At 40.3% G+C, this 144,179-nt stretch overlaps 1 protein-coding gene across 1 annotated transcript; it reads right to left on the bottom strand.

The window, feature by feature from the left end:
• Window positions 1–91,947: 91,947 nt before the first annotated feature.
• Window positions 91,948–131,592, bottom strand: MTNR1A (melatonin receptor 1A). The gene is made up of 2 exons (XM_049631773.1): window positions 131,357–131,592; window positions 91,948–92,883 (listed from the first exon to the last, which is right to left on the bottom strand). The coding sequence occupies exons 1-2, from the start codon at window positions 131,580–131,582 to the stop codon at window positions 92,018–92,020; spliced, it is 1,092 nt and encodes a 363-aa protein (XP_049487730.1). The 5' UTR covers window positions 131,583–131,592; the 3' UTR covers window positions 91,948–92,017.
• Window positions 131,593–144,179: the final 12,587 nt, after the last annotated feature.

Below are 144,179 nucleotides of genomic sequence, written 5' to 3'. Positions count from 1 at the left end.
ATAGGAGTCAGATTTAACCATCTGTCACTGCAGGGCTCATGAAACCACATAGATTAAAAAAAAAAAGTGTCTTACCATCTTATCTCTGTCCCCAACACCTTAACTTGCCTTCTTTGACCTTAGCAGCCACAAACCACTAGACAGTGGGAAAGGAAGTGAGAGGGGAGGGAAAATATAAGCCAACCAGCTTCCATTCTCTAAATTCTCTGCATTAACCAGAGGCCAGTAGTGACCTATTTCTAGCCTGAGCATGGGGAAAAACAAGTTCTGTCTTTAAATGGAAATGTAAAAACGTAGAATTCTGTTTCCTTGTCTTCCTGAATAATTCAGTGTTATAGATGAGATTTTAGTTAATATGGGGGATTGATCAAGTAAGTAAACATAATAAGGATCATTGGAGCCAGGATTCTCATTGCCAGAGAAAGGAGTTAAAAATATGGAAAGGAAGAAAGCTAAAATAAAATGCATGATGTTGGATTGGGACTGGAGATAATCGAACTCATGGTTCAGGCAGACAGATCAATTAAATATAAATGTGTGTATATATACACAGGTCATGATCTATGCACACATCCATGTGTGTGTGTGTTTATATATGTACACATTAACACATATGGATATATATACACATGTATATATATGTAAAAGTATTTATATATTAATATGTATTTATATACTTATAAGTATGTGTGTATGTGTGTGTATGTATATATACTTATACATATATGTATATGTATGTGTGTGTGTGTATATATCTCCTAGATCTGTCCATTGGGATCAATGGACACCCCAGCACCACTGAGGACACCTAACATCCAGATCTCGCTTCTAAATAACATTCTCCAGTAATAGACACCAGACCTCCTTAGACAAATGGCTGATTCCCAGATTGGGCCAAAGTATGAGATAAGCCTGGAATATTTTGTTGTACCGGAAGATAAGGAAGTAGTCAGAAAATGATGCAGACATATCCAAAAAAAAAAAAAAAAAAGGGAGACCTTTTTCATTTCCTCCTTGCCCAACTGGGGGCAATGAACGCTGATATAAATAATAGTAGCAATGAGTGAAATAGAAAACCATGAGTTCATCCAAATGTAAGCAAAAATGACCATATTGACAATTTGATATCAGGAATGTGGTATTTATACGGTTTCAAAGTACTTTCCCACAAAATACTTATTCTTACAAAGAGCAATTAATCAAGTGCTCAAACGAACATCGTTAGTTATGGACAAATTGAAATCCCATGCCACTTGATGGGCTGCAGTGGGAACACAGCATCACATCTGCAGTAGTTTTTTCAGAGGGCATGGCTTGAACCCAAGCTTGAACAGACAGCACAAACCCCATACAAGGGCCACAGCAAAGCAAATCTTCAAGGGAGGGCACTTTTGGGATGAGCACTGCGTGTCACATGTAAGAAAGAGATGAATCACCGGGTTTTTCTTCTGAAGCCAAGACTACACTGTATGTTAACTAACTTGAAAATAAATTTTATTTTTTAAAATTTTTTTAATGTTTATTTTTGAGACAGAGAGCATGAACAGGGGAGGGTCAGAGAGAGAGCGAGACACAGAATCCGAAGCAGGCTCCAGGCTCTGAGCTGTCAGCACAGAGACCGATGCGGGGCTCGAACTCACAGACCGTGAGATCATGACCTGAGCCGAAGTCGGACGGATGCTTAACCGACTGAGCCACCCAGACGCCCCGAAAATAAATTTTAAAAAACATGTTAAAGGTATGAGAGTCACGGAAAGATTAAGGAATTATTCCAAACTTAAAGACGAAAAGACATGAAACATAATTCTGAACCAGAGCATTTAAAAAACTTATTTATTATTATTGAGAGAGAGAGAGAGAGAGAGCGTGCACATGAATGGGGGAAGGGGCAGAGAGAGGGGGTGGATAGAGGATCCAAAGCAGGCTCTGTGCTGACAGCAGAGAGCCCGATGTGGGGCTCGAACTCAACAATCGTATGATCATGACCTGGGTCAAAGTGGAAGCTTAAATGACTGAGCCAACCAGGTGCCCCTGAATGAGATCATTTTGCTAAAAATAAAGTATATTTAAAACAACTGAATAAACTTGAATGGGACCCGAGGAGAAGATGAGAGTACTGTTTCAGTGTCAGCTTCCTGGTTTTCATGAAGATGTTGTAGTTACAGGAGAGTATCCTTGTTTGTAGGAAATACTGACTGAAGTACACACAGGTGATGGGGAATTAGGCCATCAAGTTCCCAAATGGTTCAGGAAAGTTCATGAAACATACCAAATAAAATTTTTTTAAAAATACTGTATTTTCAGTAATTCTGCAAACGTGATTGTTTCTAAAAAAAATGAGAACACTTTGTACTTTAAGTAATAAAGTTTTCTTTTACCTGCTCTCCACTTCAAATGAAAAATCTAAACTTCTACACATTCAAATTACTAGCCTGAGACCACTTACTATATTAGAATAGAAAACTCATGGGGTGCCCGGGTGGCTCAATCAGTTGAGCATCTAACTTCGGCTCAGGTCATGATCTCGTGGTTCATGAGTTCGAGCCCTGCGTCAGGCTCTGCTGTGCTGACAGCTCAGAGCCTGAAGCCTGCTTCAGATGCTGTCTCCCCTCTCTCTCTGCCCCTTCCTCACTCACACTGTCTCTCTGTCTCTCTCTCTCTTTCTCAAAAAATAAACATTAAAAAAGATTAGAATAGCGTCCTCATGAGGGTTGCCATGATTTTTCTTCCAATAATAGAGGAATTATATCTTTTGGATAAAGCTTAATACAGCAGAAGAATTAAGGAATAATAATAAAGCTGAAATTTGATTACAATTCATGATTTTCAGTATACCCATTGTAAAACCACGTATCCCTTCCTTTAATTAATATCTAGGCCTTGTTCTGTTCTAGAAAATGTGCTAATTCTAGATGTTACAAAGATGAGTAGATTGGAGCACGGTGGGGAGACCTATGTGCAAACGATGGCAACACAGGGCTGCGAGTCATTTTAGAGACATGAAAAAAAATTACAGTTGGAAGCCAAAGGAGAGAAAAATGAACTCTACATGGGCAATCAAGAATGACTTCACCAAAAAGATGACATTTTGAGCTGGGTCTTGTGGACTGAAAAGAAGTTTGCCAGGAAGGCCTGATGATGTTTGGAGCATTGGTGAATGATGAGATTTTAAGCAATTGGGCGAAGACTTGGCCCTTTGGAAGGGCTTTGGGTGGGTGGAAGGGTGGAGAACAAAGAAAGGTCTAGTTTGGCTGGAGGGCAGTTTAAAATGAACGGAATGGTAGTAAGGAGCAGGGGTTGGTTTGCGGGGGGCGGGGAGATTTGATTCTTAAGGATACCTCAATACGGGTCCTACCTATTTCTTTCCAAGACACTTTGTCCTTCGTGTTTGAAAAATGATCCCTGATTTTTAATGTAAATCCCTCTCATTTATGTGTGTTCTCTAAGGTTGTGGCAGACTGTTCACAGTACTGGTGGTGTGTTGGAGATGAGGTTTATTTTTCTTGAGTGCAGATAAGACTCCTGGGGCTGTGGTTAAGGGTGTTGGAGAACTGCCATTTATTCTGCCAAATCACTGCTTGAATAAAAGTTAACATTATCTCCCAGGAATTATTAAACACTTTCTTAAACTCATATTACGGGAGGTCACGTGGGAATTTTTTAAAAAATCTTTTTGTTCGTGTCGTTTAGTTAAATATCCCAGGAAACAGATTTAATTTTTTGTTCTCCTGAATTAGAGCTCAGATTATACATTTATATAAAAACGCAGAATTTCTATATAACCTCAACTAAAAAGCTTAGAGTTTTGTCTTGTTTTTGTTGTGGGGAGTTCGAATTATTTAGATGGTTCTTTGGTCAGATGCCCACATATAGACAAAGAGTATGAAAGGAAATGAAAAGCAGAAAGAGTAAATAACTGAACCCCAAAAGAACCAAACAGAAGGATTTGTGACAACCCAGATTTCTTCCAATATTTCCCCCTTTCTGTGTCCTTTAGTGGGCATCGTAAATATGGCAGCTTAGTTATATAGGTAAAGGTCCTGAAAATAAGATAAACACGAGAAACGTTTAAAATACTAAGCACTGTGGCAATGTAGAAATAGATGTTCATAATTTATTTTAATAAAGTATTTGAGTTAAGATTAGCCAATTTGGAATTAATAAATTGTCAGTCCATTTGCTTGCCAATAATTTACTTAAAAGCTGGAAATAATTAGTGTTCTTTTGAATTGGCACAACAAGCCCAGCATAATTTTTCTTATTTGATGTAATTGAATCTGCGTTTCTCTTTTATGGAAAAACCTGTGCTACACCATACTTAATAAACAAGAAAGACTTTACATTTCTAAAAAAATTAAAAAAAAAAATAAATAAATAAACCCAGTGGCCTAAGAATCAGCATTTGAAAATATTTCCCTAAATGATTCTAATCCTCAGCCGTATTTAGAAACAAGTTTTCCCAGATACCTTTTAATTAATGAATGAATATGTATGTTCATTAAAAGTTAATCAGCCTGTAAATGAACATCTAAAGAAGTGTTCCTGTACAGTTTGGATTACTTAAAGAGATTTCATTATCTTAACTTTTCTAAATATTGTTCCAATTTACTACATCTCACTTGTTTATTCTTTAAATGTTCATTGAAAATGCATAGTTCTGGTTTCTGAAGATACAAAAATGAAAGAAACACAATCACCTCTGGAATTTGATATGCTAGAAGTGTATAGAAGGCAAAGTCAATAAAAATAATATTTAGAAAAAAAAAAAAAGAAATAGATGGTCATACAAGAGACTCTTTTCAGTTAGTTGCATAATCATTTTAATATGGGAATCTCAGAAAACTAATTTTTCCGACATGCAATATTTTAAGATTACCTGGATATTTAGATAATAATTATCCTTCAGCAGTGTTTAATATTCGCGTTAAAATGAAGTATACATGGGGAAAATTTACTGTGGCCACATTTGCATTGATCAGTTTATTTAAATGTTTATCTTTTATTGATGGTTTAATTTGTGGTGCTTTGCTTTTGAGGGAGCACACGGTCTTTGGATTGGAGCAACACGAGTTTTTGCAGATCGACCTCATGGTCGGTACAACTAGCAGAATTGGAATAGGATTCTCGTGCACTCCAGGGCACAAAATGGACACAATATGAACCTTCTGTGAACCTTGTACACAATAAACGATTTCACTCTTTAAGAAAGACGGAGCCCCTGCCCTTGAGCCTGACAAGTAGAAGGCGACTGATGTGGAAGTAGAAGGTGGTTGGGGTGTGGTGTGGGACCTTTTCAGCTTTCGAAGCACCTGCTATCTCAGACTCTGAGAAGTTTTTTTTGTCTGACACAATTGGGTATCCCTGAATAGACAGAAAAGCATATTCCAAAAGTCTCTCTCTGTAGACAACTGGGGTGATTGAGGGAAGAAGTCAGGCATCCAGCTAACTTCACTAGGAGCTAAACTCAGAATGGAAACCATGAAAGAAACTCCCCAGAGATAGCCATGGGTTTCAAACTTTTCCATACGAAATGCCATGTCCTAATTTGTTCAAGAGAGTGGGTGAGAGATACTCTAAATAATGTTGCCATGATTTTCCACCCTTGGGACAAAAAAGAAAGAGAAAAAAATGTGTTACAGTATTAAAGATGTTTACTTTTCTAGGGAGATGTGAATTGGGAAAAAAATGTAACTGCTATAAAAGCACTAAACCAGGATCAGCCAGGCTTCCGATGAGAGTTTAAGCTTTAGAGTAAATAAACCAATTTATAATTCTCCGCAAATTGAATCGAGGAACTTTGGGGTCTGTGACGTGGTTAGCCGCAGGCTGTTGGCCTGAAGGGAAATCTAGGAGAACAAAACCATAAAAACAGGGCCCCTATGACGCTCTGGGCCATGGCAGTTTGCAGTCTGTATATGTCTGCTTGAAGAATCTAGCTTTGGTCCTCTCAGTCTACGCGTCCCCCTAGATTGAATAGTAGGGTTAATCCAGGGCCACACACCCCTAGAAGGTGTGGTCAAGAAGGAGCTATATCTCCACACCCATCTAGAAAGGCACACAAATGGAGAAAGCCATGGGTTCATTTTCTTCTATGCCACTCCTTTAATGTCTAGATGTTCTTGTGTCGTTGGGTTTTCCCCCATGGGTGGGGTGTAGAGAGAGAGAGAGAGCACTTAAGCAGTTTTCAATGCAGGCACAGTATGGACTTGTTGTGAACCTGCTACACACTATCCAGTTTCAGGCTCTAAGATATACTAAGAAAGACAAAAGCCACCACCCCTGAGCCTGACCCCACCCCTGAGCCTGACCAGTAGAAGGTGACCATGGTGGAACACGATGTGACCAGTGCCACCAAAGATGTCTTGCCTGATGGGGGGCTAGATCTTGGCAACACAAGAAATTTCCTGCGTGTTTCAGGGATGGCTTACACCGTTCAAGGATTCCACAAAGGTTACATCTTTGAGAGAAGGAATAACTTTATCATGCTATAGTCACAAAATTAAAGTTAATTGCATCAGCACCAAGGACCAAAAATAAGATGTTGTTATAAATACACATTGTACATCAGGTGTATGGCATAGGCCTCCGCTGTCAGGAAGGAACCAAAATGAATGAAAGTGACTTCAGTTAAAATGTTTAAAAGTGACTTGAATTCGTTGTTTGCTGTGGCACGTAGCAACGGCTAATTATCTGGAGATCTTGACAGTGAGCCGTGAACTGCAAATTCCAACTTTAAAAAAGGAAAGGAACATAGCATCCTGGATTTGTACTCAGTTCTGTTGGGATTTGAGGTCGTCAGTGAATGAGAAATAAAATTAGGGTCCTTATGTGATCCAGCGATGATGATGATGTGCCATGGACTGAGGGCTGTGACTAACTGATCCCTCTGACCCTGAAGAAAGGGATGAAGGGAGAAGAAAGGAAGTGAAACAGTGGGGGGGGGGGGCAGGGGGAGGAAAAGATGAATGTATTTCACCCCTACTATGTTCTGACTCAGTTGAGAGAATCCGGAAGATGGAGATAAAGTCAGCTTTTGTCCCTAATAGAGCTTTTGAGAATATGGCTCAATCCTAAGGTCACAATAACTCTCTATACGTGAACCCTATTGCTACAGTGAGAATGTGTCTCCTCCAAAGTCCCATGTTAAAGCCCTAACCCCTCAGTTGGGGCCTTTATATATGATATGTTTTTGATTTGTGGTTACCATAAGGTTTATATATAACATCTTAGGCATAAAGCAGTTAAGTTGGTGGTTGCTTAAGTTGGAATCCATTCCAAAAGCACTAAAATTTTACTCCTCTCCCCATGCTTTATGTACATGAAGTCTTGCTTTACATTCTTTTATTTTATAAATCCTTTCACTGAGTTTTAATAAATATAATCCATTTTCTTGCTCTCGTGCTATAATTTCCATAATGGTTTCATAACTGATTAATCTACTTTTATTACATGTTTGCATTTACCTGTGAATATTTTTCCTTTCGTGTGTTTCTTACTCTTGACCGTTGCATTGCCTTTCCTTTCCAGTCAAAGAATTTCCTTCAGTGTTTCTTGTCAGGTTGGTTTAGTGGTGATGAACATCTTTAACTTTTGTTTGTCCCAGAAATTCTCTCTCTCCTTCTATTCTGAATGATAACCTTCCTGTGTTGAGCTTCTTGGCTGTGGGTTTCTTCCTTTCAACACTTTAAATCTATCATGTTGCTCCTTCTGGCCTACAAAGTTTCTGTTGAAAAACCAGCTGATAGACGTATGGAGTTTCCCTTACATGTAACTTAATTATCATGTGTCTTGGCACAGACCTTTTTGAGTTAATTTTGTTCGAGGGCTGTCTGTGCTTCCTAGGCCGGGATATCTGTTGCCTTCCTTAAATTGGGGAAGTTTTCAGCTACTATTTTATCAAATAGCTTTTCTGCCACCTTCTCTATCTTTTCTCCTTTTTGAATCCCTGTAATGGGAATGCTATGACACTTGAATATGTCATAGAGTTCCTTTAACTTATTCTTTTGTTCTTCTTCCTTTTTGCTGTTTAGCTTGGTTGCTTTCCATTGCTCTGTCTTCGAGACCACTGATTTCATTCTTCCTCCTCTAATAGGCTATTGACTCCCTCTAGTATATTTTTAATTTCAATTATTGAAGTTTTTTTTTAATCTCTGGTTCGTTTTCGTTTTATTTTTTTTACATTGGCTGTCTCATTGTTGAAATTCTCATTAAGATCTCAACTCTTTTTTCAAATCCATTGAGTATCTTTATGATCATTACTTTTAATTTTTCATCATTCATAGTTTATCTCTATTTCATTTAACTTTTTTTTGCAGTGTTTTTGTCCTATTCTTTGATTTGAGACATATTCCTCTGTCTCCTCATTCTCTCTAAACTTCTGTGTTTCTGTGTATTAGGAAAATCAGCTCTATCTCCTGATTTTGCAAGTAGTGGCCTTATGAAGAAGAGCTCCTGTGGAACTTTGTAGTGCAATGTCCCTGTTTTCCCGAACCAGATGTTTCAGGGTGTCACTTAAGTGAGTGGTGTGCACCCTACTGTGGTGTCTGAGCCACGGTTGCCTTCATCCTAGTCAGCTGCAATGTCTCACTTTGCCTGTTATGAGTTCCCTATGCAGGGTTTGGTCCCTGTGCTGCTGGGGGCCCATCTGAGGCCCCTGCAGGCTTGTACCTGGGTGGCATCAGCAGTCAGAACAGATGTCGCCTTCGGCCCATCTGCCGGGACTCTGGTCACACTGAACTGCAGATTGTTATCCCTGCATTGTCCCCTTAAAGGCTTTTGTTGATGGGCAGGGCCAGATCTGCCTCCTGCCACTAGTCTGTCCCCTGGGGCTACAGTCCTACTAATTAGCAGGTCACTCTGTGCTGGTGGCTGTAAGGTTTGGCTTCTGGGACTGGAGGGGCACCGGTATACATAGTCATTCTCCCCTCTCCCCAGGGCAAGAGTCACTTTGGAATGGTGCCTGCCATGCTGAGGTTGCTTTGGAAGGTCTCCTGTGGAGTGGGGTGACTTAGATGGGGTGGATCCACAGAAGAACACAAGAACAGGGTGCACAGTGCTAGCGAGGTAGGTAGAGAGTGTTTGTGCTGGGTCCGCTGGTGTCCTGCTATCTAGGTGGGACAGGGACTAGTGGCTGGGAGTGGCACCTGCCACATGCTTTGCTATTGGAGAGGTTTCTTAAAACCCCTGCCCCTCCAGTGTACATCCTGACATTAGCAAATAAATCTTCGCCCCGGGTGTTTTTCAAACTGCTGCTTCTATGCTGCATCTTGGCCAGGTTATTTGTGATGCTTGCTCTTTAATGGCGGGGACTCAGTTTTCTATTGCCCTCTGCTCTCCTGGAGCTAAGTCCCTTGATTTTTTAAAATACTAGAGTTAAGACCCACTGACAAAAGACCCACTGGTAAAAACTCATGAAGTTCAGCTCCACTGGTTTTCAAAGCCAAATGTTTGGGGACTCATCTTGCCGGTGCAGGTTCTCCACACCTGAGATGCCTGACGTGGGTTATGATCTTCTCGCTTCTCCATGCATGTGGTGTCCCTCTCATCTGTGGTTAGTCTTGCCAGGAATTTGGTTCCCGACCCCCCTTTCTACCTCTCCACCCTTCCTACCCTTTTAATGAGGCCTCCTCTCTATGATTAACTATGGGAAGTGTGTTTTGTTAGTCTTGAGGTCATTTTCAGAGTTGATTGCACAGATGCGGCCATAATCTCAGTGTATCCATGGGAGAAGGTGCGTTCAGGATCCTTATTCTCTGCCATCTTCCCAGTAGTCTGAGGACAGAAGGGGAAATCTGTCCTTATGGAAACCAAAAAATTGGGGAAGAAATCTCCTCTGGCCTTCCTCAAGAGTTCTTTCAGGATTTTTGGATGTATAGTTTTTAATTTAAGAGAGCCCAAGTAACCTAATAATAGCATTATAGTCACCTGTAAATATGTTATGTATTTCAGTGGTTCTCAAAATTTTACAGTATCTTGGCATCATCGTGATGTGACTGTAATGACCCTAGGTGTTTGGGTTTTCCTCCAGACTCCTGCTTCCTCCTCTGCCAGCAGGACACCCAGGCACTTAGAAACCCAACCCATAATACCCAAAGCTTTGTGTCCCCATCCCTGCACCCTAGGAATGCAGAATTAAGACAGATACAGTCCCTGTCCATAGGCCTCAAAAAGAGATAGACAAGTAGGCAAATAAATTACAATGAGATGCTGTGACAAGAGAGGTGTGGAAAATGTACAAGAAAAGCTAGTGGCTACAGTTTAATAGGTGCTTTGTTTGGATATCGATCATCTCTAATCTGGAGGAACCTGCAAGGAAATGTATCGATTAAGGGGCAGGCCTTAATCCTTCTTGCTGGCTTTCAGTTGCATTCAATCATTAGGGAACCCCAGCAGGAGATGATGGAAGGAGGCTGAGATATTTTTCCCCTGGCTCACCTCACAGGCCATAGCAGTGGCTCTAACCAGAGCCTGTGGCTCCTAACATGTGGGCTCTCCAGTGAGCAGCACTGCTCCTTGTTCTTGTCCCATCAGGACTAGGGGTGATAAGGGTTCCACCTGAGATACTGAACTGACTATACACCCTGCCCATACCTATGTAAGTGGTTTCGTTATTAAGCTGTCCTCAAATTACCTGACTTGTGTGTGCCCACTGTTTCATGATTTGCGCAAGATACAATGGCTTTGAAGAAAATTCTGGAATCAATCATGGAGAGCTCTTAGGAAATATTGCATCGCCAATGCTCTTGATAGCACAGAAACTGATATCGTTCTGTCTGTGAACATCACAGATATTAATGAATCTCAGTTGGTGGTCGATTCAAATGAACTGTCTCTGTATGTCAGTCTCTGGCAATAATAAACCATAGGTTTCGTTGACCTATTTCTCTTTTGAATGCCTAATAGCGATAGATGATTTTAAAAATTTTTTGTGGCAATAAATCTACCTATTTCGGGAGGTAGGAAATAAAAAGCTTAGGTGACCAAGAAGTATTGAATCACAATGTAATTGGCAGCAGATATTCTTTTTTAATGAAATATAAAATAATAGCAAATCATAAAATCAGTGCCATTTTAGAGTCAATAAAATGCAATAGTGGTTCAGGTGTGAATCCTTACCTGGCCTGATGTGAACCCTGTGTTCTCTGCTTGCTTTTTTGCACCGTGTTGCATACTTTCAGGAGTCTTTACGTTTCTACCAATTTAGAATTTATTTATTTTCAGAGCGCCTGGGTTAAGCGTCCAACGTCGGCTCAGGTCATGATCTCGCGGTTCGTGAGTTCAAGCCCTGCATCAGGCTCTGTGTTGACAGCTTGGAGCCTGCTTCGGATTCTGTGTCTCCCCTCCCTCGCACGTGCTCTCGCTCTCTCTCAAACAAACATTAAAAAATATTTATTTTCGATGCATCTCAAACATAGCATACGGTTTTGTTTCACGACCACATTAAGTTTGCCAATACATAGGTTTAGTGATGATTACAAACCCTTTTGTCTTACTTCCTTTTGTCATCTCTTGGTTGACCGAGATTCACTCTCCAGTCATTTCCTAAAATGAAAACAGTATAGGAAAATAGTATTCCTATAAAAGTATACAAAAGACTGTTCCTGTATTTCTGCATGTTGAGGGTTGCTTTACTAACCTTTTTGCACCAAAGGACAGTTTGCCTTATGCTTTTCTTCCTTTTGAAATCTTGAGTGTTGCTTTGCTGTATTTAGTTGAATCCTGCCTGGGAAAGCAGAGGCCAGTCTTTGACCCTCCTTACAAGGATCTCTTGTTTTGCTTTGTTTGGGCCTTGCTGTCCCCAAATTCTTGATCCTTAAAGTGCAGTATTTTTCCTAGAATACATTTTGGTGCTGACCATTCCAGTTTGATATTCCCTAACACAGAGTAAGCTTTTTAATATATTCATTCTCATTTGTGGTTGCTTTTAATTTCGAAATGTTTTCTTGAATTAAAATTTGAGGGGTGCCTGGGTGGCTCAGTCGGTTAAGCTTCCAACTTCGGCTCAGGTCATGATCTCACGCCGTGTGGGTTTGAGCCCCACATCAGGCTCTGTGCTGACAGCTCAGAGCCTGGAGCCTGCTTCGTACTCTGGGTCTCCCTTTCTGTGCCCCTCCCCAGCTCCACTGTGTCTCTCTCACACAAATACATATTAAAAAATAAATAAAAAATAAATAAAATGTGAATAAATATTTTATTCAATTTTGTTTTCTTCTTCAGGATTCCAATTCTTTATTAGAACTCTTTTACTGGGTTTGTGTAGCTGTCCTTCTTGATCTTTTAAATTCTTTCCTTTAAAAAAATTTAATGTTTATTTTGAGAGAGAAAGAGAGGAGGGCAGAGAGAGAGAGAGAGAGAGAGAGAGAGAGAGAGGAAGACAAAGAACGTGAAGCAGCCTCCAGGCTCTGAGCTGTCAGCACAGAGCCTGACACAGGGCTTGAACTCATGAACCGGGAGATTATGACCTGAGCCAAAGTCGGTGTTTAACTGACTGAGCCACCCAGGTGCCCCTAAATTCTTTCTTAGTCCTCCTTTTATTTCATTCACTTATCTTATCTGGCATCTGTATCCATTGATGCACTATCTTCAATTTCTTTTCTTTTTTTTTTTTTTTTAGTTTATTTATTTTGAGAGAGAGATAGCACAAGTTTGGGAGGGGGCGCTGAAAGAGAAGGAGACAAAGGATAGGAAGCGGGCTCTGTGCTGACAGCAGCCATCCAGATATGGGGCTCGAACTCATGAATGGTGAGATCATGACCTGAGCTGAAGTCAGACGCTTAACCAACTGAGCCACCCAGGCTCCCTCACTGTCTCCAATTTCTATTCTTCCTAGTGCTCCTTCCAATTTCATTTTTTCTTTCTTTCTTTTTTTTTTTTTTAATCTGAGTTCTTCAAGCTCATACTTTATTTGCTATTATTTAATCATTAATTCCTCAGGTTGTCAAACTTCTGAATGGTGATCCTCCAACATAGAGCTTATTCACTAAGATTTTTTAAATCAGGGTAAAATGTTCTGTCACTCTTTCTTGTCCGCACCGTGGGAACATTTCTTTGGATAGGTATTATTTCTCTGTTTGTAAGTTTTACAGTCTTTTCAAATTGTGTCTTAAAGTTTTATGTATCATTGATTTCCCAGTTCCTGGTTATTGTTTTCTCGCTTTACCTCCATCATTGAATGAGTTTGGGTTCATGGAAATTTTTCCCTGTAAGAGAAGAGTCCAAGGAACCTTCCATATTTTTTAATATGAAAGATTCTGTCCTTCTCTGCTGCCATGGAGACAAATAGATTTCCACAGTGTAGCCAGCCTGTTGTTACATTTCTTCTTTTGCAGCTCATTTCCTCCACCTCTTTGAAACAAACCAGGTTCAAGAAGCCTTCTGCCTCCAACCCGGTTTCTCCACAGATTGTTACTAACAAGGAATCCAGTTGTATATTTTAGTTGAGGGAACCCTTTGCAGAAAGTGTACTTTGCCTGCCATTTCCTGAGCTCCGCCCACTTGGGTCACCTGTAATTCTTCATGCTTCTCCTCTTCACGTTTGCCTGGCTGCGTCTGTCATATCTCAGTGACCTTCGACATATGGTACATGCATTTTAGACTATAGGGATTACATTCATCTAGTTTTGCTTACAATGGAGAGTTTTCTTTTATGATTTCCAGAAGAGAAGAGGAATAGATGATGACTTATGCAGCCGTGCTCAGACCAAAAATCTCCTTAGAAATGTTTGAATTTGTATTTATTGAAAATGTCATTTTCTGTGGCAGTCAAGCTTTTGGTTAGTACACTCTCCTGCTAGAGGACAGTTTTTGAAGAGCTGGTTTTCACAACCAGTTGCAACTGTTTCTGGGATGGTGCAAATATTAGGGTAATATTCAGTTTAATTCAATGTTGAATCATTCGGAGGGTGGAAAATGCCCGTACCCTTGCCTAAAAAATTAACGAAGGCAAAAATACTGTTTTCAGACACTACAAAATCCACAGAAATTTTCCATTTCATTTGATACCGGTGGATGGAATCTATTATCTATTACACAATGTTTTCAGGCCCTCGCCTCCCCCACCTCCACAAATTTTTTCCAGTTTTTGCTTTTGCTGCAGGGCATGGAATCCTGAGGGCCAGCCTGCCACTGTGGATGCCTGCCTCTGCTTAAAACATCTCCACACTCCCAGGAAAGGGTCTTCACTAAGCACAATGTGGCCCCTCTCAGCATGTATACGTACATTAAAGAGAATACCCAGAAAGGACAAATTAAGCACATGGCAAATTAAAAAGGAAGGAAGGAAGGAAGGAAGGAAGGAAGGAAGGAAGGAAAGAAAGAAAGAAAGAAAGAAAGAAAGAGAAATTATGGCTTAACTTTACCTTCAATTTCGCTGTTGTGTAAGAGAAGTATTCTGTTTGACTGTAAAGTTGAAATGGCATCTAATAAGAAAGAAAACGAAGGCTCCACAAAAGCTATGATGATTTCTCTTCCAGAAAGGGCTTCAAATGCATTGCTATTTACCTGAACATAATTAGTCCTTCAAAGTAAGAGATGATATCTAAGCCATTTCAGGTTTGTTCTGACCTCCCAACCTATGATTTAGGTGTTTACTTGGGATCTATTCTGTTGATCCCATTAAAATCTCTGCAAATGAGCAGCAGAACACTGTGCCTTTTAAACTTGTTGTATGCTTTCTTTTAAGATTGAAAATTTTCAAATTAGAAGCACATTAAATGGTTGAAATTAGAACACCAACATGAGCTGGAGAAAAATAGATGGTTCTTTCTGAAATGAAAAAAAAATTCAGGACTATGTCTTCCTTTTTCCTTATAACAAAAAAGGGACTTTTCAGCATTGAAGCAAAATGTTTGCCTAGACAATTTCTTGGGCACTGTTTTAAAACTCTCCAGATTTAGCCACTTGTTCTGTTCCTATACGGAACCCCAAAAAAGGAGCAGACTACTTTGAGCAGTGGTGGTTGTCCTTCCTATAAAGTTCTTTAATTTAACAACAACAACAACAACAAAAGGCAAGTCGTCGTCTTCTCAGTCAATAGAAGGTTAGGTTTGGGGCTTTGTTGTATTTATTTCTACTACCTGAGCCAACTTTGGTTCTGGCCAGAATAATCTGCTTGTGTTTATCCCAGATTTAATGAAATCCGCTAACATTTTACTTCACTAGTCCAGCTGCATATGGAGTAAAACTGTGTTTCTCAGGAGAAAAGAATTCATTGTTAAAGGCTCAGATCTAATCAGTGTTAGTGACTTTAAAATCAGATTTATTCTGTAGAACGGCACATGGCAGAAGTAAAGTTTTGAATATTTGATTTTGAAATGTTAATGAAGTTTTACGTGTCGACTGAGATATTTTTTAGACAGAGTTTGTGCCCTTAAAAAATCTAAATGACAATACAATTTTAAGGAAAGAAAAGTGGAACTTTTGATTATGTAAGGAGTGCTGTTTTACAGTTGATGTCTTCAGGAATCAATTTCTAACGTTTTTATAAGTATTGTACAGCTGAAACAATTGGTCCAATTGGATTCATCAAGTCATGGGTGAATTTTCCACGAATGAGAGGTTCAACTGTTCCGTGTTCCTGGCACCCACTCTTTGCCTTTCTAGAGCTCAGCCTAATCTGTAGGATAGAAGGATACAACAGGGGGACCATCAGTGACTAATTTCTGTTCAAACAGCTAGGTGATTGGTATTGGAGAGAAAAATGTTTCAAAGTCAGCTGACTTTTTCCAACTTCTATCCACATATTTTGGCACAGCATACACTTGATATATTATTTTTCCGCATTTTATGGTTGTACCTTAGTCCTAAAGACTGTATTCAACTATTTCACCTGAGAAATATTTGGAGAAGCAAATGTTAGTGCAAAAGATACAGTAATGTATAGTACTTTGTTTTTAGAGTCAAAACTTAGCAAAAACATGGTTTACAGATGGCGAATAGCTGACTCACTACATTTTTGGTTTGAAGAAAGAGTGTCTCACCTAAGTAACCTCAGGAAGAGCAATATCCTAAAGATATATAAGGATTAGACAACTGTTCTTTCCATCTCCCTCTGTCTCAGGAGCCGTGTAATCCCTTGCAAGGTGTACCTATAACTGCTCCCCCCTTTCTCAGCTGGCTTTACACCAGCCTCTACTGGCACCTGTGATTCCACTTTATCATAGCTAATTGGCCCATCTTACCAATTTCTCAATTTCAGGTTACTGGAAGAGGAATGTGATTTAGCTAGTTTACCTGTTCAACCTGGCTTTGCATCCCTAACAAACCTATGGATTTGCTGCCTGTGGCAAAATACAGGGGGTTGCAATTTCTTTTCTACTACCACTAACAGATGAGTCTAACTTAATTCCCCCTTAACACTGGCCTTGCAGTCGTGATCTGCTTGATAAATGGAATATAGAAGTGACCTGCAAGGAGAACTTCCACAGTGAGGTCAAAAGAAGCCTTAGAGCTTCTATCTGGGTCTTTGGTAGAACAACGGTCACTCTTGGAGCCTGGAGCTGCTGTGTTGACCACCTTGCTTGGCAGACTTACGTAAAAGCTCTGAGACCACATCGAAGGTATTTAATAAAATGGTTATTATTTTAAGCCACTGAATTTTAAGGTAGTTTCTTATGCAGCAATAAATAACTAAAACACCTCTGCTTCAATCAGCTGTGACTCAAATAAAACAAATACTCAGATAAAACAAAGTTAAGACTACCCCCAACAAGCCCGGTGAGTGGCAGGTTCCTTGTACAGAAATAATGAATGTCATCCTGAGTTTTAATTGAAATCCCTAGGTTAATTGCTCGCCTTAATTTCCCTTGAGGATATAACAAGGAGGAACAGGATTAAGTTACAGCTAGACTCTGGTGGGATTTAGATAAAAAATACAGAGGCACATCTAGATGAAGCTACTGACGTCACTTGCTAGGCTGGAGCTTAATCACTGTAGAAAGGATAACCGTAGTTGAAAGAGATATGCACTCAGTTGACGTAAAGATAATTAGATCTAAAAGTTTAGACGTGTGTGTGTGTCGATCTCTTTCATGAACATCGGAAAAAGAGAAATGTAATATATTTTCATAATGCCTCAGTTTTTTGAATCTTGGCCTAAATGCATTTTGCAGATATTCATTTGAAAGCAAAAGATACGCATGTGAAAATAAGTTATGTGTGGATATTTCTGGAGAAAAAACTTAAGCTTAGAAACCACTTACATAGTCATTACTTCTCATAATCCATGGTAGTTAAAGACCACTCTTTGCTTGCAAACACTGTAAATTTCAGCCTTTGTTCTACATATTTCTCCAGCAATCGCCATAAGCATCTTTGTAGTGTGATTATTGTCAGGTATACTCTGACTTGCTCTAAAATGGTTGACTCTCGCCGTTCATTTTATAGATACAGAGTAAAAAACCTGATATCACCAAGAAATTTCTGTGACTTATTAAAAACTAATAAAATGTGAAAAGGAGACCCTTTGATCCTTGTTAAATGTCTTCTCTGTTTTTCCATTGGACAAACTGGGACACCTGTGTTAATTATAATTAATTCCAAATGTCCTGATCTTCAGTTAATATTTTTTTTAAGTATTAACTATTGTGACTTTGTGTCAGATCCCTTATTAGACCACAAGCCCAGAGGCAAGTCTTTTTCATAAGGGGCCAGAGAGATAGAAACCGTACAGGCTCTATTCATTTTTCTAATTCACACTTCCGGTGCTCTCTAAGTACCTGTAACTGACACTTGGTATTTTTACTGTCTGGCATCTTTTTATTTTATTTCTTTCAAAATAGCTTTTGTTCTCTGATTGTGTGTGCGTGTGTGTGCGTGTGTGTGTTTCTTTATATACATATTACTTATTGTCAAGTTAGCTAACATACAGTGTATACAGTGTGCTCTTGGCTTCAGGAGTAGATTCCGGTGGTTCCTCACTTACATACAACACCCAGTGCTCATCCCCACAAGTGCCCTCCTCCATGCCCACCACCCATTTTCCCCACCCACAGTTTGTTCTCTGTATTTAAAAGTCTCTTACGGGTTGCCTCCCTCTGTGTGTGTGTGTGTGTGTGTGTGTGTGTGTGTGTGTGTAAACATGCATCTTCTTTATCCACTCATCAGTTGATGAACTTTTGGGCTCTTTCCATAATTTGGCTATTGTTGATTGCACTGCTACAAACATTGGGGTACATGTGTCCCTATGAATCAGCATTCTTTATTTGATCCGTGAGATTTGAATGGACAGAAGACCCACGTCCAACTCCAAGGGTGAAATATTATGGGTTTCAGTGAATCACCAAATCATCTCTTTGGCCAAAGAGATTTTCTTAGAGCTGGGCAAATAACCTTATAAAAAGTAAGGTGGTATGACCCGGGGTTTCTGTTAAAATAAAGGCTTTTTCTCTGGTTTGCAGGAGCTCCTGAAAGGCACCTTCTTTCTTCTCTTGGACATGAGGTTGGAGATCTGAGATACAGTAACCATTTTGCCACCAGGAAGGGGCATCACTGGTCTGCAAGGGGTCCTGTGTAAAGCAGAAAGAACCGATTAGTGAGACAAACACAACTGGGTCCTTGGTGATTAACTTGAGCCACTGGATGAAGCCTCGCTTCAGGTATAGTTTCAGATTCTGCTTTTATATGAACCAGTAAGTTGTCTTACAACAGAGGTGAATTAATTTTATTTCGGTTTATGTGTTGCAACTAAGAGATTTCTAACTGATACAGTGTCTTCTGTTTTGCCATAGCATCCTTAAATGATTTAGAGATAAACCTCAAGTTCTGTTAGGGCAGGGATTTTTGTTCACTGCTAAGCTGTATTGCCTTGAACACCGCCTGGTAATATCAGACGCTTAGCAGATTTTTGTTGATGGGGCATACAAATTTAGTTCAAGCTTTAAGAAGATCTATGTTGTCAATAACACATACCTAATGAAAGAACTTAAGTTCTATTCCTAAGGGACACACATAAAATTAGAAACACCTAAAAATGCTTACATATGTTTTTTAAGTAAAATTGTTGGGGTGCCTGGGTGGCTTAGTTGGTTAAGCGTCTGACTTGGGCTCAGGTCGTGATCTCGCTGTTCGTGAGTTCAAGCCCTCATCGGGCTCTGTGCTGACAGTTCACAGCCTGCTTTGGATCCTCTGTCTCCTCCTCTCTGTGCCCTCCCTCGCTCATGTGTGCTCGCTCTCGCTGTCTCCCCCCCCCCCCCCCTCTCCCTCTCTCTCTCAAAAAAAAAAAAAAAACACATTTTTTAAAAAGTGTTGAAATAAAATTCTTGATGGGTTTCAGCCAGTGGTGTTCTGGAATTGGCTTGAACTACAGGAGAATGGGTTATATACATCTCTTTCCAACTCTACGTCTCCTGGTTACACTTTGGGAGCTTGAAATTATCATGGGAGTATCCATACTACAGTAATCATCACACACTAGAAACGAGTCATTTTATTCACCCCCAGAATGCCAGTTTACCATTTTTTGCCCTCGACCAACATTTTAGTGCAATGAGCATTTTCTTTCATAAAAATAAGTTTTAAATTTTAGAGTTAGAAGGAAACTTTGAGGTTTTTCTACTTGTATATCCTAAGTAGACAGAGGAGGAGTCTGAGTTTCAGGCTAAGTCACCGAGGAGATAGCATACCTAGACACCTTATTTGTGTGGGTAAATCAGGTGATACCCCTTTTATGGAATTTTTACCCGTATCTAATATGCTGTTGTTTTCTTTCCAGAGGTAAAGAGAAGCAAGTGTCAAACCAAAAGTATTTGGAGTTTATGTAGTCATTATAGTTTTATTTGGCATGTTTGATCAGTGATGACTTTGTACTAGTCAACAAAATCTACCTAATGACATTATTTCTAATATTATTAAATTTTCTTCTTAAGTTGGATACTATAATTAAGACAACAATATTTAGACCTTAACTCTTGAGATTGGGTCTTTGGAAAAAAAAAATAAGCCAATGGGGACACCTTGGTAGCTCAGTCAGTTAAGTGTCCAACTTTGGCTCAGGTCATGATCACGGTCTGTGGGTTCAAGCCCTGCATCGGGCTCTGTGCTGACATCTCAGAGTCTGGAGCCTGCTTCGGATTCTGTGTCTCCCTCTCTCTCTCTCTGCCCCTCCCCAACTCCTGCTCTGTCTATCTGTCTCTTTCTCTAAATTAAATATACATTAAACAAATTTTTAATAAAAAAAAAAATTAGCAAAGTTGAGAGGGACCTGGATGGCTCAGTCAGTTAAGCATCCGACTTCGGCTCAGGTCATGATCTCATGGTTCGTGGGTTCGAGCCCCGCATAGGGCTCTGTGCTGACAGCTCAGAGCCTGGGGCCTGCTTCGGGTTCTGTGTCTCCCTCTCTCTCTGCCCTTCCTCTGCTCGCACTCTGTCTCTGTCTCTTTCTCTCAAAAATAATAAAGACTAAAAAAATTTTTTTAACTAAAAAACTTAGCCAAGTTGAATAACACTTTGAAAAACGCTTCATACTTTAACATCCATTGGTTCCAAGTGATTCCCTTCCACAGAAAATCCAGTACATAGACTATCATGGAGACTAAAGATAAGTCTGTTGAAGGAGAGCAGACATAGGCCAGATAACCCATTATAGAACTTCCAGGTGGAGTCTCTCAGAAACTGACTACTTAGGAAGCTGTAACTTAGAAAAGTGATACTGTCACTAGTATTAATGTAATTGTTCAAATCCCGACGAGATGTATGCTTGCTGGCTTGTTAACAACCCCCATTGCTATACATTAACTCTAAACAGATGTAGGAGATGTTGATTTCGGATACATAGACCAACAATTTATTCATTTTGTCAACAATTACTTATTAGATGCCAAATGGTCACTGTCTTCAGATAACTGAATTTAGGAGGAGGAACTCGCTATTTAAGACATGCTACGACAGTAGTGAATTAACAAAATAAACTGATTCAGTGAAAGAGTAGAGTTAATCAAGGCCAGTGTATTTAATGAAGTGTTCATGGAGACGGCAGGTTTGATACTTCAAGGGTATGTATGCCACGTTTAAGTGGGGGAGACTACGTAGCATATTCCCTGGGAGCTGAGAGCCCAAAGAGCATACATATCTTCTCTGGGAAAGTGAGCCTATCAATCTGAATACCATAGAAGCTTCCTCTGGGGGAAAAAAAGACAGAGGGTATAAAAAAATATATGGGACCCAGTTCTGAAGCCTGGCTAGATATATCAGCTAAAGAGCTGGATGGCCTCTGTAGCCGTGTTATATTTTCTCCTGTAATGCACAAACTTGACAAATTTTCTTTGATAGAAAGCTTTCCAAGTGTTTGTACCTAGTTTCAGCATTTTTTTTTTTAAATTTTTACTGTTTTTGCCTTAGTCACAAAAAGCAAGTTTAGACATCTCAACATTGTGCCCTTTTTATAGAAAGGAAATTAGGCAGAAAAGTTAACACCACTGGCTGAGTCCAATCCATTAAACACAGAACTCTAACGCAGAGTATGTAACATTTTTGTAACACAGAAATCTGCCCAGCTCTTGTCAGTGGAACTGTTTTGGATTGATTCAGGCCAGCCATACAAGCATTGGGGGAAGGGAGGGGGGGAAGTACTGAATTAACAAATGACAGAACCAAGAAAACAGCGGAGATTTTTTTTTTTTTTAACTCAAATTGCAAGAAACAGTTTGTGGAATAAAGACAAATTGGAACTCTAGAAACATGTAATGATGGTTCTAGATAAGGATACTAAAGCTCAATGGCTATGCACTTGGTCAGATTACCAAAAGAAGTTGAAGTTAACGAGACGAGCCATAATAAGCAGATAGCAGGCCCTCTGTCTCTTCCCAGGTTCCCCGGGCTGGCAATGGATTTTCCATGGTCTTTTTGGTGGTTAGCTAAGTAAACGCTTTAGAGTGTAAAACTTATTTTACTTAGGTGCTGTTTATTCCTTGCAACGAGTATGTGGTAGGCATCATGGCTCCCAATTGGTAAATGAGAAAACTTAAACCAGTCAGAAAGTGGTGGTAGAGACAAGACTTAAAATAAGCTTTGTGGAAGGGATGAAACAGGGGGAATAGAATGCTGCTGTTTCCCTCTCATTTCATAAGCTTTTACAGGCTATTCCATGATGTGGAAGTTTACTGTAACACCGTAAGAGGAGCTAGTGAGGTTGAATTTGATTTTCTGGGGGCAGTGTGTTTCTGAACCATTTTGGGCTTTGTTCTTTGGTTTGTTTGAGGACACTTTCTAATATCAAACTGTTTTAAAGACTTTCTAGGTAAAGATAGTGTAGAAACAGGATTTGTTTTTCTTTTTTAAAAACTCTTACTCCAAACAACGAAGAAAAAATGAATAAAAAATTCAATTATCAATGAAATAAGAAGACGGATGATAATCCTGAACCCTACGTTTTGATGGATACTGCCACTAACTTCAGAAATCTGAAGTGGAGGGGGACGGCGGTAGCCTTTGTTCTTCAAAGCTCATTAAAGAACAGATTTTTTTCAAAAGCCCACTGTGTAGGTGATTGTCAAGGAGGGCAGGAGAGTCAAACAAGGAGGGCAACAGTGGTCACCTGAGGCTAAGAGCAGGCCATGTACCTCCTGAACGTTGAAAAGGAAGAGAAAATGTTTCCAGAGTTAGCAATGGCAGAAGAAAATTCAGAAAGCTTTATTTGACAGGAATATTTTCTTGAGTGATAAGCTGTTGATTAACAGACATCAAAACCCTAAAGTTGTTAGTAGTTACAGCTCAGTTTATAAAGGAAGAATGAGTAAGTATATTGTTTGTTTTTTTTCCCAGCAATTTTACACTGGAGACTCCCTGTCCTCTCCATTGCATGAGCTTCCTAGTTTGTAGCTGATTGGCTAGGAAGCTGTAAGGTCGCCCAGATGTGAAGGAAGGTTACGCTTTGTTTAAGGTCAGAGTCGGCATTTCAGGGAAATCAGTACAATTTTACACTTCGATTATGTGACTGGGAGTGTTTGGTCTAGGGGCATATTCAAATGTGGTCTGCACGTTGGTTTTTGTTTAACACCAACAAAAAGAAAATGACAGATTTGGCCAAGTGTTACGGAGGTAATCTAATCCACCCCAACGTGTTTGACGTCACTTCCCCTCCTGACTGCCCTCCTCTCTGTTCCTGCCTTTGGTTTCTGACCGTTGGTTTAGTAAATGATTCAGTACATGAATAGCGAACAATAAATAATTTAAAAAATGAACCATGGGATCTGTCGCAAAGGTTTAAAAAAGGAAAGGAATGAAGCCAAAAGCAAATGAAGAAAATACCACACAAAAGGAATTCATCAAGGAAACAGAAGAAGAGTTCAAACAGCTTGCTATTCTTCCAGAGACCTTTCTCTCCCTCTTTCTCTTTCTCTCCCTCTCGGCATCTACAAAGTTATAAAGGCTTAAATAGATAATAAAAAACAAGAGGATTCAATGAAATAGTGGCAGGACTCAGGTAATAAAGAGAAGCAAAATATAAAAGCATTATAAAGATCAAAGCAATATAAGAAGAAACAAAAACAGAATAAAAAATGCAGAGAAATAGTGAACAAGCCTAATGAAATAATATGCAATAAAATGAAAAAGAAAAAAACTACAAAAATGATTAGTAAGAGATATACATAAGGAGTTTGAATATAGCTTAAGTCATGTTCCTGAAGAATTGTCCCATTCAAAATGCTAATCGCACCTGATCTGAGAAATGCTGGAGGTGACCTATAGCTTTGAGCCTGAAATGTGTACATGTGTACATGCCTGTACGTGTACATGTGTCTTCTGACCCTCATCATTGCCACTTGCCCCCAAATTTAAAATGTAAAAGGAGAGAGTCAGAGGTGTATCTATTTGATGATCTCTATTTTCTTTGTGGATTTGCATATGATACCTACTAAGACGATGTATGGAACAGGAGGTTTGAAAATAGTATAAAAGTCTTAGTCTCATCGTTTTGGAGAAGGAGAAATAAATTCAATATTTTATCATATTTATTGAGGGTTCAGGAACATGAATTAATTTGCAGCGACTACAGTCTGCACTATTTTGTGATCATGATTTTTACTAGTAGTTCTTCATATCCTGGGGGGAGGAGTGAAGTAGTTGAAGGTTAAATTGATCTGAGGTCGTTTTATAGGACACATGAGAAAAAAGGACAAAAGAGAAGGCAGTTGGATAGAGAAGAAGTTAAAGACAAACACATTGAGAGAAAAGGAAATGGCAGAGAAGTCAGATATTGAATCACTAATCTACTGTCCAATGAATTAAGATTTTTAGTAGCATTTTTGGTACTGTGGATTTTCACTCTGATTCTGATTGGTCCCTCATTATCGAAGGAAACTCTTTTTATACTCACTCAGCAAGCCCTTGTTGAATATCAAAAAGCATGGGGTTAGGCCCTTCCTCATTCTCCCCATCTTTTGTTTTTTACATTTTTTGGAATGTTCATTTTTTGAGAGAAGGGGGGGCAGGGAAGGCAGAGAGAGAGAGAGGGAGACACAGAATCTTAAACAGGCTCCAGGCTCTGAGCTGTCAGCACAGAGCCCGACGCGGGGCTCGAACTCGGGAAGAGCGAGATTGTAACCTGAGCTGAAGTTGGCGCTTAACTGACCGAGCCACCCAGGCTCCCTCTGCCCCATTCTCCCCATCTTAAATGAGGAGACACCCAAACCACTTCATTTCCAAACCTGACCGCTCTGTGATCTTTGTCACATGGTTATATTCTCCCGTGGGCTGAGTTCATGAACGCTTTCTCCTTTTTTACCATGAGGTCTTTTACACATAGGACCATGCTCAGGTCTTCGCATCCCTAATCTTCTTTCACCCTTTAATGCCATCTGTTTTGTGAACTATAATCTCTTTTCTTTCCCCAAGTTCACTGACAACTTCTTGAGAAGGTCCAACATGGACTTCAAGGCCCAGCCGGGGTATCACTGCTTCTCCAAATGCTTCCCTGATCACCACTCAGAATTGTGCCCCACATGGGGGCACCTGAGGGGCTCAGTCTGTGAAGCATCTGACTCTGGATGTTGGCTCAAAATCAGTCTCTACTTTTCTCTCTGCCTCTCCCCCACTTGTCTGTCTGTCTCTCTCTCTGTGTCTTTCAAGGTAAATGAATAAACTTAAAAAAAAAAAAAAAAAAAAAAGAATTTTGCCCCACCTAGAAAATTACCTTCCAGGTAAGTTACTGTGTGATTGTTTTTGAATTTACTGAAGAAAAATATACTCGCTACCTCACCTGATAGGAAAATAATTTACTATGCTACCATGTCAGAATGAAGCAGTAAGAGAAGTGCAAATGTCAGGAAAGAACAATTAGTTCCGACAAAGGTAATCCAGGAAGGCTCCGTGTAAGAAGGTGAGTTTAAACTGTGCCTAGAGGATAAATAAAATGTTGTGGATGACAGAGAAGTTGGGGAGTAGAGGAACGTAAGACAGTTTGAACCAGATATTAAAATATGACATCCGTACCTAATTTTGTATATTTAAAGATAAAATATTTAGGGGCGCCTGGATAGCTCAGTTATTGAAGCAACCAACCCTTGATTTCTGCTCAGGTCATGATCTCTGGGTCGTGAGATCAAGTCCTGCATTGGGCTCTGTACTGAGCATGGATCCTGCTTAAGATTCTCTCTCTCCTCTATCTGTCCTTTCCTCACTTGTACTCTCCCTCTCTCTAAAAATAAAAATAAGGGGCGCCTGGGTGGCTCAGTCGGTTGAGCGTCCGACTGCGGCTCAGGTCATGATCTCACGGTCTGTGAGTTCGAGCCCCGCGTCGGGCTCTGTGCTGACAGCTCAGAGCCTGGAGCCTGCTTCCGATTCTGTGTCTCCCTCTCTCCCTGCCCCTCCCCGGCTCATGCTCTGTCTCTCTCTGTCTCAGAAATAAATAAACATTAAAAAAAATTTTTTTAAATAAAAATAAAAATAATAATAATAGTAATAATAATAATAGAAGAAGATAAAATATTTAAATATGTTACATCTTCACAGTATTGTATGGTCTATAATGTTTTTTAAACACTTCCATACATAGATTTATTTTAGTTTTAGCTTTCACACTGGTGGCCAGTTAATGTTTGAAGTACTGTGTTTTCTTCTTTTTCCTTTTTTCAGCTGCTTAGTGAATAACATTATTAGTGTCTTTGTCTGAAAAAATCCTCATAGAAGCTCATGGTTGGGTTGTATTATGTCAAGCCAACCTTCGCACCCAACTTCGGGAGGTCATGAGCTTGAGCTGCACAATTATACTCCTCTACGGACAGGAGCAATCCATTGGTTACACGGATTATCATCCTGTATTTAGATGTGTTGTGCATTTTTATTTCCCTGCATCACCAAGTGTTTCTGAGCATAGTAATGAGTTTTACCCTCTTGTCTTCTTCTAAACTTCACTTGGTATCTCTTGAAGCAAGCCTTTATTCTTGACAAATTTAACAAACCCCATCCTGTGGAACAGAGACCAGCGTCCGAGCCTTGCCACCGGCTGAGAAGCACTCCACTGCGGGGGTGAGGGGGTGAGTTAATGTTTGAAGGATACTAATACATTCTGTATGGGGTTGATTGGTTAACATGTGAGGAACAGTATTAGAGAGACAGTGACAAAAGTTGCTTCATCTTTTCTTGTGTCTCTGATCTCCAGATGGTTGTTAAATAAAGCAATACAATTTATTAGATGAACACTATTCGTTTCATCAACAAAAAATCAAATATGTGAATTGGGTAGAACCTCTGTCCAAACTTGTACACCTCTACGTTGAATTGTATAAGGATCCAGTGAGCCCCGTGCCCCAATTTGTTAGAACAGCTCTGTATGGTTAGAATTTTTAAGCCTGTCCTATGTCTAGGGGACCGCCAAGAGTTATTTGGTGCCTGACTCAAAATAGAGGACTAGCTGTATGCTGCATCTATAATCTTGTCATATTTGCCTCACGTGGTGTTTTCGTGGAAGAGGAACTACACTGGAGCATATGAAACAGGTTGTATGACTGTTTCGTGCCTATTGGCTAATAAATGTATGAGTGGCAGAACTCTGTTAGGTTTGTTCTCATCGTAACATACGACACGATAGCAAGTTTTTAAAGAAGAATTACTCATCTGTCTTTAAATACAGGCAGATACTGGTGTTTACCAAACAGAATCCAACAATTCTGAACAACCAAACAGAGGTGAAACCGTTTGTGATGACAATTATTAAGAAAACAAGTGGTCGGTTAAACTGTTACTGTTTAGGAAAATGATAAATCTGTGACCCTCTAGCATACATGAGAAAAATAATTTTTTAGAAGAGTTTTCAAAATTGTCCCACTTGAGAGCTTCTGGCTGAGCCTGTTAACTTTTATTTTTTATTTCATTCAACTTTATTTATTGGATTCTATTTCTGTGCTACACCCTTTCTAGGGCTCAGGGGTAGAGAATAAGGCAGACAAGATTCCTGCTTTCAGAGGACTTACATTCTGTGGTAGCCCAAGATATTCAGTGTTCAAGAATTCTAATTAAGGTTTCTAATTGCTATCACGCTTTTCCATGTGGTTGTTGAGAAACCAAACAAAATTTGATTTGGGTATGTGTGTTTTTCTTTAAAAATTTAATACATTACCAAAACACATTCACCAAAGCAACTTGTTTTTTCTTGGCTGGGAAATTGGTTCTTCTTCTCAAATAAATACTTACCTTCTTTTTTGTATAAACTGCACATTTTCAACAAATACAAATCAGTGTTTACGGAGAATTTTCTTCCAAATAGGTACAACCCATGTGGCCAGAAAAATTCCAATCTCAGTAAGTATAAGTTAAACAATAATAATGATAATATATATGTAATACGCTTGTATATGTAACATACTATCCTAAGGAAAGAGAGGATTCAAAAATAGTAAAAGAAAATTTCCTATACTAAAAACACTTGTACTTAAGGTGGGTTGGTGGTTCTCTTCAGGATCATGTCTGCCACCTCACAAAGCTTTTGATCCCTTCAACAATATCTTAAAATTTAGCCCTTACATGTTTACATCGCCTTTCTAAAGTCATGTCACCTGGATCACAGCATCTGCAAATCTCTTCTTCCATTCAGTAGATTGCCTTTTCCTTCTGTTGATAGTTTTCTTTGCTGTGCAAAAGCTTTTATTTTGATGTAGTCCCAATGGTTTATTTCTGCCTTTGTTTCCCTTGCCTGAGAAGACCTATCTAGAAAAATGTTGCTGAGACTTGTATTGAAGATATCACTGCCTATGTTTTCTTCCAGGAGTTTTATGGTTTCAAATCTCACATTTAGGTTTTTTGAGTTCATTTTTGGGAATAGTGTAAGAAAGTGGTCCAGGTTTTTTCTTTTGCATGTAGCTGTCCGCTTTTCCCAGCACCATTTATTGAAGAGAATGTCTTTTCATTGTTGCATTTTCTTGCCTCCTTTGTCATAGATTAATTTACCGTATAATCATGGGTTTATTTCTGGATTTTCCCTTCTGTTCCATTGATCTACGTGTCTATGTTTTTGTCCCAGTACCACACTATTTTGATTACTGAAGCATTGTGTATATCTTGAAATCTGGGATTGTGATAACCCTATCTTTTTCTTCCTTAAGATTGTTTTGGCTATTCAAGATATTTTGTGGTTCCATACACATTTTAGGATTATTTGTTCTGGGTGAAAGATAGTATTGGTAATTTTGTAGGGATTACATTGAATCTGCAGATCGCTTTGGATATTATGAACATTTTAACGATGTTAACTCTTAGAATGACTTTCATTTAATGACCACCTGGCTGAGGATGAAATTTTTGTCCCTGCCCTGGGAGCTGTTAATGGGGCAGGGCTCAGATACCCTCTCACTCTCGCAAGCTGTGTTTGCTGTTTTTGCTCAATAGGTTGAATAAAGACAATAGTTGAGTCTTCTAATCCATCGTTGCTGAGTTGCCATTGGCAGTCATGAATTCTTGTTAGATTTTTCCGCTAATGCAGATATTTTCCCATACGTCTCTTTTAATAGGCATTTAAACAGAAACTAGAAATAAGAAGTCCAGCCATAGACTTGATCCTACGCTACCATTCTGCATTCTAGTTTGTTCAACGATTGATTGTTTTTGAGAGGATGATGAAAACTTTCTTCAAAAGACTGACTTCTTTAAAAACATAGAATATTATAAACTTTCCTAAGACCGTGTAAACTTGTCAAAACCCCAACTGAGCAGACTGCATTGTATTTTTAGCTTAAGTGCTTTTTTTTTTGAGAAAACCCTTCATATGTTTGCTTAGTTGTGATCTGAATCTACTAGTATTTATTGGCAGTTGTTATGTCCAAACGACCATGATTCAAACAAACTTGTAGTGACTTGTCTACCGAGCTACGACTTTTCAACATAAACTGCTTGGTTTCTTTTTTAGGTTGTGAATACTGCTCTCTCTGTCTCTGTTTTATACCTAACTCTGTATCTACCCTAGCTTTCCTCTCCTTCCTTCTTTCCCTCCCCTCAGACGTCTGTTCCTTTTTCCCTTCCTCCAAAGTTACTTTCCACTGCCGCAAGCTTATCTTTGCTTGTAAGCTAACATGAGAAAGGCTTGAGGCAGCTTGCCAGTGTACTGTAGCCAAAGACTATTTTCCACCCAGTGAATGATCATTATCACTTAGGAAACCCTGCTCCAGTGACATCTCCTCCCTCCCTCCCTCCCTCCCACTCCCTGTTTCATCAGGGAGAGAATTACCACCACACTGGACCCTCCATCTACTCATACTCAATCATAAATATTGCCACCGCAGAATGTATTTGAGTTAAATTGCCATGTGACTTATTTTCCAGTTTCAGAATTTCTCTTGAGAAACGTCTGGTCCGCAAATAGGTTCTTCACAGAGCTTTACTTAGTTAATATCACAGTTGAAGAGAAATAGAAGCAAAAAGTAATTATTGGGCATGCTGATCACCCTGCCCTGTCATCTGCATTACATGAGCCCCCTGGTTGATTTTTATGTACATTGAACTTTGAGACTTGCTGAGTTATGTATTATTGTGGAGGAGGTAACATCAGGTAATAAGACTTAAGTTCCCTACCCCTTTATTCTACTTCTCTCCATTTCAGAAGATGTTTTTCTTGAAAAACTGCTTGACCAAAGAACAAAAATCAATTGAACAACCTGTTAGAATCTCCTACTTCAGTTTCAGACAATTTCACAGATGAAAATGGACTTGAATCTAATAGCATGACTGTTACATAACTTTCTCTGACTCTTTTTTTATGTGTTTATCTAGTCCAAATTACACTTAGCTATATCTAAGACCTTATAACAAAGCACATGTGATTCTCTGTCCTGCCATGAACTCTTTAAATTCATATTCTGGATAGTTATGTGAACGGTACAATTAATCTAACAATACTTGTGGAACACTGAAACAATTAGGTCAATAAGGAGAAAAAAAGTAAACTTGGTGAAGAAAATTGGATAAACTCATTTGACATTTGCAAATAAAACCACAGGGGAACTTAATAGACCCTTCTATATATTTTAGAAAGGTAAATCCAAATTGGTCCCAAATTATCAGTCATATTCAAAAGAGTGAGATGCCGTTTACAATTTAATAACTTTGAATACCATTATTTTATAATTGATTATCATTTAGGTTCAAAGCAAACTGGTGTTCTCTCTGAATTCTTTTGATAAAGAAATACCGAGTAAATTGATGAAACAACCAAGAACAGCTTATTTTCTAGCATATTTAAACATTCCAAGCAGCTACTGACATGAAAGCAAATAATACACAAATTATACACTAAATATTGCTGGAGAGCAAGAATTCCTGTCCCCTCAAAGGTCCTTCTAGCTGGACTAAGTACCAAATTAACATGATACAGATAACAGGAGAAAATCAAATTTAATAGGTGTATGTATGGCGAATCCACAGAGACATAGAAATTCCAAAGACAGGCAAAGTGAGGTACATACGTCATTCTGAACTAAGACGAAAGAGTTAAGGGTCTGGGATTTCAGCATAAAGTAATACATTTATAGGGCAATAATAAGAGCAGATGTTTGGCAATTAGATGTTTGCCCTGTCATACAGATAGGTCACTCAGATAAAATTTATCTCCATTAATAGCCCTTATTCTGGGGAAAACCCCGAGTTTAGATTCTTCTGTGTGGTTAAGGAAGGGGCAAAAGTTTCTCTTGAGCCCACAGGGTCTCAAGTGCCTTCAGTTCAAAAGAATGCATGTGCCAAAGTGGCACATTCTGGGGAACGGTGGTTCAGGGGACTGTCCTGAACCCCTTCATACTCTCTATCTGTAACTGCAACAAAAGAGATTGCTCCGGAAAGTAAATCCAATTCCAGTTGTTTGTTCTTTGAGAATTTGGTTTCAGGGTGTGGTTGGTATATAGTAAAAAGAATGTCTATCTTCAGCTATACCCCAATTTGCTAAATTACAAAAGACCAGCTTCTTGTTAGATTATTGGGTGGTACTCTGATTATCAAGACACTCAAAGCCAATTTTGACCCTCATTTAGAAAGTGTTAAAACCCTTTTGGCCAGTATATGTCTTCCTCTCTTTTTTAAGCTTCTTTTTACATGCATTTTATTAACCTATTGCACATTTTCTTTTGACATATACACGTTGAGTCAAGAAAGATTGGACCTGAGAGCTAGTATCTTGACCCAAGATTATGTGTCTAAAAGACAATTTATTTTTTTTTTAAGTTTTTATTTATTTTTGAGACAGAGACAGAGCATGATCAGGGAAGGGGCAGAGAGAGAGGGAGACACAGAATCTGAAGCAAGCTCCAGGCTCTGAGCTATCAGCACAGAGCCCGACGCGGGGCTTGAACTCACAGACTGCGAGATCATGACCTGAGCCGAAGTCGGACGCTCAACCAACTGAGCCACCCAGACACTCCTAAAAGCCACAATTTAAAAGGAAGAAAAAGAGATACAAAATCTCCCCAATGGGAATTTTAAAAAGAATAAACTAGGAAAAAGAAAGAAATAGAATGGAAAGATCTCTCAAGAAAAATTCTCCTTGTGAGGGACATCAGTGCAAAAACAAATAAAAAGATGAAGCTCAAGGAAAAACAAGTCGCCTAATGAGTCAGAAGGATCTTCTCAGTGACATTGAAGAAATTCCTTATATCTGTGGAGAAAAATTACTTGCAAACTAGAATTTAATAAATAACGTTATCAATCAAATGAGAAAAAAGGAATGAAAACATTTGGAAATAGGCAGAGGCTCAAAAATCTTCACTGGTAGTCAGTATCCATAATGGGCCCCAGTTATCCTGGGTCCTTAGTATTCATGCCCTTATATAATCTCCTCCCACTAAGGTGGGCTGCACTTTACAGACTCGTTTGTAATGAGCAGAGTACAGGAGAAGTAACAGGATAGAACAACATTCTAAGAAGACCGTGGCTTCCATTTTAGGTACTCCCACATCCTCTCTCAGTCTGCCTTGTCATGAGGCAAGTCTCTGGAGAAGGCAAGGCCTGCTTACAGCCACATGGGTGAGTTTGGAGAAGTCCTTTGATGTAATTTCAATATTACATGTTTTCTCCTTAAATTACTATGACATTTGTATTTAGCATCATAATTATGTTGAAAGTTATCTACACTGTAACTAAAAAGACCAGGGATCTACAGAATATTTGCAAAGCCTATAACTAGTAGAGGGAGAAGGTTCAAAATTTGTAAGGATTTTTTTTGAAAGAAAATACTAAAAGGGCAAAAAATCCAATGGAGAAATTCTCAAAGCCATAAATAGGAAGATCGCAAGAAAGAAAGCAAAAACAGCCAATGAACATACGAAGAGATTATTAACTTCGCTAATAATCGGGGTAATAAAAACATAAGCTAAAAGGTGACACCATTTTCACCCACCTAATTTATGAGAATTGTGAAGTTTGACATTACCAAGTATTGTGAAGATGTTGAGAAACAAGAAGGCATACGTATTACCGGTGAGAATACAAATTCGGAAAAACACTCTGGAAAGTATTTTAATAATATTTATGAAAGATGCCCCAAAAAGTACAAGCTCTACACAAGAACAATTTCACTTCTATCTATATTTTATATCCATGTCTTACACACATGCAGAATGAGGCTATACAATTACATTGTAAAGACAAGGAAAAATAAGAAAAAGGCTTAATTTTCCATGTAGAAAATAAAGGAAAACCCTTCTCCCTTTTCTTCGAATATTTACTTTAGCTGATAAGTTCTTTCTCCATCCCTCTGAATTGTATGTCAATCTTATTAGAAACCATATAAGGCTCTTGCCGGATTTATGACCCGGGCATGTCTTTCTCAAAGGCCTGGGACCCATCTCTTTCAAGGCAGGCAGTGCCCCTATTTCTGATGGGAGGGTAGCCTCATTTTGGTGGACACCTTGCCCCAAGATGCAGACTATTTGCTATCACGAATATAGTTGTTTGGTTTCCCTTTGTGTCAAACAAATTAACACAAATGGTAACCCTGGTTTCCAGGTGAATTTAGGATGAAGGTCTCTTACCTGAAGGCTACTTACTGTTGACCTTGAAAACACATGTAATAGGTCGTATCTGGTTGGCTGTAGCAAAAGGTGATGTTTCTTTTGGTCTTTGTAATCTCTTAGAGGGTTGTCTGTGATACCCATCACACTCCGGTTTAATGTTTGTTCAGTGATAAAACAGTGTATCTACTACCATCGTGGAGAAGTCTTATGGGTTGGGAGAATGTTTTTCTCCAGATGTTTGGAATTACATTTGCCCAACAATGTTTATTACATCATTCTGTGTAATGGTGAAAAATAAAAGTATTTTGAATACCCATTTGTGGAAAAAATGAGTAGAGTATTATATAATAATGTAGTGGGATAACATACAGCAATTAAATAAATAATAACCACAATCTTAACCCAGTACCTTGTTGCTAATAAAAGATGAACAGGACTTATTTCGCTTAGCATAATAGCTTCTAGAAGTAAAAGCGTATTTTCAGGTCCTCATGTGGAATTATTCTCCCGAATGTTTCTCACCTCTACTCAAAAACTCTTATCTGGTGGTGTTTATGGTTCTTGTTCTCTCAAAAGAAATTGGTGGTGATTCATTTTTAGAAAAATTAACGTATTCATAGAGCTTGTTTTCATGTACGGTCCTAAATATACTACCGTGCTATCGTAAGGACTTCCTGGAAACTGGAAAACAAGGGTATTTTTTGAACATTTACATATAAAAGTTAATTTTAAAATACTTTCTTCTAATGAGTATAGGACTTTGAAAAATATTCTCTGTCCATTCAGCAACATGTACTGTGCACACGTTATGGATCTGCATATGTATGCCTCTGTTCACAGAGATGCAAATAAGGGAAACAGTTCCTGAACCCAGAGTTCAGAGTCCAGTGAGATGATTCACATTTAAAAAGAAGATCGTCCCTTTGATAATCACACTTGAGTATCAACCAGAAATGGATACAGCTAGTAGAAAGGGGATGGGTTACATATAATTGTAGAAAAATGAATCCGAAAACACTCAGGCAAGGAATTTCTTGTTCTCTGGAAAGGCGTCTATCACCAGGCTCTATCTGGAGTACAAGCATTTGGAGATTTATATGACTGACAGAGAGTAGCTGTGTGTGGCTAAAACCACTCAATCAATTTTCACAAATGTACGAAACACCAAGCCAGTTTCTCCCTTGTGTGGTGAGATGTGAGAACGTCAGAGCCAGCTAACATAATGAGAAAAATTTCACTGAAAATACGACTGGCTAGAGCCTGAAACAAATAAAAGCTTAAAGGGGTCTCAGAGCTATAGAAAGTAGTAGAGAAGCAGTGATAGCTTTCTCCTGACAAGTGGCATGGCCTCATCATTTTTCTATGAAGATGTCAGAAGAGGCTGGCCGATGATTTGAATACAGATGGATTGTGGTCTGGCATGATGTCCGACTGAGTATCTCTGGCAAGTTAATATTTTAATAAAGTTTTTCCTGACACTGAATAAAAGTATAGTCTTTCCAAAAGGCGAATCTCATCAGTGTGGACACAGCCAAAAATAGTTCCATAGGACCAAGAACCGATTATTTTTTCCCGAGTTATCAATATAATTCTTGATCTGTTTAGATATAAACTGTATCCTCTAATATTAAATTTAGGAAACACTGTATCTTCCAATATTAAATTTAGGAAAATTAAAATTGGAAAGGAAAATTTATCTTGGAGATTTCCATCCCCCCTTTCCATATCCCTTTGGGAGACATTCCTTGACCATCAGGATCTGATTTTGTTTCCGCCTCTGAGACCAGTCATTCGTTTCCTCATGTGCATTTGTATTCATGTGCTATCCCCTTCTAGGATTTCTTTCATGGTAAAAATATTCTCTAAATATGTAATGAAAAACAATCAAGTTATGGAATTTCAAATGTTAACAGGCAGCATTGTTTTGGTACTGCTAAAATTCTACATGGTCAACTGCAGGTTCATTTACGGCTAATTCAGAATCCTCGTTCATTTGATAAAACTCAATTACCTTGATTAATGCTCCTTGTCTATAGCCAATTACCACTAAATCTAACGCGGGTTTTATTTATAAGTTTGAGTGGGAATAATTCACCTTAACTTGCCTAGAATTTCCATTTTTTCTGCTTGCCAGGAGAGAAAGTATATATGATAGAATTTATTCTTCACTGCCTTAAGTCTGGTAGAATATCCCTTGCAAGTCATTCCTTCAGAAATATTTGATGAAGATTTTCAACATGCCAAGTTTTTATGCAGAGAAGTTAGGCGGAAGGGTGGCATAAGGAACCAAAATAACTTTGAAAACTTAGTGTTTTGTTGCACGGGGAAATGAACCGCGGAAGTATGTTAACGGGTTCAGTTGTCTCTCTCTAACGGTAGAGTCAGGACTGGTGAAGAAACAAGAGTGGAAAATGTAAATGGAGCACTTAAAATCTAATTTCATTTGAATGCTTTAGGTTTCTTTTTCACTACGATCCGTCTATACAAGTCTTTAATATGTTTTCATCCAGTGAATCTTCAGGGGCCACATTTTCTATATTTGAATTGATATATTGAAGTAGTTTTATAGTTTAAATCCATTTATTTCCACGGATTTTATGTGCCCCAACTTTAAACAGGACACGCAGACATAAGATGAGGGATACGGTGGCAAATAAACTTAATGTGATGCTCAAAAGACACACGCTAGCAATTCTAAATATAATTTTAGAGACCCAAAACCAAAAAGTATTATTAAAAAACTGAATTTAAGTGAGAGAAGAGGTGTTTTTTTTAATTTGTCTTAACATGGTGACTTTCAATGTCCTACTAATACTTAAAAAGTTTCTATAGACTCATAGTTCAACAACTACGAGAAAGAATAAGAAAGCAACTTATTGGTTGTGGTCTTCTGTTGGGGAAAACAAAAACAAAAACCAGGGGAAAGTAAGGTCGGCATTAACAGAGGGTCTGGTGATTCTGGGGACCAGATCTTTATAAGGCATTACAGCATTGCTGTTGCCTGAGACTCCAGCCATTTGAGTGGCCACATTCATAAGTCACCCAGTCTGTCCCCAGCACACTGCTCTCTCCAAAACTATGTGGATACCACCTGGGGACTATTACAAAACAAGATAACAAACCCAAAATGGATCCAGTTTTGCTAAGCCACCCCCCCACCCCCCCTTCAAACTGAGTCTTAACTTCCAGTCATGCTGTCTCAGAAATGAAATCTTAAATCAGTCTATCAGGAATAGCATGGTTAACACTAGTGAGGTCATCTGCCTGACAGATCCTTGTTATCCCCTAAAGGAAAGAGACCTTGCCACAGCCGATCTGCTTTGTGCTAGTATAACTTCCTTCTTCCATTCCCTTCTGCCTATGAAAGTCTTTCATTTTCTACAGCTCCTCTGACAGGAGATCATTCCTATCTGCTAGATTGGATACTGCTTAATATATGAATTATTAAGAAAAAAAAAAAGCCAGTAAGATCTTCAAAATTTACTTAGTTGAATTTCGCTTTTTAATAGGACCGAGCTACATTTTGCTGCTTTTTTCGTTTATTGTTTTCTTATCTGAAGTATAGTTCAACAACAACTCTATGCGCTGTTCAAACCTATGACAATACAATTGACTATATTTTCTATGGTGTACCTCTTGTCCCCGTGACTTATTCATCCCATAGACAGAAGCCTGTACCTCTCATCCCTTTTCAACCATCCTACCACCCACCTCCACCACCACTTTGCTCTCTGTATTGATGGGTCTGTTTGTGTTTGTTTTGGTTTTTAGATTCCACGTGTAAGGGAAGTCATATGGTATTTGTCTTTCTCTGACTTATTTCACTTAGAATAATTCATGCATTTTGTCACAAATGACAAGATCTCATCCTTCTTGGTGGGCAAGTATTGATATATGTATATCAGTATATATGGCATTTCTGTATCCATCTGTTGGTGGACCGTTAGGTTGCTTCCATACTTTGGCTGTTGTAAATAATTCGGCAATAAAGATAGGGGTGTTTTCACATCTTCCCAAATTACTGTTTTCAGTTCCTTTGGGTAAATACCCAGTAGTGGAGTTGCTGGATCATATGGCATTTCTATTTTTAATTTTTTGAGCAAACTCCATACCGTTTTCCACAGTGGCTATGGCGAAGGTTCCCTTTTCTCCACATACTCAACAACGCTTGTTATGTCACGTCTTTCTGAGAGTGAAGTTGAGCATCTTCTCGTGTGTCTGTTGGCCATCTGTATGTCGTCTTTGGAAAAATGTCTATTCAGGTACTCCACCCATTTTTTTTGTTTGTTTTTTGGTGTTATGTGAACTCTACATATTTTGAACACTAACCCCTTATTGGATATATCATTTACAAATACACTTATTTTAGGATTATTTCTTTTCATTCTGTAAAAACTACTGTTGGTATTTTGATAGAGATTACCCTGAATCTGTAGATTGCTTTGAGTAGTATGACATTTTAACAATACTAATTCTTCCAATCCATGAGCATGGAATATCTTTCCATTTGTTTGTGTCATCTTCAGATTCTTTCATCAGTGGTTTTTAGTTTTCAGTGTACAGGTCTTTCACCTCCTTGAATAAGTTTATTCCTATGTATCTTATTCTTTTTGGTGCAATTGTATAAGGAGTTATTTTCTTAATTTCCCTTTCTGTTACTTCCTTATTAGTGTATAGAAACATAACAGATTCCTGTATATTGATTTTGTATCCTGAAACTTCACTGAATTTGCTTATTACTTTTAATGGTTTATTGGCGGACTCCTTAGAGTTTTCTATATATAGTATCGTGTCATCTCCAAATACTGAAAGTTTGCCTTCTTCCTTACCAGTTTGGCTGCCTTTTATTCTTTTTTATTGTCTGATAGCTCTGAGTAGGACTTCCAGTTCTTTGTCGGATAAAAATGGTAGAGTGGACATCCTTGTCCCTGATATTCAGGAAAAAGCTCTCAGTTTTGCACCTTTGAGTATGTTAGCTGTGGGTTTTTCATAGATGGTCTCTAATATGTTGAGGTATGTTCCCTCTAAACCCACTTTGTTGAGAGTTTTTATCATGAACTGATGGTGAATTTTTTCATATGCTTTTTCTGCATCTATTTAGATGCTCATAGGAATTTTAAACTTCATTTCGTTAATGTGGTGTATCGTGGTGATAGATTTACAAATACTGAACAACCTTGCATGTCAGGAATAAATCCCACTTGCTCATAGTGAATGATCCTTTGATTGTTCAGTGTGGTTTGCTAATATTTTAAGGATTTTTACATCTATGGTCATCAGAGATCTTGGCCTGTAGTGTGTTCTCTGTCTGTCTGTCTCTCTCTTTGTAGTGGCTTTATCTGATTTTGATATCAGGGTAATCCTGGCCTCATAGAATATATTTGAAGGCTTTCCTTTCTCCTGTATTTTTTGGAATAGTTCATGGAGATTAAGTATTAACTCATTTTTAAATGTTTGGTAAAATTCACTGTGACAACATCTGGTCCCAGACTTCTGTTTGTTGGGAGTTTTTTCAATTATTAATTCAATGTTGGTACTAGTAATCAACCTGTTCATATTTTCTATTTTTTATTGGCTAGGTTTTGGAAGACTGTATGTTTGTGGGAATTTATTTCTTTCAGGTTGTCCAATTTGTTAGCATATTATTCTTCATAGTAGTCTCTTACAATCCTTTGTATTTCTTTGTTGGTGGTTATTATTTCTCCTCTTTAATTTCTGATTTTATTTATGAGTCCTCTGTCTCTTTCAGGATGAGTTCGGCTAAAGTTTTATCAATTTTGTTCATCTTTTCAAAGAACCAGCTCTTGGTTTCCTTGATCTGTTCTATTGGTTTTTCAGTTTATATTTTGTTTATTTTCACTCTTCCTTCTTCTAACTTTGGGCTTTGTTTGTTCTTCCTCTGGTTCCTTTAGGTGTAAGGATATATTATTTATTTGAGATTTTTCTTGTTCCTTGAGGTAAGCCTGTATTGCTACAAGTTTCCCTCTTAGAACAGATTTTGCTGCATCCCAAACACGTTGGACCATTGTATTTTTATTTTGATTTGTCTCAGTATATTTTTTATTTCCTGTTGGATTTCTTCATTGACCATTGGTTGTCTACTGGCATGTTTTTAGCCTCCATATGTTTTTTTATTCCAGTTTTTTTCCTTATAACTGGTTTGTAGTTTCATACAGTTGCAGTCGGAAAAGATGCTTGCTTTTATAATTTCAATCTTAGCAAATTTATTGATATTTGTTTTATGGCCTAATATATGATCTGTCCTGGAGAACGTTCCATATACACTTGAAAATAATGTGTATCCTCTTGTCTTTGGATGGAATGTTCTGAATGTATCTGATACATCCATCTGGTCTAATGTGTCATTCAAAGACACTGTATTGTTTCTTCACAAATTTTCTGCCTGGATGATCTATCCATTGATTGAAGTAAGATGTTAAGTCCTCCCACCATTATTGTATTAATATCAATTTCTCCCTTCATATGTGTTAATATTTCCTACATGTATTTAAGTGCTCTTATGTTGGGCACATAGATATTTATAATTGTCTTTTCTTCTTGTTGGATTTATCTCTTTATCATTATGTATGTCTTTTTGTCTCTTGTTACAGTCTTTGTTTTAAAGTCTATATTGCCAGATATAAGTACGTATTGCTACTCCAACTTTCTTTTCACTTTTATTTGCATGGTAAAAGTTTTTCCATCTCTTCACTTTCGGTCTGTATTTATCTTTAGGTCTAATGTGAGTCTCCTATAGACAACATATAGATGGCTCTTGTTTGTTTGAATCAAATCAATCACTCTATGTTTTTAATAGGAATATTTACGTGTGTATTTGTTGTCATTTTACTCATTGTTTGGGGCATTTTTTAGTTGTGTTCCTTCTTTTCTTGCTCTCTTTCCTTATGATTGATGACTTTCTCTAATGTCATGCTTGACTTTTTTTTCCTGTTTGTTTTTGTGTGTCTATTATAGGTTTTTGGTTTATGGTTATCATGAGGTTCATATATAACATTTTAAGTATGTAGCATTCTATATTAAGTTGATGGTGACTTAAGTTTGAAAACATTCTAAAATAACTTCATTTTTACTCCACCTCTAAGTTTGATTTTCATGTCATCATATTTTGCATTTTTTTTGTTTTGAAAGTGCCCTTAAATAATTTTTATAGATCTAATTGATTTAACTACTTTTGTGTTTCAATGTCCATACTGGTTTTATAAATGATTGTCCTGGCTTTACTGTATGTTTTCTTTTTGTTTGTTTGTTTGTTTGTTTGTTTTGTTTTACCTGTGACATATTTTCCTTTCATAATTTTCTTAATCATAATTATGGCCCCTTTTTTCCCAATTAATAAAGTCCTTTCAACATTTCCTGTAAGGCTAGTTTAGTGCTGATGAATTCATTTAACTTTTGTTTACCTGGGAAACTCTTTAGCTGTCCTTCAATTCTAAATAATAACCTTGTTGGAAAAAGTATTGTTGGTGTAGGTATCTTCTTTTTAACATTTTAAATAAATCATTCCAATCCCTTCTGGCCTTCAAAGTTTCTGCTGAAAACTCAACTAATTCCCTTAATGGGGTTTCCCTTCTATGTTACTAGTCGTTTCTCTCTTGTTGCTTTTAAAATTCTCTGTTTTTAATCTTTGAAATTGTAATCATTATGTGTTATATGTAGACTTCCTCAAGTTCATCTTGTTTGGAACTCTCTGAGCTTCCTGAAACTGGGTGTCTATTTTCTTCCCCAGATTATTGAGGTTTTCAGCTATTGTTTCTTCAAATAAGTTTTCTTCCCCCTTTTCTCTCTTCTCCTTAAGGAATCCTAATAATGCAAATGTTTGTTTGCTTGATGTTGTCCAAGAGATCCCTTATCCTATCCTCATTTTCATGGTTGCTTTCCATTACTCTTTCAGATCACTGATCTGTTCTTCTTCATCCTCTAATCTGTTGATTCCTTCTAGGGTATTTTCATTTCAGTTATAGCATTCTTCAACTATGATTGGTTCTTTTTTATATATTTTCTATTTCTTTTTTGAAGTTTTCACTGAGTTCCTCCACTCTTTTCTCCAACCTAGTGATCATCTTAATGACCGTACTTTGAACCCTTTATCTGGCATATTTCTTATCTCCATTTCATTTAATTCTTTTCCTAAGGTTTTGTTTTGTCTTGTTCTTTCCTTTGGAGCATATTTCTTTGTCTCCTCATTTTGCTTGGCTTTCTATGTTTGTTTCTATGAATTAGGCAGAATAACTACTTTTCCTCATCTTGAAGGAATGATCTTCAGTATGGTCATTCCCTATGTAGACTGTGTGTGCCTGGTGACTTTGGCTGACTGGCTGGAGCTGTATCTGGCATGGGCTGACAGGGAAGTTCATGCTGGGGCCATCCCAGTTGGATAGCCAGAGTTGAAATGGACACAGGCCAGGGTATTCCCAGGGTTCTCCACCAAATGAGCACCCTGGCAGATCAACTGAAGCCAAAGTGGGTACAAGCGGGTAGGTTTGGGGACTCTCCATGCTGAGGGTGCCCTGGCAGGACAGCTGAAGCTGAAGTAGGTACAGGCCAGAGGATCCCAGGACACTGTGCTGGGGGTGCCCTGGCAAGTCATCTGGAACTGAATGGTGTAGGCCTGGAGTTTTCTGGGATGCTTTTGACTATGTCCTCTTAGCAAGATGGCTGAAGTTGTAATGAGTGCTGACCAGGGGCATTTCAGTGTGCATGTGCTGGTGCCATGTTTGTGAGATGGCTGGGGTTGATGTAGGGTAGGCGTCTGCGGCTCAGCAAGACAGTAGGCTGTCTGGGACACAAGGACCCTACCCCCATTTTCACTACCACAGTGGAGGGGAAAGTAGACCATGGTGCTTGCCAGTCCCTCCGAAGTAAAACGAGTTACAGCCTCTCCCCTGCTGTTTAGTAGAGTTCTAGGGCTTGATCTTGTATCTAGTTGTCCTAGTTTTTCTTTGCCCCTGCAAAGGTGAATCTGCTCATAGTCCTTCATTTTTATCCCTCCCCACTGTAGTTCACAACACTGAGGGTGGAGGTTCCCCTCATTACCATGTCTTACCTTTGCCATTCTCTCTCTATGTGGTCTCTCTCTTTTTTGTTGTGCAAAAGATTTCAGTCAGCCCTGAACTCTTTTTTAGAAGGAATTGTTCTGTAAGTGATTTAGATTTAGTGTGCATATTGAATAGGTGAGTTCACAGTCTTCCTGTGTTGCCATCTTGGACCCTTTCTCTCCCACTTTGCTTCTTTTTTGTGTCTGACTCTTTTTGTCTGGTTCACACCAAAAGAGGGGATCCTGATTCACAAGTTAGATATGGAGTGGATGTACTGGCTGTAATTTTTGATTAAGTAAAACAGCCAGAAAACGATTGTAGTTTCTACTCCTGCGCTTAAATTATTTCTCTCTTACATATCAACACATTTTGGTCCTAAGATGATGTGGGGAAATATAATCTACTCCCTATAAAGATGTGCTCTAAAAAATAATTTTAGTTAGGAATATGTAAATAAGGGAAACCTACTAGGATTTACTTTTTATTTACAGAAGAGTTAGTTCTGCCACCAAATACATTGGTTTTTTTCCACACCATAGCCAATTCTTCAACTCTATGGACACCAATTGGGTATCTAATGATTCAATTCAATTTTGATACTGTGTACCTGGACTTAGGACAGATCCCACAGTTTAAGGGCTCAGACCCACAAGACCTCCACTTCACATGCCCATGGCAAGGAAAGAAGGAAGGGAAGTGAGAAAGAAAACAAAGGAAAGGAAGGAAAGAAAAGGAAAGGAGGGAAGGGAAGTGAGGGAAATAATAGGATAGAGTAGAATCTGATTCTGATCAAGGTCCTAGATCTAGTTACTGGTGATAGAGGAAAATGATCACAGAGAGATATAATGAACAAAATCTAGACTTGAGGAATGCTATAGGATAAATGGCTGGGTTTCCTTACCAAATGGCTAGAAAAAAGAGGGAAGGATAACTGTTACAGATTAAAGTGTTTTGGGGTTTGTTTTTTTTTTTTTTTGGCAGTTCATTTTATTATAGCTTTTTTTTTTTAACTGTTACAGATTAAAGGGACTTGATACATATTAAGCACATGGATGAATCTTGGTTAGACCTTGATACAAATAAACCAAGTATAAAGCAAACATTTATGAGAGTTGCAGAAATTTGAACCCTAGCCATATAATTGATAATATTAGCTTTGTTGACTTTAGGTATACTAATAATGCTGTACTTATATTAAATATATAAATATAAAATTATATTAAAGAATGCAATTAAAATCATCCTTATGTTTTAGGAATACACACTGGCATATTTGATAATAAAATAATAAAATATCTACAACTTGCTCTTTAACAGTTCAGGGGTGGAAGAGGAATAAAGAAATAGATGAAATAAGAGTGATGGTAACTGTTGAAGCTGCATGATGGGTACGTGGGAGTTCATAATAATATTCTTTCTTCCATGATGCTTGAAAATTCCATGATAGTTTTTTAAAACTCTCAACTGTAATTAAAAATAAACTAAAAAGTTTGGAAGTTCTAGTGAATTAAAGGATTGAAGTTGTTTATATGAAAATGCAATCATTTTTAGAATCTATGCATCGGATGAACAGTTAAGGAAATTTAGCAACTGAATGAATGTCATTAAAGTTTAAATACATTATTTTCTAACCTAAGATGCTATTTATTAAAAACTTATTACCATAAAGAAAAATTGTTGAGAAATTTTCATATTAATTATGTATTTTAAAGAGAATGTAAAAGACGGTATAATGTAAACATGCCAGAACCCAGTAGAAGTCAATTCAAACAAGCAATCCATCTATGTGAAGGTGTTCCATATAAACTGTAAGAATTGGTCAGAGTTGTGCAAGAAATTCTTGAATTTTGCTTTGTTGTTGAGGAAAATTTGTTGTGTAGCATTGCAGATACTGTGAAAAGGACATGTATTCTGGATGCTTAAACAGAGGCTGAGCACCCGAGAAACTCCAATAATAGTTAACAATCATGGAACACTTTGGGAATATAAGATCTTGTGCTAAGCATATGACGTTACGTCTGCAGAGTAGTGGTTTTAATGTCTCTCTTCCCTCTCAGCTTGAGAAACCTGCAGACCAGAGGTGGGGACGATTTCCCTGGTCTCAGACCTGTGTTGGGTTTGAGCTCTGGCCTCTGACTTCAGAACTATAATTTGATCCTCAGTATAAGACGTGACTTGTGATAGAAGGGAGTCTGACTTACTTTAACTCACTTTATAAAATCCAAAAATCTGAAATCACGTAGTTCTCCAAAGTAATGCATTGTATCATAGCACGAAATCATTTCCTTACATCTTTTTATTGTTATACTCATATCCACCAGCAGAGGGAGTAAAAATTCACCTATGAGAGCTCACATCCCCAAAAGCAAATCAGAGAATGATAGAATTAAACAGGAATTTAAATCCTGTAATTTTATAAATTAAGAATCTGAGATTGCGAAGGTGAGGTGAATTTATAGCAGTTACATGACTGGCTAAGAGCGGGACCTGATGAAGAATTCACACCTCCAAGCTTCGAGAACAAGGCTAATTTTCACTCCAACTAAGTCTTACCCTTTGAATGCATACACTATTTCCTTCCTAGCCCTGTAGGTGGTCGTATGAAATGTTTCAGAAAGTCAAGCTTAGTTTCTTACGAGTAAAACTGATGTAGTGGTCTCATAGGTGGGATTTCTCTTTTCTGTTTTAGGGTATTCTATACAGAGAATGATCAAACAAGGCCACGCTGGGGAATTTGGTATGAATGAATTGTTGCTCTTTGCCTGCTAATAGGTGCTATACCTTTCCTACACTTGCAATATGCTGTTACACCAATTTTTCTGTTTCTGCTTAAATGTGCAAAGTGAAGGAAAATAATTGTGCAAGCCTTTTCAGCTCGCTCAGATATTTTTTAATCCTAGAATACGCAGGCACATATTTATTTCGTGCGTGCCCTTTTTATTTAGACATACTTTTTTTCCAAACCGTGTAAGATTATCTGAAAATGTTTCTCCGTGGAAGACTTTTAAATATTCAATGGATCCAGCTCACCTCAGTAAATACCTTGGAGGTAACTGTCCAAGCACATTTGGAAACCGAACAATAGTAAGAATAGTAAAATTTCTGAAGCATCTGACTCTTAATTTCGGCTCTGGTCAGGATCCCAGGGGCCTGGGACTGAGCCCCATGTTGGCCTCTACACTGGGTGTGGAACCTGCTTGAGATGTTCTCTCTCCCTCGTCCTCTGCCCCTCCCCCACTCATGCTGTCTCGAAAAACTAAATAAAAAATAATTAAACTATTAAATGTGTTTGAGTACATAAAGAACAAATACACCAAAATGAACTATAAATCAATGTCAAAATAAATGTTCGTATTTCCATGTAGAATATGAAATCCATTTAAAACTTTTTTATTTTAAAATGCATTTTAAAAATTATTTTGGATTTTTTTTGAGGTTTATTTTCAGAGAGCGAGTGAGCGAGCAGGGGGAGGGGCAGAGAGAGAGAGAGAGAGAGAGTCCTGGTTAGACACTACTAAACGCAGAGTTGTCTTTATCCACCTCAAGAATGATGAATGTTATCATTTATCAGTAGTTGGTGCCAAACCTAAAGAACACCTTTAAACCAAACAGTACTAACTATTCTTTGATAATAGCAGAACCTTTATCTTCTACCTAATCGAACTATAATTCTCTTTCGGCTGATAGAATTCTGAAATTCTGCTTGAGTCCTAAAAATGGGCTGGCTTATAAAACAATGGTGGGCAGTTTGTGGCATTAGAATACTGTTTAAATATGGAGGCTCCCCCAAGATCTGGAGTAGAAAGAGGGCAAGCGAGTTAGAACAAATCGATATTTTACTACTGGGTGTGAAAAGAGTACATTCATAAGTCTACCTGAGAAAATTGGGCCAAAGGAAGGGTTTCAGTTTAATAGTGGGGTGGGGGGACCGAAGGGAGGAGGGAGGCCAGGGAGCGAGAGAAAGGAAGGAAGGAAAGCAACCCAGAAGGTCTCTTGATGACTAGGCTTGTGAAACAAAAATTCCGGCTTCTGTGTGTTTTACACTCATCCATGGCTCTCTCCTTTACTTCCTGCCTGACAGGAAGCTAATGTAAAGCCTAACTTGCTCCTTGGGAGCAGAATGTTTTATCTAGCCATATCCACGGCTGTGTCCACAATTTCTATGCCTGAACTAGGAACACAGACCTGCTTTGTACTCACTCTCATTTTTACTTTCCCTTTCTTCTTTTTCTGGTGATCACAGGAATGGGAGGTACTATTTCAGCCTCCGGGCCTGTGCTGAGTGTTATAATCCATTTGGGGTTTATTTTTGTGTATGGTGTTAGAAAGTGGTCCAGTTTCTTTGTTTTGCATGTGGCTGTCCAGTTCTCCCGACGTCATGTACTGAAGAGAGTGCGCTTTCCCATCGTATGTTCTTGGCTCTTAGGTCATAAATTAACTAATCATATAAGCGTGTGTTTATTTCTAGGTTGTGCTGATTTCCGTATCTATTTTTATGCCAATACCGTATCATTTGGATTACAGTAGCTTTGTAATGTAGTTTGAAATCATGAAGTGTGATGCCTCTGGATTTGTTCTTCTTTCTCAAGATGGTTTTGGCCCCAGGATGAGTATTCTAATCGAGACTTGTATTAAAGAGGTCTGGCAGTTATTAGGTGCTGACCTAAATACAAGTGAATTACACTTAAATGCACCTTCTGGTAATTTTTTCGTAGACGTGGTTCTAAGAGAGCGAGTGCAGGAAGGGAAGTTTGCACTGTAAGCCTGCATCACTTCAGAGTTCCTGGAACCCAACAGACCCCACGAGAGCCACATAATAGCCACATCTGGTCTAAGAGTGAGTAGAGTTGGAGCAAACTGGGAATCTCCAAAGTTACTTTGGCCCTTTAGTTTGAGGCCTACACGAGGCTCCCTGGAGCACTTTCTTCAGGCTCCTAGCCTGGTCTTCCTTTTGCCTTTCAAGGCTAAAGACATCTACTTCCTGCATCCCTTGTTACACCAGCAACGTGATAGGAAAAGAAAAGAAAAAATACTTATCTAGGCCAGTTCTGTAATTGTTCGACTTCTCCAGGCAATACCTCTATCCTCAGCCCTCTTGTTCTTCAACTGTTTTCTTTCTTGAAAATGGCACTGGGGCTGGAACAAGCCCTGAGTCTTGTCAGAGAAGAGGCTCTAAATGTACACCCCCCAGTGGTACCCACGGCAGACATCACTGACAGATCACAGCTCTCATGCCTGCTGAGGTTGGATGTAGTCTCAGAATCTTTCTAAACACAGTACTCAAGGCAACCACCACCAATGAAACTCGACACTCAAGGTAAAACACGTTTACCATTCCTGCCGTTCATAAAGAACCAGAGCTGGACTCTAGTTATAGTGATAAAGACAAATTTTATTAAGAAGGTATTGCAGTAGAGAAGAAGAGACTTCAGTATAGAACTGACCTCAATTCTGGACACAACAAGTAGGGACTTATAGCCAAAGAGGAGAGTGAAGGAATCAGGGGATGAAAAATTAGTAAGAGTAGATATTAAGGGTAACATAATATCTAAACCAACATAACAGGATTCTTAGCAGGCCAGGGTGATCAGGTCAGCTACCAAAGGTGAGGGATGAGGAGTGTGATCAGGTATCGAAGGTGATCAGACGTCAAGGGTCGTGGGTTCTCTTGAAACTGACTTCGTGGGATTCTTGCTAAAACGAGTCTTCATAGGGACAGACGTGGAATTGAGGGTCAAAATCAAGGTGTAGTTGGGGCACCTGGGTGGCTCAATCAGTTAAGCATCTGACTCTAGATTTTGGTTCAGGTCATGATCTCACGGTTTGCGAGTTAAAGCCCCGTGTCAGGCTCTGTGCTGGCTGTGCAGAGCCTGCTTGGGGTTCTGTCTCCCTCTCTCTCTGCCCTTTTCCAGTGCACACTTTCAGAATAAATAAAGAAACTTGAAAACATTTTTAAAAGAAAGGATCAGGGCGTAGTTGAGAAGAGGGTTAAAAAGAGCCTAACCAGAGTTTGGTCAAGAGGAGAGTCTTTGCCAAGCCCTAGAGTTGAGGCCACTCACTGCCTACAAAACCATAGCTCTCAGCCTATAGTTCCAAATAGACAAAATCATATGCATAAATAGCTGGTTTTGATAGTGGACAGTTAGGGGCTCGAGGCTCAAATGGGTACACAGGTACCCCTTGCTCCTCACGTTTGCATTAGGTCACTCTGCTTTTGCAAAAGACCTGCTTTTCCTGCCTGTTTTTGCTAACTGAAAGAATTCTAGAGAGGACGTGTGCTTTTATGAAAAAGAGGCCAAAAGCGGAAATAGTGTTCAGCATTGGTTTATGGAGGCGACGCACATCTGAGCGGCTCCTTCCCTGGAAACCACGTTCAGCCCGGAGCCTCCACAGCTTTGGACCGAGTCTGTGAGCATCTGGGCCTAATCTCGATTTATTTTGTGCATTTGCTAGCAAGATGTGTCCTAAGGCATCAGAAGAGCCTAAGAGAAGTTATATTTTGGGTCTAGAAATGCGTCCCCCCAAATCTTCCCTATAAATTAATAGTAGCTGCATCTTGGCTTAATGCCGTTTCCACTTAGGGCAGGTTTAATAGGACCGCTCTGCTTTTGGATAGCGGGGGAAGCTGTGTGTATGTATACGTACACACACACACACACACACACACACACACACACACACACAAATTGAGTCATGTAGTACAATTTCCATCTTTCTTGGGACTATGCGGAGAAAACTGAACAAGCATTAAATAAGCTGCTTGGCAATTCTCTACGGCAGCTTTCTCGCCTTCCTCTCTCAGAAATGTCTACTCCATATTCTGGTTTAGGTCTGGGCTGCAGGCTGGAGGCTCGGCATTTACCACGTACCCCGAGGGATTTTTATAATCAGCGATGGTTGGGAAACACCCCTGCAGGCAAATCCTCAGCTTTAGGGTATCAAATAAGAAAACGTTTTGAAACAGGGGTGCCTGGGTGGTTCAGTCAGTTAAGTGTCTGACTCGTGGTTCTGGCTTAGGTCACGATCTTGTGGTTCGTGAGTTTGAGCCCTGCGTCTGGCAGATTCGCTCTCCCTGCTTCTCACTTTCTCTGCCCCTCTCCCACTCGCTCACTCTGTCTCTCTCAAATAAATGCACTTAATTTTTTTTTTTTAAAAGGAAAACTGAAACAGTTCAGTAATGAGTTTGATGTCTTTTATTCCAAGGGACCATAATTCATGGAGGGGGAAGTATGGTGCCTCACAGGCAGCCTGAGGGATTTTGGCCAAGAGCAGCTTTCATAGAGCTTTAGAAGTGGCGATGAAGATACAGGGCATGATTGGCTGGGGTTGCCTACCTGACCTTAGTGAGAGAGATCAAGGAACAAGGAAATGAGCATAGATCCCAGCATTGGCTTGGAGTTTAGGAATTGGCTGACTAGATCTACTGTTTCTGGTCAAGTGGAGTATTTACCGGAACACAAAAGTTCAGTTTATTAACATGGCACCCCAGCAAGAGCAGCTCCATTTTGAGCACAGACATTTGTTTCCGTGAGGGGCTAAAAGATTTTCAGAACAAAGCCAAGGATTTGAAAGACCACACACAATGGAGAGCCATCATGGTGGTCACCCTTCAGGTTAGATTAAAGCTCTGAGTGGCTGCTTCCTCTGCAGACCTACGCAAGCCTGTTCCTTCTCGAGGAGCGGCAAAGAAATGCAACGGGATGAGGGAGAAGAGCAGAGACATAGTAAGGACCCCGCAGACACCCTGAGTGGCTCTTCCCTGACTGGCTGACATTGAGCCAATGTTATTCTGTCAAGTCACAAGAAGTCTCAGAGGATTTGACAGGAATACACTTCTGCAGATATTCCTTCCGTATTTTGTGGAAAGCTAAGCACCACCCTCTGTAACAAGATATTTCGTAATATCACTTTTATCTCCTGACAGTGACTTTAATAACATCAGGGATTCAAGAGACAACCTTTGCAACTGACTGAGAAAAGCATCCAGCCAGCAGGAAAGTTTCCAAAAAAGACTCAGGGGGGCAAAGCTGGCCGGATATGAATGTGTGAGAAGTAGGGATGAGAGAGACCATGCGAGAGAACAAAGGGTAGCCAAGGACTTTACTCACAACCTCTTCCTCCTTGCAAAATTGTGCCTCCCGGCTCTGCAGACTGAGCCAAGTCTGGGCAGAAGTCTAAAGGGAAGCAAGGTTATTGTCACTGACCCTGCTTCCCAGAGTGGCTTCATGGCTTCTTCCCTGTGGGCTTTCGGGCTATGCTGAACCCCCAGAAAGCGTCCATCAAAGGAAGTGACATACCTTGGAGTTAAAGCATCAGTGTTCTCCTGTCTGAGAAATAGCGTTGTCCTAGACGAGAGGAAAGAGTGACAGCATGGTGGCAACTTTCTCGAGCAGAAGGTCTTGAGGAAAAGGAAAGCAATTTATGGAGGATGTTATGAAGGGTTTCCTGGGTTCCTCTGTGAGAACCACATGCTACTCTGCATTATTCCTCCAGGCTTCTGGGCTCACACTGACAAGGCTTTGAGTGCACTGCCATTTGAGAGACAAGTCACCAGGAAGCAGCATTGTATAGACACAATCACACTGCAGAACCCTCAGCCTTGCAGATCAGTGGCCACCTCTGCAGGGGAGGTGAGCAGCTTGACCACTAGGGGGCTCATGTGTGGTGGTGCTTTGGACCGCAGCACTCTGGGGACGGCGGGACTCCAGTCCCTGTCCTGCAACTGGGATTTCTGCCAACCTGGTAAAATCTAGCAAGGGCATGGTTCACTGAGGTACCCTGGGACCTAAATGCAAAGTGGAAATGGCCAGAGGAGTCCTCCATGGGGGCACGGAAAGTGAGGGAAGCAGAGGTTCACATGCTTTTTCAGGAAAAGCAAGAAATTAGGATTTCTTTCAGTTCCCACCGATTTTCAACTCTAAAATAGAACCAAAGAGTACAATGATAGATGAATTTTGCGCCTCTCCCCTTTTCAAATGAGATAAAGAATATAAGGAAAGTCAAGAAACTGCTCAAGACCTCTTAGTAATTGCAGGGGTCGGGAGGTACCGACTGCAAAGAAAGCAAATGAGCTGCAAAGTGTTAATTTTTGCCAAAACCATAAGCAACCCTCCTATACCTCAGACTAAAGACAGCTTCTGTTTTCACCACTGCCCCCCTGCAGGAAGGTTAGCTTAAGCTGGACGGAATGAACAGAGCACGGGGTTGAGAATTGACGATTGAACGTGAGCATGGTGTCCAGAGCGAAACGAATGTCTACAGGATTCACAGGCAATGTGTACACAGTGTCCCCAGAGGGACAGTGGGCTCTCAGTGGGTGGTGATTTGGACAACTCACTTGTGAAAGTTGCTTTGTATTTTCAGCACAAACCGGATTTAAAGGAAAGATTTTCTTTAAAAAGACAAAGCCCTGCTATGTACAGGCATACCTGTTGCAAATCAAAGATGACATTTAATTGCCAACTATGGCTTATTCTAGGAATGTAAGACTGGTTCAACCTTTAAATGATCGATGTAGTTTGGCATATCATACTAATAAAAGCTAAATCCTATGATCTAAATAGATGCACAGAGATTATTTGTCCAAATTCATATCCATTTGTAAGGGAAACTATCAGTAAACTAGAATAGAAAACTCCAATGAGCTGATAAAAAGTCATTCATGAAGAGCTTACATTTTCTCTTTAATGATGAACATGAAGACTTTCCCTCCAAGAACAGAAACAGGACAGGAAGGTCAACTCTCTCAATTCTATTTTGTGCTGTATTTGAAGTCCTAAACAGTAAAAAGGGCAAGAGAGAGAAAGAAAGAAAGAAAAGGCATACAGATTTGAAAAAAACAAACATAGGTTTAATATGCTTGTTTACATTAATATTGCAAATAATTTTTTTAAAAGCTATTGAAATAAGTGAGTTTAGTAAGGTTGCATGATCCAGGTCAATATATAGAAATCAAAGGTCTTTCTAACAGTGAATCATTGAAAATTTGAATTAAAAAACCATCCGTACTAAAAATGAGTGTAATGATTGAACATAAGTCTAACGAAATATGTGCAAAACTTTAAGCTATAATTTTTTTATTACTGTGGTTGACCTACAATGTTATATTAGTTACAGGTGTACAACATATCAATCCCACAATTCTATACATTATTCAATGTCACCATGATAAGCGTAGTTACCATCTATCACCATACAGCATTATTACAATGGATACTTAGGTTGCTTCCATAACTTGACTATTGTAAATAATGCTGCAATAAACATAGGAGCTTACATATCTCTTCAAATTAGTGTTTTTGTTTTCTTTGGATAAGTGTCTGGTAGTGAAGTTACTAGTTCATATGGCATTTTTATATTTAATTTTTTGAGAAACCTCCACACTGTTCCGGCAGGGGTTCTACCAATTTACATTCCTACCCACAGTGCGTGAGGGTTCCCCTTTTTCCACATCCCTGCCAACACTTACTACTTCTTGTCTTTTTTTTCTTGTCTTTGTTAGATTAGCCATTCTCATAGGTGTGAGGTGATACCTCATCGTGGTCTTGATTTGCATTTCCCTGATGATGAGTGGTGTTGAGCATCTTTTCATGTGTCCATTGGCCATCTGTAGGTCTTTGGAAAAATATCTATTTAGGTCTTCTGCCCATTTTTCATCAGATTGTTTATTTGGTGTTGAGTTTTATGAGTTCTTTTTATATTTTGGTTACTTAACCCCTTATTGGATATATCACTTGCAAATAACTTCTCTCACTCAGTAAGTTGCCTTTTTGTTAGTTTGGTGTAGTCCCAATAGTTTATTTTGTTGTTGTTTCCCTTGGTTGAGACCAATCCACAAATATGTTGCTTAGACCAATTTCCATAAGAATTACTGCCCGTATTTTCTTTTAGGAGTTTTTTGCTTTCAGGTCTTATGTTTAGGCATTTAACACATTTTGAGTTAATTTTTGTATATGGTATAAGGAAGTGGCACAGTTTCATTCTTTTACATGTAGCTGTCCAGTTTTCCCAATACCATTTGTTGAAGAGATTCTTTTCCCATTGCATATTCTTACCCCCTTTGTTGTAGATTAATCAACCATATAAATGTGGACTTATTTCTGGACTCTTTGTTCTGATGTATATATCTGTTTTTGTATTAGTGCCATACTGTTTTGATTACTATAGCTTCATGGTATATATTGAAATATGGAACTGTGATACCTTGAGCTTTGTTCTTCTTTTTCCAGATTGCTTTGGCTACTCAAGGCCTTTTGTGGTTCCATATACATTTTAGGATTGTTTGTTCTAATCCTGTGAAAAATGCTACTGGTATTTTGATAGAAATTGCATTAAATCTGTAGATAGTTTTGGACAGTATGGATATTTTAATGATATTAATTCTTCCAATCCATGAGCGTGGTATGTCTTTCTATTTGTGTCTTCTATGTTTTTCATCAGTGTCCTATTTTTCAGAGTCTAGGCATTTCACCTTCTTGGTTAAATTCCTAGGTATTTTATTCTTTTTGGAGCAATTGTAAATGAGATTATTTTCTTAACAATTCTTTCTGCTACTTCGTTAATAATGTATAGAAATGTAACAGATTTCTGTATATTAATTTTGTATCCTACAACTTTACTGAATTCATTTATTAGTTTGAATAGTTTTTGGGTGGAGTCTTTAGGGTTTTCTATATATAGCATCATGTCATCTACAAATGACAGTTTTACTTCTTACCAATTTAAATGTATTTTACTTCTGTTTATTGTCTGATTGCTTGTGGCTAGGATTTGCTTTACCAAATATACTGAAAGTGGTGAGAGAAGACATCCTTACCTTATTTCTTATCTGAAAGGAAAAGCTTTCAGCTTTTCACCATTGAGTATATTATTATCTGTGTTTTTCATATATGATCACTGTTAGGTTAAGATATATTCTTCTAAATCTACTTTGTTGAGAGTTTTTATCATGAACAAATGAATTTGTAAAATGCTTTTTCTACATCTATGGAGACGATCATATGGTCTTTTTCCTTCCTCTTGTTAATATGATTTACAAATATTGAACCTTCCTTGCATCCCTGGAATTAATACCACTTGATTTTGGTGAATGATACTTTTTAATGTATTATTGAATTCAGTGTGCTAATATTCTACGGACAGTTGTGAATTCATATTCATCAGGGAGCATGGCCTGTAGTTTTCTTGTTTGTAGTCTTTATCTGGTTTTGGTGTCAGGGTAATGCTGACCTCATAGAATGTATCTGGAAGCCACAGCTGCAGGGCATGGGAAGGCAGGGCTTACTTCCTGTGCAGCTAGCTGCCAAGCTAGCTGGCAGGATGGTATAAGGGCTTATCTTCCCCCATCTCCCCCAAGCAGGAGACATTTTGAAGCGTTCCCAGCCAGGGCTGCCTACCAGATGTGGTGGGGCAGGAGCTGCTTTCGACAGACACCTGTCCAGGCAGACAGGTTGGGTGGAGTGCATCCGCAGGGGGATGCCAGGACAGAGCATGTAATGCCAGCAGGGCAGATGGAGAGTGTTAGCACCAGCTCCATCAAGCTTTCAGCTCTCCAGGTAGAGAGAGGGGGAAAAAGAATTAGTGGCTGCCAGCTCTTTTGTCCCCAGAGAAATCTCCAGATCCCTGCCCCTCCAGCACGTGTTGTAAGATTAGCCAACAAATCTCCATCCTGTATACCCCAGATTCTTTTCCAAGTGATGCTTTCGTGCTGTGTCTCAGGCTGAGTAATTTAGTATCTGGCTTTCTAAGAATGGGGACTCAATTTCCTATCACGCGGTGGCTCTCCCAGAGCGAAGTCCCACTGGTTTTCAAAATCAGACGTGATGATGACTCTTCTGGTGCAGATCCCCAGTTCTAGGAGTATATAGCAGGGGTCTGATCCTCTTGATTTCCCCATGCTTGTGGTATCCCTCCCATCTGTGGTTAGTTGGTCTGGGGCTTTGGTTCCCAACTACATCTGCCACTCTTACCCCTTTCAGAGTGGCCTACCCTGAATGATTAGCTCTGGAAGGTCTATTCTGCCTGTCTACAAATCTTTTTCAGAGTCAGTTGTATAGACGTAACTCTTGGTTTGGTGTATCTGTGGGACAGGGTGGGGTCAGGATACTCCCACCCTGCCATCTTCCCTGAGCCCCACCACTTTAAAACATTTTTGATAGAAAAGAAAGTGGACATAAATACATGAAGAGAAATACTGTGTCATGTCTAAGAAGACTCAATATTGGTAAGTTGCTCGTTCTCAAATCAACCTATAAACTCAACTGCAAATCCAATCAAAATTGCAGTAGGCTTTTTTTTTTTTTTCTTTTTGGTGGAAAATAGCAAGAACAAATCTAAAATTCCATGGTTCTTATTTTGTGCCATATCCAAAATGCAGCTCAAAATGGATAACAGACCTAAATATAACACGCAAAATTATAAAACATCTGGAAGGAAATGTAAGAAAAATCTGTGACTTGTATTAAGCCAAGTGGGATGTTTGGAAAACAGTTTAGACAGCTTATTAATTAAAAAAAAAAAATACCCTTACTATGTAAGGCAGCTATTCTTTTCCTGGGCACTTCCATTCAAAGGAACAAATAATTATATGTTTAATTATATGTTAATGTTATATATGCTACATACTTGTACTCTGGAATACAATTTAAACAGCACAGAGAATATGCAATGAAGACCAAGCTTAGCACAAACGGCCTGGCTTTCTGCCTGTCTCAGCTTTGACACACACCTTCCTCACTAGGCTTAGTCATTTCTAGCTTTTGATTTAAAGTAAGACACATTCATCTCTAATATAGGGCACCACCTTATTCATTTTACATACTTAGAAATAATTTAGTTTATCTCATAATTCATCCAAGGAGGATGAAACAAAGAAAAAGAAGCATCAAACAAGGAAAGGAAGAGAGTTCTCGTTTAATAGAGAAATGTATTCTTACACTCTTAAGGACTGAGAGCAAAGATACCTTTTTGGCATTTCTCTGTTTCCACGAGCAGTCACTCTCCCCATGAGAGCCATATACTTGATGTAGCAGACATTTTGAGGGACATGTCACTGAACTACGTTTAGAAAAGTAATGTGACGGGGTGCTTGGGTGGCTCAGTCGGTTAAGTGTCCAACTTCGGCTCAGGTCATGATCTCATGGTTTGTGAGTTCGAGCCCCGCGTCAGGCTCTGTGCTGACAGCTCGGAGCCTGGAGCCTGCTTCGGATTCTGTGTCTCCCTCTCTCTCTGCCCCTCCCCCACTCACACTCTGTTTCTCTCTCTCTCTCAAAAATAAACATTAAATTTTTTTTTTAAAGTAATAGCACTTATTCTAAGTAAATATCTAGAAACCTTTCAGTCCTTAGGAAGCCAAAGAAGTATTATATCTCCTGGCTACAACTCACAGATTGTCCAAAGGACAGAAGCAATGCACTCTGATACATGGTCAGCCAGTCAACTAACAGCTTTTTTCCTATCCTGAGTAGTGCAAGAATTCTTTGAAAGATATTTCTTTCAAAGAGGTTGAAATGCTACTCTACGTAATATCACATTTGAAAGAAAGAATAGATGTATGTTTCAATGTGTAAAACCACAACAGAAATAAGAATGTAAACCCCATGAAGGCAGGGGTTTGCCTTGTTCTCTGCTATAATCCCAGTGCCCGACACGTGTTAATGGGTCCGTAAATAGTCAATGATGCGAGTAAAGGTCATGGTGCAGACAGAATTGGAGTTTCCATGCCCAGTGTCTTTATAAAAAGACAAAGAGAATATATTTAATCCTCTGCCCCCATAATTTTAATTATTTCTCCTCTAAATTTATAAATTTACAAACCACATCTTGATGGGTGATTTTATTATTCAACCTCTCACGCACAGTGCCGGGAATTAAAGCTGTCGGTTAGTGTATTAGGGGTCTACAAAGAAACAGAAACAGTAGGATGTATGTGATGTTTAATTTTGTATCAACTTGAGTGGGCCAAGGTGCCCAGATATGTGGTCTGGATGTTTCTGTGAAAGCATGGTGTTGGCAAGACATTAATATTTAAACCAATAGACTTTGAATAAAGCCCATTACCCTCCATAGCATGGGTGGGCCTCATCCAATCAATTGAAGGCCTTAAGAACAAAGACTGAAGTTTCCTGAAGAACAAGGAGTTCTACAGCTTTACTGCAGATGGCTTTGGGACTTGAACTGCAGATCAGCTCTTCCCAGGTTTCCGACCTGCCAGCCCACCCTGCAGATTTGGGGCTTGCCAGCTTCCATAATCACATGAGCCAATCCCTTAAAGTCAGTATACCACTCTTTTCCCGGACTACTGTATTAAGTCAGGGTTCTTTGGCGACACAGTGAGAGAGAGCATATGATTATTTTAAAGAGTTGGCTCATGCAATTCAGGAGGCTGGCAAGTCCAAAATTTGAAGGACAGACCAACAGTCTACAGACCCAAGGAAGAGTTTATACTGCATTTCAAGTCCAAAGGGAGTCTGCTGACAGAATTCTTTCTTCTTAGGCAAGGTTGATTTTTTCTTAAGGCTGTCAACAGATCAGATAAGGCTTACCCATATTACGAAAGGTAATCAGCTCTATTTGGTCTACTAATTTAAATGTCAATCTCATTTAAAAATGTTTTCAGGGGTGCCTGGGTGGCTCAGTTGGTTAAGCATCAGACTTTGGCTCAGGTCATGATCTCACAGTTCATGGGTTTGAGCCCCGCATCAGGCTCTGTGCTGACAGCTCAGAGCCTGGAGCCTGCTTCGGATTCTGTGTTTCCCTTTCTCTCTCTCTCCTCCCCTGCTCATGCTCTGTCTCTCTCTGTCTCTCAAAAATAAATTAAAAGTTTTAAAAAATTTAAAAAAATACTTTCGCACAAACAACTACAATAATGGTCAACTATATATCCGGGTACCGTGATCTAATGAGGTTGACACATAAAATTAAACATCCCAGCACAAATTTTTTACCTTTTTGAAAAAGCGAATTTAGGTCAAAGGCTTAAATCTGCTTTTCATAACATTTTATTCACTAGCATCTGAAAACACATCATATAAACCTTGTCCACTTAGACTTCAATTTTTCCCAAAGAACTTTATTACCACTCTAATCAGGTATGGTCTTCTTCAAACTCGGTAAGTCAGTCCTTCAACATTTTCTTATCCATCACCCTGGTCTTTTCTACCCTGGAAATTCTTACCAGGAAATTAGAATATCTATCTGTTTGCCTCTAAAGATACAGCTTGCAAATATGATAAAAATCACTATTTTCACGGTTTATCCACATGTCTTCCCATCTCTTTAAATAATTCCAATAAAACCATCACAAATTAAAATCTATCTTTGGAATCGGCTGCTTTCTTAATATAATTGAACATTCTGGTTCAGAATAGCATCCAGCTGGAATGCTCAAATCGTTTTTTTCTTTAGCTTCTAACTAAAATGCCAAAAAAAAATTGGGGAGGAATGGTTAAAAATCATAACACAAAACAAACAGGCATCCTCATGTCTGACTGTGCAGCATTTGAACAGTGAGCGTGAAAAAGATCAAACTGAACTGAGAAAAACCCAAGCTAGAATTTAGCACATGATATCCAGGTTCACGCCACAAGACACAGACCGCTTTGAAGAGCTGAAAGGTTCATGTTTTCTGAAACTGAAGTATATGTAGCAATTTGTCCAAGTTTCTGGAAAATGGAATAATAGGAGTTAAATTTCTCTCACCTTGGAAAGTTTCTTTATGAGCTCTGTTGTTGACAGTATTTGTGTCCCCCAGAAATGCGTATGTTGAAATCCAAATCCCCAAAGTGATGGGATGAAGGAGTGGGGCCTTTGGGACATATTATGAAGTGGAGCCCTTAGGAATGGGATTCATGCCCTAGTAAAAAGATAGAGAAGAACTTGCCTTTTCTCTCGTCCTGTGCTGGCCAAAACCAACCAAACAAACAAAAAAAACCAGTCACTATGGCTATGCGACACATTACACCAAAACTCAAACGGTAAACTACAACAACAGGAATTTGGGTCAGGTATTTGGAGAGGGCAGAGCTAGGATAGCTTGCTTTGTTCCGCAATGTTTGTGTCTTCAGCTGGAAGACGCACAGGCCAGGCACTGGAAACTTCTGAAGGCTTGTTTACTCACATGTCTGGAGATGGATGCTGACTTTAGGCTGGGGGGCCTCACTTCCCCTCCTCTTGAACCTCTCCAAATGGTCTCTCCACAGGGATTGGTTGGGACTTGCTCACATCATGGTCGTCGGGTTCTCGGGCTCAGGTTGAGTGCGTGTGAGAGAGAGACCCGGTATCACTACTTTAGCTGCGTTCAATTTGTCAAAACACTTGTAAAACCACTTGTAAAAAGAGGCAGGAAAGTAAATAGCCTCTTTTTTGTTTGTTTTAACTTCCCTGGACCTATTTCCCCTCACCTTACCCCCAGTAATCATCAGTTTGTTTTTCTCAGTGTTTATGAGTCTATTTCTATTTGTTCATTTGTTTAGTTTTTTTAGATTCATATTTAAGTAAAATCGTATGATATTTGTCTTTCTCTGACTTCGTTCACATTGCATAATGCCCTCTAGGTCCATTCATTTCGTTGCAAATGGCAAGATCTCATTCTTTGTATGGGTAATAGTCCTATATGTATACCACATCTTCTTGATCCATTCATCTATCAGTAGACCCTTGGGTCACTTCCGTATCTTGGCTATTGTAAGTAATACTGCAATAAACAAATCTTTTTGAATTAATGTTTTCATTTTCTTTGGGTAAATACCAAGTTGTGGGGTTATTGAGTTGCATGGTATTTCTATTTTTAATATGTTGAGGAACCTCCATATTGTTTTCCATAGTGACGACACCGATTTCCATCCCCACCAGCAGTGCACGAGGATTCCTTTTCACCACATCCTCACCAACAATTGTTATTTCTTGTCTTTTTACTTTTTATTTTTTTAATTGTTTTAAATGTTTGTTTATTTTGAGAGAGAGACAGAGCGCAAGCAGGGGAGGGGCAGAGAAAGAGGGAAACACAGAATCCGAAGCAGGCTCCAGGCTCTGAGCTGTCAGCACAGAGCCTGATGCGGGACTCAAACCCACAAACTGTGAGATTGTGACCTGAGCCAAAGTCAGACGCTTAACTGACTGAGCCACACAGGCACCCCTTGTCTTTTTAATACTCTCTCTTCTAAATGGTGTGAGCTGGTATCTCATTGTGGTTTTGATTTGCATTTCCCTGATGGTTAGTGATGTGGGGCATCTTTTCATCTCCATTGACCATCTGTATGTCTTCTTGGGGAAAATATCTGTTTGGGTCCTCTGCCCATTTTTAAGTCAGATTGTTTGTTTTTGGTATTGAGGTGTATGAGTTCTTCATATATTTTGGACATTAACCCCTTATCATATATATCATTTGCAAATAACTTCTCCCTTTGAGTGGATTGCCTTTTCATTGTTTGGATTGTTTCCTTTACTGTCCCACAGCTTTTTAGTTTAATGGAGTAGGCTCTGCCTGTTGATGGGAACGGAGAGATTCTTTAAGAACATGAAGAAATCTTACTGTGGTTATTTTGGGGAAAATACAATCTGCCACATAATCCATCAACTAAGAGGTTAGATAAAGATATTTGGGAACATGCAAGAATTTAGACAGTTGACCACAAATATATGTTTTCTAAAACATCATTTCACAAAATCATTCATAGCAAGATAACAGAATTACGTTTGAGGAAATGAAAAATAGACATTTAAAAAGGGTGGGAAAGGTAAGTTTAAATTAAACAACGTGTAGTAATGTCTAAATAATTGCTGGTATACAGTGTTAAAATTCATAATCTGGAACTAAAATTCTGAATTATTTTAACGTAAACATGTTAGAGTTTTCCGCAATTTGGGGCTTTTTTTTTTTTTAATGTTTATTTTTGAGAGAGAGCGAAGAGTGCAGGGGAGGGGCAGAGGGAGACGGGGCAGAGGATCTGAAGTGGGGCTCAAACTCAGAGATCATGACCTGAGCCAAAGCCAGATGCTCCCCCGACTGAGCCACCCAGGTACCCGGGTTTTTCCTCCATTTTTTAGCACCAATTTTAGAAACCAGTAGGAAAATAATATACAATATATATTAGAAAATAGGGGAGTAGCTCCTGGACAAAGAGAACAGCATGATAAAACAACAATAACAACAAGAGAAGCAATGAAAATTCAGTCAATCCCAATGAGATAGAAAGGGGTCTGGAAAGTGGAAAGAAGCCCGCCCACCCCACTCGGAGCGCTCCTGCACAAGCCATCGCAGCTGACAAGTAAGGTCTGAGGGACCCAACGGAGCTCCTGAACTGGGTTTTGAAGGGATGGTGCTGACAGAAAAGAGGCAGGAGGCTGGGTTTCTACACCACACACCGTCTTCAAAATTCACAAGCATTACATTTGAAAGGGGCCGTGGCTGGCAGTAAAGTGGCCTGTTGGCCTACAGAGTTACCCCCGTGCTGATTGTCGTTTGGATTTAGGGAGAAACGCCATCCCTACAGACCGGATTACGTGTATATGTAAGGTGGGAGATGATACCCACTTCTGAAGCTTACTGTAAGAACTAGATGATATTTTTCAAAGACCTGAGTGGGTCTTTGAACATAGATGGGTAAGCGGGTAAGGAACATAGATGATGAGACGTGTGGGCCTCACGGGTGCCTGCCTGCGTGGCTCTGTTGGTTAAGCGTCTGACTCTTGATTTCGGCTCCGGTCACGAGCTCACGGTTGGTGAGTTCAAACCCCAGGTTGGGCTCTGCGCTGACCGCACGGAGCCTGCTTGGGATTCTCTCTCCTACCATCTTCCCATCCCCCTCCCTCTCTGTCTCTCTCAAAATAAATACATAGACATTAAAAAAAAAGGAAGTGTGGGCATCGTAAGTTTCATAGCCAGCCTCACAGTCTCTGAATTAGAAGATGGCCGCAGTTTTTCTCTTTTGCCTTTCTTCTAATTCACATAAGGATCACGTTGTGCTCAGAGAGGGAGTATAATAAAAAGGCACAAACCATAGAAAAGAAACAAAACAGGGTAACTCAAAAGCACGGCAAAACCAGCTCAGATACCGGAGTGCTAATAACGTCAACATTATTTACCAAAAACACCTTACCTGTCTCCTGGGCTTCATGTTTAGGGTTTGACACGAAAAAATACCAGTTGAGGAGCTTTCTTCCTTTTCTTTTTTTTTTAACGTGTCTAATTTTCTTTTTTCAGTTAGATTATTTACAATCAATTTACTTTATTTCATAAAGGGCCCAGAAGACTGCCTCTTGAAATGGAAGCTGTAGAAATAGCAGCAGCTGGATATTATGATAAAAATGCTGACTTGAAACGCACCTGGGAAGTAAAACGTATTGATTTTTATGAGAACATGTCCTGTTTGATATCTGTCCCGGAGAAAGCCAGGCCGACATTGCTGTAGTATGTTGTTCTAGAGAATGGAGTCAGCTGACTTCCATAGAAAGAAAGAAAGAGCGTTTGGCTATGAGTTGATACACTTTTAACATTCCCTTTTGAGAAATAGATGTAAAGCTCTATCAACCATAGCTCCCCCTCCCCTCCAGTCTTTTCTCCTGACTCCCCTGTGTGAACTATTTTCCAGGCTTTTTGCTGCCCCACTAACCTATCAACATGCCCCGTCAGGCTCTCTCTTCCTTCTGAACGCTCTCCCAGTCTAGCTTATTCTTCAAGGACTAGTTCAAGGCCGACCTCCTGCATGAGCTTTTCCTGACCACTCAGGTTCAGTTATCTCTTTTCTAATGAGGAAGAACACTTCTTTTTTTTTTTTTTTAATTTTTTTTAATGTTTTATTTTTTGAGGGAGAGGGAGACAGAGCGTGAGTGGGGGAGGAGAAGAGAGAGAGGGAGACACAGAATCTGAAGCAGGCTCCGGGGCTCCGAGCTGTCAGCACAGAGCCCGATGCGGGGCTCGAGCCCCCAAACCGTGAGATCATGACCTGAGCCAAAGTTGGACACTTAACCAACGGAGCCACCCAGGAACCCCCTATAAAGAACACTTCTTAACAAGAGCACTCATTTGGCATTTGGGTTGGTCGGCTAGGGCCACCCTAACAAATACGACAGCCTGGGGAAGTTTACATAATACAAGTTTATTTTCTCACAGCAGTGGAAGCTGGAAGGCCAGGAGCTGTCAACAGGGTGGATTTCATTCTGAAGCCTTCCTCTTTGGCTTGCAGACGGCCACTTTCTCACTGTCTCTCCATATGGCTTTCCCACCGTGCATAAATGTGTGTTCTCATCTCTTCTTAAGGAGGAGGTTGGATTGGGGCCCCCCTAGCGGCCCCCTTTTACCTTAATTACCTCTTTAAAGGCCCTATTGCCAAATACAGTCACATTCTGAGATACTGGGAGTTAGAGCTTTAACATAATGAATCAGGGGGGAGGGGAGCCACAAGTCAGCCCTTAACAGCTCTCATCCACAACACTATACCTTGAGGTTATGCCTTGTTTCATGAGGTTCCCAAACGGTTATTTCCTGTATGATCGTGAAGAAGATGCAAAGTTTCAAGGACTAGGATTGAACACTTGTTTCTTTTTCCCCTTGGCAGCGCTTAGCAGTAAGAAATGGACATTAATGTTTCGGGAAAGAATGTTTGGGGTCCCTGCCAGCTCCAAATTACTCCTTCAAACCCTTGTCAGCTCTGGTGACACTTTCTTCTTCTGTATTAATCTTGCCCCCGGTAGAGCGTTACTGACTCTGAGTTAGAAGCCATAAGAATGGTGAGAGGGGTGGTGGCCAGTGCTTTATCTGGCGAATGCAGAAATGAAAGAGGACAGTGCCCTCATCCAGTAACGATGTACATGGTTCCAATTGGTTTATGTTATGTGGTCGTGAAATAAGGCTAGTAATTACGGTCCAAATTAATTTTATCCTCTCATGTTCCCAAAAGTATCTAAAGAAACTACCAAAGACAGCCCAAGTTGATCTCTTCAAACAGAATTCCGACATCTGGAGGAGGTCTTTTTTAATGTAAAGCTTTTTTATCTTAGTAGTTGTTCTGTAGATGGTTGCTTTCTGTCGGAAACTGAGGCCAGGAGGCTTTAAGCAAAATCTGAACAACGTTCTGTTGTTTCTGTAGTAGGGTTTGCGTGATGCGAGGACCACTGTGTTAGGACAAGGCGCTAAAGGCAGTTTGGTACTAGGTCTTCTTACCCTGGCTCTTGTCCCCATTTTTCCATCTGGCAAATTCCTGTTCCTTCTTCGGTAATCCACAACCTTCAGGGCACCTCTGTGCAAACTGTAGTCTGCTGAAAAATGGGCAGCCCCCAGCAGATTGTGAAATGCCAAGGGTAAGAACAGAGTCTTACCAGTCTAGCTTATTTCGGGGTAAGAACAGTTTCATGGTCAGATGAACACTGGAATGATGGGACCCCGAAAGAGGACCATGGATCAGTAAGACAGTAAATAATTGATTAAACTGACTGTAGCCTTCATTCTGGGGCAGAGCAAGTCAACTTAACCAGTTGCTTACTTAAAATTTATAACCCTCTCCTTTTAGTTACTTGAATATATTTATAGATAATCTTAGATTGAGGGCCCCCCCCCATCTAATAATATGTACTTCTTTCAACTTCCTATTATAGTTACCACTAATGCCACTCAATATTTGGGTAATAGTCCAAAAAAGGCTAGTGCCTTTTAAGCCACCTTGCCACCTAAGGATCATTCTCTCGAAGTGCATAATAGGATGCCTTCCTGTGTATGCTGTGGATTTTAGGAGTTCTAGACTCCGATTTTTCTGCAGAATGGTAGAGTAAGGCAGGGACTCAAGAGTGCGACTCTTGGTTCCCATCCCTGCCCCCATCACTTACTGGTTGTGTGCCTCTGCGAAAAATCACTTAAACTTTCTGTCTCTGAACTTTTCCACGTGTAAAATGAGAATAAAAATGGTCATACTCAGAGCACCTAGATGGCTCCGTCGGTTGAGCGTCTGATGCTTGGTTTCAGCTCAAGTCATGATTTCATGGTTCATGAATTCAAGCCCCACGTCAGGCTCTGTGCTGACAGTGTGGAGCGTGCTTGGGATTCCCTCTGTCTCTCTCTTTGCCTCTCTCTCTCTCTCTCTCAAAATAAATAAACTTAAAAAAATAAAGATAGTCATACCTACATCACAGATCTGCTGTGACAATTTAAGTGACAGTAGGTGGGCCAGAGTCACCCCTTTACTTACAAGGTACTTGTGTAAGATGCCTGGCACTCAGCAGGTCATACCTTTCATTTTGATTGATTGATTGATTGGCTCTTTTGTCAAGGGCCTTTCATATGGTTGATAATCTATGTGGACCCACGTCCTAAGGCTTTGGTTGCTTCTTGTTAATGCCCAAGGGAAGCCCTACCCACTTTCTTCCCCAGAATCACTTCCCAAGACCATGAATGAGGTTGGACACCCACTCTACAAATTCTTACTTCCTCATTCACCACCTTTGGTTCTGATCCTGCTCCCTTTCCAACTCGTCTCCATGGTTGTCTTGTTATGAGCCCAGGAATCCTTCTAGGACATTAAGAAGGTCTGGAGGAACAGGAGAATGGAAGTTTGCTTCACTGTTTGGGGATTGCCAGTGGTCTCTGTTAAGGCATTATTCTTGGTTTGATACTCAGGCCTAGGCCTGGGGTCTTATATCTATATTGTGATACTTATTCTACATATCCTGCCAAGATACTTCTCTCTGGATAGTTTTAAGGTACAGCAGAGTCACTACTTAATGTCAAAGTCCTAAAACGATTTCTCCTTTTTTTTAAGGGCTTCATTGTGGTGTGTATGTATATATAGGTACATATATATACATACACATATATGTGTGTGTGTGTATGAATGGAATATTACAGAGCCATAAAAAGGATGAGATCTTGCCTTTTGTGACAATATGGATGGATCTAAAGGGCATTATGCTAAGTGATAGCAATCAGACAAAGACAGACAAATATGATGTTGCTTCTTATATGTGGAATCTAAGAAAATGACGAATGAATGAACAAAAAGCAGAATCACTCCTATAAATACAGAAAACAAACTGATAGTTGCTGGGGCGGGGGGGGTGGGATGTGCAAAATGGCTCAAGGGGAGTGGGAATACAGGATTCCAGCTATAGAATCAATAAGTCACAGGAATAAAAAGTAAAGCACAGGGCATATAGTCAGTGGTAAGATAATAGTGTCTTATGCTAAATAAACGTAGCACAACATATAGACTTGTTGAACTGCTGTATCGTACACCTGAAACTAATGTACCATTGTGCCTCAACTATACTCAAAAATGTACTGGGGCACCTGGGTGGCTCAGTCAGTTAAGCATCTGGCTCTTGATTTCCACTCAGGTCATGATCTCACAGTTTGTGAGATTGAGCCCTACATCATGCTCTGTGCTTACAACACAGAGCCTGCTTGGGATTTTCTCTCTCTCTCTCTCTCTCTCTCTCTCTCTCTCTCTCTCAAAATAAATAAGCAAAAAATGTACTGTAAAGAAAAGGAGTTTTAGAATCTGGGTTCTAAAAGGCCAAGCAAAGTGGACTAAATAAATAATGGCCTATTTAATTAAAATAATTGTCTATTTTCATACAATATAGGTTCAGTTAGATTTAAAATTTTTTAAGAAAATGCTTTATAAAGAGAAAAATTGGCCCACCATTTCCTAGGAGAAGAAAAAAGGCTTAACTAATTTTAGTTTAGAAGAAAGAAAACATGATTTAAAAGTTAAAAAACAATGATGATGTTCCTTCACATTTGAACCTTTCATAGTTTCAAAATGTTTCCTTCATAATTATCTGAATTAATGTTGAACAGTCCTTACCAAGGGCAAGGCCATCATTGTTGTTGACATTTTGCAGATGACACAGCTCTAGCTTAAGTTCACACAGAATTCTATCCTAGGTCCTCTCACTCCTGATCCAGTGCTCTTTCCGATAAATCTTACTGTAAGTGAGAGAAAAAAATGGAGTTAGATAAATAATAAACTCATTAAAGACATCACTTCCTGGGTTCCCCGGGTGGCTCAGTCGATTAAACGTCTGATTTAGCTCAGGTCATGATCTCACGGTTTGTGAGTTTGAGCATCACATCAGGCTCTCTACTGACAGCACAGAGTCCTCTTCGGATCCTCTGTCCCCCTCTCTCCCTGCCCCTCCCGCTCTCATTCTCTCTCTCTCAAATATTTTTTTTTTTTTAAAAAGGCATCACTCCCTTCAAAGGTGAGAATCTAAGAACTCAGCATGTAAGTACCATAATGGCGTACCCACACAAAAAAGGAAACTTCGGAAGGTCTTGAAAGAAACATCTTCTGTTACACACTTTCCTCCCACCTTGAACATAAATGGGCTTCTAGTAGTAATCATGTCATTAGAAACATCCACCCTCCTCTAAAATTGTCCATGGAAATTAAAAGGTCATTAAAGAACGTTGCAAATATTATCAGCTGTTGCTAAAGTTGCAAAGTAAGAAATCTGATGGGCTGATCTGTGCTCCAAGGGGACTCTTTTTCTATGAAGACTCATTATCTCAACCCAGCCTTTCCAGATAATAAAAGAATTTAAAAAGCATGTGTGCTCATATTGGTGGTGGTGGGGGGGGGGGGTGGAAACAGACGCATGGTAAGCTAGTAAGACTTCAAGACAAAATTTTTCCTTAATAAGAATTATGAATAATATGTTTAAGAGCATCTTCACTTTTAAATTAGGAAGTACCAAAAAGTGTGATGTGGGTCAGGAAAAAAAATTATCCTTTGAAAACTTCATTTTTGCAAGTAATGGAGCCTTTCTGAATATTGTCAGAGATGTATGTACTCAGACTTTTTATATCATTTGATGTTTTTCAGCTGACTTTAAAATAGACATAATAATCACACTGAGTTTAAACCAGAAATTTAGCAAAACCAGAAGAAGTATGAATTGTTTACAACCAACCAAATGCCAGAGACAGAGAAGCAAATAAGATACCCTCTCTCCCTTCCCGGAGTTTACAGCAGTTTAGAAAGAAAACAGAAATAGAATAAGAAATGGGTGTTACTCAAATTGCAATTTGGCTAGCCTTCCAAAGTGTAGAGGCTGGTATGGAAATGAAGGAAGATTTCATGAGGAATAATGTCTAAGCTTAGATTCCACGCAGGAGTGACCTGATGACCTTTTGAAGATTGATGACTTTTCGGGGTTGTTCGTCTCAGCCCTTTATTTTCTTCCAGCAGCAGTCACGTACCTTGGAAAGAGCAGGCAGGTGGGGACCACTTAGATGGCGGAGGCAAGATGAATCATGTACTTTATCCCCTTAAGATCAGGTACTTAACATGGTTTAAACAAATGTAGAAATCCTGAGTTATTTTTAAATATTTTTAAAGCTATTTTTAAAAAAATTTTAGAGAGGAAGTGTGCACAGGAGCAGGGGGAGGGGCAGAGGGAGAGAGAGAGAGTGAGAGAGAGAGAGAGTCCCTAGCAGGCATCACACCCAGGGCAGAGCGCAGTGCAGGACTCAATTTCCCAACCGTGAGATCATGACCCGAGCTGAAATCAAGAGTCAGATGCTTAACCGACTGAGCCACCCAGGCGCCCCCTTTTTAAATAGTGACCTAGCTGTTTCCGAGAGCATTTGTTTGTTTGTTTGCTTTTTATTAGAGTTATTCCTCAATTTGTAAATTTGTAGGAACGAGTTCAGTCTGTTAACAGTTTTGGTAGAAATGGGGCAGGATGCCTCAATGTGGTCTTGCTTCCCCAGTGAGACATTTTTCAAATTTGCAATGCCAAAGTTACACCACTAAAGCAAGGGGATTTGGTCTTCTGCCTCTACCCTCCACGTGGAATGTCCTTACAAGGACCCAAAATATTCACATTTGAGTGATCAAAGAATCCACTGTTTGAAAACTGCCACTGATTTAGTGAGCATGTTTGTAAAAATCAAGAATATAGGGATCGGTACCATTTCCCCCTGCTCTATGACTTGTCTGGTGTTATCAGCATACCTAGGAAGGAAGTGGTTTTTTTTTCTCCCAAATGAGCTTTTTTTTTTTTTTTTAAAGCTTATTTATTTGTTTTGAGAGGCAGGGTGTGAGTAGGGGAGGGACAGAAAAAGGAGGAGAGAGAGAATCCCAAGCAGGCTCCCCCCTGTCAGCACAGAGCCCAGTGTGGGGCTCAAATTCATGAACTCTAAGATCATGACCTGAGCTGAAATCAAGATTTGGGCGCTTAACCGACTGAGCCGCCCGGGCGCCCCTTTCGTCGTAACCATTTTTTTTTTTTTTTCAACATTTTTTTTTAATTTATTTTTTTGGGACAGAGAGAGACAGAGCATGAATGGGGGAGGGGCAGAGAGAGAGGGAGACACAGGATCGGAAACAGGCTCCAGGCTCCGAGCCATCAGCCCAGAGCCTGACGCGGGGCTCGAACTCACGGACCGCGAGATCGTGACCTGGCTGAAGTCGGACGCTTAACCGACTGCGCCGCCCGGGCGCCCCTTTCGTCGTAACCATTTTTAAGTGTGCGGTTCTGAGCGCTCGCATGCAGGTGGTTGTGCCACCAATCTCCAGAGCTCTTTCTGTCTTGCACAGCTGCAACTCTGCATGCATAAAACCCAACCCTCCTCCCTCACCCCCTGGCTGTCCCCCTCTGCTTTCTGTCTCTATGAATTTGACTTCCCTAGGTCGTCACAGAATTGGAATCAGGTCATGATCCCAGGGTGTGTGAGTTCACACCCTGCATGGGGCTCTCCACTGTCCGTGCGGAGCCTGCTTTGGATCCTCATAGGAGCACCTAAGTGGCTCTGTCAATTAAGCGTCCAACTCTTGGTTGAGGCTCAGGTCACGATCCTAGGGTCGTGGAATCCAGCCCTGCATCGGGCTCCACACTAAGCATGGAGCCTGCCGAGGATTCATTCTCATTCTCCCCTCTCCCCTCTCTTCTCTCTCCCCTCATCCCTCTCCGCCTGCTCACTCTCATTCTCTCTCTCTTTCTCTCAAATAAACAAACAAGCAGGATCAACATCTAGGGTGAATGAAAGAAGCAGGAATGCGCATTGAATTACATTGCAGTGAAATCACAACAAAGGCCTTGGGCAACCCCACAGGGAGTTCTGTGGCCTTTAGAATGGTCTCAAGTTGGCCTAAGGGACCCAGGCCTCTAGACCCCAGTAGTCATAGGACCCGGGTGGTCCTTCAGGAAGAAAGCACAGTTCCGGGTGAGGCACCTCTCCTTCGTCTGTGGCGTGGCCCAGAGAGAGACCCCGCTGAGACGTGTCAGCTGCTACACGTCAGTGTCAGTCTCGTGATGGAATGCTGCCGGGTCCACCTGACTTGATGACTCTGTGAGTCTCAGCCCCTGCTGAGCAGCTCTGGGTGCACTGGCTCTTGTTCGGTGGGCAGTGCTCCACCTTTACGAGGGACCAGGCTCTCTCTCTTGCAACGTGCGTCGTTCTGCACTGCGGATAGCATGGATGTACTCCAGACCCTAGGGGTCTAAACTGTAATTATCCCATTGGGGCCGCCATAAACTCCACACACACGCAGCTGTTTTCACACCAGACGTACTTCTGCTGCGGCAACGTCTGCCAAGTTGTAGGACCCTCGCGGCAGAATCGCTTGTACTGGAGCCTGGACGTGCTGGAGAGCTGTTTTCTGCCCTGGAAACCACACAAAGGTGGTTGCTTTGCTTATCAACTAGTGTGGGGGGCAGAGTAGCGCTCGCATGTATACGATAAGCTGCCTCCAGAAACTGGAGTTGTGTTTCCATCTTGGCGGTGAGAGTTGCAAGGTGTAAATTGTGTCTTGTATTGTTGAGGGGATGTCCCAGCGTGCCTCAGACCACCGGACCACCAAACTCTTCACTTTTGTGGCGTTCTGGAACGCATGTATATTGTCCAGTCATCCGGTGGCTTTGCCACCTTTTGCTTATTTGGTCCAATTAATGTAATGCATCAATACTGTGGATCAATCCAGTAGATGGATGTGGTGCTTCGTGGAATGTCCAAGTGATTGCAATCCCTTTAGACTGTATTATGCAGGAGGGCGGGGAGTGAGCCCTGGCACAAGACCATGAACGTCCCAAGTTCACGCAGACTGCTTCCGATCCTTTCTCACCACAGAAATGGGGAAGATTGCACTGATGAGGTTAGTGACTGCTGACTAGGTACCTGAGACCATGTCACCCTGTCCCCACAGCAGCACAGCTGTGCGTGCAGTGGGCCTCAGCTAGAGCTGTTAGTAGTCCATTGTCATCCTCTTGGGCCCAGCTGGCCTTTCGAAGGGTCTGGCTGGTGAATTTAACGCATCCTCGCCTGGGATAGGTAGGCATCCCTGCATCCTTTGGGTTTTTAAGGCTGGCGCTAATTTCTGTTGCCTCCAGGATGTGATACAGACGGTTCCTGACTTAGGATGAATTAACTTGAGACTTGCTGACTTGGTGATGATGTGAAAGCATTCAGTAGAGATTGTACTTCAGCCTGTTGATTTTTCTGCCCAGGCTAGCAATAGGCAGTACGATCCTCGCTGGGGGTGCTGGGCAGTGGTAGTGAATTGTAGCTTCCAGCCTGCCACCCAGTCGGGAGAGTCGACAACCAATGCGCGTATAGCCATTCTGTACCCATACGACCGTTCTGCTTTTCACTTTCAGTACAGTGTTCAATAAATTACATGAGCTGTGTGACACTTCATTATAAAAAGGCTTCGTGTAAAATGATTTTGCCCAACTGCAGGCTAATGTAAGTGTTCAGAGCACATCGAAGTCGGCTAGGGTAAACTCTGAGGTTCAGTAGGTTAGGTGTCCCAAATGTATATTTGACTTGCTATATTTTCAACTTAGGGTACATTCACTGGGACACAACCCATCGTAAGTCAAGGAAGAGCTATATCGTTTTCATTTAATACTTTGACCAAGGGGAGGAGGGTCATGGACAGTTTGAATTTCTTCTGTTTGTCTTTTCCCGCTACAATAGCTCTTAGCACTGGCCAAGGGACCAATGTCAGAGCCCTGTCAATGACAGAGTATGCCCATGCCCGAAGTATATGCAGAACAAGAGAATGACCTCCTGGTCCCCATTTACCTTCATTCTAAGAGGGAACAATTATGACACTCTGATGATACATATAAATGTCAGCTAGGACTCTATACCCAGTTCCCCAAATGTTTGGGTATTTTCTTTTCCCCGGTACACCACTGATTAAATGACGGAAGGTCTCTTTGGAAAAAGAGTGGCAGAATCACTACTGTATGTACCTGCTGCGGTGTTTCAGGTTTGCTCCCCCTGGGAATCCAACCTCTCCTTTAGTCACTGGGTTCACAATCTAAAAACTGCTACGGGTGTGGAAACTGAGTAAGGGATCGTGGCTTTGTATTGAGGCAGCTCCTGATCATCCGTCTTTGGTTTCTTTGGATTTCTTGGATCACCCATCTATGGGTTGGCCAATACCTTTGCTGACTGGTGTGTTCTTATTGATCCTGAGCACAGAGAGCCCCCTCCGGGTCACCAAGTATTACAATGATTGTGCCCACCTAGCTTCTGTAGGTTAAGTGCTGCCCCTTGGGCACTATTATTTTGACATCCTGATTGTCCTGCTTTCAGAGAGTCCAGTTCTTCCTTGGTATTTCCTACCTTTTGCTGAGTATAGAACTGGATGCCTACACCGAGCTTCTCAGTCAACGCCTCTTTCGCCAGTGAATTTCTTCTTATAGCTTTGGTTTATACCAGTTACTTCAGGCGCTCACACGGAGCGTGGTCATCTGGTTGGGTTTCTGCCCAGTGATAGAGCTACTCTATACCCACTTTCTGAATCTTTTCATCCCTTCTCACAGCAACTGGAACAGAAAATTTGAGCGTTCTGTCTCACACTTCGCATGAACTATCGCTTTCTTCAAGTTTCCAAGAGCCATACTACGGACGAGTTAGCACTGTTTTCTGGGTCTTTGCCAAGGTGTTAAATGATCACCCAGGAGGATGTTGCCATGTTGATAAGCTCTCACTTGTACAACTTTCTGTTTCAGTCCCCTTGAACCAGCCACTTCAGGATCCATATGGACTCCCTGGCCCTTGCCCATACGTGTTGGGAAAACTGCCCCCATGATTTTGGGGGGGATATAATCTCTTTTTTCTCTTACTAGTCCTAGCATTTTCCTAGCATACTTTTGGTGTATTTTAATGCTGATGTCAAGGGGTCAGGAGGGGAGACGGTGGCAAATCCTGACTAGGGCATTTGTTGTCTTGCAAGGCAGAGGCTTCTATATCACCTTCAGGGGAAGGAGGAACAGTAGACTTGACTGCGAAGAGTGGGCCATTTCTTCAGGTCTTCTTAGGGTCTGGTTATGATAAGCAGCTTCTAAAATGGCTTCCAATACTCCCTACCCCCTGGTACTTAGGCCCTTGTGTAATCACCAATCTTGAGTGTTGGCAGGACCTAGTGGCTTGCTTCTAATAAATAGAATACAGCCAAAGCGTTGGGATGTCACTTTGGAAGTTCGATTATAAAAGACCATGCACCTTTCTGTGCACCTTTTCCCTCTTTGGTTCTGTTCCCTTGCTTGTTCTCTTACGAGCTTCTCTATGAAAAAGGCGCACATGACGAGGAACCGAAGGCAGCCTCCAGACAAGAGATAATGAGGAACCTAGGCCCTCAGTTCAGACAGATCACAGAAAGGGAATCATGCCAACAATCGCAGGAAGAAGCTCAGAAGTGAGTATTTTCTCCAGTCAGCCCTGAGAGGGCTGCGTCTCCTCAGCTGACCCCTAACTGTAGCCATGTGAGAGACCCAGCTTTGGCCAGCCCAGCCAAAGACCAGAATTACCCACAGAAACAGAGGTAACAAGCGTTGTTGCTTTAAGCTTGTAAGTTTTGGAGTAACTTGTTACACAGCAACGGATGACTGATATGCCAGAGATTCAGGATATTTAAATGGACTGACCTGGATGTCCCCATTCCTGTTCTCTGTGTTCCACCCCTTCTGAATCACAGTCCCGACTTGGGACAGCAGAGCTATTGGGACTGGGAACCCTACCTCCTCTAAAGCTCTGCTCTTCTCGTAATTCATTTCTGAACCTGATCTTGAGTGTTTTTATGCCTTCTAGCTAAAAGAGGTGAGAATCTTGATATTCTTCTCAAGCCAGGTCCTCTGGCTTTTACAATTAGCTTTTAATTGGTGTTTAACTTTTCATTGTCTTTCTCCAAAGTATAGATGGCTTCAGCCACAGTGATCCAATTCCGTGTTCCTGATAGTTATGATGTCCTTACATTTCTTAAGCACCTGATATATTGCACCCACCAGTGCATCCTTTTCCACTAATAAATCCTTGAAATGCACAGTGGGAAGCAGCTACAAAAACTCTGAAGCCCTGAGAAAGCTATGCCTCGAAAGCCAACCTAAGATGCAGCTATCGCACTTAATACACAAGAAAGAACTCACAAAAGAAAACTGCAATCTGTATGTCTTACATCTGAAGAATAGTACAAGACCTACGAAAATTGCTTAGAATTAGCAACTGCCAATTCTTGGAGGTTTATTTTCGTTTGGTTTTTCCATGCAGGGGTTTTATTCACATATATGTATCTGTATTTGCTTTTGACCCCTGGTTGAAGTGGCTACCAGTTCCTATATTTGAGGGTGGGTTTTTTGTACCCAAACTAAGAGCATCACGCAGGGCTCGGCCCCTGGGAAAATCGGTTATGTTCTGCAGGGAAGAGTCACCTCCAACATCCTGGCTTTGCCCATAAGTTTAATGAGACTAGAGTGTTGTGTGAATATGAAGCATTTTCTGATAAAACTGGTGTATTTTTATACCTACTTCTGGAGAGGGTAAAAAAAGTTTAAAGCCTATTAAATTAAGAATTCCTATTGGGGTGCCTGGGTGGCCCAGTTAGTTAAGCGTCTGACTTCGGCTCAGGTCATGATCTCACAGTTGGTGAGTTCGAGCCCCGCATTGGGCTCTGGGCTGACAGCTCAGAGCCTGGAGCCTGCTTCGGATTCTGTGTCTCCTTCTCTCTCTGCCCCTCCCCAATTTGTGCTCTGTCTCTCTATGTCTCTCAAAAAATAAATATATGGAAAAAAAAATTTTTTTAAAGAATTCCTATTAAGATTAGCTTATAGGAACTGATAAGCACATATAAATCTAACAAAGATTAAAAAAAACTTTAAAATATTGAAAAGAAGCTGAACTTTTATTTTTTAATTATGAAGTCCCTTTAAAAAAAAATAAAACCTTTCACAGAAATTAACAAACCAAATTATAATGATGCCATCACTGAGAGATGACAGGAAGTGCAGCCACTAGTCACACAAAAAAATAATAAATAATACACTAAAAAATCTGAGGCACTTCCAAGATTGATAAATTAATGGATATTTGTATTTGAATCTAGATTTATTTAATACTCTTAATTAATATGAATCCTTGAACAATCTTGGCCTCTTGAAGGTGGGTGGAATCCATTAATTTTCCCATCAAAATTATTGGAAATAAAAATATATATTTTTGGAAGTGTATGCTACTTGACTTTTCAAGTAGCAACAGGATTTTCAGACACAGTTAACAAAATCGCTCTTTAAGCGAGGAATAAAGGTAATACACTCCCGTGTTCTCCTTAGTCCTTTACGAAATACACAAGTCATGGAAAATTGTGTTTCCTCTGTGAGCCCTCCCACCCCCTCACCTGATTCTGATTACTCTAAAGCACATCAGACTTCAGAGACCTATCACTGTGTGTAAATATTCCGTTAGGGATCTCTAAAAGGCACTGCTTTTGTTTTAACTTAAAACACTTTTATGTCTTTTAAAAAATAATACTCTAATATTGTCAATATTTAATGTTTGCCTTTTAATTTTATATTAAATAATTTGTTTTTATTAATTTTTTTTAACGTTTATTTTTGAGACAGAGAGAGACAGAGCACGAACAGGGGAGGGGCAGAGAGAGAGGGAGACACAGAATCTGAAACAGGCTCCAGGCTCTGAGCTGTCAGCACACAGCCCGACGTGGGGCTCGAACTCACGGACCGCAAGATCATGACCTGAGCTGAAGTCGGCCGCTTAACCGACTGAGCCACCCAGGCACCCCGATGCCAGTCTTTTAACAAGTATACTTGTCTGAGCTGTCAGCACAGAGCCTGATGCGGGGTTCGAACTCACGGACCGTGAGATCGTGACCTGAGCCGAAGTCAGACGCTTAACCGACCAAGCCACCCAGGCGCCCCAATAATTTTTAAAATTCTAGTTCATTTCAGGGCACCTGGGTGGCTTGGTCATGGAGTGTCCGTCTTTAGCTCAGGTCATGATCTTGCAGTTCGTGAGTTCGAGCCACACATCAGGCTCTACACTAACAGTGTGGACCCTGCTTGGGATCCTCTCTGTCCCTCTCTCTGGCCTTGACCTGCTCTTTCTGTCTTCCCCCCTCCTCCCTCCCTCCCTCAAGATACGCTTAAAAAAATTGAAACAAAAATCCATGGTTTGTTTCAAACAAATCCATTTATTACAAGTGGTTAATAGGTCTCAATTCTCTTTTAATCTTTAGGTTCCCGGGGAGCCTGGGTGGCTCAGTTGGGCGAACATCTGACTTTGGCTCAGGTCATGATCTCCCGGTTCATGAGTTCAAGCCCTGCATTGGGCTCTGTGCCGACAGCTCAGAGCCTGCTTGGGATCCTCTCTCTCTGCCCCTCCCCATCTCTCTCTCTCTCTCTCTCTCTCTCCCTCTCTCTCTGAAAAATAAACATTTTTTTAAAAATCTTTAGGTTCCCCCTATATCTTTTCTTCATTCAATTTTTTGTTGGAAAAGGTAATGATTTGTTGTTGTTCTGGAGATTTTAGTGTAGTTTGAATTTTGCTGAATGCTTCCTGTGATGTTACATGTGCACCTGTTCCCTGTATTTCCTGATAATTTCTAGGTATATGAGTTGCAGTTTTGGAAGACAAGACTACTCCATAGGTGATGTTGTGTACTTCCTTCTAGTTGTCTCTTTATGATGTTAGCTGCTGAATATACGGTAATTATGTGTTACCATGCCTTTCCTGTGATGTGGTGAGCCCTTTGGAGAGCAAAGGCTGTATTCATCACTTTATCCGTACTATGTAGTACAGTTTAATATAATAGGTGCCCAATATTTCCTAAAAGTTTAGTGAATCCAGGTGATCATGGCTCAGGGTCAGCTTTCACTAACTCTTTCTAGATCATTGGCAAGATAATTAATTTGTAATGAATCTTGTTTTCATGGTCGGTAAGTGAAGAGATTGGCTTAAACATGGCCTCTCTGCTTCCTTCAATGATTATATGAAATGGTCATACAAAGATCAAGAATATGAGCTATCTTTCCCACACCAAAGATTTCAGGAAGTAAGGGAACCCAGCCCACGTGCACATACTGAGTAAGAAACAATCTTTTCTGGGTTTTTCTTTAAAGCTTTCCACAGGACTACATTTGTAAATAGTGCACCAAATTTGGAGTAGAATATAATTTGTTGGTTGCATCTATCAAACTGAAGCAAATAATGTTAAATTCCCTTCTATGATGGATAAGAATATATAAAATACATGATATTTGAACACATATGAATAACTGAATAAATTCTAAGAAAAATGCTCCAAGCAGAGAGATAGCCAGTTGTCCATAAACAGGTACATAACTTAATTATCAAACCACCCTCCATCCTTAAACACCGTTTACTTAATTCCCACCAAATAGAAAAATGAACTAATCGCCTTGAAGACAGTGATGAGAAATCAGTCATCTTTACATAGATACATACACACATACACAACTATTATTAGAATAAATATTAAAATTCATTTTTAGAAGTAACACAGTATAGACTTGAGTAAATGGAAGTAAAAAAATGCAAGTATATTATATCATGGGCTCTATTTTCAAATATATAAAAATAAACTGCCTTTTGAAAAAGGCTTTGTAGGTTTTATTCAAATTTATACCCAAATTACAAGAAAATATTTAAAAGTATAAAACAATGTCAGCTCTCAGATTACTGTCTTAGGTTTAACCTTACATTTCTTCATCTTTTTTTAAAGTTATTATTTCATTGTTTCTTTTAAAAAATGTTTTTAGTGTTTATTCGTTTTTGAGAGCGAGAGAGAGAGCACAAGTGGAGGAGGGACAGAGAGAGAGGGAGACACAGAATCCGAAGCAGGCTCCAGGCTCCGAGCCGTCAGCCCAGAGCCCAACGCGGGGCTCCAACTCATGAACCATGAGATCATGTCCTGAGCTGAAGTTGGACACTTAACCAACTGAGCCACGCAGGCACCCGTTAAACTTTTAATTTTAATTCCAGTTAGTTAACATACAGTGTTACATTAGTTTCAGGTGACTACGTAGGGATTCACCACTTCTGTACATTACCCTGTGTTCCTCACAACAGATGAACTCCTTAATCTCCATCCTCTATTTCAGCCATCCCCCCGGTACCTCCCCCCTCGTAACCATCAGTCTGTTCCCTATAATTAAAAGTCTGTTTCCTGGTGGCCTCTTTGTTTTTATTTTCCTTTTGCTTGTTTGTTTTGCTTCTTAAATTTCACATATGAGTGAAATCATGTGTCATTTGTCTTTCTCTGTTGGACTTACTTTACTTAGCATTATACTCTCTATAATGGCAAGATTTCATTCCATTTTATGGCTGAGTGATATTCCATTATATATAATGGAATATAACACACACACACACACACACACACACACACACACACACACACACCATTCTTCTTCATTCATCAGGCAATGGACACTCGGGCTTCTTCCAAATCTTGGCTATTGTAAATGCTGCTATGAATATAGGGGTGCATGTATCCCTTTGAATTAGTGTTGATACATTCTTTGGGTAAATAACCAGGAGTGCAATTGCTGGATAGTGCATAAGGTAGTTCTATTTTTAACTTTTGGAGGAACCACCTCCCTCTTTTCCTTAGTGGCTACACCACTTTGCATTCCCACCCACGGGGCACAAGTGTTTCTTTTTCTCCACATCCTCAAAATACCTGTCATTCCTTCTGTTGCTGATGTTAGCCATTCTGACGGGTGTGAGGTGATAGCTTATTGTACTTTAAATCTGCATTTCCCTGATGGTAAGAGATGATGAGCATATTTTCATGTGTCTATTGACCATCTGGATGTCTTCTTTGGAGAAATGTCTATTCATGTATTCGGCCCATTTTTAAATTGGATTATTTGGATTTTGTAAGTTCTTTATGTGTTTTGGATACTAACTCTTAATCAGCTGTGCCATTTGCAAATATCGTCTCCCATTCTGTGGGCTGTCACTGACTTTTGTTGATCATTTCCTCTGCTATGCAGAAGCTTTTTGGTTTGATGCAGTCCCTATAGTTTATTTTTGCTTTTATTTCCCTTGCCTCAGGAGACACATCTAGAAAAAAGTTGTTATAGCTGATATCAAAGAGGTTACTGCCTTTGTTCTCTTTTAGGATTTTATTTTTATGGTTTCTGGTCTCAGTTTTAGGTCTTTAATCTATTTTGAGGGTATTTTTGTGTATGTTGTAAGTACGTGGTACAGTTTCTTTCCTTTGTATGTTGCTTTCCAGTTTGCTCGGCACCGTTTTTTGAAGAGACTCTCCTTTTCCCGTTGGATATTCTGTCCTGCTTTGTCAAAGGTTAATTGACCATATAATTGTAGGGTTTTTTTCCTGGATTTTCTGTTCTGTTCTCTTGGTCTATATGTCTAGACCTGTGATGCCTCCAGCTTTTCTTTTCTTTTTCAGGGTTGCTTTGGCTCTTGGGGGTCATCTGTGGCTCCGTACACATTTTAGGATTGTTTCTTCAAGTTCGCTGAAAAATGCTGTTGTTGTTTTGGGAGGGATTATATTAAATGTGCAGACTGCTTTGGATAGGGTAGACATGTTAACAGTATTCTTCCGATCCACGAGCATGGAATGTCTTTCCATTTCACTGTGTCATCTTCAGTTTCTTTCATCAGCATGTTATCGTCTTCCGAGCAGAGATCTTTCACCTCTTTGAATAGGTTTATTCCTAGGTATCTTACTATTTTGGGTGCAACTGTAAATGGGGTTACTGTATTAATTTCTTTCCACAGCTCCATTTTTGTGTCTAGAAATGCAACAGATTTCTGTACATTGATTTTGTACCCTGAAACTTAACGTGAATTCGTTTGATCCATTCTGCCAGTTTTTTGGTAGTCTTTAGAGTTTTTCCATATAGGGTATCATGCTATCTTTAAATAGTGAACGTCTTACTTCTTCCTTACCAATTTTGATTTCTTTTATTTCTTTTCGTTGTCTGATTGCTGTGGCTAGGACTTCTGGTACTGTGGTGAATAAAAGTGGTGAGAGGGGACATCTTTGTCTTATTCCTGGCCATAGAGGAAAAGCTCTCCGTTTTTCCTCATTAAGAATGATATTAGCTGTGGGTTTTTCATAGACAGACTTTATTATGTTCTGCGAAACTACTTTGTTGAGGGTTTTAATCATGAATGGATGTTTTACTTTGTCACATGCTTTTTCTGCATTTATTGAAACGCTCATATGTTTCTTAACCTTTCTCCTATTGATGTGATACATCACATGTTTGGTTTGTGAATACTGAACCACCCTTGAAACCCAGGAATAAACCCCACTTGATTGCAGTGAATGATTTTTTAAATGTATTATTGGATTCAGTTTGCTAGTATTTTATTGAGGGTTTTCGCATCTGTTTTCTTCAGGGATATTGGCCTGTAGCTCTCCTTTTAGTGGTGTCTTTATCTGATTTTGGTATCAAGATAATGCTGGCCTCATAGAATGAATTTGGAAGTATCCCTTCCTTTTATATTTTTGGAATAGTTTTAGAAGAATAGGTCCGGGGGCATGTAGGTAGCTCAGTCTGTCAAGTGTCTGACTCTTGGTTTCAGCTCAGGTCATGGTCTCATGGTTCATGAGTTTGAGCACTGATAGTGCAGAGCCTGTTTGGGATGCTCTCTCTTCCTCTCTGTCTGCCCCCTCCCTGCTCACACTCTCCCTCTGAAAATAAATAAATAAAAAGAAAGAGGGGGAAGAGAAGGAGGAGGAGGAGGAGGTCTGAACTCTTCTTAAATGTTTGGTAGAATGTCCCTGTGAAGCCATCTGTCCTGGACTTCTGTGTTTTGGGGGTTTTTGGATTACTCACTAACCTTTGTTGTTGGTTGTCAGTCTCTTCAAAGTTTCTAGTTCCTCCTGTTTCAGTTTGGGGAGTTGATATGTTTCTAGGAATTTATCCCATTTCTTGTAGATCGTCCAAGTTGTCGGCATGTACTTTTTCATAATTTTCTCTTATCGTTTGATTTCTTTGGTGCTGGTTGTTACTTCTCCTTTCTCATTTGTGATTTTATTTATTTGAGTCCTTTCTCTTTTTTCTTGATAATTCTGGCTAGAAGTTTATCGATTTTATTGATATTTTCCCCCCAAAACACCAGCTTGTTGTTTCATTTACCTTTTCTATCATTTTTCTAGGTTATGTATCATTTATTTCTACTCTAATCTTGATTATTTCATTCCCCTGCTGATTTTAGGTTTGCTTCTTTTTTCTTTTTCTGGCTTCTTTAGGCGCAAGCCTTAGGTTGTATATTTGAGATTTTTCTTCTTGAGGTCAGCTTGTATTATTGCTATAAACTTCCCTCTTAGAACCACTGTTGCTGCCCCCCAAAGATTTTGAACTGTTGCGTCTTCATTTTCACTTTTTTCCACGTACCTCTTAATTCCTTCTTTGATTTCCTGGTTGAGCCATTTATTGCTGAGTAACATGTTATTTAACCTCCACATATTTGTGGTCTTTACAGATTTTTTTTCTTGTAGTTTATGTCTCATCTCCTAGCATTGTGGTCAGACAAGATGCATGGTGTGACTTTGCTCTTAATGAATTTGCTGACGTTTGTTTTGCAGGCTAATGTGTGATCTATTCTGGAGAATGTTACATGTGCCCTCAGGAAGAACGTGTATTCTGCTGTTTTAGGATGGAGTGTTCTGGACGTATCTGTTAAATCCATCTGGACCAGTGTGTCATTCAAAGTCATTGTTTCCTTACTGAGGTTTTACTTAGATGATCTGTCCATTGATGTAATTGGGTGTTAAAGTCCCCTACTGTTATTGGGTTATTATCGATTAGTTCCTTTATGTTTTTTTTATTAACTGTTGTATGTATTGGGGTGCTCCTATGTCAGGTGCATATTTGCAATTCTTTTTTTTTTTTTTTTTTTTTTTTTTTTTGGATTGTTCCAGAGTATCCGTCTTTATCTCTGCTTACAGTCTTTGTTTTAAGGTCTATTTTGTCCAATACACATATTGCTACTCTGGCCTTCTCTTGATAGCCATTTGCATGATATTTCCCCATTCCCTGACTTGGAATATGCAGGTATCTTTAGGTCTAAAATAGGTCTCTTGTAGGCAGTATATAGATGGGTCTTGTTTTTTAATCAAATTGCCACGCTCTGTTTTGATTGGAGCATTTAGTCCCTTTACATTCAAAATAATCATTGATAGATTTGTATTGCCATTGTATTACTTGTTTTCTGGTTGTTTCTAAAGATTTTCTCTGATCCTTTCTTCTCTTTCTCTCATGTTTGCCAAATTTTCTTTAATTATATATATGGATTTCTTTTTCTTTATGCATGTTTATTAGTGGTTTTGATATACGGTTACCATTAGGTTGTGTATAACCCTTCTGCATACAGCAGTGTGTGTTAAGATGATGGTAGTTTAAGCTTAAACCCATTCTTTTCTCCTCTCCTCCCCACACTATAGGTATATATTGTTATATTTTATATCCTTTTTTGTGAGTTCCTTGACTGATTTTTTTTTTTTACAGAAATATTCACTTTTACTGCTTTTGTGTTTTCTGTATTTATACTGTCACTTTTGATCTCTCCTTTCCAATCATAGAATCTCCTTTAAGATTTCTTGCAGGGCTGGTTTAGTGGCCACAGGTTTAGTCTTCGTCTGGGAAACTCTTTATCCTTCCTTCTATTCTGAATGATAGCCTTCCTGGATAGAATATTCTTGGCTGCAGATTTTTCCCATTCAGCACTTTGAGTATATCATGCCACTCCCTTCAGACTTGCTAAGTTTCTGTTGAAAAACCTCCAGCTAGCCTTACGGGTTTTCCCTTTTAAGGTAAGGACTTCTTTTGTCTTGCAACTTCTGAAATTTTCTCTTTTATCACTATATTATGTAATTTTATTTATAATACGTCTTGATGTATGTCATATGTATAATACGAATATCTGCTTTTGTTGATTTTGGTGGGAGTTCTCTGTGCCTCCTGGATCTGGATGTCTATTTCCTTCCCCAGATTAGGGAAGTTTAGAGCTACTTTTTCTTCAAATCACTTTTCTGCCCCTCGTTCTCTCTCTTCGTCTGAGACTCCTATGACATGAAAGTTACTACATTTGATGGAGTCAGTGAGTTCCCCAAGTCTGTTCTTTTTTTTTTTCAATTTTTTTAAACATTTATTTATTTTTGAGAGACAGAAACAGAGCGTGAGCGGAGGAGGGGCAGGGAGAGAGAGGGAGACACAGAATCCGAAGCAGGCTCCAGGCTTGGAGCTGTCTGCTCAGAGCCCAACGCGGGGCTCGAACTCACAAACTGTGAGATCATGACCTGAGCCGAAGTCGGACACTTAACCGACTGAGCCACCCAGGCGCCCCTCTAAGTCTATTCTTGTTTTGCATAATTTATTTTCTCTCTTTTGGGGCTCTTGGATGGCTCAGTCTGTTAAGCATCTGACTCTTGATTTTGGCTCAGGCCATGATGTTACGATTTGTGAGATCAAGCCCCACTCTCAGCACAGAGCCTGCTGGGGATTTTCTCTCTCCCTCTTTCTCTCTGACCCTCCCCTGCTTGTGTGCTCACTCTCTCGCTCTCTCAGAAGATATATAAACTTAAAAAAAATGTTTTTCTCTTCTGTTCAGCTTGATTACTTTCCATTGCTGGGTCTTCCAGGTCACTGATCACTCTTTGACTTCTTTCCCCCTGCCGTTCGTTCTGTCAAGTGCATTGCCCGTTTCATTTCGTGTATCCTTTATCTCGACTGCGTTACTCTTTCTCTGTTTTAAACGTCTCACTCATGTCTCCCACTCTTTTCCCAAGTCCGATAGGTATCCTTATGATCATTGCTTTAAAGTCCGTATTTATCAGGTCTGTTACTTATCTCTGTTTTGCTTAGATCTCTGGCCGTGGCCTCATCCTGTTCATTGATTTCGGATAAATGTCTCCGTTTCCTCATTTGGTCTGCCTCTCCGTGTCTATTTGTCCGTGTTAAGAAATGCACCTGTGTCTTCTGCTCTTGAAAGTAGTGGCATAATTAAGTCACTGCCCTGCACTGCACTGTCTCCTGTTCACCGGAACCTGGCCCTTCAGGAGAGTGTCCTGTGCGTGTCGCTTACGCCCTGCTCTTGTGTCTGGGTCACTTATCTTTTCGGTGAAGTCATCTGCGTTGACTCTCTGCCTGCCGCGGGCTGTGCTTGCTCCCTGTGGCATTCGTGGCACCAGCCCTTGGGGGGCATACCACTGGGGAACTTGGGAGCAGAGCAAACTGAGCGCTGGGACACTTGTCCTATGCCTTATCCCCTGAAGTGCTGCAGCGGCTGGCAGCTGCACACCAAGGGTATGCAGCTCGGCATGGTGTGGTGATTTGGCTCGTATTCAGCTATTTTGAATCGTCTCCACGTTTATTCGCTAGCTCAGCGGTCACAGAGCCCGTGGTCACATAGCCCCTTGGCAAAAACACACAGGACTTAGAGACTTGTCGAACTCATTATGGAATCAAAGTACAATTCATTTTTCCATTCCCAACGAAACTATTTTTCCACTCTGTGTTAACAAACCAGATACATTTGTATCACTCACTGGAAAGTAATGGTTGGATCAGAAATGAGAGTACCTGATTACCACCAGAAAAGGCAGATTCGGTAGGCAACGTCTAAAAGCAACAATAATCAATTGGTTTTGACACAGGCATCTTCATCATTGACCTCCCGTAATCGAAACAGAAATGTGTCCTTGTAATAAATGGTTTCCTAGGGTGAGAGCATTATTGCAAATAACAAAGCACAACATCTAAATAACCCTTTATTTTTTTTTAAAGCTGCGGATGCTATTATTATTCTTGAAAATCAACTTTAAAGATGAATCAGTTGGCTAAAACACACAATATGCACATGTACACACTCATACTCAAAAGCGTTCTCTGATGTTAAACTCTTTAATGGTAAAAAAAAAAAAAAAAAAAAAAAAAAAAAAAATTTTTTTTGATAATAAAAAATTTTTCTGTTAAAAAAAAAAAAAAAAAAAAAAAAAAAGTAATTGCTTTTATGAATTTAAAACATTTCTGTTCTAGAAGAGGTAAATACAAAATATGAATAAAGCTTATGATTCTAACATCATGATATATTCCTATATGTCGTATGATGTTCCATAGTTGAACTTAAATTCCTCTCTGTCACCTTAAACAGGGTGATTGCAAATGTGACTCCATTATCCTTCCGGTGGTAGACAAGCACGAGCTGACCCCAATTAGGATTTGCCCCAACATTTCAAGAATTTGACCCAGCTAAGATCATACTCCTCTAAACATTCTAATTACCAGATAATCTCTTGGTACCCACTCAATTTGTTACTGAATTCTTACCCTGTTTATTACTGTTACATTATATGTCCACGGAGATTTTGAGTACATTTTTCTCCATTTTGGCTTTGTCCTGTATTTTACAAATCCAGTTTACATTCAATCTTTGGTTGTTCTGTAGACCTCTGCTAAAATAAATACTTATCAACAACATAAATATTGAATAGGATTAAAACCAATACCACTTCTCCTCTAAATTTTCACCAACACACAGTTTTAGGAGTTTTACAAAAGTTGTGATCAATATAGGAAAGCTGATGTTACCATTGTGTAGAACATCACACTTTTTGTACTGTACGAGATAATTTTTTTCTTTCTACATTTTCTTTTTTTTTTCAGTGTATGAAATTTATTGTCAGATTGGTTTCTATACAACACCCAGTGCTCATCCAAACAGGTGCCCTCCTCAATACCCACCTCCCACCCTCCCCTCCCTCCCACCCCCCAGCAACCCTCAGTTTGTTCTCAGTTTTTAACAGTCTCTTATGCTTTGGCTCTCTCCCACTCGAACCTCTTTTTTTTTCCTTCCCCTCCCCCATGGGTTTCTGTTAAGTTTCTCAGGATCCACATAAGAGTGAAACCATATGGTATCTGTCTTTCTCTGTATGGCTTATTTCACTTAGCATCACACTCTCCAGTTCCATCCACGTTGCTACAAAGGGCCAGATTTCGTTCTTTCTCATTGCCACGTAGGACTCCATTGTGTATATAAACCACAATTTCTTTATCCATTCATCAGTTGATGGACATTTAGGCTCTTTCCATAATTTGGCTATTGTTGAGAGTGCTGCTATAAACATTGGGGTACAAGTGCCCCTATGCATCAGTACTCCTGTATCCGTTGGGTAAATTCCTAGCAGTGCTACTGCTGGGTCAGGGTAGGTCTATTTTTAATTTTTTGAGGAACCTCCACACTGCTTTCCAGAGCGGCTGCACCAATTTGCATTCCCACCAACAGTGCAAGAGGGTTCCCGTTTCTCCACATCCTCTCCGGCATCTATAGTCTCCTGATTTGTTCATTTTGGCCACTCTGACTGACGTGAGGTGATATCTGAGTGTGGTTTTGATTTGTATTTCCCTGATGAGGAGGGACGTTGAGCATCTTTTCATGTGCCTGTTGGCCATCCGGATGTCTTCTTTAAAGAAGTGTCTATTCATGTTTTCTGCCCATTTCTTCACTGGGTTATTTGTTTTTTGGGGGTGGAGTTTGGTGAGCTCTTTATAGATTTTGGATACTAGCCCTTTGTCCGATATGTCATTTGCAAATATCTTTTCCCATTCCGTTGGTTGCCTTTTAGTTTTGTTGGTTGTTTCCTTTGCTGTGCAGAAGCTTTTTATCTTCATAAGGTCCCAGTAGTTCATTTTTGCTTTTAATTCCCTTGCCTTTGGGGATGTGTCAAGTAAGAAATTGCTAAGGCTGAGGTCAGAGAGGTCTTTTCCTGCTTTCTCCTCTAGGGTTTTGATGGTTACCTGTCTCACATTCAGGTCCTTTATCCATTTTGAGTTTATTTTTGTGAATGGTGTGAGAAAGTGGTCTAGTTTCAATCTTCTGCATGTTGCTGTCCAGTTCTCCCAGCACCATTTGTTAAAGAGACTGTCTTTTTTCCATTGGATATTCTTTCCTGCTTTGTCAAAGATGAGTTGGCCATACATTTGTGGGTCTAGTTCTGGGGTTTCTATTCTATTCCATTGGTCTATGTGTCTGTTTTTGTGCCAATACCATGCTGTCTTGATGATAACAGCTTTGTAGTAAAGGCTAAAGTCTGGGATTGTGATGCCTCCTGCTTTGGTCTTCTTCTTCAAAATTCTTTGGCTATTCGGGGCCTTTTGTGGTTCCATATGAACTTTAGGATTGCTTGTTCTAGCTTCGAGAAGAATGCTGGTGCAATTTTGATTGGGATTGCATTGAATGTGTAGATAGCTTTGGGTACTATTGACATTTTGACAATATTTATTCTTCCAATCCATGAGCAGGGAATGTCTTTCCATTTCTTTATATTTTCTTCCATTTCCTTCATAAGCTTTCTATAGTTTTCAGCATACAGATCTTTTACATCTTTGGTTAGATTTATCCCTAGGTATTTTATGCTTCTTGGTGCAATTGTGAATGGGATCAGTTTTTTTATTTGTCTTTCTGTTGCTTCATTGTTAGTGTATAAGAATGCAACTGATTTCTGTACATTGATTTTGTATCCTGCAACTTTGCTAAATTCATGTATCTGTTCTAGCAGACTTTTGGTGGAGTCTATCGGATTTTCCACGTATAATATCATGTCATCTGCAAAAATAATATCCTGTCATCTGCAAAAAGTGAAAGCTTGACTTCATCTTTGCCAATTTTGATGCCTTTGATTTCCTTTTGTTGTCTGATTGCTGATGCTAGAACTTCCAACACTATGTTAAACCACAGCGGTGAGAGCGGACATCCCTGTCATGTTCCTGATATACGAGATAATTTTTTAAAGGATATTCCTTAGAGAAAACTAAAAAGTGGGAAACAAATTATAAAAATTGTTTTTAAAAAGAAAAGCCTCCTGTATCCCTTGGGTAAATTCCTAGCAGTGGTACTGCTGGGTCATAGGGTAGGTCTATTTTTAATTTTTTGAGGAAGCTCCACACTGTTTTCCAGAGCGGCTGCACCAGTTTGCATTCCCACCAACAGTGCAAGAGGGTTCCCGTTTCTCCACATCCTCGCCAGCGTCTGTAGTCTCCTGATTTGTTCATTGTAGCCACTCTGATGGGCATGAGCTGGTTTCTCAGTGTGGTTTTGATTTGTATTTCCCTGATGAGGAGTGACATTGAGCATCTTTTCATGTGCCTGTTGGCCCTATGGATGTCTTCTTTAGAGAAGTGTCTATTCATATGTTTTCACTCTAATGTGGATCCTGAGAAACCTAACAGAAGCCCATGGGGGAGGGGAAGAAAAAAAAAAAGAGGTTAGAGAGGGAGAGAGCCAAAGCATAAGATACTTTTAAAAACAGAACAAACTGAGGGTTGGTGGGGGTGGGAGGGAGGGGAGGGTGGGTGATGGGTATTGAGGAGAGCACCTGTTGGGATGAGCACGAGGTGTTGTATGGAAACCAATTTGACAATAAATTTCATATTAAAAAAAAAAAGAAAAGGCTGCTTATGCTCAGGCTATTTGCAAAAATAATAATTTAGTAAGTTAAACTGACTTGAAATGTATCTAATTCCAAATGTGTCTGCTTATTCACAGTGAAATATTTGATGATGTATCAGAGACAGTCCAAAAAATGGTCAAAATTATTATTCATTACACAACATTCAGGCTGAATGTGTTCACTTAATGAGCAATTATCGATTTAATCTCTAAGATTGGTCATCCTCCGGTATTACTTGCCAGAATATTTAAAGTCAGGTAATTCTGCTACTTTGTCAGAAAAAAAAAAAAGTCCTGTTTATACATGGAGATGGTTCCTACATAAATATTTGGTAATGAAATCTACAACAGAGTAGACAAACTGAAATTATTCCTCCCTCCCCCCATCTGCAGTATCTATTAGTTGTAACCAAATACAATCACATTTTCTGTGATCATGTAGCTTACATAACAATGTGTAGTCAGTATGTCCCAAACTCCTCTGTTGCAAACAGGTATAAGAAATAAAATAACATGTTTAAAAGTGATGTTCTCTAGGGGCCAGCAAGAATCCTACGTAATTTACATTTTTCATACGAGAATACAATTGAGGTGGTCATTCCACTGGTAATAGTCAAATGATTTACTTAAATTAGAATGGTCAAATTCTTTGGTCTATCCACTTCAACTGAGTATTAGGAACTTAAATAACATAATGTTAATAATTGCACACGATTCTGGCAGTTGATTTCAGAAGACAATGATAGATGTTTTGCTATCCTTATTCCAAATCAAATGGTCTTGTGTAGATTTTACGTATCTGGAGTCTCAGAATCCACTGACTGTTTTTGAGAAAAAGACATCCCCCCCCCCACCCTGTTACGACATATGTACTGTTTTCAGCCTCACAAAGCCTCCAGCCTATACACAAGCTATACACAAATATTAATATATTTAGTTAAGGACTTCCTACTTATTAATTTTACAGTGAGGAAGCCACTGATAATATTTTGAATGTTTAAAAGACTTCTACAAGGAGATGCCATTAGAGGAAATCTGAGACTTTGCCTTTGATCTTGATGAGTTGCTTTCTTATTGTCAGTGTTTGAACGAGCTACTGTTCCTATGTAGTGAAGAAAAACATTTCAAGACTTTAAAGTTACACACCTCATTTTCAGGTGAGATACTCTACTTGGCAGACAATTTTTAAAGGGCACAGTTTCTAGTCAGCATTTTTGCTATTGTATAAGTTAAGAAACAGAATTCTATAAAGAGCAAAGGAACATACAGTTAGCAACGTAGTAATTCATCCCCAGCATCAAGATAAAAGTGTCATACACTTAAAAAAGAGTTTAGCTGCCATGGTTAATATTTTTAAGGTTCAATTATATGAAATTTGGAACATGGATTTAAAACTCATCTCTACTATTTAGTGTTGGTTCTGACTAGAACATTTACACATAAATGACTCGATGGGTAAAGTCCTAGACATAACTTACACACACACACATATACACCTACATTTGACTCCATAACCCCACCACAAAGCATGACTTAATGCTTCTCAAATATCCTTGATAAAAACAGTTAACAGAAGAACCTTTTAAAACCATTGATAGAACTTTCCAAGGAGATTCTGATTATCTAGACAGAGATTAGCAGATATATGAGATCACTTTGTGTCTTATGTATATAGTTGCAAATCACCAACTCCTCCTGTGTGACAGTTTTGTTGCAGAACTTTATAACGCTAGAAAACATGTCTCTAATTTCCTGCAAAGCACTCCAGTAACAAACCTCAAGGTGGTCCTAAATAGCTTTTTGGAGTGAATGAGAGCCATAGTTCATGAAACCATAGTTTACCTGTGCGTTTTTTCTTCTCCTAGACTTTCAGGATTATTAGAGCAATCAAATACTGAAATGAATTATTAAAGAATATTGTTTTGAAATATTTATACAAGGAAAGCAATCTGGTTCAGATATTTACTTGCCGAAAGAGATTATCAATCTAGAGCACAGTCAGCACTATACCTAAGGATCTATAGCTCTTTGATTCTTGGTACATTTTAACTAAACTCATTAAACGACTTCAAAAATTACCAGCGATCAATTCAAAACAATTTGTCAGTGACATGAATAATAATCTTCAGTGACAAAATAAGAAGCCAATGTCTAATAAAATCCAATAGAATTTTGTATTTCGCTATTGCTTTCAGATACTGTGGTTATTGAGATCTGAAAAAGAGCTCTGTCATATAGTCCATGCTTTATCTAGTTGAACATGCAACACTCGAGAGAAAGAGACCGCATTTAGAATCATGACTATAGTCACCCAATGCTACCAGTGCCAAGTGAAAACTTTGCTGTGGTTTGTTGCTGATGTGTTGTTATTCTCTGATTTATTTTCAGCCTGTCGCTGTGTAATGAATCAATCATCCCACTTCTCTCTTGTTGTTCCATTTGCTTGTTTATGACTACGACACATCATTTGTTTTCCTCCAAGAAAGCTTCAAAAAGTGGAGGAAAAAAGCAAATGCTTTATGACACCCATTTGCAATAAAAGTTTGCACACTGTTTCTCCACGTGAATACATTTAGCATTTTTATTTAAAATCATTGCCCGCCCACGCCTCTGTCCCTGAACCATATTCTCCGATTAACATATAACTCTTACGTTCTGTATTTCTCTTCATAAGCAGAATTAGAGACTGATTCAAAAGGCTGAACCCACAGAGCTCATAAACTAGAGACAACCTCCTAAGAGTGCAAGTTTTCTCGACTACCCTGTGCTTCTAGGCATCTGTCAAGAGGGAGGCAACCACGAAAATGAGTAAGACCTTGAGAAGTGTGTATACCTTGTCAGCAATGCTTTGTGTTTTAAACAGACTCCACTTTTACTAGGTGCTTGTTGGTCACTAACGGAGAGGGTTTGCATTTAACCCTATCTGTGTCATTAGGACGACACACAGAGAACATTCTGGCTGTACACAGTGAGACTATAATTCTTCTGTATTCCTTTCTGAAATTTTGGTTCAGGAGCCCATAAATAATTGCATTGAGGCAGCTGTTGAAATATGCCATATAGTAACTCGCCACAAATAGCCACTCTGGGATCCTGGGTACCATGCTGGCGGGGTCGGAAGCCACGGCAAGACCAATAAAGTTGAGAGGAGCCCAGCAAATGGCAAAAAGTACAAAAACCACAAACATGGTGACAAAGTTCCTGAAGTCCTGTGGTTTCATCTTGGGTTTACTGTCAGGTTTCACCCTCCGCCTGACCCGAAGAACCAGGATCCATATTCTCAGGTAGCAGAAGATGACTATGGTCATAGGAACGAGGAAATGAAAGACCACTACCGCGATTGTGTATGCTGAGCTGACAGACTGCGTAAACGTGCAGGAGTAGATCCTCGGGTCGTACTGCAGGGTGCCGGTACGCAAGTTGGGCACGATCGCCACGAGGGTCAGCATCCATATCAGGAACACGCAGCAGAGGGAATTCCTGTTACTGTACAGCTTGTCGTACTTGAGGCTGTGGCAGATGTAGCAATAGCGGTTGATGGCAATTCCAGTGATATTGAATATTGAGCCAATGACACTCAAGCCCATCAGGAACCCGCTAATTTGGCAGTGCAGATGGCCCAGATTCCACCCGTTGTTAAATATAGAGATCAGCACCAAGGGGTATGGATACACGGCTACCACCAGGTCTGCAACTGCCAGGCTCACCACGAATAGATTTCCTAAAAGAGAAAGGTTTAGAAAATACAGGTTGTTACCGATCTTGTGCGGATTGCAGGGGTTTTCTTTCACAGTTCTTTGTGCTCAAAGAGCTCTTCTTACAACTCAGCTAACCGGGCATCACGGCTGCTGCCGCATGATAAATGAAACGGAGGCCATCTTCACCCGGAAGTAAGCCCACCATTGCCCTGGTCAAATCAGTTCTGCTGTTCACAAATTCCCACGTCCCTAAAACGAGGCATATTCCATGTCAGAAACTGATTTCTTCAAACCATTTGGTTTCTCTTGTAATTAAAAACAAAACAAAACAAAACAAAAAACTCGAGTTCAGTATACTCGTGTTACGTATTTTGTTCTGGAATAGTCTACGTGACCTGAGAAACCTCACGTCCCACATTTTCCCAAGTGACGTGTGACTTCTCTAAGTTCCGAGCTTTCTGTCCCTCTAACTCTCCAGCCACCCTCAAAGGCTGCCTCTGACTCCTGTTCTTGGGGAGCAATAAATCCTTGGCCATAGTGTAACAGTTAAGAGGAAAAGGGTTCTTTCGTCAACTGTCTGGGTTAGAATATTGACTTCACCCCTTGCTAGCTGTCTCTCTGAGGCAAGTATCATCATCTCACCAGATGTCGACTTCCTCTTCTCTAAGATGGGGATAATGATAGTACCTTCTTCATAAGGGGATGATGAGCGCGAATTGAGACAGTCTATGTCAAGTACCAAGCAGAATTTGTCACGTGATAAGCGCTCCACAAATGTTGGCATTCTACAACACTCACCTCAATCCAAAGGAAAAGGGAGGAATACTTGTAGGTTTCATAAAGAACTTAAGGTCTAAAAATTAAACCCTAAATATTTTCTATGTTCATAACGCAACATATTTTAAAGTCTAAAAACAAGGAACTCTAGTAGTCAAATTTTAGAAGATACTCTGCAAGGATGTTCTTTACTTTGGTGGCTCATTTTGTCTTTGTTTCTTACTCTTCTTTCTGCCTTGAATGGCTCCTCTCTCTCATTTTTAAAATGGTACCCATTTTTCCAAACCCATTTTCGATAGAAATGCCCAAAGCCTTTACTTATTTGCCCAACTATGGGGAAAACCTTCCTCTCTTGAAGGCGTCTAAATCACATTTTTATGCCACATTTAATTTGGATTAACTTATGATAAATTTCATTCAATAATACCTTACCGAATGCATTTAATAGGTGGTGCAGAAACAGAAATGTACAGACAGTGATCCTATAATCCTTAAGCTTAGAAAAATAAGATAGAAAGAGTACAATACGTACAGAAAAGGAATACAGTGAGCACGAGAAAAGCGGGGAGGAACATTCCAGGCAGAGTGACCTTATGTTTTGCATTTTATTATATTTGTGCACTTCACTTTGCCATATTTCCAGACTGTAGTACCCTAAAAGTGTGTCCACCTCATAAATGCATCTACAATAGTACCCACTTGGGACTTCTTGTTCAAATGCTTGATGGCAGATATTAAATTGTCATCTCCCAATACCTGAAATAAAATCACCTTTGTAGGGGAAGTTCCTGTCTGGTTAATTTTATTTCACAGTCCTCCAAAAATTGCAAAGAAGTGAAGTAAAACAGTTGTGGCTAAAAAAAAAAAACAAAAAAACAAAAAAAACAAAAAACAACTCATGGATTTGCCATTTAAGTAGGAATTTCAGATAAATTGTTGTAAATACAACTTCTTCAAAAGCTGGCTATACGAGGCCAAATTAAAGCAATCAAAACAAATTTATGTCTCCCCACAGAACAATTCCAATCGACAGTGAAATATTTAAATTCCAACGTGGGCATGTTTTAATGAATTTTTAACTCAAAGTGGGTAATACTTTAAAAATATGTACCATATGTGAAATTCAGCTACAACTTGTCATCGAAGCAGTACATTTTTACCTAAAACGTCATGATGACAAATGGCCATAAATAGATTTATTTTTCAAGAGCCTAAAACTGAGATCATCAACCGTGTCACAGGTTTGTTTCATAGCATTCATCCTCTGCCCCATGTAGTTCGCAGCAATTAGGCTGCTTGTTTTAAGTCGTTACATTAATTAAATCATTTGTTTAGTTTTCTTTGAACTAATCCCATTTTACCAGAGTTGGGAGAAAAAAACAATTAAGCCATAGGCTCTTTGTAGATGTGGCTAATAGTGTCTCAGCTGGAAGCTTTATCACATCTGCAATGTGTGCGTAGAGGGGGTGTGTGTTGGGGAGAAGAATGATAAGGTAAGAGTAATTAACTTAATCATGATCATCCACATTATAAGATCACCTGTTTCATCTCAGCCCTGTGTGTGTCCAGATAGACCGCCATCTCTCCATTTTTGCAGACACCCAACCCTCTGTACAACCAGCACAACAACGCGTTATGAAATTTCAAGTAAGTCCTGTGAACGGCTAGCAATTCCTCTTCGGTTGGATTTACGTCCAGCCCTTGCCCCAGAGGAACTGTAGACTCAGGGGATGTTAAGATGGGGAGGAACACTAGTGATCATGCAGGATAATTCCTACTTTTTAGAGGTGAGGAAAGCTGAGAAACGGGGAATTCAATCGGAAGAAGTCCTACCATGAACGCAAGATTGCCACGGCGCTGTTGATTTGTTAATGTCGCTCGGTGCATTTCCCTAAGAGAGTTCCTGTGGCTAGAAGTAGGTGAGGGTTGGGTAATGGGCCCTCTGGCCAGGCAGGCCCTGGCTTAGAGCCTCTTTAGGCATAATTCTAAAAAAGCATCTTAGAACCAGAATGAGGGGAAGGCAGTTACGGGTCTCTGTACTGGTAACAAGAAGATACCGCAAACAGCCTCATGATGATTAAAGACACAGGCAAACTATAAAGTGCTGAGCAAACAATCATTCTGGTGAATAAAACCTTAAATTGTAAGTGAAATGTGGCACGGATGTGAATAAGATCAGATAGCAGACAGCTGAAGAGTTGCCTTGTCTGAACCGCCTCCTTCAGCACGAGTCCGGGGACTTCCCTCTGGGAATGGCCAGAGCAAGGGGTCATCGCCTTTCTATTTATAAGTACTTCTCTTCTTCTTACCATCTTCCCACAGCTCAAGCTGTTAAGTCCATGAGGGCGGCGCCCACCTTACACATCTTTCTCCCCCTACGACAGGGCCTGGCGCAGAGTTGTGTCTTGACACAAAATGCAGAGTGGGTCTATCTTATATGGACTAAGCTGAAAGGGCATTTGCATGCAGAGCTTCAGGGTTTTCTGCTCCCCGGCAGAGACCATTGCATGAGGGGTAAAAGGTGGAAGCGAAGCAGCAGTCGAGTCCTCTGTGTGCTTCCAGGCGGGCGTACGGCCCCAGGCACTGTGGGGTCTCTGGCCCTCTCACTCCTGTCCCCGGCCTGCAGTGAGGGCTGCCGATGCAGGGGGCCCACAGCGTCTCCTGCTCCTTCTCGGAGCTCCAGCCTGGCTTGGAGAAAGGGAGACTGACAAGAGTTCAGTCCGTCCTCCTGGGTTCCAGCCCTTCCTCCAACGATCTCGTTTGCCCTTGCTTTCCCTCTTGACATCCATCTTTTCTTCTCAGGTGCCTTATCTATAGACTCTAGGCTCCTGAAGGCTAATTTGATGTGTCAGCACGACCAGGGTCAGAGGATGCTCAGGGAGCTGGTTAAACATCTCTCGTGGGTGTGTCTGGAAGGGTGGTTCCAGAGGAAATTAGCATTTGAATGAACAGACCTGGTAGAGCAGAGGTCCTCAGGTGTCAGCCAATCCAGTAAGGGCCTAACACAGAAAAGTTGAAGGAAAGGGAAACTCAGTCTCTCTGCCTGCCTCCTTAGGCTGGAACATCAGTCTTCTCAGTCTGTAGAATGGTATGACAGTACAGGTGCTCTCGGGTCTTGGGATTCAGACCAGAACTACACCAGCTCTCCTGGGTCTCCAGCTTATAGATGGTAGACTGAGGGACTTCTCAGCCTCCACAGTCAAGAAAGCCAGTTCTTGATAATAAATACAGTAAGCCAATATAATGTTGTAGGGTATATAACATATTAATAAAATAGATCTATTAATAAACTAATAGAATATACTATTCTAAATAGAATATATACTAACATACCAATAGACTATTCTGTTATTTATTGTATATATCCTATGGCCTACTGCTATTTAGAGAACATATTATTCTCTGAATAGAATACATTGAACATACTACTAGAATATATATATTCTGTTGGCTCCGTTTCTCTGACGAACCCTGGCTAATACAAGGCCCCGGCATCAGACACAGAAGCAACAGCTTCAACTGAATTGTTTAATCAGCTCCCATAATTGCTCTACTCGTTTTGTTTCTCAGATTGATTGAACCCTGACTGATACAAAATTTGGTACTAGGGGCGCCTGGGTGGCGCAGTCGGTTAAGCCTCCGACTTCAGCCAGGTCAGGATCTCGCGGTCCGTGAGTTCGAGCCCCGCGTCAGGCTCTGGGCTGATGGCTCGGAGCCTGGAGCCTGTTTCCGATTCTGTGTCTCCCTCTCTCTCTGCCCCTCCCCCCTTCATGCTCTGTCTCTCTCTGTCCCAAAAATAAATAAAAAAACGTTGAAAAAAAAATTTTTAAATTTGGTACTAGAAGTAGACCGAGAAACTTTAAGGAGGGTTTCTCTGTGTTGGTTCTTAGCGGCCTGGATCTAATTCTCTAATGGCATTAGATTTAAAGGCATTAAAAACCTTATTTCCGGGAGCAAGGAGGACCCTGGTAGTTCATGGCATGCAGTGGCAAAAGAGTTATTTAAATTATCACCTGTATTCATCTTCCAAGGTGAAGAACAAGTTGGTGCATCACCCTCCTACCACTAAATACACACACACACACACACACACACACACACACCCCTAATTTTGACACGCTACACCAATCCGTTTACTGAGTAACCCAAAAAGCAGGCAGTTTCCAGTAGAGCCGAGAATAAGAAAAGTCTCTGAAAGCTATTCTACCGTTGGACTCATATGATCCACTGGTGTTTGAATTGTTTGTTGTAGATCTGGAGATGTAAGGCTCCCTTACCAGGCCTACAGGAGTGACTTATAACCATAGACTCAACATTTTGTGACAAATCTATGCCTTCCTTTGCAGACTAGAATTCCCCTTTAGAGAAACAGTCATTGGCTTGCTCCTCAGCATTAGCAGAGTCTGAAAACTTGACCACAGATGACCAAGTGACCGTGTGATCTGAAAAATCTCTTATGGACTTCGTATTGTCTGACCCACTAAAATCAATCAAGTTGGCATGCACCGTATAGAACAGAAGTGGTGTAGACAAAATCTGGCCCAAGCATGTATTGAGGGCACAAGGAAATTTCATGAGCAAGTGTCACAGATGCCTGTGGCCCACATTCCTACCACATTGCCCCCCTTTTCACAGCCTCCACCTATGGCCTCATGAGGAGTCCCCTGTGGTCAGTTAATAAGGAAGGAAAAAACTCCTGGCATGCTTTACTGATGGTTTCTCGTGACATGCTAGTCCTGTCCCAAATTGGATGTTGCAGCACTACAGGCCAACTATACCCAGTGAATAGAACTTTGAACAGAACTTCAAACTGCTTGTTGATTTTGCCTGGAAACAGAGATGGCCCCAGGCACACACTTACCCTGATTCATAGACAGTGGCTAATGGTATAGCGAGATGGTCAAGGACTGGAAGGAACAGGTTTAGAAAACTGGTAACACAGGAAGCCGGAGAAAGAGTAGGAACACAGGCCTCTCAGAATGGGCAATGAGTATGAAGATACGTGTGTCCCATACAGAACTCACCAGAAAGCAATCTCAGCAGAAGAGGATCTGGGGTATTTTGTTTGTTTTTTTTTGTTTGTTTTGGGGGGTTTTTCTTTTGTTTTTAGCCAGAAGAGGATCTTTTTTTTTTTTTAATTTATTTTTTAAATTTACATCCAAGTTAGTTAGCATATAGTGCAACAATGATTTCAGGAGTAGATTCCTTAATGCCCCTTACCCAAGCCCATCCCGCCTCCCACAATCCCTCCAGGAACCCTCTCTTTGTTCTCCGTATTTAAGAGTCTCTCATGTTTTGTCCCCTTCCCTGTTTTTATATTATTTTTCTTTCCCTTCCCTTATGTTCATCTGTTTTGTCTCTTCAAGTCCTCAAATGAGTGAAGTCATAAGATATTTGTCTTTCTCTGACTTACTAATTTCACTTAGCATAATACCCTCTAGTTCCATCCATGTAGTTGCAAATGGCAAGATTTCATTCTTTTTCATTGCTGAGTAATACTCCATTGTATACATATTCCACACCTTCTTTATCCATTCATTCGTCGATGAACATTTGGGCTCTTTCCATACTTTGGCTGTTGTCGATAGGGCTGCTATAAACATTGGGGTGCATGTGCCCCTTCGAAACAGCACACCTGTATCCCTTGGATGAATACCTACTAGTGCAATTGCTGGGTCATAGGGTGAATCTACTTTTAATGTTTTGAGGAACCTCCATACTGTTTTCCAGAGTGGCTGCACCAACTTGCATTCCCACCAGCAGTGCAAAAGAGATCCTCTTTCTCCGCATCCTTGCCAACATCTGTGGTTGCCTGAGTTGTTAATGTTAGCCATTCTGACAGGTATGAGGTGGTATCTCATTGTGGCTTTAATTTGTATTTCCCTGATGATGAGTGACGTGGAGCATTTTTTCATGGCTTGGTTGGCCATGCAGATGTCTTCTTTGGAGAAGTGTCTATTCATGCCTTTTGCCCATTTCTTCCCTGGATTATTTGTTTTTTGGGTATTGAGATTGATAAATTCTCTATAGATTTGGGATACTAACCCTTTATCTAATATGTCATTTGCAAATATCTTCTCCCATTCTGTCGGTTGCCTTTTAGTTTTGCTGATTGTTTCCTTCCCTGTGTAGAAGCTTTTTATTTTGATGAGGTCCCAGTAGTTCATTTTTGCTTTTGTTTCCCTTGCCTCTGGAGACATGTTGAGTAAGAAGTTGCTGTGGCCAAGGTCAAAGAGGTTTTTGCCTGTTTTTTCCTCTAGGATTTTGATGGCTTCCTGTCTTACATTTAGATCTTTCATCCATTTTGAGTTTATTTTTGTGTATGGTGTAAGAAAGTGGTCCAGGTTCATTCTTCTGCATGTCGCTGTCCAATTTTCCCAGCACCACTTGCTGAAGAGACTGTGTTTATTCCATTGAATATTCTTTCCTGCTTTGTCAAAGATTAGTTGGCCATACGTTTGTGGGTCCATTTCTGGGTTCTCTATTCTGTTCCATTGATCTGAGTGTCTGTTTTTGTGCCAGTACCATACTGTCTTGATGATTACAGCTTTGTAATACAGTTTGAAGTCTGGAATTGTGATGACTCCAGCTTTGGTTTTCTTTATCAAGATTGCTTTGGCTATTAGCAGTCTTTTCTGGTTCCATACAAATTTTAGGATTGTTTGTTCTAGCTCTGGAAGAATGCTGGTGTTATTTTGATAGGTATTGCATTGAATATGTAGACTGCTTTGGGTAGTATTGACATTGTAACAAGACTTGTTCTTCCTATCCAGGAGCAGAGAATATTTTTCAATTTTTTTGTGTCTTCTTCAATTTCTTTCATAAGATTTCTATAGTTTTCAATTTTAGATTTTTCACCTCTTTGGTTAGATTTATTCCTAGGTATTTTATGGTTTTTAGTGCAATTGAAAATGGGATCAATTCCTTGATTTCACTTTTTGTTGCTTCATTATTGGCATATAGGAATGCAACTGATTTCTGTGTATTGATTTTGTATCCTGCAACTTTGCTGAATTCATGGATCAGTTCTGGCAGTTTTTTTTCATGAAATTTTCTAGGTTGCCCATATAGAGATCATGTCATCTGTGAAGAGTAATTTGGGTGCCTTTTATTTCTTTGTGTTGTCTGATTGCAGAGGCCAAGACTTCCAATACTATGTTGAATAACAGTGGCGAGAGTGGACATCCCTATCTTGTTCCTGACCTTAGGCGGAAAGCTCTCAGTTTTTCTCCATTGAGGATGATATTAGCAGTGGGTCTTTGATATATGGCTTTTATGATCTTGAGGTATGATCCTTCTATCCCTTCTTTCTTGAGGGTTTTTATCAAGAAGGGATGCTATATTTTGTCAAATGCTTTCTGTGCATCTGTTGAGAGGATCATGTGGTTCTTGTCCTTTCTTTTATTGATGTGATGAATCACATTGATTGTTTTGTGGATTCTGAACCAGCTCTGCATCCAGGTATAAATCCCACTTGCTTGTGGGATAATTTTTGAATAATTTTTTAATGTATTGTTGGATCCAGTTGTCTAATATTTTGTTGAGGATTTTTGCATCCATATTCATCAGGAAAATTGGTCTATAGTTCTCCTTTTTGGTGGGGTCTTCATCTTGTTTTGGAATCAAGGTAATGTTGGCTTCATAGAAAGAGTTTGGAAGTTTTCCTTCTGTTTCTATTTTTTGGAACAACTTCAAGAGAATAGGTGTTAACTCTTCCTTAAATGTTTGCTAGAATTCTCCTGGAAAGCCATCTGGCCCTAGACTCGTTTTTTGGCAGATTTTTGATTACTGATTCCATTTCTTTACTAGTTATGGGTCTGTTCAAATTTTCTATTTCTTCCTGTTTCAGTTTTGGTAGTTTATATGTTTCTAGGAATTTGTCCATTTCTTCCAGATTGCCCATTTTATTAGCGTATAATTTCTCATAATATTCTCTTATTATTGTTTGTATTTCTGCTGTTGTGGTTGTGATCTCTCCTCTTTCATTCTTGATTTTATTTATTTGGGTCCTCTCCTTGTTCTTTTTGATCATACTGGCTAGTGGTTTATCAATTGTTAATTCTTTCAAAGAACCAGCTCCTGGTTTCATTGATCTGTTTTTTGGGTGATTTTTTTTTGTTTGTTTGTTTCAATAGCCTTGATTTCTGCTCTAATCTCTATTATTTCCTGACTTCAGCTGGTTTTGGGTTTTATTTGCTGTTCTTTTTCCAGTTCTTTAAGGTGTAAGGTTAGGTTGTGTATCTGAGACCTTTCTTCCTTCTTTAGGTAAGCCTGGATTGCTACATACTTCACTCTTATGACTGCTTTTGCTGCATCCCAAAGGTTTTGGGCTATGGTGTTATCATTTTCGTTGGCTTCCATGTACTTTTTAATTTCCTCTTTAACTTCTTGGTTAGCCCATTCATTCTTTAGTAGGATGTTCTTTAGTCTCCAACTATTTGTTATCTTTCCAAATTTTTTCTTGTGGTTGATTTTGAGTGTCATAACATTATGGTCTGAAAATATGCACGGTATGATCTCTATCTTTTTGTACTTGATGACAGCTGATTTGTGTCCGAGTATGTGATCTAATCTGGACAACGTTCCATGTGCACTGGAGAAGAATGTATGTTTTGCTGCTTTAGGATGAAATGTTCTGAATGTATCTGTTAAGTCCATCTGGTCCAGTGTGTCATTCAAAGCCGTTGTTTCCTTGTTGATTTTCTGTTTAGATGATCTGTCTATTGCTGTAAGTGGGGTGTTGAAGTCTCCTACTGTTATGGTATTATTATCAATGAGTTTCTTTTTGTTTGTAATTAATTGATTTATATATTTGAGTGCTTTCACATTTGGCGCATAAATGTTTACAATTGTTAGGTCTTATGGGTGGATAGACCTCTTAGTTATCATACAATGCCCTTCTTCATCTCTTATTACAGTCTTTATTTTAAAGTCTAGATTGTCTGATATAATTATGGCTATTCTGGCTTTCTTTTGTCTAGAAGAGGATCTTAATGACACAGCCTGTGTACATTGATCTTCGTTCAGCCACCACTGTCCCTGACCACTAGGCTCACAAAGTTATGCACCGGAAACAGAAGTTATTAATGGGCCCACCAACATAGAGTACTCCTCATTAAAATGACCTGGTTATAGCCACTGCTGACCTGGTGTGTCAGCAACCTGTAAACGGCAGAGACCAACACTGATATGGCACCATTCCCCAAGAATATCAGCCAGACAATAGCGGTAGATTGATTACATTGGACCACTGCCATCATCAAAGGGGAGGTACTTTGTTCACAGTGGAATAGGAGCATATTCTGGATCTGGATTTGCCTTTTGTACCCTTAATTCTTCCACCAAGCTGACATTCATAGACTTACAAGATACCTTTGTCTTTGTTTATGGTAAAAACACTGCTTCTGATGGAGGAACTCAATTTACAGCAAATGAAGCAAGGCATTGCGGTAGAATGCCTTGTGAAGGTTTAGTTCCAGCCCCAGATGGATGAGGCTAGGGTGTCCCCCAGGGTGTAGTGTGTGTTCTAAATCAGTGACTGGATTCATGGATCAGAAAATCAAGGGTGGAAATGGTCATTTTTCTTCACATAATTATCCTAGTGATACCCTAGCAAAATATTTGCTTCCTGCCCTCACAACTATAGGTTCTGTTCTCAAGTCTTAGCTCCCAAGAGAAGAATGCTCCACCAAGAGACATAACATTGGTTTCCCCAAACTGGACGTTGAGACTGCCACCTGGCTGCTTTGGGCTCCTCCTCCCAGGGAATCAATAGACTGTCCTGAAGGGGGTGATTAATCCTGATTTTCAAGGGAAAACTGGGTTGTTACCACACAGTAGGAGCAGTGATGTGTGTGTGTCTGCAATGCAGGAGCTCCCCTGCGGTGCCTTGGTTTTGCCACACCCTGTGATTAAAGCCAAAGGAAAACCAAGCATCCCAATTGAGGCAGAAATGCCAATGTGGGAAACTTTGAGAAGGAAAGTTTGAGTCACCTGACAGGCAAGAAATCTCTCTCCCTAACACTGTATAAAGTTTGGGCCTTCAGTTTGTCCTCATCAACATGTTTCTACTCTAGCTATCTTGTTCCTAATTTGGTAACAATTAAATCTGTGCAATGATGTAACCTGCAGAGAATTCTTTTGCTTATGTGGACCCTCTTCAAAATGCTGGCAGGGGGAGCCCATTACTATGGCAGGCTGGTCTCTGGGTTGTTTGTTACCTCTTCTCTATGTCACAGGCCTTGGAGTAGATGTTGCCGATATCTTTTTCAAGTCCCTTTTTCAAGTCCCTCTGCCAGGCTGGTAGGTGCACTTATCCCTGGAATTTTGATGAAGGTTGGGTGCTTCCATTTAGTTGCAGCTACACCCTTCTCCAGAGAATTGCCCTCAGTTGAGTAGACAATGGATGACCAATTGACAATGGAGTACAAAAGGCCAGCCCCTTCACCTTCAATGGCTACAACTCTGTGGTTGGATTTACACCCGGAGGCCTCAGCTTCTCAGATCAGGCCAAGTCTCCATTTGACCTGAGATCCTTTCCTTGCTTGCCTCTCCCTGCCCTAGTCAGAGTCCTTCACCCACCACAGGTCTCTCCCGAGAGCACTCCCTCAACAAAGCAGGAGCAGCGAACATGCCAGCTCCCTCTCAGGTTCTGTTTCTAGGCAACCTGAGATAGACGTTCAGCTCTGTGATGCAGTTAGGTAGTTTTCTACACAAGTCACCCGCTTCTAAGATAAAAAAAAAAAAAAGAAAAACTACTTACTATGCTATCTTACAGAAACAAACCAACCAGCCATATTGGGTAGAGGGTCCAGAGTTTAAATGCTTTTTGGTATTGCTTATTTTTTTTAAGTTTATTTATTTTGAGAGACAGAGAGAGAACATGCGTCCTCCTGAGCGGGGAAGAGGTGGAGAAAGAGGGAGAGACAGAGAATCCCAAGCAGGCTCCACACCGTCAGCACGGAGCCCGACGTAGGGCTCCAGTTCACTAACCATGAGATCATGACCTGAGCTGAAATCAAGAGTCAGATGCTTAACGGACTGAGCCACCCAAGTGCCCTGGTACTGCTTTTCAATCCTTTCATCCTTGTTATGTGTACACGTTTCCAACATCAAACCAGCACATGACCCCGCTCATGTGCATAGAAGTCTATCTCCCTCTAAAGACCTCTTGAGGTCCAGGACTGTGACTGCACAGTGCCTGGCACGTAGCACATGATCGGGAACAGTTTTCTGGGTGAACAAACCTCACTCATGCAAAGGTAGAAATTAGTTCCTTTTTTTTTTTTTTTTTTTTTTTTTTTTTTTTTTTGGCTCTTATTTGCCAAGATGTTGGTTTTCTCAACAGGCCAGTATTAGCCTGGAGTTGGACTTGGAAAGCAAGATTAGAGACCCCCTGAGTTATTGTTCATAATTAAAAATATAAAACCCTGGCTGTGCCTGAATTGTGCCTAACATCAAAGAGATAAAGACCAGTTTAAAGAGCGAAAAAATATACTTTGGCTACTCTTGAAAACATTTTTCATTTGTTTTACGCAGCAAATCCCATAGACTCACATCTAAGAAGTCTGGCTTAAAAGAAGAAGCTATCTATTTTGCATATCAAAGCTCACAGGCAGTGCCTTACATTCTTAGATTTCAAAGGACTATATTTGAGAAACTTCTCTTTTCAGATTATTGGAGGCAGTGTGGACCTTAAGTTTAGAAACAAAAACATCAGCATTCAGATCCTGGCTATGACACCTGCTAACCACCCTCGGGTAAGTCACAGTTTCCCGGAGCCTCGGGCTCCTAATATGTAATAAATCAGGGTAACAATGACCACAGTGAGGAGTTGAGAGAGCGCATAGAGCACATTTGGCTTTGGATATTTATTCCTTCTCTTCCACCGTGATGAAAACCACGTGTTGTGCTTCACAGAAAGTTCCTCCCCGGTCAGAAAGCCCTGGCTGAGGTGGCCTCTCTCCCGGCAAGGACTCCTCTCCCAATCCCTGCCGTCTTGCAGGGCTCTTCCTGGACACATAAGCCTCCTTTTATCCTTCTGGCTACCAGCCCTTTCCTCTCCCCTCAAAGGTATCCCCTCTCTTGTCTTCCCACCTGCTTTCAACTCACCTTCCTGTAACATCTGGATTCTACCCACACCGCGTTGCTGAAACTTCTCTCCAGTCATCAGGGGCATTCTTTTTTTTTTTTTTTTTTTTTTAATTTTTTTTTAACGTTTTATTTATTTTTGAGACAGGGAGAGACAGAGCATGAACGGGGGAGGGTCAGAGAGAGGGAGACAAAGAATCTGAAACAGGCTCCAGGCTCTGAGCTGTCAGCACAGAGCCCAACGCGGGGCTCGAACTCACTGACCTCGAGATCACGACCTGAGCCGAAGTCGGACGCTTAACCGACTGAGCCACCCAGGCGCATCAGGGGCATTCTTAATGAGCCTTCACTCAGCCCTCCTCCTCCTTATGGTCCTGACATCTAATACCCTGTCCATGTAAACGGTCCATATACTACCCTGTGCGAAGAGTGTAACATACAATGCATGTGATACCTGATCACACCTTAGATTTTCGCTGTCTTGCTTCCTTGACCCCACTTGCCACCCTGGCTCTTGACGCTCTGTCTGCATCTCACTGTTTTCCCGGCCCTACTCCTTACCTTGGTGGTGACTCTTTAACACTGTAAACTTGAGTTGATCGATGGAGTGTCTTGGCTGTTCTGTTACCATACAGTAATATATGTAGTAAAAGAGACTAAGAAAACTTCCGCATATCATAAAGCGACATAACCCTCGAGCTGTAGTACAGTTTTCAATTTTTAAAAGTGTGAAATCCTGCCAAGAACTCTCCTCATTTTCTAGATCTCATTACTCTTTTCCCAGAAGGGTGGTTTGGGGAGATGTTTGTAATATGTAAATATCCACATTACAGTCCCATTGATTCGGCCTTTCATGTATAAGCTAAACACAAACTACCGATGTCAGCGGGGAGCCTGGGAAGATGGCGGAGTAGAAGGGCCCTGAGCTCACCCTGTCCCACGTTGACAGCTAGACATCATCCGCATCCAAGTTCGTGACCTGGAGAGCGACCTGAAGACTGGAAGGGCAGACTCCGCAACTACATATAGAGAGGAAGCTGCATCCGAAAGGTTGGGAAGGGCAGAAAGGTGGAGAGGGGCTGGCTGCGGGAGGGAGGGAGCCACCTGCATGGAGAGGGCAGAGAAACGGGCCCTCTCGCACCAGGGAGCTCACAAGGGGAAAACTAATCCCCATACGGTTTGACTATAAGAGCCAAAGGGCAGGCTGACTTGAGTTTGTAAAAGCAGTGGGACTTGGAGCCTGGAGCTGTAAGAGTCAGCTGACTCAGCACTGGGCCACCCAGGCACCAGGGATGGCCAAGTGGCTGCCCTTAAAGAGACACAGCCTGTGTGGAGAGGCAACATACGCACAGCCGTTTACGCGAGGCTGGGAGGCAAAGAGGAGACAGGTCTGTTGGTAATGGTTTGGGAGTGTGTTTATGCCGCTTCCCGGCATAAACATGGAGCCACCTGAAGGGGGCAGGGTTGCACACACGCGTGTACCTCAGCACGGGCCTCAGGGCAAATTTGGCGAAAGCTGTACCCGTGCCCCACCCGGCCACTGCTGCATGCCTGGCGGCACCCCCTGCCCAGACGCTGGGGGCACAGCTGTCTCCCTGCCCCGGGCCCAGCCGTGTACTCGACACACAGCCCCCAGCCACCACAGCGCTGCAGAAGATCTGGCCTAGGACGAGCGGCCCAACGTGAATTTTGCTACCACCAGTGCCCCGTTCTCAAGGTCCCTGCAGACAGGCACCCTCAGAGCTGGCCTGCCTGGGTCCCGCTAATACCACACAAAGCAGACAAAACCAACAACTGGCAAAGAGTCCGTGCGGACGACTGCACGGAAAGGAAAAGTGACTCAGACACAGCAGCAGGGCATAAGCAACACACACGGGACACTCTCCTGAAGTGCCAGGTTCTGGTGAACAGGGGACGCTGCACTGCAGGGCACTCGAGGACCTCTTCTTCATGAAGTCACTACTTTCGAAACAGAAGACACAGCTGCCTTTTTTTTTTTTTTTTTTTTTTTTTTTTTTTTAACAGAGAAATAGGCATGGAGAGGCAGACAAAAGGAGGAAACAGAGAAGTTTATCCCAAATGAATGAACAGGACAAGGGTACAACCTGAGATCTAAGTGAAACAAATATAAGGAAGATGCCTGATAGAGAATTTAAAGCACTGATCATAAGGATATTTACCGGAGGAGCACTACTTACATTAGACAAAATAGGTTTTAAAACAAAGACTGTAAGAAGAGAAAAAGAACACTATATAATTATAACATAATCTTCAATAAAAACAATTGTGAATATTTTTTTAATATAATATTGTCAAGTTAGCTAACATACAGTGTATACAGTGTGCTCTTGGCTTTGGGAGTAGATTCCCGTGACTGGTCACTTACGTACAACACCCAGTGCTCATCCCAACAAGTGCCCTCCTCCATGCCCATCACCCATTTACCCCTCTCTCCTCCATCAACCCTCAGTTTGTTCTCTGTATGTAAGAGTCTCTTATGGTTCGTTTCCCTGTTAGTAACTATTTTTTCCCGTTCCTTTCCCCCATGGACTTCTGTTAAGTTTCTCAATTCCACATATGAGTGAAAACATATGATATCTGTCTTTCTCTGACTGACTTATTGCACTTGGCATAATACCCTCCAGTTCCATCCACGTTGTTGCAAATGGCAAGATTTCATCCTTTTTCACTGATGAGAAGTACTCCATTGTGTGTGTATGTATATATATATTACACATATATATACACATATATATAATACATAACCACTTCTTTACCCATTCATCTGTTGATAGACATCTGGGCTCTTTCCATGATTTGGCTATTGTTGATAGCCCTGCTGTAAACAGGGATACATGTGTCCCTATGAATCAGCACTCTTGTATCCTTTGGATAAATTCCTAGTAGTATTATTGCTGGGTCGTAGAAGAATTCTATTTTTAATTTTTTGAGGAAACTCCACCCTGGTTTCCAGAGTGGCTGCATCAGTTTTCATTCCCACCAACAGTGCAAGAGGATTTCCCTTTCTCCACATCCTTGCCAACATCTGTTTCCTGAATTTTTAATTTTAGCCATTCTGACAGGTGTGAGGTGGTATCTCATTGTGGTTTTGATTTGTATTCCCCTGACAATGAGTGAGGTTGAGCATCTTTTCATGTGTCTGTTAGCCATCTGGATGTCTTCTTTAGAAAAATGTCTGTTCATGTTTTCTGCCCATTTCTTCACTGGATCATTTGTTTTTCAGGTGTTGAGTTTGGTAAGTTCTTAATAGGTTTTAGATGCTAACCCTTTATCTGGTATGTCATTTGTAAATACCTTCCCCCATTCCGTCAGTTGTCTTTTAGTTTTGTTGAGTGTTTCCTTTGCTGTGCAGAAGCTTTCTAGCTTGATGAAGTCCCAATAGTTCTTTTTTTCTTTTTTTCCTTGCCTTTGGAGACATGTTGAGTAAGAAGTTGCTGCATCTGAGGTCAAAGAGGTTGTTGCCTGTTTTCTCCTCTAGGGTGTTGATGGTTTCCTGTCTCACATTTAGGTCTCATCCATTTTCAATTTATTTTTGTGTGTGGTGTAAAAAAGCGGTCCAGTTTCATTCTTCTGCATGTTGCTGTCCGGTTCTCCCAGCACCATTTGCTAAAGAACTATCTTTTTTCCATTGGATACTCTTTCCTGCTCTGTCAAAGATTAGTTGGTCAAACATGTGTGGGTCCGATTCTGGAGTCTCTATCCTATTCCATTGGCCTATGTGTCTGTTTTTGTGCCAATACCATACTGTCTTGATGATTATAGCTTTGTAGTACAGGCTAAAGTCTAGGATTGTGATGCCTCCACCTTTGGTTTTCTTTCTATTTATTTATTTTTGTGAGAGAAAGAGCATGTATGGGGGAGGACTTGAGAAAAGAGGGGAAGACGTGAGTGAGACCCTTAACACAGAGATAAGGAATATCATAGCAGGGATAAAGGACTTAATAAATGCAATGAGAAACATGCCTGATGGAATGAATGGCAGGATGGAAGAAGCAGAAAAACAAGTTAATGACCTAGAAGACACAGTAATGGAAAGTAATCAAGCTAAATGGAAGAGAGAAAAAGAATTACACAAACTAAGTACAGACTTGGAAAACTCAGTGACTCCATGAAACATAATAACATTCATGTTTTAGGAGTCCCAGAAGAAGAGAGAGAGAAAGATGAGGCAGAGAATTTATTTGAAGAAACAGTACCTGTAAACTTCCCTAATCCGGGGAAGGAAACTTCCCTAATCTGGAGACATCCAGATTCAGCAGGCACAGAGAACTCCCATCAAAATCAACAGAAGCAGGCACCAAGGCATATTATAATTAAATTTACAAAATAGAATGATAATAAGTTTTAAAAGCAGAAAGACAAAGGAAGCCCTTAACTAACAAGGGAAAACCCGTAAGGCTAGCTGGAGATTTTTCAACAGAAACTTAGCAAGTCTGAAGGGAGTACCGTGATACATGCAAAATGCTGAATGGGAAAAATCTGCAGCCAAGAATACTCTACCCAGGAAGGCTATAGTTTAGAATAGAAGGAGAGATAAAGAGTTTCCCAGGCAAAGACTAAAGGAGTTCATGACCACTAAACTAGCCCTGCAGGAAACAGTAAAGAGGACTTTTTGAACGGAACGGAGAGACCCAATGTGGCAATATAAAGGTAGGAAACATAAAAGCAGTAAAAATGAATATTTATGTAAAAAATCAGTCAAGGCACCAACAATAACATGTACCTAAAATGTGGGGAGGAAAGGAGAAAATAAAAGGTTCAAACTTAAATGACCATTGGCTTAATATAGACTGTTATATGCAAAAGAGGTTGTATACAAACTTAATGGTAGCCATATATTAAAATCCACTAATAAATATGCAAAGAATAAAGAGAAAGGAATCCAAATATATAACTAAACAAAATCCACAAAACATGAAAGAAATACAGGAAAGGATCAGAGAAAATCTTCAGAAACAACTAAAAACAAGTAATAAAATGGCAATAAATACATGTCTATCAATAATTACGTTGGATTTAAATGGACTAACCACTCCCATCAAAAGACAGAGTGACAATGGATAAAAAAAAAAAACCAATATTTATGTGCTTCCTATAAAAGAATCATTTTAGGGGCGCCTGGGTGGCTCAGTCGGTTGAGCGTCCGACTTCGGCTCGGGTCACGATCTCGCGGTCCGTGAGTTCGAGCCCTGCATCGGGCTCTGGGCTGACGGCTCAGAGCCCGGAGCCCGCTTCCGATTCTGTGTCTCCCTCTCTCTCCGCCCCTCTCCCATTCATGCTCTGTCTCTCTCTGTCTCAAAAATAATAAACATTAAAAAAAAATTTTTTTTTAAATAAAAGAATCATTTTAGACCTCAAGTCTCCTGAGATTGAAAGTGAGGGGATGGAGAAATATTTATCACACAAATGGAGATCGAAAGAAAGCCGGAGTAGCAATACGTACATTAGACAAAATGGGCTTTAAAACAAAGACTGTAATAGAAAATAAGAACACTATAATATAATATAATATAATATAATATAATATAATATAATATAATTAATATAATATAATATATCTTCAACAAGAATATAAAACAATTGTAAATATTTATTTTTTAATGTTTATTTTTGAGAGAGAGCATAAGTGGGGGAGGGGCATAGAAAGAGGAAGAGAGAGGGTCCCAAGCGGGCTCTGCACTGTAGGCACAGAGCCCAGCGTGGGGCACAGTCTCACAAACCTGTGAGATCATAATGTGAACGAAACTCAAGAGTCACATGCTTAACTGACTGAGCCCCCCAAGCGCCCCACAATTGTAAATATTTATACACCCAACATAGAAGCGCCTGAATACATAAAACAGTTGATGGCAAACGTACAGGAACTAATCGATAGTAACACAATAATAGTCAGGGACTTTAACGCCCCACTTACATCCATGGACAGAGTACGTCCACGGAGCATCAACAAGGAGACAATGGGTTTGAATGACACGCTGGAACAGATGGATTTAACAGATAATTTCAGAATATTTCATCCTAAAACCGCAGAACACACATTCCAAGTGCACATGTGCACATAGAGCATTCTCCAGAATGGATCACATGCTAGGGCACAAAACCAGCCTCACCAAATTCGAGAAGATCAAAGTCCTACTATGCCTCTCCTCTGACCACAAAGCTATGAAACTAATAGTTACCTATAAGAAAACAGTCTGAGTGGACCACAAATACATGGAGGTTAAATAACACGCTACTAAACAATGAGTGGGTCAACCGGGAAATCAAAGCCAAATAATGAAGTACATAAAAACAAATGAAAATAAAAACACAACAGTCCAAAACCTCTGGGATAGAACAGAGGTGGTTCTAAGAAGTTTATAGCAATACAAACTCACCACAAGCAGCAAGAAAAATCTCAAATACACAACCTAACCTTAAGCCTAAAGGAGCTAGAAAAAAGGAGTTAGAAATGAGCAAAACCTAAAAACAGCAGACAGAAGGAAATAATAAAGGTTAGAGCAGAAATCAATGATATAGAAACTAAAAAAAAAAAAAAAAAATCAATGAAACCAAAAGGTGGTTCTTTGAAAAAAATCAGTAAAATTCATAAACCTCTAGCCAGACTTAGCAAGAAAAAAAAAAGAGAAAGTACTCAAACACTCAAATAAATAAAATCACATATGAGAAAAGGGAAATAACACCACAGAAATAAAATCATAAGAGAACATTACGAAAAACTGTATCCGAACAAATTGGACAACACGCAAGAAATGACCAAATTCCTAGGAATGTAAAAACTCACAAAACTGAAACAGGAGGAAATAGAAAATTTGAAAAGACTGATAACCAGTGAAGAAATTGAGTCAGTAATCAAAAAACTCCCAACAAACAAAAGTCCAGGAGCAGATGACTTCACAGGTGAATTCTACCAAACATTTAAAGAGGAATTAGTACCGATTTTTTTAAACTACTTCAAAAAACAGAAAAGAAGGAAAACTTACAAATTCATTCTATGAGGCCAGCATTACCTTGAACCAAAACCAGATGAAGACACCAATAAAAAAGAGAATTACAGGCCAATATCTATGGTGAACATTGATTCAAAAATTCTCAGTAAAATACTAGCAAACCAAATCCAAAATACATTTAAAAAATCATTCACCATCATCAAGTGCAATTTACTTTAGGGCTGGAAGTGTGGTTCAACATTTGCAAATCAAACAAGACACATCACATCAATAGGAGAAAGGGTAAAAACCACATGAGCCTTTCAATCGAGGTAGAAAAAAAAAGCATTTGACAAAGTAAAACATCGATTCATGATTAAAAAAAAAAAACTCAACAAAATAGGTTTAGAGGGAACATACCTCAAGATAATTAAAGTCCGGCTATGAAAAACCCACAACTAACTCATTCCGAATGGGGAAAAACAGAGCTTTTCCTCTATGGTCAGAAACAAGACAGGGCTATGTACTCTCACCACTTTTATTCAGCATAGTATTAGATGTCTTAGCCACAGCAATCAGACAACACAAATAAATGAAAGGAATCAAAACTGTTAAGAAGGAGGTACAACTTTCCCTATTTCCAAATGACATGACGCTCTGTATAGAAAACCTAAAGACTCCAATAAAAAACTGCTAGATACAAAAGCACTGTACGGAAACTGGTTGCATTTCTGTACACTCAGAATGAAGCAGCAGAAAGAGAAATTAAGAAAACAATTCCATGTACAATTTCACCCAAAACAATGATACGTGGGGAATACATCTAACCAAAGTTGTGAAAGACCTGTACTCTGAAAACTCTAAAACACTGATCAAAAAGACTGAAGATAACAGAGAGAAATAGGTAGACATCCCATGCTCACAGATGGGAAGAACAAATACTGTTAAAATGTCTATACTATCCAAAGCAATCTGCACATTTAACGCAATCCGTATCAAAACACTAGCAGCATTTTTCACATAGCTGGAACAAAGAAGCCTAAAATTTGTATGGAGCCGCAAAAGACCCTGAATAGCCAAAGCAATCTTGAAAAAATGTCTAGATTATAGGTTATATTATAAAGCTGGAGTAATAAAAACTTGAGGGTGCTGGCACAAAAATAGACACGTAGATCACTAGAACAGTATAGAAAGCCCAGAAATTAATCCACAATTATATGGTTGATTAATTTTTTTTTAATTTTTTTTTAATGTTTATTTTTGAGACAGAGAGAGACAGAGCATGAACGAGGGAGGGTCAGAGAGAGAGGGAGACACAGAATCTGAAGCAGGCTCCAGGCTCTGAGCTATCAGCACAGAGCCCGATGCGGGGCTCGAACTCATGGACTGTGAGATCGTGACCTGAGCTAAAGTCAGTCGCTTAACCGACTGAGCCACCCAGGCGCCCCAATGGTTGATTAATTTTCAATAAAGCAGGAAAGAATATCCAATGGGAGAAGGACATTCTCCAACAAATAGCGTGGGGAAAACTGGACAGCAACAAGCAAATGAACGAAACTGGGCCACTTTATTATACACAAAAATAAATTCAAAATGGATTAAAGCCCTAAATGTGAGACTTGAAACCATAAAAATCCTAGAACACAGCAATAACCTCTTTGACATCAGCCATAATAGCATTTTTCTAGTCGTGTCTTCTGAGGCAGGGAACGTAGAAGCAAAAATAAACTATTGGAACGCCATCAAAATAAAAAGCTTTGCACAGCAAAGGAAACCATCAACAAAACTAAAAGGCAACCTACAGAATGGGAGAAGATACTTGGCAAACGACATATCTGATAAAGGGTTAGTATGCAAAACATATAAAGAACTCAACACCCAAAGACTAATAATCCAATTGAAAGATGAGCAGAAGGCATGAACAGATGTTTCTCCAAAGAAGACCTCTCAGATGGCCAACATGAACAGATGCCCATCATATCTTACCATCGGGGAAATGGAAATCAAAAGTACAACGAGCCACCACCTCATCCCTGTCAGAATGGCTAAGATCAACAACCAAGAAACGACAGGTGTCACTGAGGATGTGGAGAAAAAGGAACACGTGCACTCTTGGTGGGACTGCAAACTGGTGCGGCCACTGTGCAAAACAGTGTGGAGATTCCTTAAAAAGTTAAAAATATAACAATTGCACCACTGGATATTTACCCCCCAAATACAAAAACACTGATTCAAAGGGATGCATGCACCCCTATGTTAATAGCAACATTATTTACAATAACCGAAGTCTGGAAATAGTGCAAGTGCCCATCAGCTGATAAATGGATAAAGAAGTGGTATGTATATATCTATACATACATATATATGTATATATACATATATATGTATGTATAGATATATATATGTATATGTGTGTGTATATATCTATATATATATAGATATAGATATATAGATATAGATATATAGATATATAGATAATGGAATATTAGCCATGAAAAAAAGTAATGAAATCTTGCCATTTGCAACATGGAAGGGGCTAGAAGGTATAATGGTAAATGAAATAAAGTCAGGCAGAGAAAGACAAATACCGTATGATTTCACATGTGTGGAATTTAAGACACAAAACAAATGAGCAAAGAGAAAAAATATGAGAGAGAGAGGTAAACTGAGAAACAGACTCTTAATTACAGAGAACAAGCTGATGGTTACCAGAGGGAGAGGGGGTTGGGGGATTGGTTAAATAGGTGATGGGGATTAGGTAGTTCACTTGTCGTGTGGAGTCCTGGGTCATGTATGGAAGTGTTGAATACACTATATTGTACACCCGAAGTTAACATAACACTGTATGTTAACTGGAATTAAAAACTTAACCAAATTACTGATGTCTACACCATTATTTATATTACAAAATCAAGAATAAAACTTTAAACACAAACAACTTTAAAAACATATTTTAACCACATTAACCGGCAATCAAAAAAAAGCTCGTGTTCACTCTGAGATTGTAGTCTTTATTTTCTTTATCTTGAAGAATTCTGTGAAATCTCAGCTTATAAAAGCAAATCAATGGCACTTAGTAATATTTCTAATTAGACAAGAGTTCTAAATTGCTAAATTCCAAACAAGAATTACTGTCATTATTTAAACAGGAACAATTATAGTATCATCCTATTTATATGCTAAAATGGGAGGAGAAATGAAATAAAAGCTAGTACTACAAAAGTATAAATTAAGATTCTCATAAAGTTCATTTTAGAAATTCGAAATGTGACTCTCCTTTTTATGTTCTTAGAATTTAAATACTTAGGGGCACCTGGCTGGCTCAGTCAGTAGATCATGTGACTCATGATCTCAGGGCTGTGAGTTCAAGCCCCACGTTGGGTGTAGAGATTACATAAAAATAAAATATTTTAAGAAACAAAAAAGAACTTAAGTAGCTAAAGTAGTGTTAAGTATTGTACTCTGCCTTAGAAATAAAAATACATTCACCTGTCTTAATTCTACCCAAGTACTAAATAACAAAGAATTTATTGTGTTTCCCAGGATGTTACATTTAAAGCACAATGAACTTTAAGTTTAGCAATCCTGTAATCCTTACAGCATTAGTACTGTCCTGAATTAATAAGTGAGGAAATTAAACAAATAAATTTCCCAAGGTCACACCCATTGGATGGCAGGGCCAGGATTTTACTCCAGGTTATCTGGTTCCACAGCCCACATTCTTCAGAGGGAACGTACTACCAAAAATAATTGAGTCTATAAAGAACTAACTTTCCACAGATAAGGAATGTTTCATATATAAAGTATTAAATATGAAACAACTTTATATACGTGTAACCTCCCTCTATCTCTATCTCTAACCTGTTTTGTAAACAAGCTTTTAAAAAACTTACGTGGTAAAGAATTTAATACCTGCGCGCGCGCACACACACACACACACACACACACAATGGAATATTACTCAGCCATCAAAAAGAATGAAATCTTGCCATTTGCAGTGACATGGAAGTAGGGAATATTATGCTAAGTGAAATAAGTCAATGAGAGAAAGACATACTGTATGATTTCACTCCTAAGTGGAATTTAAGAAACAAAACAGATCAACATGTGGGAAGGAGGGGGAAAAAGAGAAGAAACAAACCACAAGAGAATTTTAATGATAGAGAACAAACTGAGGGTTGATGGAGGTGGGTGGGGGATGGGCTAGACGGGTGATGAGTATTAAGGAGGGCACTTGTTGGGGCGCCTGGGTCGCTCAGTCAGTTGAATGTCCATCCTTGGCTCCGGTCATGATCACATGGTTCACGAGTTTGAGCCCCACATCGGGCTCGCTGCTGTCAGCTCAAGACCCGCTTCATTCCTCTGTCCCCCTCTCTCTCTACCCCTCCCTCGCTCACGCTCTCTCTCTCAAAAATAAATTAAAAAAAAACAAACATTTAAAAGGAGGGCACTTGTTGTGATGAGCACCAGTTGTTGTAAGTGATGAATCATTAAATTCTACTCCTGAAACCAATATTGTACTGTGTGTTAACTAAATAAAAATAAGTAAAATAAAAAGCTAGAAACAAAGCCCGTTATCCCTTTCAAGATTATAAGAGAGTTTTGTATTTCTAAATATGTTAAGAAAATTAGAAAAGAGGAAATAACTAGTTATTGGTTATAATATTATCATCTTCCCTTTAATAACTATGTCAGGAAAGGTTTTAAAATTTAAGTTAGCAGGCAAGTTCTCAAACCTTCTCCAACAGGTGTTTTTTCAGGCTGTATCACTTTCTCCAAAAGATATGAGCCAGTGTATTATTCGCAAATTGCTAGGCTGTGTCTCCGTTACTGACAATTACTCGGAGGTTCTCGCCTTAATTCTGCCCCTTGTGTGAACTCACTTTCATATTTCCCTATTTATTACCTATTTTTTCATCTTGAGGTAACGTCTTTTATTTATTTATTTTTAATTTGAATTTTAGCTACACCATGAATAATTTAAATTATTTTAAATTTTTTAAAATTTTTCATTGGAATAGAGCTGACCTACAGTATTATATTAGCTCCATGTTTACAAACAACTCAGTGATTTGACTTTCCTGTACATCACAAAATGCTCACCATGGTGAGTGGAGTTAGCATCTGTCAGTCAAGCAGGATCTTTTTTTTTTTTTTTTTTTTTTGAGAGAAAGAGAGAGAGAATGAATACAGGAAGGAGGGGGAGAGGAGGAGGGGAACAGGGAATCCAAAGTGGGCTCCACGCTGACAGCCAACAGCCCGTGTGAGGCTCGAACTCATGACCAGAGCTGAAGTCAGCCTTAACCAACTGTCACCCAGCTGCCCCTAGGCAGGATCTTGTAAAACATCTCATGACTACTTCAGGCTTCAGCTGCCATCTAACCAGCCAACAAATTCCTCTTGAAAAATTTTTCTGCTATATAAACATGTTTCTAGTCTTACACCTCTGTATGCCAGGTCTTAATTTTTATTTGAAAATAAAAGAATTTTAAGTGCCCGAATGAAAGCAACCTCTTTGGAAGTAGGATCCAAGCTTAGCATGTCGCCTTGTATTTTGACAAACCAACAAGTATTTGCTGACAATTTATATTCTGTCTTAAACTGTAGGTATGCAATAAATATTGACTTAAATGAATATTCGATCCAGTAAGTTCCAAAAGCGCTCACTGTCAGAGCAGGCAAGCATCCTTTTAAGCCGGAAGTGCCACAACTCAAATTCAACCTAAGTAGCCTGAATAATATTCAGCACCAAGTAGATTTGTTTGTTGTTCTTTTTCTTGTCCCCTTTTTCTAAGACGAATGCCTTCAGTGTGATTGCCAAAAGTGGATAGCTCTGTAGAAGAATAAATTTTAGGACATCTCAATCGAAAATCCAAAAGTTTATTCCACACTTGCAGTATCATTAAATTTCACTGAAATTTCTTGCATGTCACATACAGCCCCCAGGTGTCATGTAAACTTGGTCAGCCAACCTATTTGAAAGGTGAAGAACTTAGGATACTGATTAAGGAAGCATCTTTACAAAGGCGGGGGTAGGTGACACTGGTGTTACCATGCGGGGTTCTAAGCACGAACAACTGCTTCTTTAAAAACAATCCATTAATTGCCTCTGGTAGCCTAGAAAAATCCTGAGAGCGTGCATATTTCTTATGTTAGAAAATAGGGCATTTCACTCAGCTAGGCAACTTAAAACCGCTTAAGGGAGGAAATTCAAGCCACCTTAGGAAGATCGTCCTGTTCACCTCAAATACTCCAATTATCATTTTTAGAGATACTAATAAAGAATTAGAACAATGTCCAGAGACTCTATGGAGATTTAAAACGACGTCCAAAGCAGATATTTTTCCAAACGGGTATTTTTTTTAATTGACGTATAATTGACCTACAATGTTGCATTAGTTTCTGGCACACAACATAGTGAGTCAACATCTGTATCTGTGATGCTCTGCTCCCCACAGATATAGCTACCATCAGTCACCATACACTAGTGAAATACCATTGAATACGTTCCCTTTGCTATACCTTTCATTCGTGATTTATTCATCCCATAACTGGAATCCTAAACTTCCCATTCCCCTTAACCAATTTGCCCATCTCCTATCTCCCTCCTCTCTGACAACCACCAATTCTCTGTATTTATGGGTCTTTTCTGTGTGTGTGTGTGTTGGGCGATTCCACATATAAGTAAAACCGAATGGTATTTGTCTTTCTTTAACTCACTTCACTTAGCATAATACCGCCTAGGCCGACTTATGTTGTGGCAAATGGCAAGATCTCATTCTTTTTTATGATTAATATTCCAGTGTGTGTGTGTGTGTGTGTGTGTGTCAAATTCTTTATCCACACATCTATCGATGGACACTTCAGTTGTCTCCATATCTCAGCTATTATAAATAATGCTACAATGAGTATGGGACATAGATCTTTATAGGTTGGTGTTTTTGTTTTCTTTGGGTAAATAACCAGTAGTGGAATTATTGAATCATGGGGTATTTCTATTTTTAATTTTTGGAGGAACCTCCACACTGTTTTTCACAGTGGCTGCACCAATTTACATTCCCACCAACAGTGCATGAGGGATTTCTTTTCTTTATGTCCTTGCCAACACTTGTTATTTCTTCTTCTTGATTATAGCCATCCTAACAGATGTGAGATGATACTTCATTGTGGTTTTGATTTGCATACTCCTGATTATTGGCAATATTGAGCATCTTCTTATGTGTCTGTTGGCCATCTGTATGTCCTCTTGGAATAATTTCTGTTTATGTCTTCTGTCCACTTTTTACTCAGATTGTTTTTTTTATATTGAGTTGTATAAGTTCTTTATATGTTTTGGATTTTTTTTTTTTTATTTATTCTTGAGACAGAGAGAGACAGAGCATGAACGGGGGAGGGTCACAGAGAGAGGGAGACACAGAATCTGAAACAGGCTCCAGGCTCTGAGCTGTCAGCACAGAGCCTGACGCGGGGCTCGAACTCACGGACTGTGAGATCATGACCTGAGCCTAAGTCAGACACTCAACCGACTGAGCCACCCAGGCGCCCCTATGTTTTGGATATTAATTGCTTTTTGGAGGTATCGTCTGCAAGTAACTTCCATTCAGTAGGTTGACTTTTAGTTCTGTTGATGATTTCCTTCACTGTGCAAAAACTGTTTTTCTTTTGATGTACTCCTAATAGTTTATTTTTGCCTTTGTTTCCTTCACCTGAGGAGACATACCTAGAAAAATGCTGCTATGACCAGTGTCAGAGAAATGACTGCCTGTGTTCTCTCTAGGATTTTTATGGTTTCACATTCAGGTCTTTAGTCCATTTAGAGTTTATTTTTGTGTATGGTGTAAGAAACTGGTCCAATTTTATTCTTTTGCATGTAGGTCTCCAGTTTCACAGCACCATTTATTTGAAGAGACTGTCTTTTCTCCACTGTATATTCTTGCCTCCTTTGTTATAAATTAATTGATCATATAACTGTGGGTTTATTCCTGGACTCTGTGTTCTGTTCCATTTATCTTTGTGTCTATTTTTATGCCAATACCATATTGTTTTGACTCCTACAGCTTTGTAGTATATCTTGAAATCTAGGATTGCGATGCCTCCAGCTTTGTTCTTCTTTCTCAAGATTGCTTTGGTTATTCCGGGTCTTTTGTGATTCTATACAAATTGTAGGATTGTTTATTCTATGTGGAATAATAATATGACATTTTGATAACGATCGCATCGAATCTGTAAATTGCTTTGCGTAGGGCAGACATCCTCACAATATGAATTCTTCCAATCCATGAGCATGGTATATCTTTCCATTTGTTTGTGTCATCTTCACTTTGTTTCAGCAGTATTTTATCGTTTTCAAAGTACAGATCTTTCATCTCCTTGGCTAAGTTTATTCCTAAGCATTTATTCTTTTTGGTGCAATTGTAAATGGAATTGTTTTCAATTCAGATATTTTTCAAATCAGGTATTTTAAAAACAGAACCATCAAATGTTGGTAAGAACTAAATGCAGGAGGTTTAATTTAGGACATTTTATCTTTGGTTACCTTTCAGAATAGCCAAGGGAAAAATGATTGTGAAAGCTAGCAAAAATAACCTCCATCATATCCACGATTAATGCTGAAAGTTGCTACTTTCTTATGCAATGAATAGGTGGAGGAACCAAAGATCAGATCCAAATTTAATCCTGTAGACCAAAACTCAATGACATATTTAGGAGTCTTAATCCAGTTTCCAGGCAATTCTGAGGATTACTTTGGCAAATTTGGATAACATTTGGGGTTCGATAATAAAATACTACACAGACCAGAAAAAAAATCAGAAAAATTTAAACAGTAGCCAAGCATGCAAGAGAAAAAAAATCAATAAAATGTCTTTACAAATAGAATATTGCCTTGAATCAATAATTTTAAATATCATGAAGAGCTGTAGGAAGAGAATGTCAACAGTACAGAGAAGAATTCTATCAGATAGTGAATTGTGTTAAACATTGACTTTGTTAGCTTGAAATCATTTTCCACGTCTGTACATACATTTAGGTTATAAGTTTTTGAATGATAAATACTTGTCTGAGAAAGTTATTGTAGCTTGCAGAGGTGATTCATTTTAAATTAGAGAATGGCTTGGATATTGAAATAATCAGCCTCTCAAAGGTTGGATATTGAAACAATCAGAATCTCAGTCCTACATGCTGCAGGGGGATAATGTTTATTATGAAAGGGAAAATGGAGACCTAAGAGAATTTATGCAATTTCCATAATGTTGCCAAAGAGAATTCAATCCTAAATCTTTAGTTTCTGACTGATTTCACTTATCATTCATATTGTCCACTTAAAAAAAATGAGCATTAAAAAAACAACATAAAAAGTACTAATTGTAGAATACATACTAATAATAACATGATAGCATTATTTCTGTAGTATTTTATAATTTCAAGGCAATAGGTAGGTGGATGGGTGGATGGGTGGGCAGAATCTAAATCTATTCTCCTAGCATCCCTGTGACACAAGATGGGGAACTAAGGCTTAGACAGATTGAACAACTAGACCCAACACATAGTACAAATAAAGGTATCGCAGATAGAAAGGACTCAGCCTGGGTCTTCAGATTTTAATTCCTGTGCCCCTTCCGCTGTTCCGCACTGGGTTGTATGCTGGAGTAAGAAATACTGATCATTTATCTGTGAATTTGGAGTTTCAGGGTTTTTTTTTTTTTTTAATCTACCTGAGGAGATCTATATAAGAACAAATAAAAGAAAATGTGGGGAAGTGCTTTGAAAATTGAGAATTGCTCTATGTGCACAAGTACAAAGCACTAGGCCTCCTAAATAAGAGGTTATTTTTATACTTCATCTGCAGAAATCAGATCAAAATAGCTGTCTGTGAAAAGTGCACCGCACACAACAATCTCACAAGTTGCCTACTTTCCTTTTCTCAAGCTTGAAAAACGTTTCACACCTGAATTAATAAATTTGCAAAATAAAATTGTAGGACTGAAAATCTAAATGCCTTTAATAATAGGGGTTAGCTTGATAAGGGCGCTGGAAAATACTCCTGTTTTAAATGGAAATGTTCATCATAAGATGACCAGCAGTTTTTGCAAAATCAGTTATGGATGAGAACAATATAAAAGAGGCTTTACTTTTATCACAAAAGGTTTAGATTTTCAATTAAGACACCGGAGCTGAGTTTTGAGGAATACTCTGGATCTGTTCTAATTGCCCATGTCCCAGAAGTCAGACCTTTGTTAGAATTCTATTTACTTTATATCTGAATTCTCTGGATATTAAATGAATCATAGGACAGCATCACTTTAAGGAAGAAGAGACTGTAACAGGCAAAATGAACCTTTATGAAAAAAAGATTTCTGAAAGGAGAAACTGACTCAATAATATTGTCCAAAATGTATTGGCTTTTGTTTGTTTTAATGTTTATTGAGAAAGAGAGCACGCATGAGCAGAGGAGGGGCAGGGAGAGAGGGAGACAGAATCCGAAGCAGAATCTTGGCCGTCAGCACAGAGCCTGACGTCGGGCTCAAACCCACGAACTGCAAGACCGTGACTTGAGCCGAAGTCGGACGCTTAACTGAGCCACCCAGGTGCCCCCAAATGTATGGTTTTTATTTTTATTGTGGGATTGGGGCGTTTGGTTCATAAACGGATATTTTGTTTGATGTTTTGGGCTTTAAAGATCCCACAGAACACTGGTTTTTAAATCACCAGTAAACTATGAAACTAGCCACCTTCAGGACCCCAGTAGAGACATCCCAAACTGATTTTGCAGGAGAGATTGTCTGATTCTTTATTCTGTAACACGGTGAAGGGCTTCCTTCTATCTTTGAACACCTATCTATCTTCCTTCTATCTTCCTTCCATCTTTGAACACCTAAGAGTGACGTGCTCACTCATGTGAACCCCCCGTTCTTTAGACGTGTGTTGTCACCAACAAGCGGCCAGGCTGGCTGCCAACCTAGCCTGTTCCTCCTAAGTGGTTACATTTTTGAAGGCATCACAACAGGCCTAGAAGAGCTAGTCCAGGTGGTCCAACCAGAGGCCAGAAAGCTCCCCCAGGGGGACTGTTCACGCCCATACCCCGTGGGTCAGTTCATCATAAGTGTCCCCAGCACATCCCACCCAAATTCACAAGAACCTGCATAAATCCCAGGGATCCAACCTATTGTCTCTGTGTAGTCGGTTACTTCGTTCTCTGCCAAGAAGGGAGAACTACTTGGGAAATGTCTAAACCTCGGGAGCATTTCTTGGGAAATAAAACAGGGAAACTAGATGTTCTGCTGAGATATTTTTTAGCAGATAGGAGACGAATCACCTAGACAGTTTAGGACAAGTGAGACATACTTTCATCATAACACCATTTCCTAGGTCTGTGATGCCTGTTATCACTGTATGTGTACATAACATTGCACTCACAATTCTTTTTTTAATTTTTTGTAATGTTTATTATTTTTGAGAGAGCGAGCATGGGAGGGGCAGAGAGAGAGGGGGACAGAGGATCCAAAGCGGGCTCCATGCTGAGAGCAGCCAGCCCCATGTGGGGCTCGAACTCATGAACCGTGAGATCATAACCTGAGCCAAAGTCAAATGCTCAACCGACTGAGCCACCCAGGAGCCCTGCACCCACAATTCTTATTGCTAGTCAATCTCACAACATTAGAATGTCCAACTTCACAGTGAGTTTAATCACCATACGAAAAAGGATACTAGAAGCAGAAAGACTCAGATTTTGTCCCACCCCATCATTTTGCTGATGTGAAAACAGTCCGGGGAGATGGTGATTTATCTGTAATCACAGATCCATTCAGTAAAGAAGGCCTGGAGTCCAGGTTCTAGATCAGTTCTCTTTACAGGCTCCTCCCACACTTCCCTGTAGGATCCGGTGACAGGTTTGTCCCCAACACAGGAGTACTTGACTATAAGCACATGCATATACTTGTTTGCACCCCATATGTGATGACAAATCCACCTCTATCATCATGCCTTGCCCCTGAACTTTCTCCTGACATTTGAGTTAATAAGGGAAGCTTCCATATGCCCCTTCCATACCACCTGTGCCCATTCTCACAGGATCCCAAGCGAGTCAGAACTTAGAACAAGGCAGATTGCCCTCAGGAGCTCATGAATGGCAGGTGACCCAGATATTCTGAGTTTTATTTCAGACATATTACTCCTTTGAATTATTTTGCAGGGTAGCACAGAAGCCAAAATATAGATGAACTTTTCTTTTAAGGCATTTGTAAGAGAACTTCTAGAATATGATACATTTGTAAGTTCAGGGCTATCTTTTTTTCCGATGCAGGACACAATTAGGAAACAGATGCACATGTGACCTCTTTGAAGAGATCAAACCTAATGATGGTGATTAAAAGATATTGAAGAACAGAGTCAGAAACCGTGGTGGAGAAGAAAAGAGAAAGCGAAGGAAGAGAAGGAAAGAGAGCAAAGAGAAAATGACAGCCAGGGATACAGTGAACAGAGTGGTCAAGGGCTCAATCAAGGTAGCTGTGAACACATTCAATGGGACCTAGCCAGGAATACTGGTGAACTGATGGTGAGGGTGGCCAAGGGCACTGGGGGAGGCAGTGAGCCTCAGCTTTCCTTATCTGAGCAAAGGATACAAACAAAGAGTCAAGTTCAATACAGGCAACCAATTGTTTGTGGATGGTAAAAGAGAAAACATTCACGTTGGCGGTTTCCAGTACTTAGACTTGGCATAAGTTCTAGTTCAAGCTGTGAATAATAATAATACTGCCATCTCTCAACACCCTTATTTCATTTCCAAAAGTGACGGTCATGTGTGTATACATGAGGAAAAATATATTAAGCTGCGTATTCATGTTCTGTGTACTTTATTGTCTGCGTTATGCCTTGACTTCAAAATAGTGGGGTTTTTTTTTAATTTAATGTGTATTTTAGGTGGGGAGGGTCAGAGAGAGGGAGACACAGAATCTGAAGCAGGCTCCAGGCTCTCAGCTGTCAGCACAGAGCCCGATGCAGGGCTTGAACTCACAAGCTGTGAGATCATGACCTGAGCCGAAGTAAGACACTTAACTGACTGAGCCACCCAGGCACCCCTCAAAATAGTATTTTTTAAGTAGGCATGCCTGCCTAAGACTGTAAGAATCTTAAAAACAGCCCTGGGGCATCCAAGGTTTGCAGCTTCTCTGAGTAGAAACGCAAGGATAGAGACAATACAGGCCTGAAAGAAACCAGTGCGTTCAGTCTTGTACCTAACAGGAGTTACACTCAAGCAGAGAACACAGTGCTGATGATGATCTAGTCTTACAGTCATTCTGGGAACTTTTTAATTTGCTTCTTTTTATAATACTGACAGTTTACCCCAGTGCGTACCAGATTTAAAAATAATAGTAATCTCCTATAGGCAGGTATCTTTCTAAAATAGTATGGTGCTGTCTTCTTAAACAGAATACACCTGCTGTTTCAGGAGGAATTAATGGTGAGCGGAGTTCTTCTTCACAACATTCCCTCCAGAGATTGTGCTTTTCAGTTTTTCAGACCTGTTGTTAATGAGTCAGTTTCAACCCGTGCTGTTGGCCGCGTGTGTTGTTCCTTTAAATGCGTCAGTCATCCTCCTAATTTATGGCTTATAATCTGGACACGAGCCTCAGCGCTCTACGGTGCTGTAAGAACAAATCAGGGGCGCCTGGGTGGCTCAGTCAGTCAAATGTCTGACTCTTAATTTCAGCTCAGATCGTGATCTCATGGTTCGTGAGTTCAAGCCCTGCATCAGGCTCTGTGCTCATGGTGTGGGGCCTGCTTGGGATTCTCTCTGTCCCTCACTCTCTGCCCTTTCTCTCCCTCTCTCTCAAAATAAATAGACTTAGTAAAAAATTCTAAGAACAAATCAGCAATCAGGGCGTGTCTGTTATTTGCTTCTTTCCATTTACTGGCTCTATTCTAGATAGGTTAATTGCCAGATCACTGAATTTTCAATAGGCAAGATACTAGACTTTTGCTTTATTTTTTTTTAGTAAAAGTTTTTAAAAAAATTTTTTTTAACGTTTATTTTTGAGACAGAGAGAGACAGAGCATGAACGAGGGAGGGTCAGAGAGAGGGAGACACAGAATCTGAAACAGGCTCCAGGCTCCGAGCTGTCAGCACAGAGCCCGACGCGGGGCTGGAACTCACGGACCGCGAGATTGTGACCTGAGCCGAAGTCGGCCGCTTAACCGACTGAGCCACCCAGGCGCCCCTAGTAAAAGTTTTTTTAAAGCATAATATACACAGAGGAAAGTATACAAATTGTAAGTTTAGAGTGCATGGTTTTTAACAAGTTTTAACAAAAAAGACTTAAGGGTTTTTAATACACCCTCGTTAGCTATACCTAGAAAAAAAGAACACATAACATTACCTACTTCGTCCTTTTCAAAGTATGCATCATTTTCCACATGCGATGTGTCCTCTCCCATACGCATGGTCTCACTAGGTAACTGCAACAATTGTGTGAGGCTAAGAGATGAGAGGTTTTCTGTACTTGACAAATGGGGACGGTGAGGCTTGGATAACTTACCTGATGTCTCAGATCACAAAGTAGAGAGCAACGATACTAATCCTAGTGTCCCAGGGCAGGACTCTTCCCATTACTAGGCTGTGAAATTGACTCAGAAGATGGAACGTGGTGGTACCAACTCTAGTCTCACAGTTTGGACAGGAGAGAGCTGCACCCCAGAAGCTAAGAGCCTGGTGGGCTTTTGGAGCCCGTGTCCGCTCCGACTGACCAGTGCCCCTGAGATACGGCTGTGAAACATTTTAAATTTCTTCTCGGGGAAGTCACCTGTCAACATACCCTCTTAGGCGAGGGAGGGGCGTAAATTAAGCCCGCCATTATACCAGATTTCCAAAGGAAACGTCAAAGCTGCAGATGCCTTAGTTTTCTTATTTCCTTACCTCATTTCTTCTGTTCTCTTCTTTGAGTCTTATCTCATTAATACCAACACAATAATTTAACTGAAATGGGAGGATCGAACAATCATGAGAACTTTTGATAAGCATCCTATAACTCATTGGAATCAGCGCTCTCTCTCTCTCTGTTTCAAAATTCCAACCATTCTAGAAAGCCTCAAATGGTTAGAATTGCAGCAGTGGTACAAGTGAAGAAACAAAATCCCAATTATAAAAATATGACAGGTCTAAAGCTTTGCAAATGAAAGCTCACAACGGGTCTCCCGGCTAGCCACAGAAATGCAGTGTGCCCTAGGCGGCCTTATTGAAAACTTGCTATTGAATACAAAATACAAAGTAGTGTGGAAGGCACCCTTTGTACAACTATTTTTCACAAAACAGAAGAAGCTGAATTGTTTCAGGCATGTGAATGTTTTTTAAAATGAAAGTTCTTGCAAGACCCCAACGTCCCCAATGACGTAATAGTTGCTATCAGCAAGGCAGAATGAGCTCTGGGGACAAGCTCTGTGGGTTCGATACCCTGCTCCACCGTGTGCCTAGAGTGCACACAACCAATCTGTGTCCTCAGTTCCTCCCCTGTGAGGAGGCCAAGGGTAGCACCCTACTACAGCGCTTCCCCAAGGATTCAGTTTACGTGGCTTTCAGAACTGTGTCTGGCCCACAGAAAACTGCTTTTATTGCTAGGAGGGAAGGAGCCTCTTTTGTGTCTGTTTTTGCAAGGAGACAGGAATGCATGGAACGGGTCAGAGCAAAAGTCCAGTTATCAAATCCTAATCCAAGAAATTAAAGCAATCACTAACACAATGAGGAGGCTGCGAAGCAGATTAACCTATTATAAGCAGAGCCAGCACCCCCCAGATCCCAGAAATAGAGGGAACAGTGGAGACTGGCAGGAAATCAGCCATGATGAGAAAGCAGGCTTCCCCCACTGCTTTGCTCCTGGAGATGACAGGTAATTTTTTTTTAAGATTTTTTCTAATAAGACCTTTTAAAAATTTTTTAATGCTTCTTTTTGAGAGAGAGAGAACGTGACAGTGTGTGAGCAGAGGAGAGGCAGAGAGAGAAGGAGACACAGAATCTGAAGCAGGCTCCAAGCTCTGAGCTGTCAGCACAGAGCCCCCACATGGGGCTTGAACCCATGAACTGTGAGATCGTGACCTGAGCCAAAGTCGGACTTAACCAACTGAGCCACCCAGGTGTCCTTGTTTGTGTTTTTAGATTTCACATTTAAGAGAGACTATATGGTACTGGTCTTTTCTCTGACTTATTTCAGATAGCATAATGCACTGAAGGTCTATCCATGTTGTCACAAATGGCAAGATTTCATTTGTGTGTGTGTGTGTGTAACTTCTGTACATATGTATGCATGTGTATGTATATATATATGTGTTCATATATGTATGTATATATATAGTACATCTTTCTCCATTCATTGTTGATGGACACAAAAGTTGTTTCCATATCCCGGCTATTGCAAATAATCCCCCAGCGAACATGGGGGTGCCGGTATCTTTCTGAGTTAGCATTTTTGTTTTTGCTTGGCACGGAACTGCTGGATCATCTGGTTGTTCTATTTTTAATTTTTTAAGGTTTATTTATTTATTTTGAGAGTGAGAGAAAGTGTGAGTGGGGGAGGGGCACAGAGCGAGGAGAGAGCGAGAATCCCAAGCAGGCTCTGCACTACCAGGCAGAGGTGGGGCTCAAACGCACGAACTGTGAGATCATGACCTGAGCTGAAGTGGAACGCTTAGGCGACTGAGCCACCCAGGTGCCCCTATTTGTAACTTTTTGAGGAACCTCCATACTGTTCCACAGTGGCTGCCCCGATTTGCATCCTAACAATTTACAACAGTGCACAGGGTTCCCTTTTCTCCACATCCTCACCAGCCCTTGTTATCTCTTCCTTTTGATAATAGCCATTTGATGGGGGTGGAGCGATACCTCATTATGGTTTTGATTTGCATTTCCCTGATGGGTTACGTTGAGCATCCTTTCGCGTGTTTGTTGACCATCTGGATGTCATCTTTGAAAAAACTGTCTATTCAGACCTTCTGCCTGTTTTTAAATCAGATTACTTTTTTGCTGCTGAGGTGTATGATTTCTGTATATATTATATATATCGTATTATATATTCTGTATATATATTCCATATATATTATATATATCGTATATATATTATATATATCGTATATATATTATATATCTTATATAATATTTTAAGTATTAGCCCCTTATCTAACATGGATCGCCAATAGTCTCTCCCAGTCACCAGGTTGCCTTTTCATTTTGTTGATAGTTTCCTTTCCTGTGCAGAAGCTTTTTAGTCTGATGTAATCCCAGCTCTTTATTTTTGCTTTTGTTCCTCCTCCTTTTGGTGTCAGATTCAAAAAATCATCACCAAGACCGATGCCAAGGAGCTTACTGCCTATGTTTTCTTCAAAGAGCCTCTTCTTGAAGGCAGAATTCCTCTAGTTTAAGCCCAATCGTATGTGAAATGAGGTTATTCAATGGACTAACTCAAATTCACTTTGTGTTAGCAGATGATAATCAAGTTAATTCTTTTTCTAAAAAAGATTTTTTTTTTTTTTTTTTCAGAGAATGTGAGCAGGGCGGGGGGTGGGAGGTAGAAAGCAAGAGGGACAGAGGATCTGAAGCAGGTTCTGTGCTGCCAGCAAAGAGCCCCACGTGGGGCTGGAATCACGAACCAGGAGATCATGACCTGAGCTGACATCAAGGGTCGGATGCTTACCTGACTGAGCTTAAACCATTCACTGTCGCAAGCATTATAGAGAAAAAGGGGGCCCTCCCAGAGGGCAGCTAAAGAAAATTAGAGTGTGACCTACTACCTTATTAGAACAAAAAATACTGCTTTTTGACAAACATGTAAGTGCAAGGTTCTTTCCCCTCCCCACCCCCACCTCCAGAAAGTCAGCCTCCAGCTAAAGAGCTAAGTACCTCATCACTTAAAGATCTGAACACCCCCTGTCCTATGCAAGGCCGTCCATGGTCTCCCACCCAAGATAAACCAATTTCAGTTCATTGCTTGGACGATAAAGCAAGTTAAACTCAAACACAAAATTAGCTTAGGTAGTAGATTATATGTAAATATACTCTTTTCTGTAACAATTTCTTTTAAAATGGCAACAAGTTTACATTCTAACTTGGAGGAGTAATAACCTCATTTAGGAGCCTTCATGAGTCTTTGTCAATTGCGTGCCCAAAACTGAAAACTACTCCTGACAACAAAACTAAAATAATGGCATTATCATTTCACCAGCTTTTATATTTTCTCCTATTTTAACAAAGTTGGGAGGAACAATTGGTAAGCTCATTGATCTGATTGGCAAGGACTTCTTGAGGAACTTTCTGCAATCTCTCAATCCAGTAAAAGCTCCGAAACCGAAAACCGTACGGTGGGGGTTTCCCCTAAAATAAAGAGGATCTGACTCTGGTCGAGTTTTCTACCCCCTTGGGGACTTCAGACTCCCTGTTTTCTTGGAGGGGAGGGGATAGAGAGAGAGAAAAGAGAAAACTTACACATGCAGGTTAAAGGAAAAGTAAAGTGACAGGCTTCTGTCCCTTTGGGGAAAAATTAAGCCCCCAGTTTGTAAGAAAAAAGCGCACTTTTTTAGAAAAAGCTAACGGACAGCTGGGGCCAGGGGGCTGCGTTCCGGAAAGTGGCCAGGAAGGAGGGGAGGCGGCCGTCCGGTGAAGGTTGGGGGGCGGCCGGGCCCCCCGCCCCGGAGCCCCTACCTGCGTTTCGCAGCTTCTTGTTCCGATACACGGACAGGATGACCAGGAGGTTGCCCAGGACGTCCACCACGATGGTGAAGATGAGGGTGAAAGCGAGCGTGCAGGCCAGCCAGGAGGGTCGCGGCCGCGCCCCCTCCCCGCCGCCGGGCGCCCGCTGCGAGGCGTTGAGCAGCGCGCTGCCGTTGCCCTTCAGGGTCCCGCCCGGGGCGCCCCACGACGCTGCCATCGCGCCTGCCCTCGGAGCGCGGCGCGGTGCCACCCGGCCCGCGCGGCTCAGGGCTCCTCCGGGCCCTGCCCGCGTCTACGGTCTACGCCCCATCCCGAGCGCTCCCCCGTGGCCGCCCTGCCCGCTCCCCCGCTTCCCCGCCACCTGCAGCCCGGGGACACAGGGCAGCCGCCCGGAGGCTCCTCGGTCCCCCGGGGCTCAGCCCGTGGCCACAGCGCCCCCGTGCGGTCTGCCTGCGCCGGGCCGCCCGAGCTCCAGCCTGGCAGCGCGCCCCGCGAAGCCACAGGTGGAAAAAAGTCAAGGAACTTTCTCAAGTGTTGCACCATTCGTGGAACAGAAATCATCTTCCCCAGCTCCTCCGCCCCCCGTACTGCAAAGGCAAGCCAGAATTTTCATAATCTTCCCCCCCACAAAGCTACTTTTATTTTGATCTTTCTTGAACACTGTAAAGGTTCACTAGGTCAACTCTGTCTCCTTCAATTAAAAATAAAAATAACTTTTCCAATTTAAAAATTCCAAGTTCTCAGCCTCAACCTCTGTGCGTGCCTCTAGTTGCTGCCCCCGGTGGAGAATCCGGACCCTGGAAATGGCCCCTTGAAATGGCGAGAAGATTCCACCGGGAGGGCTGATTCAAAGCAAGTGTGCACTTTTCGTTTCGATTTCAAACGTCAGCGGACTGAATGGTTTCAGAGTAGCCGCAGTCTTGCTTCGGCAGCCGCTTTTTCTCCAGCTGACTTCTTCCAGGAGTGGTACCGATCCTAGCCGTGTGCTCTCTCCCTGTAGACGTCCAAGATTAGGTTTGGCACATACTCACCCTCGAGCTTTTAACAAGAGCTTCACTCGGGGCGCCTGGGTGGCTCAGTTGGTTAAGCGTGGACTCGACATCGGCTCGGGTCACGATCTCCTGGTTTGTGAATTCAAGCCCCACATCTGGCTCTGTGCGGACAGCTCCAAGCCTGCGAGGGATTCTCTGTCCCCTGTCTCTCTGCCCTCCCCAATCTGCAAAGTCCTAGGTTCCAATCAATTCCATGGCATTCATGAATGTACTTGTTCGGGAAGTAATTCACAGACTTGGCTCAAAACACAGCCCTTACCCTCCAAATGGCAGGGTGTGTGTGCTATGGGGCATTTGTGAGCTACAGAAGTGACGTGCAGGAAGGGCAGCATTAAGGAAGGAACTTAGAAATTAATAGGCACATTAAATAAGTTGAGTAATAGAGGTTTTTAATTAATTTAAATTTTTAAGTAGGCTCCTTGCCAGATGTGGGGCTTGAACACATGACCCTGAGATCAAGAGTCAGATGCTCTACCAGCTGAGCCCCCCAGGCATCCCAATAAATGTTAGTTTTTAGAACAGTTTTCGACATACAGCAGAATTGAAAGTACAGAGATTTCCCAGATACCCCCATCGTCTCAGAAGCACAGCGTCCCTACTGGCTACAGCCCACATCACCGTGATACATTTATTGCAATCTGTGAACCCACACTGACTCATCGTTGTCCGAAGTCACAGTTGACAGTAGGGTTCATTCTTGGTGGTGTACATTTTGTGGGTTTGGACGATTGGATAATGACACGCATCTACCATTGTTTGCGTCCACTGCCTACAAATCCTCTGTGCTCGGCCTCTTTTTCACTCCCTGTTCTCTTCCCTCAAAACCACTGATCTTTTTAGTGTCTTTAGTTTTTGCCGCTTTCAGAATGTCCCGTAGTTTGGTATCGTATGTTGTGTCACCTGGCCAGGTTGGTTGGCTTCGTTCACTCAGTAATCTGCTTTTGGGTTTCTTCAATGCCTTTTCATTGCTTAACAGCTCATTCTTTGTAGTGCAGAATACTATTCCATTGTCTGGATGTCCCACAGTTTACTTATCCTTTCGCCTAACAAAGGGCATCTCCATTGCTTCCCAAGTTGTGGCTGTTGTGAATAAAGCTGCTATAAACATCCACGTGCAGATTTTTGGGTGGACAGAGGTTTTTAGCTCCTTTGGGTAAATGCCAAGGAGCACCGTTGCTGGAGTGTATCTTAAGAGTATGTTTAGTTTTATAACAGTCCACCAAATTGTCTTCCAAGGGGCTGGACCATTTTACATTCCCCTCCCCCCTCCCCCCACCAGCAATGAGCGAGAGTTCCTGTTGCTCCAAATCCTCATCAGCATTTGGTATCGTCAGTGTTCCAGATTTGGACCATTCTAGCAGGTCTGTAGTGTTATCTCCTTGTTTTAATTTTTTTTTTTTCAACGTTTTTTATTTATTTTTGGGACAGAGAGAGACAGAGCATGAACGGGGGAGGGGCAGAGAGAGAGGGAAACACAGAATCGGAAACAGGCTCCAGGCTCCGAGCCATCAGCCCAGAGCCTGACGCGGGGCTCGAACTCACGGACCGCGAGATCGTGACCTGGCTGAAGCCGGACGCTTAACCGACTGCGCCACCCAGGCGCCCCATCTCCTTGTTTTAATTGCAGTTCCCTAGAGACATAGGATGTTGAAAGTCTTTTCATATGCTTCCTCGTCTGAATGTCTTCTTTGGTGAGGTGACTGTTCAGGTCTTTCGCCCGTTTTTTAAATTGCATTATTGTTTTCCTCACTGTTTTTTTTTTTTTTTTTAACAAAATCTTTTTTTTTTAAGTTTATTTATTTAGAGAGAGAAAGCAGGATAGGAGCAGAGATAGAGCGAGAGAGAATCCCAAGCAGGCTTTACACTGTCAGCATGGAGCCCAATGTGGGGCTTGATCCCACGAACCAAGAGATCATGACCTGAGCCAAAATCAAGAGTCAGACGCTCAACCGACTGAGCCCCCCAGGTGCCCCTCACTGTTTTAAGTATTCTTCTTGTATTTTAGATAACAGCCCTTTATCTGATGTGTCTTTTGTAAATATTTTTTTTTCTTTTTTTTTGACTTTTTTATTTTTTTATTTTTTTTCAATATATGAAATTTATTGTCAAATTGGTTTCCATACAACACCCAGTGCTCATCCCAAAAGGTGCCCTCCTCAATACCCATCACCCACCCTCCCCTCCCTCCCACCCCCCATCAACCCTCAGTTTGTTCTCAGTTTTTAACAGTCTCTTATGCTTTGGCTCTCTCCCACTCTAACCTCTTTTTTTCCCCTTCCCCTCCCCCATGGGTTTCTGTTAAGTTTCTCAGGATCCACATAAGAGTGAAACCATATGGTATCTGTCTTTCTCTGTCTGGCTTATTTCACTTAGCATCACACTCTCCAGTTCCATCCACGTTGCTACAAAAGGCCATATTTCATTCTTTCTCATTGCCACGTAGTATTCCATTGTGTATATAAACCACAATTTCTTTATCCATTCATCAGTTGATGGACATTTAGGCTCTTTCCATAATTTGGCTATTGTTGAGAGTGCTGCTATAAACATTGGGGTACAAGTGCCCCTATGCATCAGTACTCCTGTATCCCTTGGGTAAATTCCTAGCAGCGCTATTGCTGGGTCATAGGGTAGGTCTATTTTTAACTTTTTGAGGAACCTCCACCCTGTTTTCCAGAGCAGCTGCACCAGTTTGCATTCCCACCAACAGTGCAAGAGGGTTCCCGTTTCTCCACATCCTCGCCAGCATCTATAGTCTCCTGATTTGTTCATTGTGGCCACTCTGACTGACGTGAGGTGGTATCTCAGTGTGGTTTTGATTTGTATTTCCCTGATGAGGAGGGACGTTGAGCATCTTTTCATGTGCCTGTTGGCCATCCGGATGTCTTCTTTAGAGAAGTGTCTATTCATGTTTTCTGCCCATTGCTTCACCGGGTTATTTGTTTTTCGGGGGTGGAGTTTGGTGAGCTCTTTATAGATTTTGGATACTAGCCCTTTGTCCGATATGTCATTTGCAAAGATCTTTTCCCTTTCCGTTGGTTGCCTTTTAGTTTTGTTGGTTGTTTCCTTTGCTGTGCAGAAGCTTTTTATCTTCATAAGGTCCCAGTAGTTCATTTTTGCTTTTAATTCCCTTGCCGTAGCAATCTCTTACTTGACACATCCCCAAAGGCAAGGGAATTAAAAGTAAATATTTTCTTCCATCCCGTGGCTTATCTCTTCACGTGGTTGTTCACAAAGCAGAAGTTTGTAATTTTAACGAGGTCTAGCCGACCAATTATTTCTTTTATGGATTATGTCTTTGGTGTTGTATCCAAAAAGTCTTCTCCACATCCAAGATCATTAGATGTTCTCAGTATTGTGTTCCAGAAGTTTTAGAGTTTTGCATTTCACATTTGGTCCGTGACCCATCTGAGTTAATTTTGTGAAAGGCAGAAAGTCTGCGTGTAGATGTGCACATGGATGTCCAGTTGTTTCCGTACCGTTTGTTGAAAAGACACTGTGATGAGGGGCCATGAGGCAAGCTGAGGGCCAAGCCCAAGCTGGCATTACCCACCCCACAGGCGGGATATGTGTGACATTCCTCAGGCGCTCCTGGCTGCCCAAGGACAAAGGAAAGGACACAAAACAAATGGTTAAACTGATAGAGATATTTACAAATATCTCAGTAAATGACAAGAAAAACGCAATCTGATCAATAGCCTAACCTCTAAAAACCTGCAGACTCCGTGTCCTGGGGCCCCTAGTATCACCCTCCCCTCCATAGTGAGGTGGGGAACAAAGGCAAGAAGGAAATGGCAGGTAAAATTAAATTTCCTTGTAACCTGCAGCCTCATGACAAATACTTGAGGCAAATCCAGAGTAGAATGTTTCTCCACGAACCCCCTTCTTTCCTGATGTTAATGTCTTTTGAGAGGGAAAGCAACCTTAGCTTGACAAAAGCAAGGCCTCAGGTATCTTAAGAGTCCTCTTTAGCATATCCAAGTCCCTCTGGAGGCTTCGCTTTTGTCTTTACCTCCCCAATTCCACAGTATGTAACCAGTCAGTCTTTTCAAGCCCAGTGCAGCTCTTCCTGCCCATGAAGAGCTGTCCCCGTGCTTTAATAAAATCACCTTTTTGCACCAAAGACGTCTTCAAGAATTCTTTCTTGGCCATCAGCTCCGAACCACCCCACCATCACCCCAAAACTTCCACCAACTGTACTGCCTTTGCTCTTTTTCAGGGTCAGTTGACTCTATTTGTGAGTCTGTTTGTGGGATCTCTATTCTGTTCCATTGATCTATGCCTACTCTTTCACAATCCCATACTCTCTTGATTACCATAGCTCTACAGTAAGTCTTGAATGCAGGTAGTGTCATTCTTCTGACTTCGTTCTTCTCTATTAATACTCAGCTGGCTGTTCTTTGTGCCTCTCCATATAAATGCTAGAATCGGTGTGTCCAAAGACACAAAAAGCTTGCTGGGAATTTAATTCACATTGCATTTCATCTAGAGGTAAAGGTGGGAAACTGACATCTTGACAATATTACGTTTTCTAATGTATGAACACAGGCTATGTCTCCCATTTTTCAAGTTCTCCTCGAGAGCTTTCATCAGAATTTTACAATTTTTCTCATGTAGATCTTGTACATATTTTGTTAGATTTATACCTAAGTATTTCATTTTAAGGGGTGATCATGGAATGGTGATGTTTGTTTTGTTTTTGTTTGTTGGCTTTGTTTTTTGTTGTCATTGTTTTGGTGCAAAAAGGTGGTTTTATTAAAGCATGGGGACGGGACCTATGGGCAGGAAGAGCTGCCCTGGGACCATGAGGAGAAGAGACTGATTATATACTTGGGTGTTGTGGGAGGTAAAGGCAAGGGGAAGTTTCCAAAGGGATTTTCAGGTGCTAAAGAAGACTGGAGGCCTTGCTCTTGTCAAGCTAAGGTTGTTTTTCCCTCTAGCAAAGCATTGATGTTAAGACAGTAAGGAGTTCCTGGAGAAACGTTTTACTCTGCCTGCCTCAAGTATTTGTCAATGAGCTGCAGGTTATAAGGAAATTTAATTTTCTCTGCCATTTCCTTCTGCCTTTGTTTCCCACGTTATTTCCCCCTGAACAATTTTGACCCTTAAATCTTTAAGGTTGCTGAGGGTGGAAGGTCTTCTCTTCTGTAACCTCTTCTTGCTAGATAGGGACATAGCGATGTCCCTACCTATGGGTCAACATTGGTCAGTTGGGGACTTTATATATATAGGAGTTACCACAGGCAGAGGCAGCCAGTCAAAGGTAGACAACATATGTGAACCTCCTTGAGTAGAAAGGATCATCTGTCAGCTAGAAGATATGGAGGTGAAGGAGTCTTGGCAACAGGCAGGGGGACACCAGAAAAGACAACCAAATAAAGTTAATATGATGAGAAAGAGAAGCCTAAATAGACAATCTTTCAGAGTTAATCAGAATTTTCCTCATGTCCTTTATAAATGTGTTTTTTTTTAATGTTTATTTTTGAGACAGAGTGCAAGTGGGGGAGGAGCAGAGAGAGAGGAAGACACAGAATCCGAAGCAGGCTCCAGGCTCCGAGCTGTCAGCACAGAGCCCTACGCGTGGCTCGAACTCACAAACCGCGAGATCATGACCTGAGCCGAAGTCAGACACTTAACCAACTGAGCCACCCAGGCGCCCCTCCTCATGTTCTTTATTGTCATTTGAAGAGAAATTCAAGGTCTTGCACTGTGGTGGAGCCCCTCCCTAAGGAATCTGGTGGAATTCTTCTCAGTACAAAGGAAGGCGACGTGCAACATGGCCCAGTCAACTCCTAGACACGTATGCACAGCTCTGACCCGACACTGTAACTTGCTTGGACTGTGTCCATTCAGGCTAGATGTGTCACCAAATATGGGAGACAGAGAAGTAGAAATTTCCTAAAAGGCTCCACCCTGCTCTGCTCGGGGCTCAGCCTTTGAGGGGGGGGCGGGTCTTAGCCCACTGAGCCCATGCCGGCACAAGTAAAGTTGCTTCCTGGACAAAAAGCCTCGGCGTCCTGTCTCCCTGTGCGAGAATCTGGCTACGCCACAGGCTCACCACAGGAATAAAAAGGCGCATTAGTTTGCTCATTGGTTTCCCGCGAGGGAGGTACAGGTTTAATTCTTGATGGAGGAGTCCGTGAGGAATGTCCTAATTTTATTGCAGGGGGAGTACGTAATATGACCTGGCAGGGCCCTTCCATTTGGGATTAAATCCCCTGCTGTATTAGACTTCCAATCAAATAAACCAGGTTTCCTGGGTTTATATGGGGTGGGTTGCTATTTCAAACTTCGCTTGTTCACTACTGGTACACAGGGAAGCAATTGACTTTGTACATTAACCTCATATTCTGCCACCTTGCCATAACAGCTTATTAGCTCCAGGCATTCGTGTGTGTTCTTTTGGGTTTTCTACCTAGACGATGGTGTCATCTGTACAGTTTTATGTCTTCCTTCCCGATGCGTATGCCTTTTATTTCCTTTTCTTGTCTGAATTGAATTAACTAGAATTTCCAGTAGGATGATGAAAGGAAGTAATAAGAGGTCGCATCCTTGCATTGTTTCTGATCACAGTGGAAAAATGTCTGCTTTTGTACCTTTAGGTATAACGTTCGCTGTAGATTTTTGGTAAATGTTCTTTATCAAGTAGAGCAAGTTCTCTCTATTCACAGTTTACAGACAGTTGTTATCATTAATGGGTATTGGATTTTGTCAGATTCTGTTTCTGCATCTACTGATACGATCGTGTGATTTTTCTTTTTTAGCTTATTGAAGTGTCAGATTATGTTGATTTTCTAGTGTTGAACCAGGCTTGTCTACGTGGGATTTATCCCACATATATGCTATAAATTTCCCTCTAAGCACTGCTTTCAGTGTATTCCACAAATTTTGATAAGTATTTTTGTTTTCATTTAAAATTATTTTGCAATTGCTCTTGAGATTTCTTTTTTGGCTTCTGTGTTATTTATCTGTTTAATCTCCAAGTATTTGGAGATTTTCCAGCTATCTTTCTGTCATTGATGTCTGGTCTGAAAACAGATATTGCATGATTCCTATTCTTTTCAATTTCTTGAGGTGTATTTAATGACCCAGAATGTGGTCTTATGACCCAGAATGTGGTCTGTCTAGGTAAGCATTCCCTGTGACCTTGAGAAGAATATGTAACGTGCTCTTGTTGGATGTCTATAGATGTTAATTACATCTCGTTGACTCATCATGCTCTGAACTTCAAACATGTCCTGATTTTCTGCATGCTGGATCTGTCCCTTTCTGATAGAAAAAATGTTAAAGTATCTGCCTAAATAGTAGATGCATCTATTTCTCTAGTTTGATCAGTTTATGCCTCATGTATTTTGAGGTTGTGTTGTTAGGGGCATACGTGGACAAATGAGCCCTCTATCGTTATGTAATGCCCCTCCCTATCCCTCCAAACTCTGAAGCCAACTCTGTCTAAAATTAATGTAACTACTCCCGTTCCCTTTTGATTAGTCTTAGCGTGATACATCTTTCTTCCTCCCTTTAATTTTGATCTATATCTGTCCTTATATTTAATGTGAGCATTGTTTTAGACAACTTATAATTAATTGGGTATTATTTTTTGATCCCTTCTGGCAATCTCTTTTAAGTGGCATATTTAGACTGTATATGTTCAAGGTGATTATTGATACAGTCGGATTAATATCTACCATGGTCAGTATAGTTTTCCATTTTTTGCATTTCTCCTATGTTCCTATCTTTGTCATCCACTCTTTTGTTTTAGTTGAATGTTTTATATGACTCTATTTTCTCCTTTCTTAGCATATCAATTCTTTTGTTTTTAACTTTTTAAACATTTATTCATTTTTGAGAGAGAGAGTGAGAGAGAGACAGATAGATCATGAGCAGGGTTGGGGCAGGGAGAGAGGGAAACATAGAATCCAAAGGAGGCTCCAGGCTCCGAGCTGTTAGCACAGAGCCCGACACGGGGCTCGAACTCACAGACTGTGAGATCGTGACCTAAGCTGAGGTCAGGTGCTTAACTGACTGAGCCCCCTGGGCACCCCAATTCTTATTTTTTAACTTTTTTTAGTGGTTGTCGTAGAGTTTGTAATGTACATTTGTAATGAATCCAGGTCCACTTTCAAATAACATAAAACGACTTCATGGGTGGCACAAATACTTCATAATAACAAAATATTTCTAATTTCTCCCTGTCATCGTTGGTATCATTATTGTCGTTCATTTCACTTAGACATAAGCATACAAAAGTATATATGTGTATACAGCATACATAATCAAATACATTGTTGCTCTTCCAATTTTGAGCAAACTGTAATGTTAGATCAATTAAGAATAAGAAAACGAAGTTATTTTACCTTTATTCATTCTTGAATACCCTTCCTTTCTTTATGTAGATCCAAGTTTCTGACCTATATTTTCCTTCTCTCTAAAGAATGTCTTTTAACATATCTTGTAAGGCAGGTCTACTGGCAATAAATTCCCTCAGCCTTTGTTCGAGAAAGTCTTTATTTTGCCTTTGCTTTTGAAGGATAATATTTCAGGGTACTGAATTCTAGGTTGGTGGGTTTTTTTTTCTCTCAACACTTTCAATATTTCCCTCCACTCTCTTTTTGCTTATATGGTTTCTAAGAAGTCAGATGTAATTGTTACATTTGCTCGACTATATGCAAAGCATTTTTTCCCCTCTGACTTTTTTTTCCCCTTATTCTTAATTTTCTGCAGTTTGAATATAATATGCCTAGATGTCGGGGGGGGGGGTGGTGGTTGGTTGGTTGTTGCTTAGGGTGGGGAGGGCGTTTGTGTGAGTTTTGATGCATTTATTCTGCTCGCTGATCTCCAAGTTTCCTGGATCTGTAGTTTGGTGTTTGACATTCATTTGGGGAAAACTCTCAGTCATTATTGTTTCAAATATTGTTTCTGTTTCTTTCTGTCTGTCTTCCCTTTCTGATATTCTTATTACATATATGTTATAATTTCTGTAGGTATCTTACAGTTCTTGGACATTTTGGGGCTTTTTTTTTCAAGAATATTTTTTCTCTTTGCTTTTCCATTTTAGAATTTCCTCTTGTCATATCCTCAAACTCCGAGATTCTTTCCTCAGCCATGACCAATCTAATGATTGCATCAAAGACATTCTTCGTTTCTTAGTGTTTTTGGTCTCTAGCATTTCTTTTCTTTTCTTTCTTAGAATTTCCATCTCTCTGCCCACCTTATCCATGTGTTCCTACATGTTGCCTACTTTTTCCATTAAAATCTCTTAGCATATTAATCACAGTTTTAAAACATTTCTGATATGATAATTCCAACATTCCTACTATCTCTAACTCTGTTTCTGATGCTTCTTCTCTTCAGACTGGATTTGCCTTTTAGTATGCCTTGTGATTTTCTGTTCAAAGGTGGACATGCTCTATTTTATCCACTAGAGAAAAGGATGCTCTATTTTATCCACTAGAGAAAAATGGTAAATGGGCCTTTAGTAAAAAGTGGTAAGGGGTGGGGGAAGGGGGAGTATTCTGTAGTCTTCTGATTAGGACTGTTAGTGACGCTGTGCCCCTGGACTGTGAACTTCACCAGTGGTTCTCACTTCCCCCAACCTTTGGTGGGACAGAATGGCTGGAAGGGATTGAGGATGTGTATTTCCTTTCTGCCACGTGGAAGTCTAGAGCTAGCTGGAATTGGGTATTTCTCTTCCCCCCCCAGGAAATGAGGCTTTGGTAAAACCCCAGCAGTTTAGGTTCTGGTTAAACCGATTCTCCCGAGGGTGGGCCTTGTTAAGAAGAACAGAAAGCTTTGGCATGTTTTGAAACATTTTTTCCCCCCTCATCCTGCTGGCATCAGTAGGGAAGCACAGAGATACTCCCGTGAAGAGCTGAAAGGACTCCCGGAGGTAAGCTCACGTAAGTGCGGAGGCCTCTGTAATTGAGTCCTTCTGTAGTTCTGAACTCTCAGGCTTGTCCACACCAAGTCTCTAGTAATGACACTGCGGGTCACATCTTCCTGTTCCAGCCTGTGGGCTTCTGCTCCGCTAAGTTGCGATTCTCTATAGCCGCCCGTCTCTCGAACTTTGGGGGCAGCAGGAACCAGGTAGAGTTGCTGATTTTCCATCTTTTATAGGTTTTTACTTGATGTTAGAACAGAGCGGTGGCTTCTAAGCTCATTATATGCTGGAAGTAAATAAGGATTTACAAAAATAATTTATTACGACCAAATGGGGTTAATTGCAGAAACTTAGGGTGTGTAGAGTATTGAAATATGTTAATGTAAGTTACCATACTGATAAATCAAAGGAGATAAACTACATGATTATCTTAACACAGGCTAAAATGGTATTTAAAAATTCCCTGTTCATTCCCAATTTGGTAAAGTTTCCATAAACTTTAACGAGAATGGACACCATAAAGGATATTTCAAAATAATGTCTATCGTAGACTTAAAAGAGAAATAGTAATTTTCCTCTAAGTTGAGCAGAAGAGGGAGTGCCTGCTAATAACATGCCTATTTAGCATTGTACTGGATGGTTCTGATGATGAAATGAGATTAAAAAGAGAAAAAAGTAAAACTCAACATTTGCAGACGATAGGAGTGTATGTACTTTGTTAAATGACAGGAAAAATGAAATAGTACCCATAATAGAAGATCTGATATATAACAGCAATCCATGTACAATTACTGGGAACTGGCTTAATCAGCAGTATGCAGGCCAGTGTGTAAAATTCTTTTAAAAACCTCAAAACTTTGCTAAGACTCATGAAAAAAAACACAAAGGGAAAGACACAGTGTTCCTGGACTGACATCTTGAAAACGAATGTCCCTTACGCTTTTTGCCAGCCAACAAAAAGACCAATAGAGATTTTTAAAAAATGACGAAATTCCTTGAAACAAAGTGTAGCAAAAAAGGATTTGAATGAGTGGGAGAGGGTGTGAGTTGCCAATATTAAAATGTACATTAAAAGTCACAATAACTGAAAGAGTATGAGCGTTGTCGATAATTGAAGATCACCTAAGACATAGGTTTGATGAAGTTAACATTTCACATCAGTGGGGGAGGATTATATTATGAAAACAAAGATTCATTGTAAGAAAATGTAAGTAAAAACTAGGGGTGCCTGGGTGGCTCAGTCGGTTAAGCGGCCGACTTCGGCTCAGGTCACGATCTCGCGGTTTGTGAGTTCGAGCCCCGCGTCGGGGTCTGTGCTGACAGCTCGGAGCCTGGAGCCTGCTTCGGATTCTGTGTCTCCCTCCCTCTCTGCCCTTCCCCCACTCATGCTGTCTCTCTCTCTCTCTCTCTCAAAAATAAATAAACAATAAAAAATTTTTTTAAAATGTAAGTAAAAAATGTAGATACATATTTATGTAACCTTGGTGAGAAGAACTCTCTGACGTGGAAAACAAGAGAAGACAGAAAATACTCATAACCATAGAAAGAACAGTAGTAGCGACCATTTGCTGCACACTATCATGGTCCAGCTCTCGTAAAAGTATCCTTCGTGCGTTACCTTCCACAATCTGCTAGGGGTCCTAAAAGCTGGGGCATTTCTAGTATTTTATGTATGAGAAACATACATGAATGGCTCCGAAAGGTCAAGTGGTGCACCAAAGGCACGCAGCTAATAAGGGGTAGAAGCAGAATTTGTCATTTCACCTCTTTGATTCCAAAGCATCGACCCTCGTTACTGAGCTACGGTAGTGTTTCTCAGTCATGACAGATTTGTCTGCACGAAGGTTAAAAGTTCTTATATTTAAAAAAAAAAATGCCATAAATA

The sequence above is a fragment of the Panthera uncia genome, chromosome B1 (genome assembly GCF_023721935.1).
Source record: "Panthera uncia isolate 11264 chromosome B1, Puncia_PCG_1.0, whole genome shotgun sequence".
In the NCBI taxonomy this organism is placed as follows: Eukaryota; Metazoa; Chordata; class Mammalia; order Carnivora; family Felidae; genus Panthera; species Panthera uncia.
Note: the sequence above shows the minus strand (reverse complement) of the source record. Positions and strands in the feature narration are given on the sequence as shown.

Coding starts and splice junctions, on each gene's coding strand:
- MTNR1A (XM_049631773.1), bottom strand. CDS start 131,582: ATGGCAGCGTCGTGGGGCGCCCCGGGCGGGACCCTGAAGGGCAACGGC. Junction 92,884..131,356: donor CAAGAAGCTGCGAAACGCAG/GTAGGGGCTCCG, acceptor TTTCTCTTTTAG/GAAATCTATTCGTGGTGAGC.